Source organism: Lynx canadensis, chromosome C1, assembly GCF_007474595.2.
Source record: "Lynx canadensis isolate LIC74 chromosome C1, mLynCan4.pri.v2, whole genome shotgun sequence".
NCBI lineage: Eukaryota > Metazoa > Chordata > Mammalia > Carnivora > Felidae > Lynx > Lynx canadensis.
Window position 1 is genome coordinate 102,935,557 of NC_044310.1, and position 144,179 is coordinate 103,079,735.

At 39.7% G+C, this 144,179-nt stretch overlaps 1 protein-coding gene across 3 annotated transcripts; it reads left to right on the forward strand.

The window, feature by feature from the left end:
* The first annotated feature begins 27,136 nt into the window (after nucleotides 1-27,136).
* CHD1L (chromodomain helicase DNA binding protein 1 like) lies at nucleotides 27,137-86,988 on the forward strand. Of its 3 annotated transcripts, none has more exons than XM_030325179.2 (23): nucleotides 27,137-27,340; nucleotides 39,828-39,940; nucleotides 44,270-44,376; nucleotides 44,923-45,037; nucleotides 45,642-45,673; nucleotides 48,583-48,664; nucleotides 51,638-51,800; nucleotides 53,470-53,625; nucleotides 54,355-54,447; nucleotides 55,785-55,881; nucleotides 57,609-57,682; nucleotides 59,295-59,405; nucleotides 62,355-62,469; nucleotides 63,094-63,247; nucleotides 65,509-65,674; nucleotides 69,488-69,636; nucleotides 70,836-70,999; nucleotides 71,535-71,743; nucleotides 72,786-72,884; nucleotides 82,916-82,986; nucleotides 84,585-84,699; nucleotides 85,438-85,546; nucleotides 86,637-86,988. In XM_030325179.2, exons 1-23 carry the CDS (start codon nucleotides 27,208-27,210, stop codon nucleotides 86,710-86,712), a joined length of 2,703 nt encoding a protein of 900 aa, XP_030181039.1. In that variant the 5' UTR covers nucleotides 27,137-27,207; the 3' UTR covers nucleotides 86,713-86,988. The 3 variants fall into 3 exon arrangements, with proteins under 3 accessions (XP_030181039.1, XP_030181040.1, XP_030181041.1); XM_030325181.1 differs by lacking the exon at nucleotides 27,137-27,340 and adding an exon at nucleotides 27,493-27,670; XM_030325180.2 differs by lacking the exon at nucleotides 84,585-84,699.
* Nucleotides 86,989-144,179: the final 57,191 nt, after the last annotated feature.

Below are 144,179 nucleotides of genomic sequence, written 5' to 3' on the forward strand. Positions count from 1 at the left end.
ATGATCCTACAGATCGGGCCAGTGAGTTCTAGCCCCTCCTGCACGCGCATCCAGCTCTGTGCTGACAGCTTGGAGCCTGGAGCTGCTTTGGATTCTGTCTCTCTCTCTCTCTCTACTTCTCCCCTGCTCATGCTTTGTCTCTCTGTCTGTCAAAAATAAACATTAAAAAAAACAAATTAAAAACAATAAAACAATTTTTTTCAAATATAAAATCATGCAGAGGAGGCCAGCGTAAGGGATGTAGGATTTCACACACCGAGTCAGAATCAGCGCCTGTCCAACCCAGGAGTCTGCTCTGACAGATGTGAGGGGTTGTTGGAGATAAGCAGTGGCTGATGCCATCCATCTCTTTACCTTCTACTTACTCCCTCAGTCAACTTGGCTTAAGATGGTTTGATGTCAATAATGTCAGCCCTGGGTTTTGACATGCTGGCCTCCCCCAAAAGCATCCTCCATGGACCAATAATTATCATTTCTCAAGGACTCACCTTGTGTGTTTCAAAAAGCCTGATGGGAATGAACCCATGTAATTTCTCAGCAACCCCATGAGGCAAGCATATCATCACCCTCATCTTCCCAGTAAGTGGAAAGGCAAGGATGCAAACCACGCAGTTTAATTTACAAACGAGTTACTCATAAATTGGATAATTTTGAATGTACTAGAGATACCTAGGTTCAGGAAAACAGTGAATACCTTTACAAACTGCATATTAATCTCTCCCTTATTGATTTACAATTTCAGAACAATGCAAGAATTACTTTTAAAACTTAATATTTTAAAATGTAATATTACTTTAGTTCTTTACTACTTAGTGTTTTGCAATTACAAATAATTAAGTCAATTACTCAAAAACATTTTTTTTTTAGGAGCACCTGGATGGCTCAGTTGGTTAAGTGGTTAAGCGTCCGACTTCAGCTCAGGTCATGATCTCATAGTTTGTGAGTTCAAGCCCTGCCTTGGGCTCTGTGCTGACAGCTGAAAGCGTGGAGCCTGCTTCAGATTCTGTGTCTCCCTCTTTCTCTGCTCCTCCCCTGCTTGTGCTCTTTCTCTCTCAAAAATAAATAAACATTTAAAAACAATTTTTTTAGTTTATTTATTTATTTAGAGACAGAGACAGCATGAGCGGAGGAGGGGCAGAAAGAGGGAGAAGAGAGAGAATCCTAAGCAGACTCTGCTCTGTCAGCACAGAGCCCCACACAGGCCTCAAACTCAGGAAACTGTGAGATCATGACCTGAGCCAAAACCGAGAGTTGGATGCTTAGCCAACTGAGCCACCCAATTACTTTTAAATTTGGAAAATACGTTTTGTATTATTTTAAATTACTTGTAAAACGTTTTAAGCCTTGACTCAAATTCTGTTTGGTCTAACTGCCAGTTTGCAAATGAGAGGATTTCTTCACCGGGCTGTAACAATACGTACAAACTAAAATACGGGTAGGTTCTACCCAGTTACTCATGCTATTGGGAAAGAACAGTAACACAAATAACAGGATAGATGACAGTGACTAATTCCAAGGTAATATATATGAGGCTTTTGAAGGAGTGTGTGTACATGCATGTATGCATGTGTGTGTGCATACATGTGGAATTGTCCAGAGGAGTTTCTGCAAAGGTCTAACCCAGGAGGGGCTTTTGAACAACATAGCCTTACCTCTAGTCAGAGGTTCTCCCATGTCCTAATTCTGTTAAGTCTGCATTTTACATTCATTCAATAAATATTGCGCTTTGGAGGCCACTTCTTTTAAGATGGCAGCCGTAAAAGAAGGAGCTTAGCTTAGATCTTGTTTGAAGAACTTCCAAGGAAATCTGCCTGATCAGCACCGGACTGTGACATGAGTGAGAAATATACATTTGTTGAATTAACACTTGGAGATTTGTTATGGTAGTAACGCCTGCATCAATTAACCCTGGCTACTATAGGAGTCACTTACAGCGTAGTAGCAGCTATTCTACGCCTGCTGTGGGCTAGGTTTTTTGTTAGGCACAGAGGAGGGAGGGAAAAATCATACCAAAAGGACCTGAAGAGATAAAGCACAGGCATTGTGGTAGACGGAAAACATGGTCCCAAAGAGATCCATGTTCTAATCCAAAGAACCTGTGGATGTTACCTTATATGACGAAAGAGACTTTGCAGATGCGGTTAAGGTAAGGATCTTTCAGATGAGGAGATTATCCTGGATTATCCAGGGAGGCTAATGTAATCAGAGGTGTCCCCATAAAAGGGAAAGTGAGGAAGGTTTGATTTTTGAGACAGAAGGCCACGTGGATGGTTGAAGGTGGATGGTATGCTGCTGACTTTGAAGATGGAGGAAGGGCCCAGGAACCACAGAATGCAACTCTAGAAGCTGGAAAAAGTAAGGACACAGATTCTCCCCTAGAACCTCTGGAGGGAGCACAGCTGTACAGACACTATGATTTGGGGCCCAAAGATACCATTTTGGGTTTCTGGTCTCCAGAAATGTAAGAGAATAAATGTGTATTGTTTCAAGCCACTAAACTTGTGGCAGCTAGAGCTGCTCTAAGAAACAAATACAGATGTGGTAAACCCTTGCACAAGATGCAGATACAGAGATTCGTTCAAGCGTAATCTGAAGGACACGTTCTGTGAATCAGCTCACTTGAGATGAAACGTGGGGCAAGCATCCATGCTGTGTTTCCCGTGGCTCCTGGCTGCACGCCATACTGTTATAGAACGAGCAATGGAAGACCCTGCCCTTCGTGATTTTCAAGGATGGTTAGAAACACAGACTATAAATCCATTTAAAAGATTTAAAGATACTTTAAAATACTACTAATGGGGCACTTGGGTGGCTCAGTTGGTTGAGTGTCCAACTCTTTTTTCTTTTTTAGAGACAGAGTGGGGGAGGGGTGCAGAGAGAGAGAGAGAGAGAGAGAGAAAGAGAGGGAGGGAAGGAAAATCCAAGTAGGATCTGCACTGTCAGCATGGAACCCTATGCGTAGCTCGATCCCAGGAACTGTGATATCATGACCTGACCCAAAATCAAGAGCTGTATGCTTAACCAAGTGAGCTACCCAGGCATCGGACTTTTGATTTCGGCTCAGGTCCTGATTCCAGGGTTGTGGGATGGAGCCCCGCATCAGGCTCCACACTGAGTTTGGAGTCTGCTTAGGATTCCCTCTCTCTCTCTCTCTCTGTCCCTCTCCCTTGCTCACTCTCTCTCGAATTAAAAAAAAAAAAACTATTAAAACAAAACAAAACAAAAAAAACAAGGGACAACTCCCCAATGAGGGAATGATTGGGTTCTAAAAAGTTTTCTAAACAATTGTAGAAAATCAAAATGCATTTTCCCATAGAAACAATGTTACATTCTATGGTTAAGGCTCTAGAAGAGTCATAAAATCTTAAAGTAGCACAAAAGACAATCAGGTTAAGTTAAAATCCTGAATCAATAGGGAATGAAAGTTTTGTGGTAATGGCTCCAACTCATTCACATAGAGAACACCACTCTTACCTAACGAGTCCTCTCATTTACTCCTCAGGCAGAAGGGTCCTTTTTCTGGCATGTACATCAGAGACAGTTGAGACTTGGACTAGGGTGGGACCAGTGGAGATCGGGAGAAGTAGAGGATCCTGGGTATGGTTCAGAGATAGAATGTGATGATGGATGTGGAACAGAGGTTTCATATAGAGCATTTTCTTGTGCATGTTTCCAGCCAATACCCACCTCCAGATGTAAGAGATATTCTTATTTCCATTACCATAGTCTTTTTAAAAATTGAGGTAGAATTGACATGTTTCAGTTTCAGGTATGCAGTTTAGTTTCAGGTAGACAGTTTAGTTTCAGGTATGCAGCAGAGTGACTTGATGTTTATATATTGTGAAATGATCACAGTAAGTTCAGTTAACATCCAGTAGTCTTACTTGTTCTTGAACTTTATTTAAATATAATTATACAGTATGTACTCTTTGTGCTTGGTATTGTTATACAACTTAATGTTTTTAAGATTTATCCAAGTGGTTTGCATGTAACAGTAGTTCGCTCTTTTTTTTTTCTATGAATATACAATTTGTTTATTCATTCTCTTATTAATGAGCATTTGGATTAATTCACTTTTTGGTATTATGAAGAAGGCTTTTTATTTTTCTGTAAGTCTCTCTGTGTGTGCATGAGTACACGTGTGTGTTTGTGTGTATGTGAACATGTGTTCTCATTTTTCTCGTGTGCCTGAGTGGAATTGCTAGGTCATCACGTAGGCATATGTTTGATTTTTTTTTTTTTTTTTTTTTGAGAGAGCGTGCAAGCAGGGGAGGGGCAGGGGGAGAAGGAGAGAGAGAGAAGCTCAAGCAGGCTGCATGCCGAGCCCAGAGCCAGATGCTGGGCTCTATCTCACAACCTTGAGATTATGACCTGAGCAGAAATCAAGAGTCAGACGCTTAACCAACAGAGCCACTCAGGCGCCCCAGTATATGTTTAATTTTAGCTGAAAATGCGAAAAATTTTCAAAAGAAGTTGTACTATTATACACACCTACCAGCAGTATATGAAAGTTCCAGTAGCTACATAGCCTCTCAGCCCTTGGCAGTATTACCATTGATGTGGGTGTGTGATACTATCTCATGGTGTTTGAATTTCCCTAATGACTAAAGATGTTGAAATTCTTTCCATTTAATTTTTTGGCCATTTGTGTGTAAGTGTGTGTGTGTGTATTTTTATTTGTAATGTTTATTTATTTTTTAGAGAGAGACACAGAGTGAGAGTGGGGGAGGGGCAGAGAGCGAGAGGGAGGCACAGAATCCCAAGCAGGCTCCAGGCTCCAAGATGTCAGCACAGAGCCTGATGCGGGGCTTGAATTCATGAACTGTGAGATCATGACCTGAGCCGAAGATGGACGCTTAACAGACTGAGCCACCCAGGGACCCCAGTATATATAGTTTTTGCCAAGTGTTTGTGAAAATCTTTTGCTCATTATTTAAAAGCTGGGTTGCCTTATTATTGATTTGAAAGATGCAGTCTGCTTACAAACCCTTCACATAACTATGCATTTCAAATATTTTCTCCCAGTCTGTGACATAACTTTTCACTTTGTGTCTTTTGATGAGCAGAAGTTTTAAATTTTGATGAAATTTATTTAACAGTTTTTCTTTTACAGTTAGTACTTTTTACTCCTATTTAAGAAATTTTTGACATCCGAAGCTTATATAGTGTCTTGTGTTTCCAGCTAGAAGATTCATAATTTTAGATTTCAAATTTAGATCTATGATCTGTTTTATTTCTTTTTTGAGAGCAGTAGAGGCAGAGGGAGAGGGAGAGAATCTTAAGCAGGCTCCACGCCCAGCATGGAGCCTGACATGGGCCTCGATCTCATGACCTTGAGATCATGACCTGAGCCTAAATCAAGAGTTGGATGCTGACCATCTGAGCCACCCAGATGCCCCTATGATGCATTTTAAATTAATATGAATGGTGTAAGTGTAAGGATCAAAGTGAATTTTTTTTCCATCTGGATATTGCATTCTTCCAACAGTATTATTCTATGAATTTTCTTTCCCCTTAAATTGTATTGGTGTCTTTGTCATTGGTCATATATGTATGAACCTACATCTGGACTCTGTTCTGTTCCATTGATCTATTTGTTTATCCTAAACCTATACCATATTGTATTAATTACTTACCTTTAATCTAAAATTTGAAGACTAGTTATATATATCTTCCATCTTTGTGCTTATATATATATATATATATTTTTTTTTAATGTCTATTTATATATATATATATATATATATATATATATATATTTTTTTTTTTTTTTTTTTAATGTCTATTTTTGAGAGACATAGAGAGACAGAACATGAGCAGGAGAGGGGCAGAGAGAGAGAGAGAGAGAGAGAGAATCCAAAACAGGATCCAGGCTCTGAGCTGCCAACACAGAGCCCGATGTGGGGCTCAAACTCACAAGCCATGAGATTATGACCTGAGCTGAAGTCAAACACTTAACCAACTGAGCCACCCAGGTGCCCTATATTTTATTTTATTTTATTTTTTAATGTTTATTTATTTTTGAGAGAGAGAGAGTGCATGAGAAGAGGAGGGGCAGAGAGAGAAGGAGAGAGAGAGAATCCCAAGCAGCCTCTGTGCTGTCTGCACAGAGCCCAATGTGGGGCTGGAACTCATGAACAGTGAGATCATGACCTGAGCCGAAATCAAGAGTTGGATGTTTAACTGACTAAGCCACCCAGGCGCCCCTGTGCTGATTTTAAATATGACTTTGACTCTTCTAGGTTTTTTTCAATTCCACATAAATTTTAAATTTAACCTATCAATTTCTACCAAAAAGTCTCCTGGCTTTTGATTAGGATTACACTGTGTAGACCAGCCTGGGGAGAACTGACATCCTAACAAATAAGTTCTAATCTGTAAAATAGACTCTTTTTCCTATTATTAGGTCTTCTTTGATTTTTCCCCACGTTGTTTTCAGTGTGGAATCTTGCATGCTTTATTTAGTCCTGTGTATTTTATTTTTAAAATCCTATTGTAAATGGTATTGTTTTTACATTTTCATCTTCCAATTGTTTCTTGCAAGTATGAAGAAATACAATTGATATTTGCATATTGACTTTATTTCACATGGCTTTGCTAAATTCACCTATTACTTCCAGTACTTTGTAGATTTCTTGTATAGTCTATGTACACAATCATGTCATTTATGAATAAAATGCTACTTTTCTTTCCAATTTTTTATTAAAAATTTTTTTTCTCTCCTTATTGCACTGGTTAGGACCACTAATACAGTATCGAATAAAAGTGGTGATAATAGACATTCTTGTCTTGTTAGGAGGATGTGATTTGTATATTTTAGGTAAATAATCTTATCAAATTGAGGAAGTTTCTCTCTATGCTTAGTTAACTAAGGCTTTTTATTATGAATGGGGGTTGAATTTTATAAAATGCTTTTTCTGTGTCTGATAAGATGATCCTGTTGTTAAAATTATATTGAATGATTTTTTTTAAATTTTTTTTAACGTTTATTTATTTTTGAGACAGAGAGAGACAGAGCATGAACGGGAGAGGGTCAGAGAGAGAGGGAGACACAGAATCTGGAACAGGTTCCAGGCTCTGAGCAGTCAGCACAGAGCCCAACGCGGGGCTCGAACTCACAGACCGCGAGATCATGACCTGAGCCAAAGTCGGCCGCTTAACCGATTGAGCCACCCAGGCGACCTTTGAATGATTTTTTTAATGTTAAGCCACCTATGTCTTTCTAGAATAAACTCACATAACCATAATGTGTATAGTTCTTATATAACATTGTATTTTATTTGTTAAATTTTCACTTTGAGTTTTTTTCTGTCTATATTCTAAAGGAATATTGCTCTATTTTTTTTTTTCCTTGTAATATCCCTGATAGGTTTTGGTATCAAGGTTATACTGGCCTGTCTGAAAGATTTTGTATAGAATTGTTGATCTTTTTCCTTAAAAGTTTGGTAGCATTTACCAGTGTAGCCATCTGGATCTAGCATTTTGTTGTTGGAATGTTTTAAATTATGGATTTAATTTCATTGAAAGATACGGGATTGTTCCAATTTTCTCTCTTCTTGTGCCAATTTCTGTAAGTTATGTTTTTCTAGGAAGTTGCCCATTTCATCTAGTCTGTCAAACTTATTGGCATAAAATTAGTCATGACATCCCCATATTATTCTCTTAAAGTGTGTGGCATCTAGAGTGATGTTGTCCCTGCCTTTCCTAATATTAGGTATTTCTGTTTTTTTCACTCTTCCTTTTCCTTGATCAATTTTGTCAATTTTATTAATCTTTTTAAAGAACCATCTTTTGGCTCCATTGATAATCTCTGTTTTATATCTATTTTCTATTTCATTAATTTCTGATTTTATGTTTATTATTTCTTTCATTCTACATTCACTCTTTCTTAAGCTTGTAGAGATATTTACTTAATCAAATCTCCATCTGAGAACTACTATAGCTGCATCCCACAAATTTTCATATGTTGTATTTTCATTACTATTACTTTCAACTATTTTCTAATTTCCACTGCAATTTCATCTTTGATGAATGGATTCTCTTCTTTGTTTTTATTAAAAAGTTTTTAATGTTTATTTAGTTTTGAGAGAGAGAGAGAGAGAGAGAGCCAGCAGGGAAGGGACAGAGAGAGAGGGGGAGAGGATCCCAAGCTGGCTCTGTGATGACAGCAGTGAGCCTGATGCAGGGCTTGAACTCATGAACCGCGAGATCATGACCTGAGCCAAAGTCACTCAGCCCACTGAGCCACCCAGGTGCCCCTAGAAGTTACTTAATTTTCAAATAATTGGGGATTTTCTAGATACTGTATCATTAATGATTTCCAACTTAATTTTGTTGCCTTAAAGAATGTAATTTGTATGATTTTAATCCTTTGAAATTGATTACTAGTTTAATGGCTTAGCATATGTTATATCGTGTTCAGTGTTTCATATACATTTGAAGAGACTGTGTAACCTTCCGCAACTGTGACTTAGGTTAGTTGTTTGATATTGTTGCTCAAATGTCCTATAACCTTAGTGATGTTTTGTCTGCTTGCTGTATTATCAAGGAGGTATGTTAAATCTCCACGTGTAATTCTAAATTTGTCTTTCCCATATAGTTCTGTTAATTGTTTGCTTCATAAATTTTGAAGTCATATTACTAAGTACGTACACACTCAGGATTATGGCTTCTTTCTATGGAATGTATCTTCTAATTATAAATTTCCTTCTTTTTTCTTTCACTTCTTCCTTCAAACTTACTTTGACATTTATTAATATAACCATATCAATTTTCATGTGGTTTCTATTTGCATGGAATATTTTTTCTCATTTTATTTCCAGTTACTCATATTTAAATCAACTGCTTATATTTAAAGTGTGTTTTTTTGTAGGCAGGATATTGTTGGGTCTTTTTTTTTTTTTAATAGTCTGACAATCTTCTTTTCTTTTTTTAAGATTTATTATTATATTATAAGTAAGCTCTACACCCAAGGTGGGGCTTGAACTCATGGCCCTGAGATCAAGAGCCACATGCTCTACCAACTGATCCAGCCAGGCACCCTGACAGTCTTTTTTTTAAAAGAGTAATTAGTGCTGTGGTGCCTGGATGACTCAGTGAGTTAAGTGTCTGACTCTTGATTTCCACTCAGGTCATGATCACATGGTTCTTGAGATTAACTCCTGTGTCAGGGTGTGCACAGACAGTGAGGAGCCTGCTGGTGATTCTCTCTCTCCCTCTCTCTCTGCCTGTCCCCTGCTCACACAAGTGCTCTCTCTCAAATAGATAAATAAACTTTAAAGACTAATTAGTCCTTTTAAATTTATTGTGATTACTGATACAGTTACTGGAAATAGATTTATTTTTATTTTTAATTTATTATTATTATTTTTTAAATGTTTATTTTTGAGAGAGGGAGAGAGACAGAATGTGAGTGGGGGAGTGGCAGAGAGAGAAAGGGACACAGAATCTGAAACAGGCTCCAGGCTCTGAGCTGTCAGCACAGAGCCCAACAGGGGCCTCGAACCCACGAACCATGAGATCATGACCTGAGCCAAAGTCAGACGCTTAACCGACTGAGCCACCAGGCACCCAAAACTGATTTATTTTAAAAATTTTAGGGGCGCCTGGGTGGCGCAGTCGGTTAAGCGTCCGACTTCAGCCAGGTCACGATCTCGCGGTCCGTGAGTTCGAGCCCCGCGTCAGGCTCTGGGCTGATGGCTCGGAGCCTGGAGCCTGTTTCTGATTCTGTGTCTCCCTCTCTCTCTGCCCCTCCCCCGTTCATGCTCTGTCTCTCTCTGTCCCAAAAATAAATAAACGTTGAAAAAAAAAAATTTAAAAAAAAAATAAAAAAAAAATTTTATATCTCTTCTTTGTTTGTTCCTCCTTTCCTTTCGCTTAACCAAGTGTGTTTTAGTTCTTAGGGATGCCTGGGTGGCCCAGCTGGTTAAGCATCTGACTCTTGATTTTGGCTCGGGTCATGATCTCGTGGTCATGAGATGAATTCCCATGCTGGGCTCTGTGCTGAGCATGGAGCCTGCTTAAGATTCTCTTCTACCCTCTTACTGACCCTTCCCTGCTTGCTCTCTCTCTTTCTCAAAGAATAACAAGTTAAAAAAAAAAAGTATGTTTTAGTTCTTCATTTTTCCTCTTTTATTATCTTTTTAAATCATTTTTTTACATTTTTAGTGGTTATTCTAATGATTACAATAAGCATCCTTAATTTATTACTGTCTACCTTGAATTATTCTTTAACTGCTCCACAACATAAGAGTATTACAACAGTATGCTCATAATTTTTTCCCCCGAATTTCGTTATTATTGTCATATATTTCACTTCAACATGTTATGAAACCTACAATACATTGACAGTCTTCTTGTTTTACATGGCAGACAGTCTTTTAAGAGAATTTGAAATGAAAATTTAAAAAATGCCATTTGTCTCATATCAAAATATTACATTCCTGGGGATAAACCCCCAAAGATGTGCAAGTGCTCTAGGCAGAATTTGGAGAAAAATATTGGAAAAAATGTTAAAAACCTACATTGATGGATGAGACACCATGTTTGTGAGTTGTAGGAGTCAATATTGTAAAGGTGTCAGGTCACTGCAACTTAGTCTTCAAATTCAATGCAATGCCAATCAAACCTCAACATGTAGGAGAGTGCGTGTGCACATGCACATGTGTGTGAGGCTGATTTTAAAATCTTGGCCAAGACATCCAAAAAAGAACAAGACTCACTAAAGAAGATGAATAGGTGGCAAAGAAGCATATGGAAAGATGTTCCACATCATGTGTCATCAGGTAAATGCAGATTAAACTGACAATGAGATAATGCCACACATCTATTAGAATGGCCAAAATCTACACCACTGACAACACCGAATGCTGACAAGGCTGTGGCGTGACAGGAACTCTGATTCATTGCTGGTGGGAATGCATAACAGCACAGCCACTTTGGAAGATAGTTTGGTGGCTTCTCACAAACTGTATATGCTCTAACCATACATGCAGCAATCATGACCCTTGGTATTTACCCAAAAGAATGGAAAACTTATGTCCAGGGGCACCTGGTTGGCTCAGTCAATTAAGCATCTGACTCTTGGCTTTGGCTCAAGTCATGAACTCATGGTTCATGAGTTAGAGCCCCACATTGGGCTCTGCGCTGACAGCATGAAGCCTGCTTGGGATTCTCTCTCTCTCCCTCTTTCTCTACCCCTCCCCTGCTTGCACCTTCTCTCTCTCTCAAAATAAATAAATAAACATTTAAAAAAAGATTAAAAAAAAGAAAACTTCTGTTCACACAAAAACTTGCCCATGGATATTTCCAAGTTTAATTGAGGAAATTATTGACAAAGTAAAGTATACATATTTAAAGTGTACCAATGATGATTTGCTATACACACACACACACACACACACACACATTGTGAAATGATTACCACAATTAAGTTAATTAACACATCCACAAGCTCATGTAATTACCTTTTGTGTGTCTCTGTGTGTGGTGGAAATGCTTAAGATTTACTCCACTAGCAAATTTCAAGTATATAATACAGTATTATTAACTATAGTCATCATGCTGTACATTAGTTCCTTAGAACTTAGTCATCTTATAACTGAAATTTCATATTCTTTGACCAACATCTCCTCATTTTTCTCTACCTCGTGGGCCCTGATAACCCCTATTCTACTCTGTTTCTATGAGTTCAACATTCTTTTTTCAAGATTCCACATATAAATGGTACCATACAGTCTTTGTCTTTCTCTGTTTGGTTTATTTCACTTAGCATAATACCTTCTAGGTTCATCCATGTTGTAAAGAATGACAAGGTTTCCTTCTTTTTTAATGGCTGAATAATATTCTATTGTGTCACAGTTTCTTTTTTTAATTAATTTGTTTAACGTTTATTTATTTTTGAGAGACAGAGCACAAGCAGAGGAGGGGCAGAGGTGGGGGGGGGGAGACACAGAATCCAAAGCAGGCTCCAGGCTCCAAGCTGTCAGCACAGAGCCCGTCGTGGGGCTGGCACTCACGAACCATGAGATCATGATGTGAACTAAAGTTAGACGCTCAACCGACTGAGCCACCTGGGCATCCCTATATACCACAGTTTCTTTATCCGTTTACCTGTTGATGGATATTTAGATTCTCTATCTTAATTATTGTGAATAATGCTGCAATAAACATGGGAGTGCAGATATCTTTTTGAGATACTGATTTTGCTTCCTTTGGATATATGCACAGAAGTGCAATATTTCGATCATAATGTAGTTCTATTAATTTCTTAAGGAACATTCATACCGTTTCATATAATGGCTATACCAATCTACCAATAACATCAAGAGTTCCCCTTTACTGGGGCACCTGGGTGGCTCAGTCGGTTGAGTGTCCGACTTCGGCTCTGGTTATGATCTCATGGTTCGTGAGTTTGAGTCCCCTGTAGGGCTCTGTGCTGACAGCTCGGAGCCTGGAGCCTGCCTCAAATTCTGTGTCTCCCTCTATCCTTGCCCCTCCCCGCCTCATGCTCTGCCTCTATCTCTCAAAAATAAATAATAAAATATTAAAAAAAAAAAAGAGTTCCCTTTTTGTTACATCCTTACCAACATTTGTTAACTCTTTTTGATAACAGTTATCTCTTTTTGATATCTCTTTTTGATCTCTCTTTTTTAACTGGTGTGAGATGATATATCATTGTGGTATTGATTTGAATTTCCCTGATGATTATTGATGTAGAGTACCTTTTTCATGTACCTGTTGCAGAGAACACATTTATCCACATAAATGTGGATTCCAAGGAATGTACACAAAAAACTACTAGAACTAATAAGTGACTTAACAAGGTCATAGAGTACAAGGTCAACATAAAAAAATCAACATGTGCTTTTCAGCCTGTGGATATCACCGAGTAAGCATTGTTAAAATCTCCCTGCCTGGGGCACCTGGGTGGCCCAGTTAGTTAAGCTTCGAACTCTTGATTTTGACTCAGGTCATGTCTCATTGTTTGTGGGTTTGAGTGCTTCATCGGGCTCCAGGCTGACAGCGCAGAGTCTGCTTTGCTGGAAGCCGAGCTATCCCAGCCTGAGTGGCAAAGCCGGGGCTGTGGACAGACTGATGACTGCAGGGCAGCCCGCTGACATTGAAGCTTCTTGTACTCCCGCTTTTAGGTAATTTGGCCTTAAAACTACCTGAGGTATTGTCTGTTGGGGAATTGCCCTTGGCAGGCCCTTTGGGAAAAGAACCATTAGGGAAGAAAATAAGGTTCCGCAAGAACGTTTAGCCCTTGCCATCCCCCTATGGGGACTCCTCCACTTAGAGGAAGGATAGACTCGTGCATTTGCCAGCAAAGGCGGCCAACGAAGGAGAGACATATGGATCCGAGAGCTCCACTCTGGTAACTAAGGAGTGTATCTATGGACACAGGTCACTCTGACCCCTGGGCCCACCTGGCCCCCAGTGGCCAAATCTGGAGGCATTCCAGATGATGATTGAACTTAGTCGGTTAAAGTACAGAATGGGTTCATTGGTTCCTAGGTGCATTGTCTCTCTGAGAATGTATAAGGTGTGGGTTTCTAAGGCCCTCTTGGCCCCCTTCCTGGCACCTTGGACCCAAGCGAACACTTTTGTTCTTCAAAACCACTAATGGTTCAGGGAAACAACTAAGAGGTCATGTCCCTGTAACTGTTCCACTTGAGGTGTTGAGAGATAAATGGCCTTTCGTGAAAACAGCAAAGCAAATACTTTGTGATTATAAATAAACATAGATACATAATAAAAACAATAAAAGAAATTAATCAATAAGCAAAGGGCAGGAGGGAACGTTATGACAAAACAATCATGTTATTCATTGTTGGGTGATTATACAAAGGAACAATTTTAAAATTGGGTAATGTTAGAAAAACATAGATGACGTGTTACAAGAAAATCACTAGCATATATAATGCCACGTTTACTGCAATAAATCGGCCAGTTCAACACACTGCTGTTGTCTGTGTCCATTTTATTTTAGTTTTAGTTTTTTATTTTCCAGTTTTTTATTTTAGTTTTATTTTATTTTCACCGACGCCGTTCTTCCTTCGGGAACCCCTCGTTGCTGGAGCTGGTCTCTGGCACTGCTTGGGATTTTCTGTCTTTCTCTGTCTTTCAAAATAAATAAAAAAAACTTAAAAAAAGAAAAAAGTCTCCCCTCCCACTGCCATTGTGAACAGCTGCGCCTTGAAGAGCTTGAAGAGCTGTGGGAGCTCTTCTTTGGAGGTTTGAGTTTTGAAACATCTAATGAGCATTTTGAGCAACGGAGAATGCTTACAGACTGTGTGGTAATGACAGATCCAAACACCTCACACTCCAGAGGCTTAGGTTTGTCACATATGCCACTATGGAGGAAGTGGATGGAAGAGTTGTGGAACCAAAGAGGGCGGTCTCAAGAGAGGATTCTCGAAGACCTGGTGCCCACTTAACTGTGACAAAGATTTTTGTTGGTGGCATTAGAACATCATCTAAGAGATTATTTTGAACGGTATGGGAAAATTGAAGTGATTGAAATCATAACTGACTGAGGCAGTGGCAAAAGAGAGGCTTTGCTTTTGTAACGTTTGATGACCATGACTCTGTAGACAAGATTATTATTCAAAAAGCCATTCTGTGAATGGCCAGAGCTGTGAAGTAAGGAAATCTCTGAGCAAGAGACGGCTGGTGCTTCATCCAGCCCAAAGGTCGAAGTGGTTCTGGAAACTTTGTTGGCGGTCATGGAGGTGGTCTTGGTGGGAATGACAACTCTGGTTATGGAAGAAACTTCAGTGGGTGAGGTAGCTTTTGTGGCAGTCAAGGTGGTGGTGGATATGGTGGAAGTAGGGATGGCTATAATGGATTTGGTGACAATGGCAGCAACTTGGAAATGGCGGAACCTATAATAATTTTGGCAATTACAACAATCACACTTCAGATTGTGGATCCATGAAAGGAGGAAATTTTTGAAAGCTCTGGCCCCTAAGGTGGTGGAGCCCAAAACTTTGCCAAACCATGAAACTAAGGTTGGTATGGTGGTTCCAGCAGCAGTGGTAGCAATGGTGGTGGCAGAAGGTTTTAATTACTGCCAGAAGACCAAACTTAGCAGGAGAGGAGAGCCAGAGAAGTGACAGGGAAGCTACAGGTTACAAAAGATCTGTGAACTCAGCCAAGCAGGGTTGGCTTTAGTTGTGGTGGCAGGGCCTAACTGCTACAAAGAAGACATGTTTTAGACAATTCTCATGTGTATGGGCAAAAAACCTCAAGGATTGTATTGGTAACTAATTGTATAATAGGTTATTTCAGTTTCTGTTCTGTGGAAAGTATAAAGCATTCCAACAAGGGGTTTTAATGTAGATTTTTTTTTTTTTTTGCACCCATGCTGTTGATTGCTAAATGTAATAGTCTGACACTGAATAAATGTCTTTTCTTAAATCAACTTGCATTTCTATATACCAGCAGTAAAAAATTAGAATCCAAAAGTTAAAAACAGTACCATTTATAACAGCTCTTCATAAATGAAATAATAGGTATAATAATAGTAGGATATGCAGGATCTATATTTTGAAAATTTAAAAATCCAAATGAAAGAAATTAGAGAAGACCTAAATAAATGGTGAGACATATCCTTTTCACGGACTGGAAGATTCAACATTGTTGAGATGTCACTTTTCCCTAAACTGATATAAAGACTTAATGCAATACCAATTAAAATTCTAGCAGAATTCTTTGCAGACATAGACAAGCTAATTCTGAAATTCTTATGGAAATGCAAATAAACTAAAGTAGCCAAAACAACTTTGTAAAACAAGAACAAAGTTGAAGGAACACATTACATGCTTTTAAGACCTACCATCAAGCTACAGAAGAGAAGACCATGTGTTATTGGTGAAAGAAAAGACACTTGTATCAGTGGGACAGAACAGACTGCAGATATAGACCTTAATAAATTTAATCATTTTAAAAAATGAAAGTACAAGGGCAATTCAATGGAGAAAAGACAGTCTTTTTAACCAATGGCCCTGGAAAAAGTAGACATCTAGACACAAAAAGTGAACACTGACCTATATCTGACACCATACGCAAAATTAATTCAAAATGGACGGTAGACCTAAGTGTAAAATATAAAACCATAAAGCTCTTAGAAGAAAATATAGGAGAAAATCTTCATGACCTTGAGTAGGGCAAAGATTTCTTGGCTATAAAACCAAAAGCATGATCCATAAAAGAACAAATTAATAAATCCAACTTTGTCAAAATTTAAAGCTTCTCCTCAAAAAACATTAAGAGAAAAGACAAGCTATGGGTCAGATAAAAAGTTTACTAATCATATATCTCACAAAGAACTTCTACCTAGAATATATAAAAAAACTCTTAAAATTGAAAAAAAAAAACACCCCAATTTAAAAAAAAGTAGGCAAAAGATTTGGACAGATACGTCACCAAAGAAGACATATGGATAGCAAAAACCACGAATGAACTCATTAGTCATTGGGGGAAATGAAAATTAAAACCAAATGGGAAACGATTACATGCCTATTAGAATGGCGAAAATGGGGGCGCCTGGGTGGCGCAGTCGGTTAAGCGTCCGACTTCAGCCAGGTCACGATCTCGCGGTCTGGGAGTTCGAGCCCCGCGTCGGGCTCTGGGCTGATGGCTCAGAGCCTGGAGCCTGTTTCCGATTCTGTGTCTCCCTCTCTCTCTGCCCCTCCCCCGTTCATGCTCTGTCTCTCTCTGTCCCAAAAATAAATAAACATTGAAAAAAAAATCTATAGAATGGCGAAAATGAAAAATACTGACAATATCCAGTGCAGGTAAGGATCTAGAACAACTGGATCTCTCATACATTGCTGGTGAGAATGCAAAATGGAGCAGTCATTCTGGGAATCAATCAATTTGGTAGGTTTATATTATATAAAGTTAAACACCAACCACATGACCCAGAAATCCTGCTTCTACATACTTAGTCTAGCAAAATGAAAACAGGTCCATACAAAAACTTGTACATGAAGGTTCATAGTTGTATTACTCATAACTGCTCAAAACTAAAAATAACCCAAAATATTCTTTCACATTTGAATGGATAAACAGTGTGATGTATCCACACAAGGGAATGCTACTCAGCAGTAAGAATGAATGAACTATTAATACGTAAACAACACGGATGAACCTGAAATGCATTATACTAAGTGAAAGAAGCCAGGTTCAAAAGCCAGTATATTTCCATTTATGTGACATTCTGGAAAAGATAAAACTATAGGGATGATGAACAGATCAATTGTGTCTAAGGGTTAGAGATGGAGTGAGAGACTGACGAAGGAGTGTTAGAGTTGTTCTCTATCCTGTTTGTAGTGGTGGTTATAACAATCTATGCAGTAAGACTCATAGAACAGTAAACCAAAAAAAAAAAAAAAACCCAAACAAACAAACAAACAAAAAAAACCCAACCCACATGAATTTGCCATATGTAAATTTTAAAACAATAAATTAGTTGAAATATATTAGAGGTTGGACTCATCTTGGGTCAGACTGAAGGTCCACACAGCCCACAATTCTATGTCTCTTAGTGCCATAAAATAGGATGGTTGCTATTTATCCTTTCTGGTCTTATATATACAAGCATTTTTTAATGGTTATCTGTCATTCTATTAGGTATAATGGACTCATTCTTGCGCTGAAAAAACATTTACCTTTTTAAACCACACACCAAAGGTCACAGTAACATTTAGTAACATTTTCTTATAAGGGGAAATTTCAAAAGTCCAAAAGAATCAACTGAGTAACTATTTGTACTAAAAACAGAGTTCAATAAAGAAGCAAAATACAAGATTAACATACACAAATCAATGTCTTTCCTATATGCCAATTAAAAAAAGTAATAGAATACAGGAGCCAATTAACAATAGCACGAAAAACTAAACATTTCCTAAATAAGAAAGTAATATGCAAGACTTATATGAGGAAAACAATAAAACCTGACTGAAAGACCTAAAATATGACTTGGATAAATACCTTGTTCCCAGATAGAGTACCTTAGTGTTGTAAAGATTATTAAGTTTCCCAGCCTTCCAACATTAATTGGTAACGTCAAGGCAATTTAAATAACTCCAGTTGCATTTTTTATGGACCTTGACAAGTTGATTCTCAAATTTATTTTCAATACTGGAAAAGAAAATGTATAAAAAATTAAAAGGAACACAAAAATTGAAAAGAAATAAAGCAAACTAAAACATTATAATGACTGAAATGGTGTGATATTGCTGTAGACAGAGATGGCCTCATATTATATAAAGGAATTTAGTTTGTAGTAAAGATGATATTTGAAATCCTCGGAGAGGGGCGCCTGGGTGGCGCGGTCGGTTAGGCGTCCGACTTCAGCCAGGTCACGATCTCACGGTCCGTGAGTTCGAGTCCCGCGTCGGGCTCTGGGCTGATGGCTCAGAGCCTGGAGCCTGTTTCCGATTCTGTGTCTCCCTCTCTCTCTGCCCCTCCCCCGTTCATGCTCTGTCTCTCTCTGTCCCAAAAAAATAAATAAACGTGGGAAAAAAAAATTGAAATCCTTGGAGAAAAGGATGAATTATCAATTATTACCTATTTAGGGAAAAAGTTAAAGTTAGGTCCTGACTTTCTAACGTATTGAAAAATAAATTCCAGAGATAAATGTAAAAACAAACTAGAGAAATACTAGGAGAAAATACAGGGAAATATAATCTGAGAGAAAAGGGAGGTCTTTTAACTAAGAACAGTAAGGGAAAAGTTTTACACATGGAAATTCAAAACTTCTGTACACAAATAATACTAAATGAGGGATATAGAAAAGCTACAAGCAGGAAAACATATTGCAACGTTTTAAACAAAAGATTAAAATTAAAAAAAAATTTTTTTAATGTTTATTTTTGAAAGACAGAGCATGAGCGGGGGAGGGGCAGAGAGAGAAGGAGACACGGAATCCGAAGCAGGCTCCAGGCTCCAAGCTGTCAGCACTAACTGTGAGATCATGAAATTGAGCCGAAGTTGGACACTTAACCGACTGAGCCACCCAGGTGCCCCTTCAAAAGATTAAAATTTAAAATGTGGGAAGAGCTTCCACACAACTGTAAGAAAAAAGGCCAGTGTGCCTGAGTGGCTCAGTCGGTTAAGTGCCTGACTTCAGCTCAGGTCATGATCTCTCAGTTTGGGAGTTTGAACCCTGTGTCAGGCTCTTTCTGTCAGCACAGAGCCTGCTTCAGATCCTCTGTCTCCCTGTCTCTGTCTCTCAAGAATAAATGTTTTAAAAAAAAGAAAAAGACAGGGGTGCCTGGGTGGCTCAGTCGGTTGAGCGTCTGACTTTGGCTCAGGTCATGATCTCACAGCTCGTGAGTTCGAGCCCAGAGTCAGGCTCTGTGCTTCTGCTTCTGTGTCTCCCTCTCTCCCTGCCCCTAACTCACTCGCATCCTGTCTCTGTCTCAAAAATAAATAAACATTAAAAAAAAATGAAAGGAAAAAGACAATATAATAGAAAAATAAACAAAGGATATAAATAGGCCATTCAAGAAAGAAGAGATTAAAAATGGCCAATTAGTTTATGAAATAATCTTCAATCAGATGTGTAACCAGAAATTTAGGCAATGAGATAGCTGTTTTCCTCATCAGGTTGGAAAACAAAACAAAAAGACTGGTCATATTAGCTGGCATTAATAGTGAAAAATTTGAAATAACTTCTTATGTATAAAATATTATATGTTGATATATTAGAACAATCTGAGCCAGTACATTTAAAGTTTTGGCTCATGTACTAGATTACCTCATATCCACTTGCATTGCAGTGGTCAAAGCAAATTATACAGACTCAGCCTATTGGAAGGCACTAACGTCAAATGAATAAGGACATAGATGTCTAATCATTTTATAGGATGTCAGTAGTCACATATAGGGAGAAAGGAAACAGTTGGGAACAGTAGGAGAGTCTACCAAAGCTGGCTGTCCACGTCCCCACCATCGAGTAGAGAGGCCACACTGTGTGTATGTGTGTGTTCTGTTTACTTTCAGAACCTGTGTCTGTGGGCCACACTAATGAGAAAAACACAATGGAACATTTTTTGGTGGATTCCTCAAGCAAATGAGGTTATGATGGGACCTCAACAATGAGGGACAATTCCCAATTTCTTTGAGTCTCCATTGGTGAGATGCAGATACTTCAGCGATCACCAGGCTAATTCCTAACTTAAGTTTTTTGGTCCTTCACAATACCCTGGAGATTCAAATTTGTGTTTAGTTCCTTGTAAAAATTATTTTGTTTACTTTTCACAACATCATGGGGTAGTTGTTATTATCCTCATTATAAATTATTCTGTATCATAGACCTTGCAGAAGCACTCTCTGATTGTTAAAACTGTGATTATGAAGTTTTTTTTACATGCCAATTTTGAGCAGTTTTGGGGGCTAGAAGTGGGAGAACTCCCTTGCATCAAAGTTCTAACAGTGCTTCAGGAATACAGATATGTGTGCTCATTTTTTAAACCTGAGACCCAGGCTTTATGTAGTCAGGGTGAGAAGAAAAGCTAGTAAAAACAAGATAAAAGGGTCCAGCCAGATGCCAGAGGCTGGATACTCCCCTGCCTACTTTTGGCTTCTGTAATCTTGTTTGCCTCCTGTCCACCAACTGCCCAGATAGCACCACTGACAAGGGCCCCTCCCCTTTTTCTTTTGTCTCTCAACCCCCTATAGTCCCAGCCATAAAAGGAGGCTGAGGCCAAGGTTCCAGGCTCAGCCTTTGGAGATGATTCCGCTGGGTCGACACCAGTACGCACAATAAACAGTCTTTTCTGGTTCCCCGAGTGCATGTGGCTTGTCTCTTCCTGGGCACCAAGTATTTGCTGTAACAAGGGCATAGGATAGCTTTGGGCTCTGGTCAACCAGAGCAGGAGAGAATTCTTAGGATTGTAGCCTCTGGTAGCAAGATTACACCATTGAAAGATATTTTAATTGTAGGCCGAGTCATGAGTAACATTTTGGCTTCACAGTTATTATGGAGACTTCTTTTCCTTCTGTGGAAATATGTCAACCAGTTAAATTCCAGAGTTGGGAAACTCAAAAGCTTTCTGTGATTAGCTGTGTGGATTGTAGAATTATACTGATGGATGAGGAACACTGTGTGAAACTCCATGTGATTAATTTAAAAAAATGTTGTTACATTTTTATTTATTTTTTTATTTTAGAGAGAGAGAGAGAGAGAAAGAAAGAGAGAGAGCATATATGAGTGGGGGAGGGGGCAGAGGGAGAGAGAGATCCCATGACCCTGGGTTCAGGAGAGACACTCAATCTACTGAGTCACACAAGTGCCCTGCATGTAATTAATTTGATGGCAAGGCTTGGCAGTCAAAAGGCATTCAAATAAAAAGGGGAAAAAGAACCCCACAGCACTGTAAACCAAAATACCCGTGGACAAATTTTGACCTGGGGCCAGTTTACAACCTCTGTACTTTGTCCTCAGAGATTTACCTGATAATATTCCAGTGCTTTGCTAATACTGTATTCTTAATATGCTAACCAGGTTTGTTTCCTTTGTAACCTTTGAGATTAAAGAGCAGTCAATTTTCTAAAGTGGCTGGGCAAGGGTACTGTAAACCAGACTTACCTAGTTGATATACTTAAATGTGTACTCTCTCTAGTACCTTTCCTCTGATTTTCTGGGTTTTAAATTTATTATATGTTATTTGATGCAAAAGATGTATAATAATATCAGGAATCTCCTTTCTTGGGAAAAAGAAAACTCTTCTCTTTCATCCCAGTAGAATGATTTTTCCACTTGAGGGCCATCACCTAAGCCTAACGTGAACCCAAAGATCTAGGTCCGTATACTTAAGAAGAGGTCTGTATGAATTTTCCTCCACGTGACAGCTTTTATTCAGGCTCCATGACTGATTCACTGGATGCTGCCAGTGGGTATCCTGCTGTTACCCAACAGGGACATAGGGACAACAAACAACTTGTTTGCTAACCTGTGCTTGATCCTGCTTGTTTTTGTAGAGAGAGCAGATACTAAGGCCTATCACAGGCATGATCTGGTTACCATTAATCTCCCTGAGTTGCTATTGCAAGAGGATTTATCATCTCTGTGGAATAATAAAACAAAGAATTAATATGAAACCATGATTATGTAACCTGAGCAATAAAGGAGTTGAGTTAGATTTTATTACGGCAGTTAGCATTGTCTTACTAAAAGATATTGGACCAAGTTGCCTAAACTTTCTGTGCCTTAGTTTGCCCATCTGGGAAATGTCTTCTCTGTGCCTCGTGTTTATAACAATCATGGGTCCTGAACTTTAGAACTGTTCTATAGGCAACCCATTTAAACATTCAGCAATACTTACTGAGTGCATACATGTGCCAGGCACTGTTCTAGGTACAAATTCAACATATCCTTTCTTTTTAGGGAGAGAGACAGAGAGTGCATGTGGGTGAGCAAGGGAGGGGCAGAGAGAGAAGGAAAGAGAATCTTAAGCAGGATCCATGTCCAACATGGAGCCCGACACGGGGCTCCATCTCACAATTGCGAAATCACAACCTGAGCTGAAATCAAGAGTCAGACACTTAACAGACTGAGCCACCCAAGCACCCCCAAATTCAACATATCCTAAAAGTGAAATCCTTATCATCCCTTCCTCAAATTAGCTGCTATTTCCTGTGTTCTCTGTCTCAGTGCTGGCATCAACATCCACCCAGTTTTCCAAGGCAGAAGCCCCCAGAGTCAATGTCAACATTTCTTTCTTCCTCAGTGCTATATCCAATCAAGGACCGAGTCCCCTCAAGTGTACCCTCATCAATCTAAAGAATCTTTAGATTCTTTGCTAATCCTGCCTCCGTGCCTTTTCCCTGTGGTTTCTGTCTTGAACACTCTTCTTCCTGACTCAGACAGCTGGCTTCTCATCATTCAGATCTTAGCTCAAATGCCATCTGCTTGGTGACCTGCTCTTTAATCCGCCCTATTCACAGCTGCTTCTCAGCCCTATTCTTAATCTCATTACCCTGTTTTGCTATCTTGTTAGCACCAATACTACCTGATAACTTACTTATACCCTCCCCCCTTTTTGTCTTTCTCCATCATTAGAATTTAGGCTCCATGTGTACAGAGACTTTTTTCTGCCTTGTTCACCCCTGTTACAGACACTGCAGATATGGCCAGTATAATCATTGTCTATTCTCATTTAGCAAAAATCCAACCTTGGTAAAATCCAGTTCTCTAACTATGCCCCACCTGCACTCAACACACACTGGTTGACCACACCATGCTGGCTGGTCTCAGGACCATCAGCCTTGCTGCTGCTTGGCAATGCTACCATATTTCTCCAGTCAATTCACTATGCCACTTCCCAGACAACTATTTCACACATTTTCCTCTTGAAACCTCCCAAATCTCCTTCGCCTTCTTTAAGTTTGTCTGATGACCTTGTTTCTTATTGCACTTAAATAACAGAAACAATCACAAGAGACCTTGCACATACTTTTCCCCACCAGACCTGTGTACTGTGCCTTTGTGTGTTCTGGCACACGAACGGTCTGTGCTCATCCAGGTCGGCGCCTCCACTGTGCACTGGTTCCCACCTCCTCTCCCTCAAGGACATCACTCCTGCAATATCAGTTTTTCTGTCTACTGGATCATTCCCATCAGTATTCGACATGTTCTAATATCACCCATCTGAAAACAAAACAACCCTCCCCTGGGCCCCATATCTCCTTTCAGTTACTGCTCCCGTTTTTCTGGGAAAACCCTCTTACAGCAAAACTAGTTGAAAGAGATGTGTGACATTCTGTCTCCATTTTCTTTCCTCCTCTTTTCGAAACCCACTCCAATCAGGCTTTTGGCTTCATAATATATAGAAATAATTCCTGGCAGGGCATCTGGGTGGCTTAGTCAGTTGGGTGTCCTCCTTTGGCTCAGGTCATGATCTGACGGTTCATGAGTTTGGGCCCCGCGTCGGGCTCTGCACTGACAGTGAGGAGCCCGCCTGGGATTCTCTCTCTCTCCCTCTGTCTGCCCCTTCTGTACTCTCTCTCAAAATAAAAAAATACAAAAACTTAAAAAAAAAATCATTCTTGGCAAGGTCATTGATGACCACCATCTTGCCCAATCCAGTGTTTCTTTCTCTATCCTATCTTTATCCCACCTAGCAGTTGCATTTGACACAGATAATCACTTCCTTTTTCTTGAAATTTCTCTTTATTTGACCTCAGGGATACCATGCTTTTAGTTCTCCCATTATCTCATGGGCTGCTGCTTTCAGGCTCCTCTGCTGGTTCCTGCTCCTCTTCTCAACTTCTCAATATTAGTTATCCAAGGCTAAGTTTCTTTTATAATTCCAATCATCCTCTAAGAGGTCCCAACTATACCAAGGTTTAAGATCCATCTGAAGGGGCGCCTGGGTGGCTCAGTCGGTTGAGCGTCTGGCTTCGGCTCAGGTCATGATCTCATGGTCTGTGAGTTCAAGCTCTGCATCGGGCTCTGTGCTGACAGCTCAGAGCCTGGAGCCTGTCTTCAGATTCTGTGTCTTCCTCTCTCTCTGCTCCTCCCCTGTTCGTGCTCGGTCTCTGTCTCTCAGAAATAAATAAATAAACATTAAAAAAAAAAAAAGATCCATCTGAAAATGATGACTTCTGTTTTAACACATTCAGTTCTATCCTCTCCTGTGAACTCCAGACTAATCTATCTGATTATTCAAAATCTCTACTTGGATATATCTCAGAGAAGTTCCATGCTACTGTGTCCAAAAATGAATTCTTTTTTTTTTAATTGAAGTATAGTTGACATTAAAAAATGAATTCTTCTTGTTGCTCAAACCTCCTCACTCTGTCTTACCCCCTCCATAAGTGGAAACTCCATTCTACCATTTGCTCAGGCCAAATTCCTGAAATCATCCTTTATTCCTGGACTTTTCTCAGATGCTCAATCTGTGTACTTATGGACTCTACCTTTTCAATATATCTAGTATCTGACCATTACTCACCACTCCATTGCCACCACGCTGGTCCAACAGTTATTATCTCTTGTCTCACAATGGTCTCCTAACTGGTCTCCCTACTTCCGCTCTGCTCCCTTCTATAGACCCCCTTTCATAGACCGTCTAGAGTAAAACTTTTATAGGTGTCATCTTACTAGCTGACGTGGAGTTTCTCAGCTACCTTTCTTAGCTGTATTTTAGATGTCAGACTCAATCTACCAACAGAAATTTTAGCTGATAGCTAGGACCCTATTGCTGGTACTATGCTAAAACAAATGTATTTTAAGTTAAGAATAATAAATCTCTTTTGTTTGAGTGGCAGGTGGTTGATATTGCTGCTTGAGTGGATAAGTCTCCCCACAGAACCTGGAGCAGAGGAAAGTCAAACATAGAGATTAGAATGTGAAAATCACTCATAAGCAACCACAAGGGGGCAGAAGCCCCTCCAGAGAAGCCAGGAAAGGATACAAATCTAAGTATGGTTTTGAGAAAACATCAAGTAGGAAATCAGTGTAGCCCCATTATGTGACTCTCTTTCATCTTAACATTGATAACTACCTGATTTTTATTTGCTTATTGTCTGTCTCTTCCTTTTAAAATATACACTTAATTTAAAATATAAGTTTAAAATGTTTTACTTAAATGTTCTGCAGGTGAGATTAGTGGTCTCTATCTCCAGTGCCAAGAGTGCTTGACACATGGTAGGTGCTCAATCAATATTAGAGAATGACTCCACACAAAAGTTGCTACACATAACAGTGCTTTGGGTTTTTATGAATAAATCAACCCGAAGTCATCTCTTTTGTGGCTCAGAACTAATTTCTCCCTTTTATTTTAAGGGTGGGTGATATGGGGGAGGGAGCGCAACTTTGATCTGAGTTTACAGAAGATAGAAGCATCAAGGTTAACCTAAATGGGACTAATTTGGGACTAATGGTAGCCTAATGACATTACCCAGAGAATAATGTGGTTCCTATTTAAGATTTCCTCATCTAAAGTGGGAACAATTCTAGTGCCTATTTATAGGGTTACCGAAAGGGTTAAATGAGAAACTAAATACTTGTAAAACCTTGAGGGCAGCACCTCTAACTGCATCATTAACTGCAGTTATTTGGTTATTATACTTTTGTATCGAGGGTACACTTTTTTTTTAAAACACAGATGAAGACTTAGTTTTATTTTTTTAATGTTTATTTATTTTTGAGAGAGACAGAGACAGAATGCTAGTGGGTTAGGGTCAGAGAGAGAGGGAGACACAGAATCCGAAGGAGGCTCCAGGCTCCGAGCTGTCAGCACAGAGCCCGAAGAGGGGTTCGAACTCATGAACTGTGAGATCATGACCTGAGCCGAAGTCGGAAGCTCAACCGACTGAGCCACCCAGGCGCCTGTAGGGGGTACACTTTTAATTATAAATTACGACATCACAAATCCACTCAAAGCTGATGTTGTCATGGTGACCCCTAATCTTACACGTTGCTTCAATTTGCTTCCCATAATTCACTTGAGAAATGGTAATGGTAATGACAATTTTCATGATTTTAATTTCCTACAGAGTTTCCTAACTTTGATCGACAGCCAACATGGAAGATTAAAAGGATTTCAGGGCTCAAACTAATTTATCCCTGGTGCAAACTGAAATGAGCACATTATCCTTTACATTCTTGCTGTGAGTCGCTGGAGGGCGAGGACCATGTAGTATTGAATTCTGTAATCCCAGAGCCCAGCAGTTATGCATGTACCTGGCGCAGAGTCAATGTTGATAATAAAAGAATGGTGAGGGGCGCCTGGGTGGCTCAGTTGGTTAAGCGTCCGACTTCAGCTCAGGTCACGATCTCGCGGTCCGTGAGTTCGAGCCCCGCGTCGGGCTCTCTGCTGACGGCTCAGAGCCTGGAGCCTGTTTCCGATGCTGTGTCTCCCTCTCTCTCTGCCCCTCCCCCGTTCATGCTCTGTCTCTCTCTGTCTCAAAAAAAAAAAAAAAAAAATGGTGAGCACTGTCTGAGCTTCCCACCAGTCAAGAGCAGGCAGAGCACAACCGGAACAGGCAGAACTGAGCCTGAAGGTTAACTCCGAGCACTGCTCTGGCCACAACTCAGCGCAGGACGCGCCCTCTGGCGGCCGCTGCCCGCCGGGGTGGGGTGGTGAGCGTCGGGAAGGATGCGCGCGCGCCGTAGGGCGGAGCCTCTCTGGGCTGGATTGAGCGTGCGGGCGCGGGGCGCCGGGCGCGGGGCGGACCCTCTTGGGCGGGATGGAGCGTGCAGCAGCGGGGACGTGCAGTGGCCATATGCCCGGGTTCCTACTGGCCCTTCAGACCCGGAGCCGAGCTGAGGCGGCGCGGGCTCGGGTGCAGGAGCAGGACCTAAGGCAGTGGGGCCTGACAGGTCAGTGGCGCCGGGCCGACTCCCTCCGGGGCTTGCCAGCTCGTTGGGACTCGCCTCTGCCGGGCCGGGGACTCCGCGCCCGAGTGGACCTGCGGCTCCGCGGGTGGGCGGTCCTGTGGGTTCTTTACCTGCTTCCCTTCCCGCCTGAAGTGGGCTGGGCACAGAGGAACCCGGCCTGGGGCCAGGCGGCCATTGCCCCCGCCTGCGCAGCCGAGGGTCGGCGGGAGGGCTCGCGATGAATGGGATTCCGTGCAGGGAAGTGAGGCCTGCCCGCCGCCCTGAGGCACTGGCCCCGGGGAGGAGGAACTCGGTGAGACCCCTGCCCCGAAGGTAAGACCTTTCTTTCTGAAGAAGCCGAGGCCGTCCTGGCGCACCAAGCATGTGGGTTTAAAGTTTCTGTTCTGGTGGGTTTGGAGGCCTGTCCTGATGAATTTCATTAGTTGCTCCTGTAAAACTACCAGAATTGGTTTCCTTGCTACAGCTTTCTTTTTCGTTTACAGTGTCCCTGCAGTTCTTTGATAATTCTCCGTTGGCCAGTTCTCCCCCAATGCTCTGTTTTAAAATATGCAGCTCAACAAAGTTTAGCTCTTTACCTCAATAATTGTATTTTATTGATACTAATCCTTCCCTAGAATCTTTGAAGCTCGAAACTTGTCTACAGACAGCGAGGGTGGCGCCATCTCCTGTGGATGGAAAGACCCAGTCCCTAATTTTCCAGCCTGGCTACGCTTGACTCAACACCTAACCTCTCCAGTCCTCATTTTTAAAAATTAGAAAATGGGGAACACAGTGCCTGCTTTTTAACTGTATTATAGAAACTTGGACTAATAGTAACAGTGGTGTAGTCGTTCAATCATTTATTGAGTACTGCTGAGAGCCACATACTGTGAAGTGTTAGGTACAGAGATGAGCAGAACAAATACAACGGCCCTCCCCTTCTAGAGTTTCTACACTGGGGACTGTGAGTGCTTCCAAAAGTACAAAAGAGTATTTATTGAACTCTTATTATGTACTAAATGCCAAGGAAGTGTGAGGTTTTGTTCGTTCTCCGAGTGAAACAGAACATGGCAGTTCAACGTGCAGCTTAGAAGAGAGGTGGATAGAAGATGAATGGGTAGGATACAGACAGGAAAGAGAAAAGACCCCTCCTTTCCTGAGTCTTTAAGAATGTGTATCTCTGTGTCTATAAGGAGTATGTATCCAACCTAAGTAGGAATTTATGGACTGGTGTTAACATGGGTATTCTGACTGAAATTTACATGTTTTTTTAAGGTAGGATGCTTTGATAACATTTGTGGGAGAAAGCTAGATTAAGTATGCACATTGATACTGAAGAAATGTCTACATGGATGTGTACTATTTTAGTAAAAACGAGAAGATAAGTGGTTGCACCTTTGCTTAGATGAGTTGGTGAATGAGGAAGGAAATAGGTGGAAACTTAGTGGTGGCAATGGATAAATTGGTAGTGGAGGGGAAGAAAATGATAGAAAACAGGTATAGTCACAAGAATAATCATTAAATATTTTAACTTGAAATTCCCATTTTCTTTTTTTTTAAAGTGTGTATGTGTGTGTGTTTAAAGTTGATTTATCTTGAGAGAAAGCACAGACATGAACGAGGGCTGGGCAGAGAATCCCAAGCAGGCTGTGCCGCTGTCACCACAGGGGCTTGATCCCACCATCCGTGAGATCCCGTGAGATACCGTGAGATCGTCACCTGAGCCGAGATCAAGAGTTGGACACCTAACCCGCTGAGCCATCCAGGCGCCCCTTAAAACTCCTATTTCTATTTACTAGAATTTTTATTCTACGAAATGGTTTTTTGTGAGTTGGTTAAAAATCCTTAGTGATTTTTTCTTCTGATTACAGAAGTAGTACATATTCTCTATAAAACATTTAGAGTAATATTCTTTGCATAAAGAAAAAAAAATTAATTGCCATAGTCTCATTACTGTTGATATGTTACCGATTTTCCTGCCAGTCCCTTGATCTGTGTGTGTACGTATTTTTTCTCCTTTTCTGAGGCAGGGTGTGGAGCAAGGGAGAGGAGCAAAAATGGGGTTTCGTGTGCATGTTTTTTGGAAACAACTTTTTTATTATCATTTAGTGTTTTTAGTCATTTTCTTCAATATCATATTTAGTGGGTACAGATCTTCCAATGAATGGATAGATGTGCCATAGTTTAGCCAGATAATATGTAGGTATTTAGGTTCTTACTTTTTTTGCTGTTATAAATACTAATAAATGTCTTTGTAACCAAGTATTTATTATGCTCCAATATTTTTAATTCTTCTGAGGCAGCATTTCTAGGCCAAAGAGTATGCAAAATTATTGCTCATTTTCCCACATTTTTACCAACACTGATATTTTCTGATTTGAGAAGTTAAAAATGGTGTTTTGTTATTTAATGTTTCTTTCCTAATATTGATGGATACTTGGATATTTGTCTTCTTTTTGTTCCTTGTCTGTTTATGCTCCTTGCCCATTTTTTAACTGTTTGTCTTTTGCTTTGTTGGATCTTTCTTGCATTAATATTAAATATTTGCCATATGTATTGGAAATATGTTTTCTAGCTTGTTATTTGTCTTTTGATTTTGAAGTGTATGTGTGTGTGTTTCATTGGTGAAGTTTAAAAATTCTTTGTAGTCAAATCTTTCGGCCTTTTTCTAAATGATTTTTGTCTTTAGTGTTCTGCTTAGACGGGGCTTTACTACTATTAATTTATCGTTGTTGGCTTAATATTTTTATTCTAGTACAGTTGTGATTTCTTTATATTTAAATTTTTATTTCCCCAGAAATTTATTAGGAAGGAACTTGACTATCTTTTTTTTTTTCCTTAAAATACAGAATTAATCACCCACTTTTTGAAAACTGATGAAACAAATATTTTGTTCAGCAGCATTCTTCCCAGTGAGACATTTTTAGTTTATCTTCTAACCCTGAATAGTGTGACAGATGTATCCCATACATTTCAGTGAATTTTGGAAACCCGAAATACATTGGATCATGAATGTTAGGACAACTTTGTTTTTGGAATATGCAGACCTATTCTTGCTTTTTTCCCCCCTGCTTTTCCACTACAGACACACCTGAGAGATATTGCAGGTTCATTTGGTTCCAGACCACTGCAATAAAGTGAATATTGCAATAAACCAGTCAAGTGAATTTTTTTGTTTCCTAGTGCATATACGTGTTATGTTTATACTACACTGTAGTCTATTAAGTGTGTAATGACATGTAAAAAAAAAAAAATCCCCAAATGTACATACCTTAATTAAAAAATACTTTATTGCTGAAAAATGCTAACCATCATCTGAGCTTTCAAGTAAGTTGTAATCACTGATCACCTCACCATAACCAATACAATAATAACGAGAAAGTTTGAAATATTGTCAAATTACCAAAATGTGACACAGAGACACAAAGTGAGCAAATCCTGTTGGAACAATGGTGCTTATAGACTTGCTTGACTCAGGGTTGCCACAGACCTTTAATTTATAAAAAATAAACAAACCAACTATAGCATCTGTGAAGGGCAGTAAAGTGAAGCACAATAAAACAAGGTATGCCTCCTGAGAGGTGGGAAGAGAATTCAAACAACTCTGTGATGGATATAGCTGATGGGCATTTCTTCAATCCGAAGCCTGCCTTACCACGTCCTGGAGGCTATAAAGCAAAAGACTACATTTCTCAGACTTTGTAGTCCTATTGTGCATGATGACTGTGGAGAGATTTGGAAAGGGGATAGGAGAGAAGCCACGGCCTGGGAGGGATTTGGGTTTTCAACATTTCTCTTGGAGCCTCGTCCTAACTTTAGGATAGATTGTGGCTGAGGTGGGTAGGGTCCTGGAGCTGACAGTTAGAGTAATGGTCTTGTGAGATAATGGAAAATACATTTTTGTCTCTGCCCCCTGATTCCCAGAAGAGGGCTCCTGAAACTCTTGGGTGATAGGATTATCTTTTTTTCTTTTTTTTTTTTTTTTTTTTTTTTTTTTCAACGTTTCTTTATTTTTGGGACAGAGAGAGACAGAGCATGAACGGGGGAGGGGCAGAGAGAGAGGGAGACACAGAATCGGAAACAGGCTCCAGGCTCTGAGCCATCAGCCCAGAGCCTGATGCGGGGCTCGAACTCACGGACCGCGAGATCGTGACCTGGCTGAAGTCGGACGCTTAACCGACTGCGCCACCCAGGCGCCCCCGGATTATCTTTTTTTCTAATGAAGTGACTCTGTATAGGTTTCTGGATGGCTCTTGGGTGGGGACTGGTCACAAGAAAGGCCAAGCCATAATTAGAAGCTTGGAATTGCCAGCTCCATCCCCCATTCTCTTGGGAAGGGAAAACGGCTGAAAATGAAGTTAATGATTGATGATGCATGCATGATGAAGCTTCCATTAAAAATCCCAAAAGTACAGGCTGGGAGCGGATAAAATAGAATTGTTTTTTTAATTTCTCCGATAGTTTGTTATAAGTGTATAGAAATGCAACAGATTTCTGTGTGTTGATTTTGTATCCTACAACTGTACTGAATTAATTTATTTTAATAGTTTTTTGGGGGCATCTTTAGGGTTTTCTGTCTATAATATGTTATCTGCAAATAGTGACACTTCTACTTCTTCCTTTCTGATTTGGATGCCTTTTTTTTCTTGCCTAATTATTGTGGCTAGGGCTTCCAATACTGTGTTGAATAAAAGTGACAAGAGTCACTTTGTCTTTGTCTTGTTCCTGATCTTAGAGGAAAAGCTTTTAGCTTTTCACCATTGAATATGTTTGCTGTGGGCTTGTCATATATGGCCTTTCTTATGTTGAGGTATATTCCCTCTATACCCACTTTGTGTAGAGTTTTTATCATAATTGGGTGTTGGTTTTTGCCAAATGTTTTTCTGCCTCTAGGAGATGATCCTTCATTTATCCTTCATTTTTTTTAACGTTTATTTATTTTTTATCCTTCATTTTTTAAAATGTTTATTTTGAGAGAGAGAGAGAGAGAGAGAGAGAGAGCAATCATGAGCAGGGGAGGGGCAGAGAGAGAGAGAGGGAGACAGAATCTGAAGCAGGCTCCAGGCTCTGAGCTGTCAGCACAGAGCCTGAGGCGGGGCTCGAACTCACGAGCCTTGAGATCATGACTTGAACCAAAGTCAGACGCTCAACTGACTGAGCCACCCAGGCGCCCCTATCCTTCATTTTCTTAATGTGGTGTATCAAATTGATTAATTTGTGGGTGTTTATCCTTTTATCCCAGGAATAAATCCCACTTGATCATGGTGTATGATCCTTTTAATACATTGTTGAATTCAGTTTTCTAATACTTTGTTGAGGTTTTTGCAGCTATGCTCTTCAGGGACGTTGACCTATAATTTTCTTGTGTGCTTGTCTGGTTTTGGTATCAGGGTAATATTGAACTGGTAAAAACAGTTTGAGAGTGTTACCCCCTTTTCTTTTTTTTTTGGAGACTTTGAAAAGAATTGGTATTAATTCTTCTTTGAAAGTTTAGTAAAATTTACCAGTGAAGCCATTTGGTCCTGGACTTTTTTTTGGGAGGGACAAGTTTTTGATTACTGATTCAATCTCCTCACTAGTAATTGCTTACTCGTCTATTCAGATTTTCTGTTTCTTCATGATTCATTCTTGGAGGGTCATTTCTAAAAATATTGATTTCTTTTAGTTTGTCCAGTTTATTGGTGTATAATTGTTGACAGTAGTCTCTTATGCTCATTTGTGTTTCTGGGGAATCAGTTGTAATGTCTCCTCTTTTCATTTCTGATTGTATTTATTTGAATTCCTTTTTATCCTTGGTGTGTCTAGCTTAAGGGTTGCCAATATTGTTTATCTCTTCAGAGAACCAGCTCTTAGTTTCATTGATCTGTTTCTATTGTCTTTTTAGTCTGTATTTCATTTATTTCTGCTCTGATCTTTGTTACTTCCTTCCTTCTACTAACTTGAGCTTCATTTGTTCCTGTTTTTCTTGTTCCTTGAGGTGAGACGTTAGGTTATGTGAGATTTTTCTTGTTTCTTGAATTAGACATTTATCTCTATGAACTTCCCTCTTAGAACCACTCTTGCTGAATCTCATAAGTTTTTATATGTTGTATTTTTACATTTTCATCTGTCTAAAGGTGTTTTTTCACTTTGCTTTTGATTTTTTTTCATTGACTCGTTATTCAGTAGCATGTTGTTTAATCACATTTGTGAATTTTCCAATTTTCTTCTTGTAATTGATTTCTAGTTTCATACCATTGTCATCAGAAAAGATGATATGGGGCGCCTGGGTGGCTCAGTTGGTTAAGCGTCCGACTTCAGCTCAGGTCATGATCTCACAGTCCGTGAGTTCGAGCCCCGCGTCGGGCTCTGTGCTGACAGCTCAGAGCCTGAAGCCTGTTTCGGATTCTGTGTCTCCCTCTCTCTCTGACCCTCCCCCATTCATGCTCTGTCTCTCTCTGTCTCAAAAATAAACGTTAAAAAAAAAAAATCCACTTTAAAAAAAAGAAAAGATGATATGACTTCAATCTTAATTTGAGACTTGTATTGTGGCCTAACATATGATTTATAATGGAGAATGTTCCATGTGCACTTGAGAAGACTGTGCATTCTGTTGCTTTTGGATGGAATGTTCTATATACATCTGTTAAGTCCATCTGATATAATGTGTCATTTAAAGCTTACTAATTTTTTGATTTTTTGTCTGGATGACCTAACCATTAATGTAAATAGGGTTATTAGAATCTCTTACTGATACTGTATTACTGTCTTTTACTGTTATTGTATTTCTAACTACTATTACATTCTCCTTTTAGGCCTGTTAATATTTACTTTATATATGTAGGTATTCCTATTATGGGTACATAAATTTTTACAAATGGCCTATCCTCTTGTTGGATTGACCCCTTTATCATTAGGTAATACCCTTCTCTGTCTATTATTACAGATTTTGTTTCAAAGTTTATTTTGTCTGATATAAGTATAGCTGCCCTCAATTTCTTTTGATTTCCATTTGCATGGAATATCTTTTTCCATCCCTTTACTTTCAGTTTGTTTATATCCTTTGGTCTGATGTGAGTCTCTTGTAGGCAGAATATAGATTGGTCTTGTTTTTTTAATCCATTTAGCCACTCTGTCTTTTGACTGGAGAATTTAGTCTTTTAACATCTAAAGTGATTATTGGGGTGCCAGGGTGGCTCAGTTGGTTAAGTGTCCCGACTTTGGCTCAGGTCATGATCTCACGGTTTGTGGGTCTGAGCCCCATATCAGGCTCTGTGCTGACAATGGGGAGCCTGCTTTGGCTCCTCTGTCTCCCTGTCTCTCTGCCTCTCCTCTATGTGTGCACATGTGCACTCTGTCTCAAAAATAAACGTTAAAAAACGTTTATTAATTATTGATAGGTATGTGCTTATCTCAGTTTTGTTCATTGTCTTCTGGTGGTTTTGTAGTTCCTTTGTTCCCTCCTCTCTCTTGTTCTTCCTTTGTGGTTTGATGACTTTCTATAGCAGTATGCTTGGGTTCCTTTTTTATTATCTGTTGTGTATCTATTACAGGTTTTTGTTTTGTGGTTACCATGAGGCTTACATATAACAATATATATTTATAACTGTGTTTTAAGCTGATAACAACTTAATTTTGAACTCATTGTAAAACTCTACATATTTACTCTTCCTGCACCAGTGTGTTTTATGCTTTTCATGTCACATTTTACAACTTTTTATCTTTTGGGTAACTTAATTATTGTAGTTACATTTATTTTTACTATTTTTGTCTTTTAACCTTCCTACTATTGTTATAAGTGATTAATCCTCTCCCTTTAGCATATATTTACCTTTACCAGTGAGATTTATACTTTTATATGTTTTCTTGTTACTAATTAGTGCCTTTCTTTTCAACCCAAAGAAGGCCCTTTAACATTTCTTGTAAGGCTGGTTTAGAGGTGATGAACTCCTTTGGCTTTGGTTGCCTGGAAAATTCTGTTTTTCTGCAATTCTGAATGATAACCTTGCTGGGTAGAGTACTCTTGTTTGGAAATTTTTTTTCTTTCAGCACTTTGAATATATTGTGCTACTCCCTTCTGGCCTGCAAAGTTTCTACTGATAAATCTGCTGATTGTCTTATGAGAGTTCCTGCATACATATCAAATTTTTTTCTCTTGCTGTCTTTAATATTTTCTTTTTGTCTTAGCTCTTGACATTTTAATTATAATGTATTTGTTGTGGGTCTCTTTGGATTCATCTTATTTGGAACAATTTGGACTTCCATATTGGAAGTTTGTTTTGGATGTTTGTTTGTTTTTTTCCTTCCCTAGGTTAGGGAAGTTTCCAGCCATTATCCCTTCAAATGAGTTTTCTCCCTCCTTTTCTCTTCTCCTTCGGGGACTTCTATCATGTGAATGTTAGTGTGTTTCATGTTGTCCCAGAGGTCCCTTTAAGCTATCTTCATTTTTAAAAAAATTTTTGTGCTATTCTGTTTGGGTCAGTTCCTCTATTCTGTCTTTAGGTTCACAGATCTTTTCTTTGCTTCATCTAGTCTGCCGTTGAACTCTGTTGTTGGGTTTGTTTTGTTTTCTGTGGTTTTTTTTCTTTCGGTTATTGTGTTCTTCAGCTCTCTGAGTTCTGTTTGGAACTCATATTTTCTGTTTCTTTGTTGAAGTTCTCATGTAGTTCATCCACTCTTCTCCTGAATTTGATGAGTGCCTTTATGATGGTTACTTTGAACTCTTTGTCAGGTAAATTACTTAACTCGATTTCCTTGAAATTTTTCCCCAAGGTTTATCTGTTTTTTGTTTGGAACATATTCATCCTCATTGTGCTTTTGACTCTCACTCTGTATTGGTTTCTTTTTTTGTTGTTTATTTACTTTTTAGAGAGAGAGAGAGCGCGAGAGCACGCAAGTGTACCCACACAAGCGGGAGAGGGGCTTAGAGAGGGAGACACAGAATCCAAAGCAGGCCCCAGGCTCAGAGCTGTCAGCACAGAGCCTGATGTGGTGCTCGAATTCACGAACCATGAGATCATGACCTGAGCCGATTGGATGCTTAACCCCCTGAGCCACCCAGGCACCCCTCTGTGTGTTGGTTTCTATGTGTATGATGAAACAAACACCTCTCCCAGTCTTGAAGGGTTGGTTTTGTGTAGGTGATAAAGTAGGTAATAAAACTGACTTTCAACCCTGTTAAGCTCTTGGTTATCTCTTAGATCTTTGTGATTACCCAAGCAGCCTGTTTTATTTTTAATAGTTCCCATTAGTGGAGGGTGTGCTGAGACCAGTCCGTTTCCCAAAGGTGAGGATCTTAGCATTTAGATTCAGGCTGATCAGAAGCCAGACCCTTACAGCTTTTAAAGAATGCAAATATATATATATACAGTCCCATGGGACTGCAAGCAAAAGCCCCACTGCCTCTAAAGCCAGGCAATTGTAAGGTGACCCCTTAAAAAGTTGGTCAGCAGTGACAAAATTGGGGTTCCAGACAAGTGTATAAGCACCTTTCTGGGAGACACTGGCAAGCTGTGGCAAGAAGGCAGAGTGAGAGTGCAAAGCTGGCACCCTCTGGCCTACGTTCCCTGAGAACACCTCCGTAGCCTCTAGATCGTGAGAAAGCTGAAGCCTGCCTTAAGGCTGACGTTCCCGGAACGTCCTCTGTAGAACATCTCCGTAGCCTCTAGATCGTGAGAAAGCTGAAGCCTGCCTGAAGGCTGACGTTCCCGGACAGGTGTTTCAGTCTGGAGTCTGTTTGGTTCACTGGGGGTGGCAGCATGCCGAGAACCATCTCTCTGGTTGTTACAGACCTGTGGGACCCCGGAACGCAGGCCCCCCTAGCCACCAGAGCCAGGCAGTCACGGGTATCAATCACAAAAACCAGGGCACGGGTATCAATCACAAAAACCAGATGTAACAAGCAGGCACCAGACATGGAAGAGCTCCCCTGCAGAGATTCTGGCACTCTGGAGTGTGGCAGAGGGACAGTGTGAAGATGGTGCCCTCCCTCCAAGGTCTCAGGAAAGGCTTATAATTAGCTCTTAGGTGTGTGTTTAATTAGAAGCTAATAAGCCTCATTTATAGAAAGATTGAGCTCTTGGGTCTCTTGGCTCTTGCTGTGCCCTGGGGGTGGTAGCTGTTTAAGAACTCTTTCTTCATTTGTTAACGTCCTGTAAAGCCATGACTATAAGCCCTGCTGGTCACCAGAGCTAGGCAGTGTAGAGGTGTGCCCTGGCAGCAGCTGCAAAACTCAGGGCTCACCAGGGAAGGGTGTAATCTCCTTTCTGGAAGATACTGGTGAATTGGAATGAGGCTGAGGGAAAGTGCAAAGATGGCGTCCACCATCTTCCATTCCCGGAGAGTACCTCCGTAGGCCCCTGTACGTGTACCAAACCAGAAGTTTGCCATTCAGGCCAAAGCTCACGGACAAGCAAATAGGCCTCTTTCTCAGAAAGACTGGGGGTGTGTTTTGTCTGCTATCTGTTCAGTGCCCTGGGTGTGGTAGTCTGCCAAGAACAGAATTTCCCAATTGCTACTGTCCCATGGGACCCAGCAACACAAGCCCTCCTCACCTCCAGAGGCAGCAATCAAGGAGCATCCCCTGGGTAGCATTTATAGAAACCAGGGCACCAGAGGTTAAAAACTAGGGCATCAAGTGTTTGTAGAAGCTCCCATCTGGGAGATACTGGTGTTCTGGAGCACACAGAGGGATAGTGTGAAGATGGCACCCACTGAAGAAAGAAAAAAGGGGGGGGGTGGGAGGAGAAAAGGAAAAAGGGAAATGAAAAGAGAAAAAGAGATGGCATAGCAAGGCAGAGAGAGCGCAAGAAGATGGCGCCACCGGCTTCCACCCCTGGAGAGTGCCCAGCAGGCCCCAGCCCCCACACCAGTGCTTTACAGTTTGGAAGGGAGTCTTTTTCACATAAAGTCCACACTTTTCAGAGGGTTGCTTCTGTGTAGGTGAGTCTGTGTGTGGGTCCTTTTAGAGTTGTTCCTCAGTTTCCTACAACCCTATGGATTTTTGTGGATGCCAGCCCCATTGGTTTTCAAAGCTACATGTTTTGGGTGCTTGTCTCTCAGGTGCTGGTATTGAGAGTTGGGTGCCCACTGTGGGCACCCCTTGGCCCTCTCCCGATTGTGGGTCCTGTCTTGGAGTGGGGTTTATGGTGAGATTGTGTCTCAGTTTTTCCTGCCCTCTGCAGTGTGGTTTCCCTCTCTTGCCCAAGGTGGAGAGGTCACTGCCAGTTTTTAAGTTTTTTTCAGAGGAAATGGTTCCATATATGGCTGTAGATTTGGTGTATCCATGGGAGGAAGTGAGTTCAGGATCTTCCTACGTTGCTGTATTTTTAAAACTTTTATTTTATTTTATTTTATCCTATTTTATTTTATCTTGTCTCTAATTTTGTTTATTTTTAATTTGAGTATAGTTGACATGCAATGTTACGTTAGTTTCAGGTGTACGACATAGCAATTCAGCATCTATATGTTATGCTATGCTCACCGCAAATGTAGCTACTGTCTGTTACCACTTAATGCTATTAAAATATCATTGACTGTATTCCTATGTTGTCTACAGCTGGAAGCCTGTATCTCCCACTCCCCTTCACCCATTTTGCCCATCCCTTCATCACCACCCCCACATTGCCATCTTGAACTGGAACCCCAGTTATCTGAATTTGCCTACAAATGGGGATAATACCTAGTGCATGACATTGTGGTAGATATTAAATGAGACCGTTTATGTAAAGTGTTCACTGCTCTTCCTGGTATTTAGGAAGTGCTTAATAAAAATAGCTTGTTCATTTTTTTTTAATATTCTACAATTATTATATACCATCTACTTTATTTTTAAAGGTTATTAGTTCAAACCAGAAAGTTATGTTCTTGTTAATAGTATGTTTGGGGTCTTCCCTTTCCCCTAGATATGGTTATTGTCTGAAATTGGATTTTTTTTTCTTAAAGGAGAGAGAAATGTGGCTCCATGTGGATTTCAGATATCTTCTGCTGTCCTTGTGCACTGTTAAACATTCTATATGCAACATCATTTCGGTTCTTAAGTGCTCCTCCTCTGCTGAAACAAAATTTAATCCTGTCCTGTCTTGAGTTTTCCCTTCAGCACAGATAGCAAATTTAAATGGTTGCAATTAAGCAGACAGACACATGTACCCTCCATGTGTTGTTGTTTGTAGTTATGTTGCATTAGTAATGCCTCTTTCCTAGAATGGACACTGGCATGAGAGCTAGGCACCATACAGGCCAGCTCCCAGGTTGACTTCTTCATCTGTCAAGTGCATCCCGTGACACTGACAGGCTGTTTAGGTCTTCAAATGTAACAGTGACTGAGTCTGCTCAAAAAGCCATTTGGGGGGAAGAAAAGTCATTTGGAAGTCAGCAAATGTTTATATTTCTATGACTTCCGAGCAAAGGATATAGCTATGGTGTTGTTTAGTTGAAGTCTTTAGGAGATAGCTTAGCTTGTGTGTGTGCTGAAATGTCTGCTCTTCAGACTTGCTGTATTTTTTATTTCTAGGGATTCACCTACGTTCTTATCAACTGGAGGGGGTCAACTGGCTAGCCCAGTGCTTCCATTGTCAGAATGGCTGCATCCTGGGAGATGAGATGGGCCTGGGTAAGACCTGCCAGGTATGTTACTACATAAAACTACATAACATACCTGCCAGGTATGTTACTACATAAAAACACTACTAGTAAGTGTTTTTATATTAGGAGGTGAAATGCCTGAACCTTTGTTAAGAGATCATGTCCTTGGTATTGACTTTTCTAGTTACGAGGATGGTTTTGAACTGTCACTATGCTTATCTAACCTTGACATTGGATTGCAATTAATGGGCAAGGTTTTTCTCTATGTAAATCAAATATACCTGTCCCAGGGATCAAATTGACTCTGTCCTCCTTTGTAGTAAATACTTCTCTCTAGTTAATGGGATTACTTCTAACATTTGTCTCTTTTCCTTAACGGGTGGTAGAGCTACTTCTCATTTCTGTGCCATGCTAGGGAAGTTCAGAGGAAGTATCCTGTGTTCCAGAATGCCTGGGCCATCTAGTGGTAGGACCTAGTTTAGAGACCTGGAGAACGAGATGTGGCCTCCTTGAGCGTTGATAAGCAGACGGTGTGTTGAGATCAATTATTCTGGTAGGATGATCACCAGCACAGCCCTGTGTTGACAGATGTCAGTGGTAGGGTTGGATTGATTGAAAGTTCAGATACGGACATCCCTTCGGTTAGTCACACAAGGTTTACTTATCTATAGAATACCAAAGAAAGTCAGTGCAGTCAGGATATACAGCAGAGGCCACTTGATCAGAAACTATGGAAGTGTAAGTTTCCCCATACCAAAAAGGTTTTTGCCAGTAAACACATAGAATGAGTGAAGGTCTCATTGTCCTTTTAGAAGTTCAACTGGCCCCTGCAAGCCTGACCCTCCATACATAAACAGTCCAGTTGGAGCAGTTTGGCACATAGCCCTGCACATTGTGTGTGACTGTGTGTGGGAGACTACTTTATCTAAGCCAGGTGTAGCTCATTGATCTTGGCACTCTTCAGAATAAAAAATGACCTGTGAGTATGGTACCCTCAAGGATGTCATTTGTCACTCTCAGGTTTCTCAGGCAAATAAATTGGGTTCTAGTGTGTTCCTGAACTGAGAGCTGTAGAACTAGAACAAAGGTAAGTTTTCTGGATGTCTCTGGGAGCCAGTCTTCTGACGAGACACTTGGGTCGTGGGGCGTCTGGGTGGAATAGTCAGTTAGGCGGCTGACTTTGGCTCAGGTCATGATCTCATGGTCTGTGGGTTCTAGCCCCGCGTTGGGCTCTGTGCTGGCATCTCAGCCTGGAGCCTGCTTCTGATTCTGTGTCTCCCTGTCTCTCTGCCCCTTCCCTGCTTGCTCTCTGTCTCTCTCTCTCTCTCAAATAATAAACATTAAAAAAAAATTAAAAAAAAAAAGAGAGACACTTGGGTCGTGTACAGAGCCCCCCCACCTGCAGTCTCCTTTGCTTCCCGCATTGAACCCCCTGACTTCATTCAGAGCCAGCAAATTCCACTTGTCCTTTGCCTTTCTCCAGAGTGTTCATACAGCTCTACTTGAAGTGCCCTAAAAACATTCTATCATCTTGCTAAAATTTTGTTTAGAATTTTCACATTTGTGTTCATGAAGGATATTTGTCTCTAGTTTCCTTTTCTTATAATGTCTTTGGTTTTAGCGTTGTGGTAAAAAAGATGGGCTCATAGAATGAACTGAGAAATATTCTGTCCTCTTGAGTTTTCTAAAAGAATTTGTGTAGAATTGGTATTGTTTCTTCTTTAAATGTTTGGTAGAATTCACTAATGAATCCAAATTTTGTAGATATATCTGGTTTATGGTAACAAAAGATAAGTTTTCTCTCAATAGTAACCTCCGTGAAAGCTGAACAGAATGATTTTCTTCTAGTAAGTACTTAATTTGGTGATTGCTCTGGCACAGTCTGGGCTGCGAAGCAATGGATAGTTAAAAAAGGAAATGATTTCCATTGTAAAATTAATGTAATCTCAGTTAAAAAGTAATTGCCACCCTCTAACCACAACACTCTAACCATAACCGTGGGCAGCAAGGTATCTGAAATGGCTGACATTATAGTGAGCATATCATTTGTTTGCTTGTTTGTTTTAAGTAGGCTCCATGCTGGTCGTGGAGCCCAGTGCAGGGCCTGAAGTCATGACCCTGAGATCAAGACCTGAGCTGAGATCAAGAGTCTGACACTTAACTGACTGAGCCACCCAGCAGCCCCTATAGTTTGTATTTTATTAATCTAACACTGTCATTGTAGTTACCCATTTGATTATATTCTTCACAGTCATTTTCTGCTGGCTACATAATACTTCATCAAGAGAATTCATAATTTACTTAAATATTCTGTAGATGAGGAATGACCACTTCTCCTCCTTTTGTGCTACTTAAATTAACCTTACTGTGAACATCCTTGGGCATATAACCTTTTCAGGATTTTGGATTGTATCTTTAGGATAGATTTTCACAGAAATGGTTCAGCATTTGGGAATGGGCTCCTTAAACATTCTGCTTTATAAAAGCAAAAATGTATTTTCTCTGTATATCACAGCAGACATTTATTTATTTATTTATTTATTTATTATTTTTAATAAACTTTTTTTTAATTTTATTTTTTATTTTTTAAAATTTACATCCAAATTAGTTAGCATATAGTGCAACAATGATTTCAGGAGTGGATTCCTTAGTGCCCCTTACCCATTCAGCCCATCCCCTCTCCCACAACCCCTCCAGTAACCCTCAGTTTGTTCTCCATATTCATGAGTCTCTTATGTTTTGTCCCCCTCCCTGTTTTTATACTATTTTTATACTATTTTTGCTTCCCTTCCCTTATGTTCATCTGTTTTGTATCTTAAAGTCCTCATATGAGTGAAGTCATATGATTTTTGTCTTTCTCTGACTAATTTCACTTAGCATAATACCCTCCACATAGTTGCAAATGGCAAGATTTCATTCTTTTTGATTGCCGAGTAATACTCAATTGTATATATATACCACATCTTCTTTATCCATTCATCCATCGATGGACATTTGGGCTCTTTCCATACTTTGGCTATTGTTAGTGCTGCTGTGTCCCTTCGAAACAGCACACCTGTATCCCATGGATTAATGCCTAGTAGTGCAATTGCTGGGTTGTAGGGTAGTTCTATTTTTAGTTTTTTGAGGAACCTCCATACTGTTTTCCAGAGTGGCTGCACCAGCTTGCATTCCTATAAAAGTTTTTTTTTTTTTTTTAACGTTTATTTATTTGAGACAGAGAGAGACAGAGCATGAATGGGGGAGGGGCAGAGAGAGAGGGAGACACAGAATCGGAAGCAGGCTCCAGGCTCTGAGCTGTCAGCCCAGAGCCCGATGCGGGGCTCGAACTCACGGACCATGAGATCGTGACCTGAGCTGAAGTCGGACGCTTAACCGACTGAGCCACCCAGGCGCCCCCCTATAAAAGTTTTTTAAAAAATATTTATTTATTTTTGAGAGAGAGCGAGAGAGACAGAGCGCAAGTTGGGGAGGGCCAGAGAGAGAGGGAGACACAGAATTTGAAGCAGGCTCCAGGCTTTGAGCTGTCAGCACAGAGCCCAACCCAGGGCTCAAACCCATGAACCTTGAGATCATGACCTGAGCTGAAGTTGAATGCTTAACCGACTAAGCCACCCAGGTGCCCCTATAGTAACCTTTTAAAGAAACTTTTAAAGGCTGTGTGTACAGCCTTATCCTAAAATGTGCCTATTTGGCTTTACAAAGATTTTTGTTTTTTAGGCCTACTTAAGCTTATGAATTATTTATTGTTTGTTTTCCTCAGTAGAACATATGTTCCGAGAGAGCTAGGAGTTTTGTCTGTTTGGTTCAGTGTTATATTCCAGAACTTAAAACAGTGCTAGCAAATAGAAGGTGCTCTATAAATGCACATGGAAGGACGGCAAACATTAGGGAAAGGAGGGAGGGAGTTAGGAAGGAAGGCATCCTCCCTCAGGAGAGTGTGGCAAGCAGCGGAGGCCACCTCGTGGTAGGTCATCTTTAGTCACATCTTGGAAGTCCTTGCCTTAGGTTTTTGGAGTGTTCTTGATCTTGTGCATTATTTGTATTTTTTCATTTATTTCTGTTTGTCTTTCCTGATTTTTTCCCCTTTGCATTGCAGGGTTAATTACATAAATACTGAGCTTCATTGCTTGTTAACTATTGATGTAATTGAGTACCATGAATTTCTTTGGCAATTATATTTACGCTTAAAGGATTTCACTCTAGGATTGGATGACTCTCCCACTGTGTGGAAGATTGTACATTATTGTTTTGTACACCAAGTCTTCTGTAAGAGTTTGTGTTCCCTACAAGGTTGTGGGAACTTTGTAGTTGTTTCTCACGGAAAAGTAATAAATGTTATAAAAATTGCCTTCTTTTTGTGTATTCCAGACTATTGCTCTCTTCATTTACTTGGCAGGAAGATTAAATGACGAAGGACCATTTCTGATTCTTTGCCCCTTGTCTGTTTTGAGCAACTGGACAGAAGAGATGGAGAGGTACAGAGTAGATGTAGCTGAAATTTTGTTTTTTACATTGAGTATGATTTTTTTTTTCTGGTGATAGTGAAATGTGATAAAGCAACATATTGTCCTAAGCAGTGATTTTATTTCTTCCAGAATACTCTGACCTGAGCAATAAAGGTAGAGACAGAATCTGATGGGGGGAGGATTAAGTGGGTGTTATTGTTACTCAGTAACAACACAGAATGGTACTCAGTAAATTTTGCTGAACTAAAGGAGAAACTATCTTTTTCACAGTGACATAGGAAGTAACCAACATGGAAAAAAATAGTTTTCTCTTTAGAATTAGCACAAGGCCCTTGTAGATGTTCATCTGATCCTTCCGTCTGTTCACACAGAAACTTACCTATAGGTTTACCTGTTACCATAGATAAGATTTCAGAGTTCAGGACTCTTTCTGGTTGCAGGACATCTTGAAGTCTGCATGTCAGTAATCCTTCCATGAAATGTAATTTTCTAGATATGCACACCCTTCCCTTTGGCTGTACATTGGTGTTCATCTACCTCTTTTCTTGGATCCAGATTTGCTCCAGGGCTTTCCTGTGTAACATATGCAGGTGACAAGGAGGAGAGAACCCACCTACAGCAAGACCTGAAACAAGAGTCACGTTTTCATGTGCTGCTAACTACCTATGAGGTTTGAATTTATTTCTATCAAGAACTCTTAACCTTGGGACCGTAGAGGTTGGAGAATCTACTGGAATTAGGTTTAGTTTTTTTGGAGAGCATGTATTTTTCTGGGAGAGAAGTCTACTTTCATTAGATTGTCAGAGAGGGATTGTGACCAAAGGAAGTGAAGGACTACTGTGTTCCAAATTTGCTGAATGTCTCTTCTTTCCTGGTGCGGCAAGAGCAAAGGTGCCCCGGTGAAGGGGGTGGCATTTGAGCTGCCTGTTGGCCAGTGAATAGGAGGAAGGAGGAGGCAGGCAGGGGAGAGGGTTTTGTGGGCTGAGGGGTTGCCTGTTACTGCAGGACGAGAGTAGAGGGTACTCAGTTCCAGTCTCATTTGAAGTTTTTAGTTTTAAAGTGAAGGCAAGACCTTCCACTTACTCCTGCCTAGGTTTTGTTTTTCTTCAAGATAGTGCTACTTAGAAGTTATGCTCACAACTTTTTTTTACTTAGTGAATGATTAAGACTTAACTCTCCTAAAGTATAAGATTTAGCTAACAAGAAACTAGTTTATTAATACCAGTTGTATTAATACTAGCCTTTATAATGTGTCTTTTTCCTTAATTTTTCAGATTTGCTTGAAAGATTCATCATTTCTAAAATCGTGAGTATGTTGCGGTACTTCAGAAACTGTTGAATATATCATGAGAGTCACATCTTTCCTTTACGTTTTAGTACTTTATGTTTCATGTCATGTCTGGCACATCTTCCTGGTATGTCTTCCATGAGTCTTACTTACAGATTGGTGTGGCATAGAGTAGTCCTGCAGTCTAGCCCTTACTCATTAGCTGTGTGTCCCTGGGTTACTTAACCTTAGTGAACCTCAGCTTCTTTGTTGGTAAAAGGAGGATAATCTCTACTTTGGATGGCTGTTGTGAGGATTAAATAAGGTGTCTGTGATGGGTGGTTAATAAATACTAGATTCTTTGCAGATTGCGCAGATACCTTTTAGGACTGCTATTTAGAGATTTTACTGCAATATAGGAGGTGAATTATTTGAGCCTTTTCCTGGAAGTATCTTAAAGTAGCAGTCAGTGCTATGAAATTAACTTTTTAGGAAGGGAGTTTTAAATATACTTTTAATTAGTTAGCTTTCAGGCTTTCACATCAGCTCATGATGCATAGGAAGCTTAGATTTAATTCTTCCATACCACCTAATACCATGGGTGATGTGTTGCAGTATAGGGTTGAGACTACAGTTACAATGTAAATTCAACACTAGCTAGACTTTAGGTACATAAGAAAAGGTACATTGACAGGGTTTCATTCTCCAAAGCATGCGTAGTTTTGATGTGGTTAGGTGGGGAGAAACTTCTGTTTTCAAAGTGCTTCAATATTTTAAATGTTCTCATCTAGCTTCTTCTGAGTTGGATTTCTGTTTTCATCTTATTTTGAGATACTGAAGGCCCAGTCATAGATTTCATGACTTCCAACCCATAAGTTTCCTTTAAGTAAGCATGTTATCTTACTCTTCTTAAGAAGAAAATAGGCTTGGGGTGCCTGAGTGGCTTAGTCGGTTGAGCGTCCAACTCTTGATTTCAGCTCAGGTCATGATGTCAAAGTTCGTGATTTTGAGCTCCGCATCGGACTCTATGCTGACGGTGCGGAGTCTGCTTGGGATTCTCTCTCTCTCCCCTCCTCTCTCTCTCCTTCCCCTGCACGCTCTCTCTCTAAATAAATAAATAAACTTTTTTTTTTTTTTTAAAGAAGAAAATAGGCTTCCCTCTCTTTTTCTTTTTTCTATAATTAGTATCTAACGTAATATTTGTTGAAGATCTCTTCTCTGGAAAGACACTGTTTGGGTGTTACCAGCAGTGCCAGGAAAGTAAACTGTAGAGCTCCCTAAGAGGACATAGACTCCAGTAGAGGGAGAGGCACTATACAGATATTCATAGTACAAGGCAGGATGTGGGAAGTCTCAAAAGGCGAGAAAATTGGGACATAAATTTTTTTTTTTTTTTTTTTAAGTTCATTCATTTTTGAGAGAGAGACAGAGTGTGAGCAGGGGAGGGGCAGAGAGAGAAGGGAGACACAGAATCTGAAGCAGGCTCCAGGCTCTAAGCTGTCAGCACAGAGCCCGACGCGGGGTTTGAACTCATGAACTGAGATCATGACCTGAGCTGAAGTCAGACACTTAATCAACTGAACCAGCCAGGCACCCTGTTGCATATATGTTTTTGATTACTTAAAGTATCCTAGGTGACCTTCATGAAAAGCCTAGTAGGCAAGTATAGATCTTCTGAATGAAGAAAGCAAGAGATTAGGTAACTCAGCTGAGGCCACATTGCTAATAATGGCAAAGAGACATCCAAATGTACCACTTGGTGTTGTGGAGACTTTTTCTTTTAATTTTTTTTTTTTTTAATGTTTATTTTTGAGAGAGAGCGTGAGTGGAGAAGGGGCAGAGAGAAAGAGGGAGACACAGAATCCGAAGCAGGCTCCAGCCTTTGAGCTGTGAGCACAGAGCCCAATGCAGGACTCAAACCCACGATCCATGATACCATGATCTGAGCCGAAGTCCGATGCTTAACTGACTGAGCCACCCAGGTGCCCCTCTTTAAAAAATTTTATTTATTTTGAGATAGAGCGAGTGGGGGAGGGATAGAGAGAGAGAATCAGAAGTAGGCTCTGTGTGCTGTCAGCATGGAGCCTAATATTGAGTTCAGTTTCATGAACCACGAGATCATGACCTAAGCTGAAATCAGGAGTCCAACACTAAACCGACTGGGCCACTTAGGTGCCCCATGTGGAGACTTTTGAAGAGCATCTCAAAAAAAATAAACATCTTGAGGCGCCTGGGTGGCTCAGTCAGTTAATCCTCTGACTCTTGATTTTGGCTCAGGTCTTGAGAAATTGTTGTTGTAATTTACTATGCTACAAAATGTGCTTTGGAAGTAGCCACCAAAGACCTCCATACTAGTATATCCAACAGATGTATCTTCCTGGACGTCTGTAACATTTGATCTTATTCACTGCTTCCCCATTTTTTTAAATTACGCTTTTTAAGCTACTGTGACACCAATTTCTCATAATTTTTCTTCTGGGTTTAAATCTCAGCTCCACTGCATTCTAGCTTTATGACCTTGACCTAGTTACCTAATCTTTCTGAGCTTTAGTCTCCTTGTTGGTAAAATGAGCACAATAATGTCTACTCACCATATTCCTTTGGATTAAATAACAGACATAAAGCTCCAAGCACAGTGTCTGGCACATAGTTGGTGGTCATAAATGTTTCCTTTTGCTTTCTGTCTCCAGCTCCTTCTTTTCTGCCTTTATGCACAGGTCTTTCCTGTCTTGGGAAAAAAATTCCCTTAAATTTACTGCCTTATCCAGATGTTGTCTCATGTACATGGCAGGCTTTCAGATAAGAAAGAAACTTGAGTGTGTTTCTAATAGAATGGGCTTAATATTAGTCTTGCCAACAATAGTTATTTTTATGGTAAGACTTTTTGGCTATAAGATATATGTTGGAGTTTTTACACAAAACTGAAAGCTTGGATTTTTCTCTCACAGCTTCCCTTGGAGTGTTCTTGTTGTGGATGAAGCTCACAGGTTGAAAAACCAAAGCTCCTTGCTGCATAAGACACTTTCAGAGGTAAACTCACAGGATAGTCTTAGTTTTTGTATAATCTCCTTTTGAAAAATACTATTTTAGGCCTGTGTAGAGTTAGTTAAGTTGAAACATTTTTTTTTTCAGTCCCGATTTCTCTAGGGCTAAATAAACATTTCATGAGTGACAGAGGTAGTACTTATATGGCCCCACTGCTCCTTCCTCTCATCTTTTACACAGGAAATAACGTGTACTGAAATCTGATTATCAGGTAATAAGATGCTATCCCAGTAAAATACATTGTAGTTTTAGAAATGTTTCAGCTCTCTTTTGATCTTCTTCAAAGGGGTAGTTCTTTAAAATTAATCTTATTATAACTCTTCTGTCTGCAATAGCAGTTATATCTGACATATTGTACCCTTCCCCCCATTTACCATCTTAAAAAATTTGACAGTTCACATGGAGTCATAAAGAGACCATTGCATGCCATTGACTATTAGCTGCAGTCTCTCTTGTCTTTGTCATACTTTTGAGTGTGACACCCTTGATCTCCTTCCCTTCTCTTGATCTTTGCCATCATTCTGGCACAGTGAGAAATGAGAAATGTCAGTGTAGCCCTAGCCTTGCCCTCTTTTCTGAGGAGCCAGTGGAACAGCTTGTGAGTAAAAAGTGCCTTTCTGTTTGCTGACCTCATAAAGGCTTATTCATGAGACCGCATGTGTGAATTCCTGTGACCATCACTGAAGTTTGGTCCCTGTCCTATAACCAATCAGATAATAAGATTAGAGGTGACTTAGAGGAAAGTCTTAGGTCTGAATTCTGTATTTAATGGCTAAAAGTTGGAGTTTTTGATATTTTGATGAAGATATGGTCACTGTTATTGGTCCAGTCTCAGAGATTGCTATCCCCTGGTGGGGCTGACTCTGCTCTGTGTTTGCCTTCATTTTGGGACTCTTAACAGTATCTTTTTCCCAAAGGATTGTCATATTCTGGCACCTTACTCTATAAGACACTGCATCATAAACTACCATGCCAGTTTACTAAAATATAATGCGAGAGGAGAAGCGGGTGTAGTAAAGGAACCCCAGGTTTGGAGTGGGGAAACTAAGTTCTATTGCTGGCCCCAGAGCCTTTCCTTGTTCATAAGGAAACTAAGGCTCAGAGATTATGTGAGGAAATTTTGTGTGTCATCTAAGCATTCCTTTTTAGGTGAGGTTTGAATCGCAGACGACTTGTTGGTTGGAGAGAAATGCATTTATTGATAGGGCTGAGAGGTGGGCTAATACTGTTTTCAGCTTGTTTGTGAAAGTTGGAAGCAGTTTGTATTGAAACATAGGGAGTTGGTTCTACAATTTATGCTACGCCTCGTTTACGTTTACAAAGTACATTCACAAAGTAAGTACGGTACCTTGACAGAGTAAGGCTGCTGTGGAAGATTATGTAGAAAAGTTTATAAAATACTGTATACAACAAGATCAGCTCCGGATTTTTTTCACCCAGTGATAAAATGGACACTACTCTGAATAAGTACGTGAGCTCATGTGACAGTCTAAGTTGACTGTAGTGACCGGCAGCCCTCATCTTTTTCGGTCACCCCAGCTGTTTGCTTGGTGAACACATATTATAAAAATTTGAGTTGGTTATTGGAAGCATTGATTTCTGACCAGTTCTCATACTTGAAGTACTATGAAAACATTGTCCTACAAGCAGAGCGGGCATGAATGGATGGACATTGATTAGACAATTTAAAAAGAAAAAAAATAAAAGAGATTGCAAAAAAAAAAAAATAATAATGACATTCTCAAATCAGTTTTAATTGCATTTCATTTGTTACCTTACTACAAAGCTGTATCATCTTATGACCCTTTCCCAAATCTAAATACAGAAACACAAGAATAAAAATAAAAGCCGTTAGGGGCGCCTGGGTGGCTCAGTTGGTTGGGTGTGCTTATAGCTCAGAGCCTGGAGTCTGCTTCAGTTTCTGTGTCTCCCTCTCTCTCTGCCCCTCCCCTGCTCATGCTCTGTCTCTATCTCAAAAATGAATAAAAAAACATTAAAAAATAAATAAAAGCCATTAATAATTTACTCCCCTGCATACATTAACATTTGACATATCTGCTTCCATATCCTTTGCTGTGCATATGAACACCTAAACATATAAGTATGCATACTGTTATTCTAGAAATCAAAATATACTGTATTTTTATATTTAATAAGTATGTCTATATACATAAGGGTATATATGTACATGTACACACACTGTATTTCATTTTTTTAAATGAAATATATAAGATACGGCTTTCATTATTTAACTCAAATGGTATAAGTTCTTATAAATGTCAATTTAGAGCTTGTCTTTTGCTTAACCTAGTATCTGTTACTGTTTTTCCTAACCTTTTATTTCATTATTCTCTTACTCTTGGTGTTCTCATCACCTGCTCAAAATTTAAAGAGTTTCTTTCATTTTATGCTGTATGAGGCTCAGAAACATCCAGAAGTCTTGATGTTTTGGATGTGATACACTAACGTTTTACAAAAGGACATTCTTTTAGTCTAGATCTTTTTGCTTCCTGCTTGTAGTGGTGGGCCTGATGCTATAGCTTTTTCAAACTCTTGAGTATATACCATGTGCTTCTGAAGTCTCAATAGACTCACCATGTGGGTAGTAACATACTGCTTGAATTCTCACAAAGATTGAACAATAATAATCATATTGAATATTCATGTAGTACTTCAGAGTTCACATAGTGATTTTACTCACCTCCTTGTAACAGTTTCTCCTTCCCAGGATTATTATCTCCTTCTTACAGTTGAAACTGAAGAGGTATTATTCCTACCATCAAACAGCTGGCATACAACTTGAACCTGAGTCCTCTGATTTTATGTCTTCATTGTCACCCCATTAAATCATGCCTCTCTCTGTAAAGGTTTTCATGGGTAACTCATGTAAAGGTTTTTATGGGTAACCTCTTGCTTTCCGAGGTTATGGATTTTTAATTTTTATTTTATGTATTTGAGTTCTCAGTAGTCTTCAGTCTCCTGTTGACCGGAACTCCCATCCAGAATAGCCTCCAAGAGCTCTACTCCCTCCTCAGTTTTGTGGAGCCTGATGTCTTTCCCAAGGAGCAGGTGGGAGATTTTGTTCAGCGTTACCAGGATATCGAGAAAGAGTCCGAGTCAGGCAAGTTCCCTTCCTACAAATCATGCCAAGAGGTCTGGGCCCAGAAACTGGCCTGGTGCATAATAGACACTGGTTATAGATAGAAAAGAAAGAGAATTGATAACCAGACGACACCTTCTAGGGAGAAAGAGCCACCCAAAACTAAGGTGGTGCTAGATCCCCTCATGTCGTTCCCAGTTGTCTGCTATTCATGATTCTTATTTGTTTGTTACGTGATTCTACAGCGGGGCTTCATGGGTCATTTTTGGAAGAAATGGAAAGTGTCTGCTGGTTTGCAGACTTTTTTCCCCCTCACCTGTCATTTCTATAATTTTGTAATCTGTTAACTTTCTATGCTATTTCCTGAGGCAGAAAAGTATATGGGGTGCCAGAGTCCCGAACTACTCTTCAGCATTCCACAGCACTGGTGTTTCTGTTCGCTGTGCACCAAAATCAGAAGTCTGGGATGGATGCATGGTGGGAGTGAAGCAGGAAGCATCCTCGTTTGTACAGCTGCCAGTTGCGGTCTGCCTCTTGCATCCTTGCCCCTCTGCCTCGTAGAATTCTCTGTCCCTGTAGTATTATCCCAGGACGAGTGTTCAACACCAATGCTAGGCAGGCCTGCCAGTGGGTGTGCATGTCCTGGGTGAGTAGGAGTTGGAAGGGCTTCTCACACCTTGCCCATCCTGCAAGCTGAAGATTGCCCATCCTGCAAGCCTGCTCTCGTTGCCCCCATGTTTAGGGTCCAGATAAAACACACGACAGCCTGTCAAATATTACATGGGACATACTCCTATTAAAAAAGTGTCTGCTGTTTATGTGGAGTTTATATTTCACTGCATTCTTGTATCTTGTTTGCTGTACCTGGCAACCCGACTTGGAGCAGAATGCCAGCTCAGGCTAGTTTTTGAAGTTCATGACCCCTGGGGAAGGAGCAGGGGCGTTGAAGTGGAAAGAACTAAGTTTGAATGCAACATTAACATCCAGCTGTGTGACTTTGGATAAGTGTGCTTAATTTCGCAGAGACTTGCTTAACGTAGCTATAAAAATGGGGACAATAGTCCTTGTCCTACACTTACTTCTAAACCCTTATGCTAGTCAATCAAATTAAGTGCAGAAGTATCCTGGAAACAGTACAACTCCATGCAAATGAGATTATTAATAAAAATCCAGTTCTTTGAGTGTTCCTAGTTCTTGAGTTGAGAGCCAGGAATAGTTTCAGAAGGAAATGGGAAAAAGAACCCAGTGAAGAAAGAAACACAGTTGATCCTTCAGTACAGGGGTAGGGTGCTGACTGCCCTCCCATGGTTGAAAATCTGCTATAACTTTTTGACTTCCCAAATTTAACTGCCAATAGCCTGCCGTTGACTGGATGCCTTACCGATAATGTAAACAGTTAAGACATATTTTGTGCATTACATGTGTTGTATGTTGTATTCGTACAATCAAGTGAGCCAGAGGAAAGAAATGTTAAGAAAATCCTAAGGAAGAGAAAATACATTTACAGTACCATAGTGTATTTGTTGGGGGAAAAAAAAAATCTACACTTAAGTCAACCTGCGTAGTTCAAACCCACGTTGTTCAAGGCTCACCTGTATTATGAAAAATGACAAGACTGGTCTAGCATGTGGAATTGGTATGAAAATTTTGTCCTACACTTCTTGTGTTGTTGGTTTCTTTCCTTACACAGCAAATGAACTACACAAGCTCTTGCAGCCATTTCTGCTGAGGCGAGTGAAAGCCGAGGTAGCTACAGAGCTTCCCAAGAAGACAGAGGTGGTGATATACCATGGCCTGTCAGCATTGCAGAAAAAATACTACAAGGCCATTCTGATGAAAGACCTAGGTAATCAGAGGGCACTTGACTGCTTAGAAACTCAGGATGTGATTTTCATGGAGGGGAATATTTTATCATCACGCATGCTTCGTATAGCAATATGGGATGGGATTTTGTATTCTGAATATCGTTCAGTCAGCTGCAGTGAAACTGTGCGGGGTATCTTTACTATAACGCAGACTTTACTGGTTGTTGCACTGGTGAAATTTCCTTTTCTTCCCCCACCCAATTGTCCATACTGTGTAGCAGTTAGTTAAGCAAACATTCTAGGTATGCCAGTCACACCTTTCATCTTTCCACCCTGTCACATATTTAACATATTGCACACCTTTTTTGTTGAATAAGATTCACTGGGAGGAGTTGGGAGTGGAAACGGAGTCTGTCGCTTTGCATTTTTTTTAGAGAGAGCATGCACGCATTGGGGAGAGGGACAGAGGGGGAGGGAGAGAAAATCTTAAGCATGCCCCATGGTCAGAGTAGAGCCCAATGTAGGCTCGATCCCATGACCCTGGGATCATGACATGAACTGAAATCAAGAGTTGGATATTCAACTGACTGAGCCACTCAGGTGCCCCAATATGCTGCTAATTTTTAATGCAATTCAGTGAAATTTAGGAGGTTATTATAGGTTTGAGAGATATATACTGAAATAAATAAGGTTATTTATGGAAACGTAGAGTTTTTGAGTTTTTTTGTTTTTGTTCAAAAGTCCATTTCTCCCTGTGTATCTGTTTACAGCTGCATTTGAAAATGAGACAGCAAAGAAAGTTAAACTTCAGAATGTCTTGTCCCAGCTTCGGAAGTGTGTAGATCATCCGTATTTGTTTGATGGTGAGACAGTGCCCTTTTTTCTCACATTGCTTTTCATGAATATTTCTGTGGCCAACATCATAGCAAAATTCTTGAAAAGAATTGCCCATATTTACTGTCTAGTGTTCTCCCTATTTTCTTTCTAATTTTTCTATGTTGGTGTAATTTAGTATACTGTTCATATTCAACTTTCTTCATTTGTCCCCTTAATGTCTTCCCCATGGCTTTGATTTTTCTTTTCAAATTCAAATCCAGCCACAGATCCTGAATTATATTTGGCTATCTCCTTTGCTTTTTTTTTTTTTTTTTTTTTTTTTTTTTTTCTTTTTTGGTCTTTCATGAAATTTCAGTTTTGAAGAATCAAGGCCAGTTGTTTTATGGGTTGTCTCATCTGGATTTAAGGATCATGTCTTCGTGTTTAGATGTCCCGTTGTCTTAAACCCACTCCATGGCCAGCCTTTCATCATCACCATTGAACTTTGCAAGTTTACCGGTGATACCTTCAATGGTTGTCCATTCGCATTTTAATTAACCTCTTAAAACCTTTGACACAGTTGATCACTTCTTTCTTGAAACACTTTCTTCTTTTGGCTTTTGGAATGCTTTCTATTACTTCTCCATTTGCCTGTATCCACTCCTTCTCAGCCTCCTTTGCTGCTTTCCCTGTACCTTAGAGATGTCTGCAAATTTCCCTCTAAATGTTGTTTTAGCTACACACCGCATATCTCAATATGTAGTATTTTCATTTTCATTCAGACTAGGGCTTTTTTGAGTCATTCTGACAGGTAGCCTTTGGGACGCTTCCAGGACTTTTGCGGCCTTGGGAGCCCTAGAATGGGTAGGACCAATGTGGAGGGTTTGCTGCAGTTCTTTTAAGGGAGTGTTTGCCAGGTAGTACTATGAATTGCAGAGTCTTAATCAGGTGCATTTCAGAATCTTTTTTTAAGGCAGGGGGGCATTGGGAACTTGTAGATTTTGAAAGAAACCCTCTAGGTTATTCTGACTGCCATCCCCCAGCTTGAGAATTACTAGTTTATACATCTAAGCTGTATTTCTTGATTTGTTTTCTCAAGCGAGAGTCTCAAATTTTCAATTCTCTGGACTTTAGCATGTCCCTGTGCCTCCTTTTCCTAAAGAGTGGGCTTGTTCCTTGAATGGACATTTTTTGTCATATTGGGGGTATTGGCTCTGTGATGTTAAGCAGCACTGGGATTATCATGCAAACACATAATTATAAAATGCCTTAAAGAGAGATGAGACTTGGGCCCATTATCAGAAGGAGCTTGGCCTCTTGCTGTAGCCTTGCCTTTGGCTTCTCTACTCAAGGAGTCTGCCCTGACTGGGGACACATTTTTCAGGTGTGGAACCAGAGCCTTTTGAAATTGGAGACCACCTGATCGAGGCCAGTGGGAAACTTCATCTACTGGATAAGCTCCTGACATTCCTGTATTCCAGGTAGGTGGTTGGTTCACATTTTCTGCTCTGAGCTGGTGATTTTTAAAACCAGAATAATGAACAACTCATTGATTTCTTGAGACTAATTCCAGTTTTCCTTTTTTTTAAGACCCCGATTCTGGTTCCATCTTCTCGCCAACTACACCCACAGCCATCCCCATCCCACCCCATCCCCTCCATAATCATCCTTCCTTTTCCTGAATTCCTATAGCACCTAGGATCCTAATCTAGCACTTGGCAATGCACTGCCTTAATCTGTTGTCTGGTTAATTGGTATTAATCTTATCACTCTAGCTATATTGTTTAGTTCCACAAAGAGATAACATCAAGCATTTCTTTTTTAATTACTTGCTGGTACCTTGCATTAATTGGCACCTAATGAAGGCTTAGTAAATCTTCACTTTGGTTAACCTGTGGCATTTGGTTCAGGGCGAACTTGGGGGATTCTTTCCCAGAGACATGAATTGGGTAGCAGAAGACTAAGTCACTTCTGGAGCCTTAAAATGTTCAGCTAAGTGTTCAGTAGGCTGGTAGCCAGCCTCTACCTGATCCTTCTGGTCCCCAGTAGGACAGAGGAGTCTAGAAAAAGCCCAGCTTCCCAAGGGTTTCTAAGTTGTCCCTATGGGACAACTGCCCCAAGTGGGCCTGAACTAACCTCAAAATCTCAGATTTGGCGAAATCACCCAACATTAGGAATGTGCAAATCAAATAATTGCATGTCTTATTGTATTTTATTGGCTGTGATATATCTACTATAAGTGTGTCTGAGGTAGAGGAGGACCCATAAACATCTTCTGTCCAACCTTTTCATTTCACAGGTGATAAAACAGGCCCAGAGTGGTCATGACTTGTCTAAAGTCACACAGCCAGCAAATGACAGAGATGGGATTAGAATTGAGGCCCTTGGCTTCAAGTTCAATGTCCTTTCCAAGTATTTGGGGCTAGAGTCTTGAAAGGGTTCTTCATAATTGTTCCTTTATGTGCATCGCAAGCTCAGATTAAATTAGTTTTCCTAATGAGACTCTTGTTTTGATAGTGCCGTATTTCTTTATGAAAACTTAAATAATACCTGATAACATAGGACTGTAGGCTCATCTTCATTCTTGACTTAATTCATTTTTCCTTTTCCTTTCCTCTCTTCTCCCTGTATGTAAATAAGTTTTTTTAATGTATTGTAGGGGATATGAGATGCCACCTGCCCCTTGCTTCTCTAAAGTGATACTTTGCAGACTTTTCAACTAATATAGCTGGAGATGAGAGGCTAGTGATTTTATACTCCCCAAGGAGAGAATGGCTATGGATGGCTGACCCCAAGTTCTTTGGGGTTTCTGACTTGGGCTTTTGTGCATTTGAATTTTGCATTTTATTCTTCCTATATCTTTCTTTATTTTTCTGTTAAAAAGAAAGTGTATTTTTCTCTCCATTAGTAAATTGACATTCTAGAAAGAGGTTTCTTGGTTGTACTAGGACTTTCTATAGCCTCTAGTGCATTGACATTTGCTCCTGGGAATATCCCCACTCCAGTTTGAGAACTTGTGCTCTGCAGGATATGACTACATGTGGAGCTATTTATGTGGAACATTTAGCATGTCTGAGGAAGTCTCTGTAAATGATTATGATATTTATATTTCCCCTTTGGTAATTGTATTCTTTGGTAGGTTTCACCTGAGGGAAACTCACCTTAAATACCTAGAGTTGGCAGCCTTTCCTTTTCTCTTTCTTGCCAGGGGCCATCGAGTTTTACTTTTCTCCCAAATGACCCAGATGTTGGATATTCTCCAAGACTACATGGACTACAGAGGTGACATCCCTTGGCCATTACGTTGCTTAAGCCTTTTTAGCAGTCCATCAGGTCCATGAAGAGTAATCTGGGGTGTGGGGATATTACAGAGGAAAGTAGTGAAAGAACATTAGCCTGAACCAAAGGAAGATTGAAAGTAAGGAGAGAGGTGTGTCACACAAGGATTGACAGCTGGGTAGAGACACATGAGCAGAAATAAACACACACATTCCCACTGGCGATGTGATTTAAAATTACGGGTACTGGAAGAAATGTGAGTTGCAGAAATGTTGAGTGATTTGAAAATGCTTGCTAAAAAAGAACTTTCAGTGTCTTGTAACATTCAACTCAACATTTGAGCATTTGTTCAGGAGCAGTAGAGAAGATGAAATTATAGAGATTCCACATATCAGCCAAGCGAAAGGAATTTTTTTTCTGTATAAACAATAGGGAATGTAAGTTATTACCTGGGTATCCTGTTTAATATATAATAAAATTATTGTGGAGGGCTTCTGGATGACTTAGTTAAGTGTCTGGCTCTTGATCTTGACTTAGGTCATTATCTCACAGTTTGTGCATTCAAGCCCTGTGTCGGACTCTGCACTGATAGAGCCTGCTTGGGATTCTCTCTCTTCCTCTCTCTCTGCCCCTCCCCTTGCATGCTCGTGCTCACTCCAGCAGGATAAATAAACTTTGAAAGAAATGTATGTGGGATGATGGGAAAAGGCTGTAACATTGATTGTTCATGAGATCAGTGGTGAAGGAGTATCAGCTTCAGACCATACAAATTTAAAACATGAATTCAGAGTAGGTCTCTCAGAGCCACTTGATGCCCTCCAAGTACTGTAGTATATCTGGTCCATTGGACACTTGTCAGGAAATGCCATAGGCATGTTGAGGAATCTCTAGATTCACAAACAGCGCTTGAGAGTAGGATTCCCCTTCTTGACAGGGTTCTGTGGTGATGGGTGGAGAATCTGTAGCTTCATTGAAGGGAAGCTGCTGGGCCATTGGGCAGGCTCACTGACCAACTCCCAAGTGCTTGTCTTACTGCTTGCATAAGTTAAGAACTCTGTCGAGGCACAATTGGAAACTGCCCTGCAGCATGGTTCACAGTGTGCTTCAGGGTTGGTTGGGATAGTCAGAATTGACTGTTAACTCCACGACTGTCAGATACGTCAACTGCATGTATTTCAAAAACCCAGAGAGCTATGTTATGTTGTGTTCTTTTGTTTTTAAATGTTTTATTATTTATTTTTGAGAGAGAGACAGAGCATGAGCAGGAGAGGGGCAGAGAAAGAGCAAGACACAGAATCCGAAGCAGGCTCTAGGCTCTGAGCTGGCAGCACAGAGCCCACTGTGGGGCTCGAACTCACCAACTGTGAGATCATGACCTGAGCCAAAGTCAGATGCTTAACCGACAGCCATCCAGGCACCCCTATGTTGAATTCTTTTGTAAAACAATGAAATGTCCCCTAAATTTAGATTTTTCCCATGGGATTTGCTTGAAGTAGAGGTATACCTGTATACAGAAAGGGATAAAATTAGCATTTGCTTCTGAGCTGACAATGTTTTATTCCCCAAAGAATATGTGAAAAGGGTTTATATTTCTGTTTTCTTTTTCTCTGTGAAGGGTACAGCTATGAGCGCGTGGATGGTTCTGTGAGAGGAGAAGAGAGACACTTGGCCATTAAGAACTTTGGACAGCAGCCTATTTTTATTTTTCTCCTGAGTACCAGGGCAGGTAGGCCACATAACCATTGACAAAAGCAGACAAATAAGGGGAGATACAGTACTTTTACATCCTGGCCATTAGCATGTTTTTCCTTAATTCTCTGAAAGGTGAGGTCATTAAGGAGGAGCGTAAAACAGGGGAATTGAGGGATTTGTTGTAAGTGTATCGAAGTACTGGGCTCCTAGCATGGGGTTCTTTCCTGTCCAAGTTTTCTAAGCTGCCAAGTAAGGCTGAAACCAGGGATTGTTGGAAAGTAATTTTAACCTGCTTTGACCACTGAGCTGGGTTGTCCTGTAAGATGTCTGTAATTCACATTCAGTAGAGACCGCTCTCCTTCCCAGCTATGAATTTGGGAAGTGAGATAACAACCTGTCTGCTAGTTATCCCTCCTCCTTACATAGTCTGGAATAGTGCTGTGAAAGCTTAATCAAGTCTAGCTTTTTAAAAAGTTGTGATCCTAATGAAATTGCCACCTCTTTGGAATTATTTTTAATGTGACTTAAGTCATAAATATTTTTATATGACATTTGTAGTGCTTTTATACACTCTTCAGTTGTTTGAAATCTGTTCATGGAGATGAAATTATTCTTATGTCATGGAGCATGCAGACCTTAGTGTTGAACTTCTAGAATCTTAGTTTCATTATCTTAGTTTTTGTAGACCTGAATCTTAATGGAATGGATGCAAGAACATTAGGGGGATGTGTGTCCTCTATTAAAGAGACCTCAACATCTTTCTAAAGAGAGAGTTCTATCTTAAAAAGTATTTAAGTGTCTGGTATGGTGAGGGTGCATAAAAGACGTGTTAAATAGAATCCCTGACCATAAGGAGATTTTCTCACCTGTGTGTGTCTCATCTCTGTACTACAAAGATATAATCTGATTCGTTTGGCTTCACTCGCTTCCAGTGTCATAGACTGCACCCTTCATCAGCCATTTATTCACGTCCTCAGTTGTCTCTGGGGTGGTCTTAGGAGAAGCTGGAAGGATCAGGGCAAATGCATCTTCAGTGTTGGGAAAACAGCTCTCCTTCTGCTGTAATGATTTTGTCATCTTCATATTCCGAGAGTGGCATCACGTTTGAAGGTCTAAAATTAGGAAGAAAGAGTAAGCTCCTTGGAGTACTAGAATCAGTCAAAACAGAGTAATCTTTTAAGAATGGAAGCAATCCTGGACATGAGCCTTTTCCAAACAATGATGATCACATTTGCTATCACTTTTTAGCTGTAAATTAGCAGGGTTATTTATTTAACAGGTTTCCCTCCAACTTTCAAATAGTTCTGTGATTGAATCATGTTGCCACCGGGTGGCAGTGGTAGCTCGTGAGATGTTCCAAACAAGAATGGAGAATAGCTTATTTGTAAAACATCACCCCTTAATTTAATGAGGAAGCGCTGAACTCAGATGTTAACCCAAGAAGAAGAAAACTTTTATGGCTCACGCTGTGATGAAATAAGTGCCAGGGAGATTCTCTGGCGTAGTGGGTGAAAGCGAAGGCTCTGGAGCCAGACTGTGTGGGACTGACTCCTGCCTCTCTCATTTCCTGGCTGTGTGATCTCTGCTGAGTCCCTGGACTTCTCTGCTCTTCTGTCTATAAAATGAGGGTAATAATAGTAAACTACTCATAGGGGTGTTGTGAGGATTGAAGGAGTCAGTATACATAAAGCGCTTAGAACATTGCTTGGCACGTAGTAAGCACAGCACAAACATAGCTGGCATTATTATAAGGTCTAATTTAGCATCTCTCAGTAATCAGTCTTTATTATGTCTTTATTCCAGCTTTAATTTTATATGAAGGCTTTAATTAGAATGTTCCTGCCTGACTTGTCTTGAGAGCCAGCTTACAGTCGGTAGCCCATCTCAAAAGTTAGTCCTTAATTCAAGCTGTTGGAACAAGCCCTTTCAGGCTTGCTTGTCTCCGCAATGAGCTGTAACGACCCTGGCAAGAGGGAGTCCCTCTTGTACTTGTTTCCACATTAATCAAAGACAAAGCTGTAATTTGCTTTCATGGTTCTCTTAATTAATTCTCATCATCCAAGAAGCCTCCTCATCCCTTTTCCTACAATGCTGAAGAAAGATCAGAAAGTTGTCCCATGGAGTGTTCTTATCCTGTGACTGGTTTTGTTACCCACTCTTTGATTAATGTGGAAACAAATACAGAAAAGACTTTCTAAAGTTTTCTCCAGTCAGAGAGAGGTAGTTTCGTGCTCTGCTGAGGAGTGTAATAAATAAATGTCATCCCCTGCTCTCATTAGCTTGCATCAGGGATCTTGCTACCTTAGCTATAACCTGCAGTGGATATTAACTCCTCTCTTAGCAGTGTCCACAGCAGAAGACCCCTTGCATATTTAAAACTGTTTTCTTTTGAAAGAGTGTGTGTCCTCTTTCACAGACTATTCTAAACAGACCAAGATTTAAAAAATTTTTTTTTTTTCAACGTTTATTTATTTTTGGGACAGAGAGAGACAGAGCATGAACGGGGGAGGGGCAGAGAGAGAGGGAGACACAGAATCGGAAACAGGCTCCAGGCTCTGAGCCATCAGCCCAGAGCCTGACGCGGGGCTCGAACTCACGGACCGCGAGATCGTGACCTGGCTGAAGTCGGACGCTTAACCGACTGTGCCACCCAGGCGCCCCTAAACAGACCAAGATTTTTAAATGGAAGAGATGTAAATTGGCTTCCTGGGACTAACTTCAGTATGCACTTTTACTGTTTGCCCCTGCTCCCCTCATTCTGTTACTTTCAATAGTTAAGTTTTCCCAAGTCAGGCAATAGGAGCCCAGGCAGCAGTGTTAACCACTGCAAGGTCCTGGAGTTCGGGATGGGTGTTAGTCTGAAAGGTGAGGCCAATTGTTTTGTCTGATCTTAATTTACTACTCGTCCCTGTAGCCTTGCACCTTTATGGTCTAGCCCGTAGCCAGCTTGCTGCTGATCACATTCCTTTTGCATTGTTTTCAGGTGGAGTGGGCATGAACTTAACAGCTGCAGATACTGTTATTTTTGTTGACAGTGATTTCAATCCGCAGAACGACTTACAGGCAGCTGCCAGAGCTCACCGGATCGGCCAGAACAAGTGAGAGATTTCAGCATCAGTGTTTTTCCACATCCCTGGCTCCTCAGCGGTTTTTGGTTGGGGAGGGAGGTGAACGACCTGGTGGGCCCGGTGACATCCCAGACTGGAGGGTGAGAGAGCACTGGGTTTTAGCCCAGCTTTGCTGCTGACTCGTTGAAGACTGCTGGCCAGCACACATTCTTCTTGCACACGTGATTTGTTAAAAACCACAGTCAAGCCATGAAATAGAAGCCATGAACTTCTAAAGACGAGAAGGAACCTTTAGAAGTTATTTAACTCTTTTTTACCTGAGTTAAGGTCTGATTCAGTTTAAAAATGAAGTTCTGGCGTTGTAGAGTTAGGCTACAAAGATCATGGAGATCTGCCTGAGGTTTTCCTTCACTGTTCCCATCAGGAACCTCAGTTATGGCCCCTCGTCATCCCTTGACTCTCTTGGAAATCTTCAGTGAGTACCTCTGGGAGGCCAGATCTCTCTAACAGATGCTCATGTCCACAGTACAGTCTCCCTTTAGCTGTACCTGAGCATGGCATTTGGGGTTTGTTTCCCTTTAGGTGTATTGACCTTGCATGCTGTGTTCATCTGTGTGGACCCTCACAGCACATTTGTCTCTTGACCCCGTACAGGTCTGTTAAAGTTATTCGGCTGATCAGCCGAGACACTGTGGAGGAAATAGTCTGTAGGAAAGCGGCCTCCAAACTCCAGCTCACCAGCACAGTCATAGAGGGAGGCCATTTTACTTTGGGGGCCCGGAAACCTGCAGCCGATGCTGACCTCCAGGTATAAGATCTTATTCTTCCTTTAAGAATGTGTCCTGTTTGTCAGTATTTTCTTGTGGGTGAGAAAGCAGATGCAAAGAACTAGCTTTAAAACCCATTGTCCCCAGCTACACATTTGTTCCCAGGTCTGTTCCACACGTACCTGCCATACTGTCTACTGCATGCAAGCAAGGAGCTAAAAATGATTGTGATGAATAAAGGTAGCAGAATATGGAGTGACAGGGATGGGTTTTAGATCCCCTGACTTGGATTCACATCCAAGCCTTGACACTTACTGGCTGTGTGGCTTTGAGCAGATAGCTTGACCTCTCAGATCTACTTCAATTTGCATTTTCAAAAAATGAGAGTATTGCAAGTTACCTCAGAGGAGTGTTAAAAAAAAAATAGATAAAATAGAGAACTCGGCATAATAAATGATGGTTAATCTCATACCTTGTCTTAACCCCAGAGCTTTTGATCAGTGAGTGATCTTCATAGTCAGAGGATGGTAAATGAGATCAGGAATTCAGAATTGTTCCATAGGAGAAAATGGATGAAAGATGAGAGTTAATTGCTTGAGGAAGGGAATATTGGATAGGAAACCAATGCTGACTTACAGATTTTCTCTTCTGGAATGGGGCTTCGAGTTACTCTACAGCAGCCCCTGGGTTAAAATTAGAACTCATGATATATCCTAGATTCTTCCATTTTGCCCAAAGGGATCATATTCACTGAAACAGTTGGAGAGACGCACTTCCGATAGTACTTAGCACAAAGTAAGCATTCAGTAAATGTTCACTGCATCTGTCTCACTGTAGAATAATGAAACTGCTTTCCCTCTTTCAGGACTTCAGAACTCTATACATTTTAGATTTAATAAACCACAACCACATCTTTTATTACTAGGTTCTTTGTATTTTATTAAATTTTTTTTTTCAACGTTTTTATTTATTTTTGGGACAGAGAGAGACAGAGCATGAACGGGGGAGGGACAGAGAGAGAGGGAGACACAGAATCGGAAACAGGCTCCAGGCTCTGAGCCATCAGCCCAGAGCCTGACGCGGGGCTCGAACTCCCGGACCGCGAGATCGTGACCTGGCTGAAGTCGGACGCTTAACCGACTGCACCACCCAGGCGCCCCGGTTCTTTGTATTTTAAAACAAACAACGAAGAAACTGCTTTCATCTGAGACCAGGTCACTGGGTTGTTACCTTCGTTTTTGGCAACCAAAGAGATAACTAGTAGAGTCTGAATGAGGAAGAGAGAAATCAGACATTAGAACCAGAATGTAACCTTCTGGTTTCCTGGAGCTGAGCAAGAATCCCAACAGAGCCCTGTCAAACAGCCAGTGTTGGGAACAGTTTACATTCCTACCAGTATTTGGCCTAATATTTACTAGGCCATCTAGAGATAACTGACCCAGTCTAAAAGGATAAGATACGAACTAGAAGTCAAGATGTGAATTTACGTTGATTTGGAATCTAAGAGTTAGTGCTTAAGGAGGTGCAAAGTTGGAAGTAGGTATTTAAAGCCAGGGAAGTGATCTGAACTGTTTGGATGGTTCTTGTGACCCTAGGGAATGGGTAGGCTCAGTAGGTACCTTTGAGATAAGGGAAGAGAGGCAGGATAATGCAGTTGTCAGAGGAGTATTGTGACCCTAGGGAATGGGTAGGCTCAATAGGTACCTTTGAGATAAGGGAAGAGAGGCAGAATAATGCAGTTGTCAGGGGAGTATTGAAGAAGATTAGAATTGAGAAATGGCCTTCAGGTCTAGCCATCAGTTGTTACTGGTCTTCGTGAAGGTGAGTCCCATGGAGCACTGTGGTAGGAAACCAGATTGCCAGAGGAGAGAAGTCAGTTGATGGTGGAGGGAAGGTACCCAGCATAGCCTTCTTCCAAGTTTGTCAGTGGGAGAGAAGCTCACTGGGCCTCTGACTTCTCGCGTGGCTGCTGGAAGTGCCTGTGGCCTGTGAGAAAGACTCCTGAGAAGTGCCATAGATAATGCAGGATATTACTGTTCTTGAGAAAAAAAGAGGCTAATTTTTTTTTTTTGGTTCGAGAGTTGTCAGAGTCATCGTCACTGATCAGTATTTATCACCTCTCTGCTTGGCCATCATCCAACCACTAAACGGCTCTGTTGGTATCATCGTCGTGGGGAGAGTAGAACAGCCGGCCAGCAGGGAAGGAGCCTGCCCTGTGTCAGCAAGCCATTTAGCAAAACACTGACGTCCCAATGCCTGTTTTCATGAGAACCAACTGGACTTTTTCATTTTCTCCATCAAGTTGAGTGAGATACTCAAATTTGGTTTGGATAAACTGCTGTCATCTGAGGGGAGCACTGTGGATGAGATAGACCTGGAGACGATCCTGGGAGAAACAAAAAACGGCCAGTGGATCTCTGACACCTTGCCTACAGCAGAAGAAGGAATCTGGGAGCAGGAGGAAGGCAGTAAGTGGGGGGTGAAAGTAGAGCAAATGGCACAGCTGCCTGATTTAGATGTGAGTAAGAGAGGTCCCGATAGGAAGTCCTGGAGAGTGCTCCCTGGGGCATCTTTTCCTACCCAGCCCTATTCTCATTGTGGGCACACTGTTGAAGTCTTCCTTGGTCTAAGAACTCTTCCTAGACTGACTAGCAATTGCCTGTTCCCTTGTAGCTGAACTTTGAGCCCACTCAATGATATTAATGCTCGTGGTAGTATCTCAAGGATTTTAATTTGTACTTTTTCCTGCCTTCGTTGCAAGCATCTTCTCTTTTATTAGTAAATCCCACTGTCCTTATTATGGTTGCCCTCTCATAGTGAGTCCTCTTCTGAATAGTAGAATGATTTGGTTTTTACATGCTCGTTAATACTGGTTGAGCATTTATTCTGTGCTCAATCAGAAGAGTGTACCGTGTCCTGTGCTTAATACCTGTTTTTTCGTTTAATCTTCACCATACTTTAAGGTGTAGGTACTGCTATTTTTTTACTGAAACAGTACATGTAAATCATGAGATAATTTTTGTCTTTCCTGAATTTGGTCAACATTTGTCTTTTTTGTCCATTTCGGTTCTGAGTATTTGAAATTCTGACTTGAAGCGTTTTTTCACATAGGAGCTTTGTAAAGATATTCCCCGCTGTCTTACAGTCATTTTATTGTCTTGTACCAGTGGCAGCAAGAATTCAGTGTGGACGGGGGTGAGGTTTGAGGGTCTTACTCTAGACTTAATTCAAGAATACCTTAATTCAAGAGAGCTGTAGTTTCTTTACTAGATGATGCCTCCCTTTTTGGTAGGGAGCGAGATTGGCAGGGACTTTGGTAGGGACTTCTGGTTTTGTGATTCTCTTGTTTCTGTAGGATCCCCACTTTTCATCACTTGCTTCCTTTCTTTGCCATAGAACTGCCAGGGGACGTCTCTCTCTCTCCCCTAGAAGCAGTGCCTTCCCAGATTGCTGACTGCATGCACTTTCTAGTCCCTTCCTTTCAGTTTCTTGGTAGCCAGTGCTCTGACCTGAGTCTGAGATGTGTTCTTACTGTTTTTCTATTTAGGTTGTGGCACTGTGTTCAGGGGGCTGTGTCTGACACTGCCTGTCTTCTGCGTCACTCTCAAGTCTGGTGTGGGCTCGGGAACTGGCTCCATTGGCATTTGAATGTTCATTTCTCTACTTATCTGCAGATTGAAGTTTGTAATATTCTCAGACTCCCTAGTTTTATAGAAGCCATGGATTAGTGGTGGTTTTACAGGGTATACGGAGAGATTGGGATTTAGGCAACTAGCTTCATTCTACGGGATACAGCTCTTTGACTTTTCTCATTTTGTCTTTTAAATTTCTTAATATTAGTATCCCATTTTTATTCTTCAGATACTCTTTCTTGTTCTCTGTTTTACCTGTATCTTGTTCTCATTTCACAGATGTAATGTCCTCTCTTGAGATGTTTATCATAGCTTTTGAGAAGTATTCTTTTTCTTTCTTTCCTCTCATTGCTGCCATTGCTGTTTTCAAAATTTGTTTTGGAACATCTTGTTTTTGTCTTGAGTTTTCCTGAAATAGCTGGTGTCCTCTGGCTGTCTGAAAAACATGTGCCGGTGAAGGGCCGAAGCTGACAGGCAGCCCCAAGCCGAGCAGGTGTATCTTGATCCTTATTCCAGCATTACTGGTTGGTGACCTGGCTTCTGTATTTGAAGTCTTTTCATTGGGCAACTTAGTTTCTCCAGATGAATCCTTTAGTATCTTTCTTGGGTTGGAATAAACCTGTTTGCTCAAATTGAAGAGACCACGGGAGTCAAAGGTTAACGGTGCTCCTGTTACTTGGTACACAGAACTTTCTCAGATCCCGTACTGTCCAGCACTCTGTCCTTATACATCCTAACCTTCGGAGGACTGACAGGGTCTCTAGTCTCATAATCACCCCTTGACTAGGCACCTGTGTTTGGCTTTCACGGTTTTTCTTAATCCGATCTGATTGCTTCAGCCACTTTCCGTTTTCCAAGAATTACTGAACTTTTCATTCACTGTTGTCTCCTGGCTTTTCAAAATCCCTTCACTGCTATTTAGTGGTTTTAGGTGGGAGGCAAAATGGATGCATGTGACCTGATTTTGAAGTTCTGTTTGGATTACATTAGTGAAGCTTGCACCCATTTCTGCACTCATTCTAGATTAATTTGAGATTACTTTCCTCATGTTACTAGGACAAAATAAAATTTTGTTGTTTTCCAGGAAGACTTCTATTCTTTAGTCAGTCCAGCTGCCAGAAAAGATTTTCCACTTGTATTAAAATTTGGAATCTTCTCTTTGATCAGTGAGTACAGTTTCTGTGGTAGATGGTGCCACTGACAGGACACAGATGAGGGCCTAGGCCTGTGGTCTCCAACCCCCTCTTGGCTGAAGAGTGAAGACAGGGAGCACGATTAAAAATAATGTAAATGAATATGAAAGACCAGTAGTTAAAGCAGCTCCATCAAAAATAAATAAAAAATAGGGTTGCTTTATCTGGAATGCTAGGGTTTTTTTAAAAAACATATTTATAGGTTGAGAATTGCATGCAATATGAAGCTACATATGTTGATCATATTTGACACTTCTCAGCTCTTTATTTTTTTCCCACTTGTTGATAGAGCACCTCATTGAAAGCACCCTGCTGATTTAATTAGCAAATGCCAATTAGAATTACAGCTGGTTGGATTTGGGTACAAGTGTGAAGCAGTTGATCTCTTGAGAATGAAAATGTTTTGCTTTCATACTCTCTAGAGAAAACATACTTCTAGCTGATTTCATAATGCTGTGAAAATACATTCTTTGGTAATATGTGCTATTAAATACGTTTCACTTTAGAATCATTATCTCATCTCTCTGTGGTTTGCTGGTCTTGGCTGGTCATGACCTCTCTTTATCACTGATTCATGATCTTGGCATATCACCCAACCTCTTTCAGCCTTTGTGTCCTCATCTGTAAAATGGTGCTGTTAGTGTCTGCTTTACTCTTTTAAATAGTTGAAGAATCAAATGTGATGATAGATGTGAAAGTGCTCTGACAGTACAAAATGCTATTCAAGATTACACTGTTGTCATTATTGTTATTACTGTAACCTGCATTTGCTGACTTGTTCACTCCATCCTTCCGCAGACACAGTAATGCACAGAAAAGAGCATGTTGGCTCTTGAGTCAAAATCCTGCCTTCATTTATTAACAGTGAGAACTGGAGTCCCATGATCCCTGTCTGAGCCTCATTTTTCCCTTTCTTCAGCAGGGTTAGTTATACCAAGATCGTGGGGAGGCTTCATAAAGATACTTTATGCGATATGAAAAGAATATTGTAAATCTAAGGGATTATTTTTGTGATTCTCCATTTTCTCATAATTTGCCACTTTTCTCCTCCTTTTCTGTAATGTAAAAGGAACAAGTTGAGTATTAAATAGGTGTCCAATAAAAAAAAGCATGTTTTCAGTTACCTTTTATTAAGTGATCTTAGTGAGATCTATGCTGAAGAATAGTGTGGAATGAGTGACAGGGGATCCAAGACTCAACAGGGTAGAGGTATCCAGCAGAGACTTGCAGACCAGCCAGAGATGGACCAGAAGGGCAACAGCCATATCCTCTCCTTTAAAGAGTAAATGTATGAGATCCCCACCCGTCAGTGTCCGTGGGATCCAAAATCACAAGCTAGTCTTAGCCCATTTAGAACACAGGTTGTTCTCTTGTTTGCCTTACTTATTGCTTTGAATGGAATTAATCCATTTTTCTTTAGTCTCTAACATTTCTGTTTTGTGTTTTATGTTCTTAGAAAACCATATGTACTTATTTGAAGGTAAAGATTATTCCAAGGAACCTAGTAAAGAAGACAGAAAATCTTTTGAGCAACTGGTGAACCTTCAGAAAACCCTTTTGGAGAAAACTACTCAAGAGGGCCGATTACTCCGAAATAAAGGCAGTGTAAGAACTGTTAATTTATGTAAAAGAATAAATTCTTCCAATTTCTAAGAGAACCAAAAATGATGCTGGGAGTGCTTTATTGAGAAATAAGTATATAAATATTTGTTGAAATGTAAGTATAATTAGGGGCCCCTAAGTGTCTGATTTCAGCTCAGGTCATGATCTCGTGGTTCATGAGGTCGAGCCCCACATCGGGTTCTCTGCTGGCAGCACAGAGGCTGTTTTAGATCCTGTATCCCTCGCTCTTGCTGCTCCTTTCCCCCCTCAAAAATAAACATTAAAAAAAAAAGTTGGCATAAATAACATCAACAGGAACAGTGTGTTTTACCATTTAATGCAGGCAAAAGCAGCCCTGTGCATCTAAGCCACCCCAGAAGGGATACACTGTATCACACCAAAATACCGCACTCTACTCCTGATAATTTGACTCTGTCACTAAGAGAGGGTGGCAGTCAAGAATGATACATGTTATGTCCATGGTATTTGACACTTTGTACGTGCTCATTAAATGCTACCCACCATTAAGATAATCATAATGTTGGGGCGCCTGGGTGGCGCAGTCGGTTAAGCGTCCGACTTCAGCCAGGTCACGATCTCGCGGTCCGTGAGTTCGAGCCCCGCGTCAGACTCTGGGCTGATGGCTCAGAGCCTGTTTCCGATTCTGTGTCTCCCTCTCTCTCTGCCCCTCCCCCGTTCATGCTCTGTCTCTCTCTGTCCCAAAAATAAATAAACGTTGAAAAAAAAATTAAAAAAAAAAAGATAATCATAATGTTGAAAGACTCTGTTTAAGAAAGAATTCTATAATACATTGTAGGAGGATTTCCTTTAACAGTGGTTAAACCTAAAATGGCCTCCTGCAGGATATGCTTTGTATAAAAAAAAAAGTAACTTTTCTGAAGCACCTTATTCCTGTTGAAATTAATCAAAATGATGTACTGTTGAACTAGCCATGCCAGTGCTTTGGTTGAGTTTAGATCACAATATCCTGGTCACCAGGCCAAGTGAGATATGTAATATGAACAGTAAATTGAAGTGTCTTGCCACGACCTCCCACCACACAAGGGGCACAGGGACGCAGCTTTATGAAATATTAGTAAGCGTGTTGCTTTCACACAGAATGAGTGTTAGGGATGAATGAAACTCAAGAAGGAATAGGCAGCCCCCAACCTTCCTGGTTATGGATCTTGTTCGTCCTACAGGTTCTCCTCCCAGGCCTTACAGAGGGGTCTGCCAAAAGGAAGCGGATTCTGAGCCCAGAGGAAGTGGAGGACAGAAGGAAGAAGAGACAAGAGGCAGCAGCCAAGAGAAAGAGGCTAGTGGAAGAGAAGAAGAGGAAAAAGGAAGAAGCAGAACATGAAAAAAAGTACATGTATATTATTTGACTGTATTCTAATAAAGCTGAGGGTCACATTTGATAAAGGAATCACTGTTGTATAGAGTCCACAGTTGAATACTTTAAGCTTGCAGAAAACTTCTATAGAACTGGTAGTTTCTATGGGTAATAGAATATTTTTTTTAAACATCAAATGTTAACCCTAACAGTTAGTGTGCTTTTGTGAAAAGTCCTGAGTGCCGAAGGCAGAGAAGATTCATTTAGTTGAAGCAAGAAAAGATTTTATTGTAGCTGCCTGACAAAGAGTAGTTCCCTTGAACGGTACCTTATTCTTAAAAACAGGGACATGCGGTGGCTGCTCGTTACTGAAGCATAGTCAGGAGGCAGCTAGGTAATCAGTAAGACTTCTTGTTGACTTACAAATAGGCAGAAAACTGCCATCACGGTGAGTGTCTAATTGCATTTCCACTGGGCACTTACTGTTTGTGAATAGCAGGATGAATTGCGCTCTAAGGGAAATTGTGAGAGGCCAGGTTAATTTCCTTTTCTCTCTGGCCTGTTGAAGGATGGCCTGGTGGGAGTCCAGCAATTACCAGTCCTTCTGCCTGCCTTCTGAGGACAGTGAACCGGAGGACCTAGAGGGCAGGGAAGATGAGGAGAGCTCTGCCCAGCTGGATTATGAAGATCCAGAGTCAACGGCCATCAAGTACGTTAGCGGTGATGTCACCCACCCGCAGGCTGGGGCGGAGGACGCGGTCATCGTTCACTGCGTCGGTAGGTAAATGTAGTACGGGCCCAGGATGGGTGCTTTAATCTTTGTGGTGCTAAGAACTGGGGAGGAGGAGGCAGAAGCCTGACCTAGGAGTGATTGATGGGCATGGTGCAGTCGTGTGGTTAAGAAAGGTCAGATTTTCAAATCCAGAGACTTAAATTTGACTCTTGGTGGTGCTCTTATTTACCTGGTTGCATAGCCTAATCTCCCTGGGCCTCAGGTTCCTTATCTGTGTAATTGGATAGTATCTTTCCTGTTCTTTGCACAAGGTTTTTAAGAGGGTAGAAGGAGGCAACATATACAGGACAACTCTAAGTGTGTCCCCTGCCCCCACCCCCGTGACCTTGGCACATTTTACTCCTCTGCCTGGAAGGAACCCTCTTTCCACAGGTAGCCACAGCAAGCATTGGTCAAACGTCTGCATCTCAGAGGTCTCCTGAATGCCTCATATAAAACAGATCCCACTTCCAGGTCTCTATTGTTCTCTACTCCTTTTTCCTACCTTATTTTACTTTATTACATGTGTCACCACTACATATTACGTATTCGTTTATATGATTATCTCATTGCACTAGAAAATAAAATTCATGGGAGCAGTGATTTTTTTTTTTTTTTTTTTTTGGTCTTGTCCACTGCTATAACCCTAGTGCCTGGAACAGTGTCTAACATGTAATACATGCTAACAATGATTGAATGACTGTAAATGGAAAATAGTAACCAGCTATGGTAGCAGTAACTCAAAGAAGTCATTTAACCTTTCTCCTTCCTTACCTGTAAAATGGGAGTTGTATGCTGTTGTGTCCCCAGTGCTTCAGCTGTTTGTTATGTTACGTCTCCTCTCCATCTTTCCTATTAGGATGGCCAGGGATCTTCCATAAAACCTAATATATTTGAGAAGTCCCACCTCTGATATTCCTGGGAGACTAGGTAGTTGTCTCTTCCCTTTGAAAAATCATTCTTTTACAAATCTAGTGGGTGTACCTTTGTTTTTAAATTGTGGATTGGACTCTGCCTTCTATAAATGAAAATTTTTTCTTCTGATAGATGACTCTGGCCGCTGGGGCAGAGGTGGTTTATTCACGGCTTTGGAAACACGATCCGCCGAACCAAGAAAAATATACGAGCTGGCTGGGAAAATGAAAGGTAAGAAGCAAAACAGAGAGAAGGGGAAGGGATGGAATGCGAGTGGAGAGGACACTTAGGACAGGTATCACATGGGTTATGAAGCACTGGTTAAGGAGTTGGAAGAGCTGGTTGGAGTCTCATTAGCTAGTTTTTTTTATCATGCAAGCAGTTATGGGACTTTGAGGCGGTCCCTACTCTCCCTGTGCCTGTTTTCTCATTTGTAATTTTGAATAATACTTATTCCACCAGCCTCATGGAAATGCAATGAGAATAGTGGGTGTGGAAGTATTCTGATACATCAGTCCCTGTGTGCATGTTATAGTATTGGCACAAAGAACATTTCATTGCTTACCTCCACTGTGGCCAACTCACCCCATGTTCATAAGGGAACATGCCCCAAAATGTCAGAGATCTGTGGGAGAGAAATCAGACACACCATTAAAATGCTAACAGGAGCTCGGGTTGGCTGTTGAGGAGGAGGCTGTATTAGGAAGTTAGCATAGGCTGAGATCCAACATTCCCTAGAGACAGAAGGAAAGCTGCTTGTGGCCAGAGGAACTTGGGAGTGTCAGTATTCTCCCTTGGCATGGAGAAGGAGAAAGGGCATCTTCTTTTATGTACAGAAATCACAAAGTAATATGAGGAGTAAATTTATTATTGTAATTATTTCCTGGGGACTTGAGTGGCCAAGCGACCTTACCTTACCTTACCTTCAGATTCCTCAGAGATTGGCTTTTCCTAATTCTTCTGTCTGGTTCTCTAGGATGGAAAGGGATATAAGGACTTAGAGGGAACACTCTTTCTACTCAAACAGATCACTGGCAGAGGGTTTAATAGGTTAAAATAACTGAGCTCTAGATAGTGATTGGGCAGTTGGAAAAGCAGAGAATTCAGGAGAGGGCAGAGATAGAAATGAAGATTGAGGACTGCCTGTTTGGATTCTTGTTTGAAACTGTGAGGAAGGCAGGACAGGAAGATGAGAGGACAGGGAACAGAACGTGGAAAACACCTCCACTTAGGAACTGTAGCAACAAGGGGAGACAGAAGGAAGTGTCAACTAAGAGAACCTTGAGAACGGAATATTTTGAAGTATAAGGGAGGAGAGGGTGTCAAGAAGTGGTCTGCATGGTCAGGCGCTGAAGTGAGGGTGAAAACTGGGGAAAGGCCATCTGATTTGCCCCAAGCGTAGTCGCAGACCTTGGCCTACTTTGAGGAGAGTCTGAAGGCTGAACCTTGGTTACACAGAGTTAAAGTGTAAGTGGTCAGTAAGGAAACAGGGTTGAGAGTGTGCATTCTTTTCTGAAGACGGACTAAAACAGGGTAGAGCAGGGTAAAGGAAAGTGTGAGCTAGAATTATCGGGCAGGGCTGTGTAGAGGTAGTGAAAGTTCTCTTGGGCCTGGAAAAATGGGTTGAATTTTAGTGGGTGGAGGGAAATGGAAAAGGATCCCTGTGTCTCATGCTGTGTGGTATTTCCACAATTCCTGTCATTCCCAGTACGGGGTGTTGAATGACCCAGACAGTTACACAGTGAATGTTTTTAGGGCATGGTGTGTAGGCCAGGCAGGCAAGAGTAGCAGGTTGAGGCTGAGGAATAGAGGAGAATTTGATTTTAAAGAGAGCGATCTGGACCACAGCAGGGAGACTGCACGTGGCTTGTCCAGGAAGATGCCATTCTAAGCCAGACCTTATCCAGTGGGTAATGGTTAGTCATTTGGGAGTTTTGTAGAGAAGAATGGCATAACACAGCCAGTATTTTAGAACAACTTAAAAGATTCGGGTGTGCGTGAAGTGTATAAAGCCATAGAATTATTTTAGCGCATTTTTTTAGAGCATTAGTTTGCTTTGATTTGGATGAGGTAGGAAAATGTACAGATAGATATAGTAGAGTGCAGTGTTGGAATGGTTTAAAACAAACATAAGCCTTCTGAAGGAATTTCAAGTTCATAATACTCTCCCCTTTCCATCCCCAGATGCCTCTGGGTTTGTATTCAGTTTCTGATGCCTGCAGGAGTACTTTGTAGGTAATACGTAAGGGACATTGACTTGGGAGATCATTTAGAAGTGAAGGGGATGACGTCAGCAACATTCCTCCTTTTTATCACCCCCCCCCCCCGCCTTTTAATCAGTGAATTAGACATCCATACACAAACAAAAGCATGTGTTGGGTCTTTTGGGACCTAGCACCTTCCTTCAAAGGACCCGAGCGGAATCTTGCCCACCACCACCACCAGTAAGAGACAGACAAACCTCCATACAGGCTGTGGAGCCAGCACAACTGCCTAGATGCCTTTTGCCACTGTCAGGCAAAAATCAGATGAGTGCTGACCCGGGCAGGTACTCACGCATGAGACAGAACTTGCAGGAATCCAGCCTTCCTGCAGGAAGACTCCAGCACACCATTGGAGAAGGGAAAAAAAGAGAAAAAAACATGCGTTGATCACAGTGGAGGTGGTAAGAGAAATACTTCTGCTGCTGCTTCTCCCTCAAGGAAACCCTGAGTGGGCTGATTTATCTGGTGAAGGTGACCTGTCCTGTGGGGGGAAAGGAGAGCGGGGAGAATGCTCCTGGCTGTCCCAGCCAAATGGAACATCGCTGGAGAAACCCATTTCTCTCCACCAGCACCCAGAGTACTAAGGTGGGAGCTCTGTGACTGGGAGGAAGCAGATCAGAACTTCAGACGGTGTCAGAGGGATTGGCTCAGGAGGAAGTTCACCCACAAATCTTGGAGTACCACACCCAAGGTTCTCCCTGCTGGGTCTGCAGCTTCCCCAAGACACTGAGTGCTAAACTCCACTTCCTCTCATTCTGCTGCTAGCTTTTTGTTCAAGCTCCCGAGTGTGTCTGTTAGAGTGAGCTCTGGTAGATCGGGAGCGCACTCAGAGCAGGCTCTGGTCGTTGGGCAAGGAAAAACCATAAACTCCAGCTATTGCTTTTCTAGAATCCTGTTTCCAATAGCCAGCCTGGTGAACTGTAACAACCAAAGGTAACACAAGGGCTTAAAAATTTGGCCCCAAGAGAGAGCAAGAAGAGTGGCAGGTATACCTCACAAACACAAGGAATATCTCAGATAGTAACAATACCACAGAACATAAAACCATCTGCTGAAAGCAGCGAGCACAGAATTAAGGATGTATCTGCTACTTCAAATGCAAAAGCAGCAATGCATAACTCTGGGGAATGTAAAAAGTCTGGGAAATACGGCATCACAGCAAGAAAATGACAGTTCTCCAGCAAGTGAGCTCAAAGGCACAGAATATTGCAATCTAACTGACAGAGAGTTTAGAATAGCAGTTATGAATAAACTCAGTTACAAGAAAACTCAAAGGCAATTCATTAAAGTCAGGAGCAAAACATACGAACAAAATGAATTCTGTTACAAAGAGATTGAGAATGTAAAAGAGAACCAGACAAATTCTGGAGCTGAAGAATTTGATGAATGAGGTATAGAATAACAATAGAGAGCAGCTGTGGAGGGCTGACCAGATGGAAGAAAGAATAAGTGACTTAGAGGATAGCAATTTAGAAATAACACAGAAGAGGTTAAAAAAAAAAAAAAAGTGAAAAAAGTACATGAGCTATGGGATTGGATCAAAAAGACAACTATCAGAGGAAGGCAAATATCAGGATAAGTGGGCTTCCAGAAAGAGAAGACAGGGAGAAGGGGGCAGAGAGTTTGTTTGTTTGTTTGTTTGTTTATTTATTTATTTTTTCAATATATGAAGTTTATTGTCAAATTGGTTTCCATAGAGAGTTTATTTTTTAAAAATGATACCTCAGGCACCTGGGTGGCTCCACTGGTTGAGTGTCCGACTCTTGATTTTGGCTCAGGTCATGATCCTGGGGTTGTGGGATTGAGCCCTGCATCGGGCTCTGTGCTGGGCATGGAGCCTGCTTAAGATTTTCTCGCTCCTTCTGCCCCTCTCCCCCGCTTGCTCTCTCTCTCAAATAAAATCAGTCAATCAAACCTGAGAACTTTCCAAACCTGGGGAAAGACTTGGACATAGAAGTCCACTAAGCTAATAGATCACCCCATTATCTCAATGCAGAAAGACCTTCCCCAAGACACATTATAATGAAACTGAAAAATCAGTGATAAAGGATCTAAAAGAAGCCGGGGGAGAAAGAAGGTATATAGCCTACAAAGGACCCTCATTAGGCTGTCAGCAGATTTCTCAGCAGAAACTACAGGCCAGGAGAGAGTGGACTGACATGTTCAGTGTGGAAAGATAAAGACTGCCAACCAAGGAAATTGTATTTGGCCACATTATCTTGCAGATAAGATAGCCCAGACAAAAGCTAAGGGGAGTTTACCACCACCAGCCTTGCCTTGGAAGATGCTGAAAGGAGTTCTTCAAGCAGAAATGAAAAGATAGTGATCTGTAACATGAAAACATATGGAAGTACACAATATACTAGAAGAGGTGAAAAATAGAGTTAGATCACTAATCTGTATTAGGATGGTGCTTTAACCACTCAATTCTAGTATAAAGGTTAAAGGAAAAGAGTAGTAAAAATAAGTATAGCTGCTATAAATTGTTAACAGATATACCATATAAAAAGAGGTAAATTGTGACATCAGTAATAGAACAAGAAGGAGTAGAAGGGAGAGCCTCAATAGGTGATTGAGCACAAGTTACTGTCAGCTTAAGATGGATTGTTTTATCTGTAAGATGTTTTATGGTAACAACATTGCAAAAGCATAGAACGGATCCACAAGAGACAAAGAAAGGGGAAATAGCATACCACCACAGAAAATAACCAGTTTACAAAGGTAGGCAGAAACAGGGGAAAAGAAACAATGGAAATACCTAGCAACTAGAAAGCAGTTAGTAACATGGCATTAGTAAGTACTTAACATAAGTTAGTTACTCTAAATGTAAGTGGATTGAATTCACCAAGCAAAAGGCACAGAGTGGCTGGATGGAAGAAACAAATAAAAAACAGGGTACAGGTGTTTTCTGCCTACAAAAGACCAACCTGAACCTTAAAAACACACATAGACTCAAAGTGAAGGGATGGAAAAAGATACTCCATGCAAGTGGGAACCAAAGACAATGTGGGTAGTTGTTACTTACATCAGACGAAGTAGACTTTAAACCAAAATGGTAATAAGAGATAAGCAAGGACATTGTATAATGATAAAGGGCTCAATCCATCAAGAAGATATAACAGTATATGCACCCAACATCAGAGCACCTAAATATATTAAGCAAATATTAATAGATATGAAAGAAGAAATCGACAACAATGCAATAATAGTAGAGGATTTTAATATATCACTTTCAGCAATGCACAGGTTATCCAGACAGAAAAGCAACAAGGAAATGATAGACTTGGACCAAATATTACATCAAATTGGCCTAATAGACATCTATAGAAAATTTCATCGAACAGCAGCACAATACACATTTTTCTCAAGTACACATGGAACATTTTTAAAAATAGATCATATGATAGAACACAAAACGAGTCATAGCAAAAGAAGACTGAATTTATACCAAGTGTCTTTCCAACCACAATGGTATGAAACTAGAAATCTTTCATTGAGGCAAGCTAGAAAATCTCCAGAGATGTGGAAACTGAATAGCACATAGCATACTCTTGAACAACCAATGGGTCAAAGAAGAAATCAAAAGGCAAACCAAAGAATATCTCAAAATAAATGGAAACAACATACCAAAAATGGATGCTGCAAAAGCAGTTCTGAGAGAAGTCTGTGGCAATAAATGTATATATTAAAAAATGAGATTTCAAATACCTCAAGAGACTAGAAAAAGAGCAAATTAAGCCTAAAGTTAGCAGAAAGAAGGAATAATATCAGATCTGAAATAAAATTAGAGACTAGAAAATCTATAGAAAAGATTAGTAACCCTTAAGAGCTGATTTTTTGAAAAATAAAATTGATAAACCTTTAGCAAGACTAAGAGAGAAGACTGAAAGTCAGAAATGAGGAGAAAATAACAACTGACACTGCAAAAAAACATTAAGATCATAAGTGACTACTATGAATGATTTTACACCAACAAATTAGATAATCCAGAAGAAGTGGATAAATTCATAGTCCCTACAACCTACTAAAACTGAACCAGGAAGAGATATAAAGACTGAACAGACTAATAATGAGTGAGGAGATTGACTCAGGTTTTAAAAACCTCCCAGGATCAGATGACTTCATGGACAAATTCTGTCAAATATTTTAAGGAGAATTAATGCCAATCCTTCTCAAACTCTTCCAGAAAAATTGAAGAGGAGGGAACACTTCAAACCCCTTCTGTGGGCCCAGTATTACCTTGACACCAAAGCCAGATAAGGACACTAAAAGAAAACTGTAGGCCAATATCCCTTATGAATATTGATGCAAAAATTCTCAAAAAAATATTAGCAAACCAAACTTAAGAACTCATTAAAAGGATTACACACCATGACCAAGTGGGATTTCTTCCTGGGATGCAGGGACGGCTCATCATAGGCAAATCAACAAATATGACACACCACATTAACAGAATGAAAGACAAAAATTGAACCTCTCAATAGATGAAGTAAAAGCATTTGGCAAAATACAACATCCTTTCATGATAAAAACCCTCAATAGAATAAGTACAGGACATAATAAAAGCCATATAATGCTACCTACAGTTAACTGTATTCAACTGAGAAAAATTAGAAGCTTTTCTTTTAAAATCAGGAGCAAGACAGGTGTGCGTGTTTCTCCTCCCTCTGATCCAGCATAATACTGGCAGTTCTAGCTAGAGCGAATCAGGCAAGGCAAATTAATAGACATCCAAATCAGAAAGGAAGAAGTAAAATTGTCATTTGCAGATGGTGTGGTCTTATATATTGAAAACCCCAAATTCTCAATATAATAGATTTAATCAGTTGGAAAAAAGAACTGTTCGATGTAATCCATGAATTCAGTAAAGTTGCAGGGTCTAAAAGCACACAGAAATCAGTTACTTCTTTATGTATTAGCAATGAAACATGAAAAAGAAATTAAAAAATTGTCCCATTCACCGTAACATCAAACACAGTAAAAGACCTAGGAATAAATTTAACCAAGGAAGTAAAAGATCTAGCCAATGAAAAATACAAGACTTTGTTTAAAGAAATTGAAGAAGACACAAACAATTGGAAAGATATTCCACATTCACTGATCAGAAGAGTTAATATCATTAAAATGTCATGCTACCCAAAACCATCTCTAGATTTAATACAGTCCCTACCAAAATTCCAATGGCATTTTCTACAGAAATAGAAATAGAAATAGAAATAAATCCTGAAATTTGAGTGAAACCACAAAAGAGCTTGAATAGCCAAAGCAATCATCAGAAGAACAAAGCAGCAGGCATTATACCTCCTGATTTCAAACTGTACTACAAAGTGATACTAATTAAAACAGTATGGTAGCAACATAAAAATAGATACCTAGACCAATGGAACAGAATACAGAGCCCAGAAATAAACCTCTACATATATGGCCAACTAATATTTAATAAGGGAGTCAAGAATATCCAGTAAGGAAAATGTAGTCTCTTCAGCAAATGATGTTGGGAAAACTAGACAACCAGATGCAGGAAAGTAAAATTGGACCCTACCTTACTCAAAAAAATTATCTTAAAATGGCTCAAAGACAAGCATAAAACCTGATACCATAAAACTCCCGGAAGAAAACCTAGGAAAGAAGCTCCTTGAGATTGGAGAGGACACCAAAAGAACAAACAACAAAGGAAAAATCAACAGGTGAGATTACATCAAACTTAAAAGCTTCTGCACTTTCGAAGAGCCAACAGAATGGAAGGGCAACTTACAGAATGGGAGAGAATATTTGAAAATCATATATTGGATAAGGGGTTACTATTCAACATTTATAAAGAACTCAGACAACTCAACAGAAAAAATAGTCAATCTGATTAAAAAGTGAACAGAGGAACTAAATAGATATTTTTCCAAAGAAGATGTACACATGGCCAACTGGGAATGGAAAAGATGCTCAACATGAGTAATCATCAGGGAAATGCAGATCAAAACTACAATGAGATATCACCTCACACCTGTTAGAATGACTGTCGTCGAGAGACAGATAATGAGTATTGAGGATGTAGACAAAAGGGAACCCTCATGCACAATTGGTGGGAATGCAAACTGGTGCAGCCACTATGGAAAACAGTATAGAGGTTCCTCAAAAAATTACAATTAGAGCTATCATATGATCCAGCAATACCACTTTTGGGTATATAGTCAAAGGAAATGAAAACATATAACCCCATGTTTAATTTCAGCATTATTCAAAATAACCAAGATACAGAAACAGCTTAAGTGTCTATTTCCCTTATAGGTGGAATCTAAAACAAACTTATAAAAAAAAAAAACTAGAGTGAAATGGTGGTTTACCAGGGGTTGGTGGAAACGGGAGAGATAATGTTTAAGGATATATACTTGCATTTAGTAGATAAATAAGTCCTGGAGATCTAATACACAGTACAGGGACTACAGACAGACAGACAGACAGACAACAAAACTCTATTACAAACTTTAAGATTGCTAAGGGAGTAGGTCTTAATTGTTCCCACCACTAGATGGAATGACGATTATGTGATGTGATTGAGGTGTTAGCTAATGCAGCAGTGGCAATCGTATTGCAGTATAAATGTGTAAAATCAGTATGTTGTACACCTTAAGCTTACATGATGTTCTGCCAGTTACATCTCCAAAGAAAAAGTAACAAGTAAGTGTTGGTGAGGATGTGGAGAAGTTAGAACACTTGTGCGCTGTTAGTGGGAATGTAAAATGATGCAGCCATTATGGAAAACAGTATGGTGTTTCTTGAAAAAATTAAGAATAAAATTACCATCGGGCACCTGGGTGGCTCAATCGGTTAAGCATCCAACTTCGGCTCAGGTCATGATCTCATGGGTCGTGAGTTTGAGCCCCGCGTCATGCTCTTTGCTGACAGTTCAAAGCCTAGAGCTTGCTTCAGATTCTGTGTGTCTCTCTCTTTCTCTCTCTGCCCCTTCCTGCTCGCAGTCTCTGTCTCTCTCAAAAATAAATAAACATTAAAAAAATTTTTTTTAAAAGAATAAAATTACCATAAAATCTAGCAACGCCTCTTATAAAGAACTCAGGCAATAACTCAAACAGGTATCTGTATGCCCATGTTTATATCAGCATTATTCACTGTGACCTAGAGGTAGAAGTAACCCAAGTGTCTGATGGATGAATGGATAAACAGTGTGGTATATACATACAGTGGGGTATTATTTAGCCTTGGAAACCAGGAAATTCTGACACATGCTTTACAGCATGGATGAATCCTGGGGACGTTATGCTAAATGAAGTAAGCCAGTCACAAAAGAAGGAGTATAGGGGTACCTGGCTGGCTCAAGTTGGTTGAGTGTTTGACTTTGGCTCATGATCTCCTGGTTCGTGAGTTTGAGCCCCGCATCTGGCTCTGTGCTGACAGCTCAGAGCCTGGAGCCTTCTTTGGATTCTGTGTCTCCCTCTCTCTCTGCCTCTTCCTCACTCGTGCTCTCTCAGTCTCCCAAAAATAAACATTAAAAAAACAAAAACCCAAAAGAATGAGTATTGGGTGGTTCTGCTTAGATGCTGTAACTATAGTAGTCGGATTGACAAAGTAAGAGTGATGATTGTAGGGGAAAGGGAGAAATGAGGTTTCATGAGTATAGTGTCAGTTTTGCAAGGTGAAGAGAGCTGTGGAGATTGACGGCATAGCACTACTGAGCTGCTTGCTTAAAAATGGTTAAGATGGTAAATTTTACATGAGGTATATTTTACCATAATTAAACATTAAAAAAATGAAAGTTTTTGAGCAAAAAGGAAAAAATTCAGGAGTGCATCATGTGAGTACCTGGCTGAGGCGGTCACTGAGTGCCACTCTGAGTCACACTCTCAGGAGTGTGAGAAAAGGTGAGATTGAAGCCTGATTGGCTGTGGGAAAGGAAGGAACCAGGGGCATTCACAAGAGCCTCTCTTCAGAGGTCTCAGTCTGGAGTGAACCTCATATTCTGTCTGTTGCTCTTTTATTTTACCTCAGACTTGAATTTGGGAGGTGTCCTTTTATTTCCTATTGATGATAAAGAGTCAAGAAACAAAGGGCAAGATTTGGTAAGTAAAAAAACCACTTCTTTTATGAGAACTAAATTTTGGCTCACATCACCTCCTCTTGCAACCTCTCCTGTCCGCTGGCCTGTCCGTGTATTAGTTTGTAAGGGCTGCCATGACAAAATCCCACCAATAGGTGGCTTAGAAAACATAAATTAATTTCTTTACAATTCTGGAGGCTACCAGCAGGGCTGATTTCCTCTGAGGCCTTCTCCTTGGCTTAGGGACGGCTGCCTCTCTCTGTGTCCTCACATGGTCTTTCTTCTCTGCACGTGCATCCCTGGTGTCTCAGCATGTGTCCAGATTTCCTGTGAGCACAGCAGTGAGGCTGGATTAGGTACCACCCTAAAGGCCTCACTTTAACTTCCTTGCTTCTTTAGAGGCCCTGTCTCCACATACAATCACATTCTAAAGTACTGAGGGTTGGGGCTTCAACAAAGGAATTCGAGAGGGCACAGTTCAGCCCATAACAAGCAGGTTGGGCCTCTGACTCCACCGCACCCACTCCGTCCCCCCTTGCTTCTGTCCATCACAGCCCCTGGAACACCGTTCTCTAACTTGCTTGTTTCCTGCACTGACCTCAGGTGGGCTCCTTCCAAGGGTGTCGACCCATTTTCTTTTTATCCTCAATACACGCAGTACCAGCTCATAGGAAGTGCTCAGTAAACTCTTACTGAATAAGAAAACCTGACTGAGAACTCTGAGCATTTCATCGTTTATTGTGTGAAAAGTTGTGTAAAACACCGTGTTTAGTAGCCAGCTATGAGCAGAGGAGAGGAGCTGAGGCAGATTTCCTCTGCCTGCATTAAAATTCTCCTTTTGCATCTTAAGTGTCTCTCCTACTTGCCAGTCCTTTAGAATTCCTGTAAGAGATTTCATTTCCTGCACTTAACCTAGCTTTCTCAAGGGCCTGAATTCATATTCAAATTTAGAGCCAAATCTTACTGAGTTAGAAAAGAAATTTAGAAACTGAGCTGAAAGAGAGGTGTATTTGCTTGAGGTTGGTTGCCCCTGTGGCTGACAACAGTCATTCGTTCAGTCATTTCTAAAATGCTAGAGAATGTGAACAACACCGTGGTTGTGCATAAATGCTCAGAATCCAGTGACTCAAGAAAACTGTTTACAACTGGTTATGATGTGACTGTAGTGATGTCAGTCCCAGATATGCTCCCTTGGCCCTGTCTCCAGTCCTGTCCCGTCCTCCCCCCCCCCCCCCCCGGCCTTAGGTTAGGACACGGTGGGAGTTACTTGAACAGAGATGGAAGACACAGGAACCTGTAAAGTCCTTTCTGCTCCTGAGACTCTGAAAAATTCTCTTTGCCGCTGAGAAAACTTAGGAAAGACAGCATGTTTTGGACCCTGGTTTTAACATACCTTTTAAAAGAAGAGGTGCTTGTGTATTAAGTTACCACAAAATAAAACAATTGTGATGGAAGAGTAAGTCATGAATTTGGTAGGACAGAGTTGTTCAGCAGAGCATGCAGAACAGATGGAGACAAAGCCTGTCAGGGGAATGCTTGTGCCCCCTCCACGGCAGGGCACTTAGTTGACAGTGCAGCCGTCTCGTGTCACGTCAACCATGTGATGGCTGTTCCTCCTAGTTGGCCTTGATTGTGGCTCAGCACCGTGATCGCTCCAATGTCCTGTCTGGCATTAAGATGGCAGCCCTGGAAGAGGGCCTGAAGAAGATCTATTTAGCAGCAAAGAAAAAGAAAGGTAAGCTTTTCATCTGTGTTCAGGAGTAGGTGAATTTCTGTTTCCAGGCATGTGATAGGATTTTTAAAAGGAGGTGAGAAATGTCAAGACCTCATTCACTATACATGGTAAAGGTGAAGTCCCCCGTAGGAGACCATGCAAGTAACCACCACATCATCTTGTATTTGAATAGCCTCCCTTCCTTTCCCAGATCACGTTTGTATCCGTTAGCTTTGTGGACCATCTCCCTCCACTGGGTATTTGTATCATGATTTTGCTGATGAGGAAGCTGAGGACCAAAGATGTAGTGATCTGGTCAGATAGGATGTTGTTTATCCTAGCTTTTGGAGAGCTACACACAGTCCATATTAGCAGACCATTCTCTGCCAAAAGTCTGAGTCAAGTTTTGTTTCCAAACCCAGTCTGTCTCAGAGTTTGTTGAAATGATTGACTCTTAAAGAATCTGTTTATCTCCAACATTGGTCATGATTCTATTTCCATCGTACCTACTTATTTCCAGGGCCTGTAGGTCTTTGCGTTCAATAGAATTATTTAATTTTTCCCATCACAGTCCCTCCCCAGAATATCTTTGACATTGTACTTGTAGGCTTTGTGTGGGATACCCCATGATTACACATGTTTTGTCCATTGGAAACCACCAGGTGACTCTGCAAGTAGTTTTCTCTTAATGTGTATTTTATACTGATTCAAATTTTGATGAATGAAGACAGCATAATCTATGTTCTTTCTTTTTAACAGCAGGTGTTCATCTTCCACGCATTGGACATGCCACAAAAGATTTTAACTGGTATGGTACCGAGCGACTTATTCGGAAACACTTGGCCGCAAAAGGCATCCCAACTTACATGTATCCTTTTGCCATCTTAGTAGTGTGTTCCCTCAGCTGAGAGGAAAAAGTCTCGCATTTTCTGTTATCGCTATTTAAGGCCAAGCCTTCTGCTGCTACATTATTACTCTGCGCCTCACCAATGAGACAAGAATAAAGTACTTTGTAACTTGGGTATGGACGCTTGTATTCAAGCGTTTCTGGGTGCTGGCCACTAGATTGAAAGGTTTATGAAGGGGGGAATTTATTGAATAATTGCCATTTGATAACAGTGAATCTTTTCACATCAATTCTCTAGTTCATCAATTCTTTAGGCCTGTAGACCAAGGCCTAATTTTAAGAAGTTAACTCTGATCACTAAAACGAACAATTAACCAAGCAAACAAATGAGTGAACTATTTTAGTTTTGAACCTATTCATTGTATTCTTAGGGCACAGTGTGGAATTCTTTTTGACCATTAGACTAGTATTTTCTTCTCATGATCTCCCTGCTGTATCAGTTAGCATTGTTTGAGTCCAAAAATCACTAGAAGCTGGATTGACCCCCAAGTGCTATCATCATACAGAAACTCCATCTTTTTACTTACTTACTGGAATTAATTCACTTCAGTGAATTTTTCAAGACACTTATTAAATCACTATAAAAACTTAGCAGAAAAGATCTGTTTTATATGCTTGTGTAACTCAAGCAGTATCAAGAGTTTTAATAACCAGATCACAATAGCAGTAGTAAGTACTAACAGTTTTGCAGGAATTTATGATATGGTGAGAGGAAATTAAGGAATGCTACTTCTGGAGTGATTATTTCAATAATTATTAAACTAGAGGGGCGCCTGGGTGGCTCAGTCAGTTGAGTGTCCAACTTCGGCTCAGGTCATGATCTTGCGGTCAGTGAGTTCGAGCCCCGCGTCGGGCTCTGTGCTGACAGCTCGGAGCCTGGAGCCTGCTTTTGGATTCTGTGTCTCCCTCTCTCTCTGACCCTCCCCCGTTTATGCTCTCTCTCTGTCTCAAAAATAAATAAGCCGAAAAAAAAAATGATTAGAGAATTCGTAGTTTTAGTAAAATTGATTTTAAAGTGATAAAATACATCTTCCTTGACTGTCCTTATCAGATATTACTTTCCTAGAAGCAAAGCTGCAGTTTTTCATTCACAGTCCTCTTCTTCCTCAGGACAGCCAGTGCCTTAACAGTTGGCCAGCGCCAGGTCCAGCTATTTAGCAAGCAGTTGAGATCTTTGCCCAGAGCTACTGATTTAGAGCATTTCAAGAAAGGAGTCCAGACCTGGTGGGTCTCTGAGATACTGTGTGTTCTGATACCTTGTTTTGTTCTCCAGGATGTTACTCTGATTTGGTACCTGTAATACAGGGAGGCACAACTTAATCTGGAAAGTTCCCTGGCAGTTTGCCAGGGCTCCAGTGTGCATAGCTGTTTGCATAATAATAAATTTTCTATCTCTAATTATTCATTGCTTTCATTGTTTCATTGCTTTCTTTCTCCTCAGTCTAGTTTTCTTCCCTCCAACAGACTGATTTCTTTACAGAGGGCTAGGCTATGTGGATGAAGGAGAAATGACAAGCAATAGAACAGATTGGTCTGGGAGAAGGAAGTATCTTCAGCCAGTTCATGTTTTCAGAAGACAGGACTCAAGGGGTAGACATTTGAGAAGTGAGATTCCCGGTGCAGATGAGTGGAGTCCCCCTGCCCTTCTTTTCCACAGCTCAGTATCAAGATTGGGAGACAAAACATTGGCCTTAGAGGCCTGTCACTTGTGACTTGAGAGAAACCAGAGGATCACCGTTCCCTTTCCCACCAAATTGAGCTCAGCGAAATCAGGGAATTGTGGAAATGCACAAAGCTAGCACAGAATGAGTAGTGGTAATGGGGAGGGCAGGGCGCTGAGAACCACAAGAGAGGGAGTCTTGCGGGGAGACACTATATAAACTGTGGCTTTTTATGCTTTTTATGTGAAATCTTGGTCTTGGCTGACTATCTTCAACAAGCCTGACTTCTGCTTTTAGGACCTCAATATCCTGAGGCCTGCAGAGACCTCTCCTGAAGCTTTAGCCCTAGGCCACTGATTCGGGGAACCCTGGCTAGTGGGGCATTCAGAGTCAGGACCATGACCTTCTAGGAAGGTGGCGTCTTTAGCACCTGGGTTGTGCGGTTCTGTTGGACTGCCTCCCTGGCACCTTCACCCTTCAACAATTCAACATCTGTGTTGAAGACCTATTAGACCCTAAATTCATGAGTCCTTCATTTTTTTTCTCCTAAAACTTCTTTCATTTTTACTGCCTCTTAACTCCCACTCTTCCTGCTAGGCCTTGACACATAGGTTATTATAATAACTTGAACCTCTTGACTGGGATCTTAAGTCTCTCCTATAATAGACATAGAGTTGGAACTCTTTAAAAAGGGAAAATAGTGAAACCTAAGCTAATGCACAGGTAAGTTGTCATGCCTTCAGAAGCAGCCTAGGTGCAAATCGGTGGGTATTAGCAAATGCAAAGAAAACTTGATTTGCGGAAGCTGTATGCTGTCCTGGTCATTTCTCATGGCAGAGCGCACCGGGCCAGGTGTGAATGTTTCTGAACGTCTGAGAGAAGCATTAGAGCAGGGAACTCCCCGTCAAAGAGAACACAGCTGACCTTTCAGGGACACAGTTTTTCTGGGGGGGGAGAGGTGCTTCATTTGCACCCTGCACTCTGTCCCCCAAGCTCCAGTCATATGAGCTTTTTCCTCTGGTTGCAGGCCCTGGACCGTGAACCTCTGTCTCATGAGAAGTTGGGCAAAACAACACTTAAGATTAGAAAACCCACATACTACATTCTCCTGTAAATAGGGGGTCACCTGTTCGTGGTCACCCCCTGCTTTGTCCACCTCAGCAATTCAGAGTCCTCACCGCTGCCCTATATCTCCATACGGCCTTCCTACCTTTTCTGTCATTGGGGCAGAGAAAAGCTGCCTACTCTGTTCATCCCAAGGATTTTGTTCTCTTTCTTCCAGAGCTTATGTGGTGTCTCTCCTGAGCAGATGGGAGTCCCCAAATGTGGGGTGACCATCTGGCAGAACCTGATGGCATGGGCAGTGAATTCACCAGAGGCAGAACAAAGGAGATGGAAATTCATTGAATACACCACAAGGGGGTGGCAGGCAGGAGAACAAAGGAGAGGCTGTCTCCAGGAAGGCAGTGGGCGGGCTGTTTTTAAATTTTTTTTTTTTTTTTCAACGTTTATTTATTTTTGGGACAGAGAGAGACAGAGCATGAACGGGGGAGGGGCAGAGAGAGAGGGAGACACAGAATCGGAAACAGGCTCCAGGCTCTGAGCCATCAGCCCAGAGCCCGACGCGGGGCTCGAACTCCCGGACCGCGAGATCGTGACCTGGCTGAAGTCGGATGCTTAACCGACTGCGCCACCCAGGTGCCCCTTGGTGGGCTGTTTTTAAAGAGGGAAGGTGAGGAGGTATGGGGATGTATGGAATTTTTTGGTAACTGTACCTGGTTCCAGGTAAGTAGCTCATTGAGGTGGGTTGCCCAGTGGGCCTGTTTGTATTCAGCCAAGTGGTCGATGTGGGCCCTTTCTGCATTCCATTGTTCAAGCCTGTTTGCCTAAAAGCAGCCTCTACACTTAACTTTGATGCCATCTAGCCTGCCTGTTTGAGGATGCTAAGACAGAGCTATGAGGACAATACAAGATTTTATTCACTGATGAGCTTTTGTCGAAAAGTTTGTACCCTCAACATAAGTATAAAAACCCTGCTTATTGAGATAACAAGGATCTTAAGTCTACTGAAATTTCCCATATGTACAACCTGATATTTTCTTGATTTTTTTAATTTTTAATTTTTAAAAATTTACATCCAAATTAGCATATAGTGAAACAATGATTTCAGGGGTAGATTCCTTAGCGCCCCTTCCCCATTTAGCCCATCCCCCCTCCCACAGCTCCTCCAGCAACCCTCAGTTTGTTCTCCATATTTATGAGTCTCTTCTGTTTTGTCCCCCTCCCTGTTTTTATTTTTGTCTCCCTTCTCTTATGTTCATCTGTTTTGTCTCTTAAAGTCCTCATATGAGTGAAGTCGTATGATTTTTGTCTTTCTCTAATTTCACTTAGCATAATACCCTCCAGTTCCATCCACGTAGTTGCAAATGGCAAGATTTCATTCTTTTTGATTGCTGAGTAATACTCCATTGTGTGTGTATATATATATATATACCACATTTTCTTTATCCACTCATCCATCGATGCACATTTGGGCTCTTTCCATACTTTGGCTATTGTTGATAGTGCTGCTATAAACATGGGGGTGCATGTGTTCCTTTGAAACAGCACATCTGTATCCCATGGATAAATGCCTAGTAGTGCAATTGCTGGGTCATAGGGTAGTTCTATTTTTAGTTTTTTGAGGAACCTCCATACTGTTTTCCAATATTTTCTTGATTTTTAATAAATTGTCCTTTACTTTTTTAAACAAGCCTATGACTTGTTTAATTTTTTGGCCATCAATCTAAAGTATATATGAAGTTAATTAACCTTCATCAAGTATAACTTGAAACAGCCATTTTATAGCCCCAAACCATCTCTAGGCCAGTGGGGTTTTCTTTGCTGTCTACTAACTGCAGTATGAATTTTAGCACTTCTAACCTTCCACCGTAATGTAACTTACTTCCCAAAGACATGGTGCAGTTTCCTACTTGGGGTTTTGCTCATCATTCTGGTTCCTCTCCCTGAACTGCCTTAAATCCCTTCCCCTATCCAACTCTCCACTGTCCCCTATCAGATCTGGTTTTAAGAATCCAGAAAAAGGCATTCCCTATAATTGTACAAAAAGGTAATCTCTGTGTTTGCTAATAATTGTGTTTACAGCACTTTGTTGTACCTCATACTGTATTCATTGGTCTGTTAGCCCTTGCTGAAATACTAAGGTCTTTGAGAAAGATGATTTCGCATATCGCACAAAGCAATTAGTAGGCACTTAAATACGTTTGACTTGAAATGGTATTGGGATAACTGACTAGCAATTTGGGAAAAGTATCAGACTTCCCCCATATATTATAAACTCCAGATGGCTTAAGTATTTAAATATAAAACTTGAGAAGACAGAAACTTGTCATTTTTTTGGGTATCTGACTAGCAGCTGCCCTTTGAAGCTTCTCAGAACTTCTCACTAAAATATCAGTGGCATTAAGGTGAAGACTCACAACCACACTTTAAATAGACCACCAACCAAATGCCAGAATATGAGAGGAAATGACACTAGTTATAAGGCGAAGTTGAACAGAACAGAGATTTCATTTTAGGAAGCAAAGATGGCTTAAAAACCAGAGGCCTTGATCAACCAGAAAATAGGTAGCCATTTCTCTGTCCCCCGAGTTCTACTCTGAAGGTGTCTCATCTCTGCTTCCAGCCTTTGTTAACAAAAGTTCAGCCATCCCCTATCTCAGCTATAAACTGTCCCCTCCACTCTTCTCAATGTTATTCTACCAATTACTCTTTTGCTTTTATATTTAACTACTTTTAAATGGGAAACTTACATTAACAAAAAACAAGGTCAAATTTCTCCCATTTCAAAAGAACTCCATTCCTCATTCCCTCCCCTCTCACAAACCTCAAGAGCTGTCCATAGTCACTTGTCATTTCTTCACTCCCGCCCTCCCCCACTTTAACCCATACCATTCTGCTCTTCTACACTGTGTTAGAATACCAACAAACTCCAACTTACTAAATCCAGAGAACAATTAGTTCTCACCGTGACCTGTCAGCCAACCTTAACACTTTTGACTTCTTCCCACTTGTTGAAAAACTTTGGCCTTTGCTTCTGTGTCAAAACAACCTCCAGGAGTTATATTTTATCATCTTCGCACAATTTTTCTGCCACATTGTTTTTTTAACCTAGTATATTATTTTGCTAGGGCTGCCATAACAAAACCACAGGCCTGAGCGGCTGTTCAACAACAGAAGTTAATTTTCTCTTAGTTTTGGAGACTTGACGTACAAAATCCAGGTGTCAGCAGATTTAGTTCCTCCTGAGGCCTCTCTCCTTGGTTTGCAGATGGCTGCCTGTTATGTCCTCACATGGTCTTTCTTCTGTGTACACATCCTCCTGGTGTTTCTCTAAATTTCTTAAAAGGACATCAGCCAGATTAGATTAGGCCCTACTCTAAAGGCCTTATTTTAATTTAATCACCTCTTCAAAAGGCACACTATCTGCAAATACAGTCACAATCTAAGGTACTGGGGCTGAGCGCTTCAAATACAAATTTTGAGAACAGTGCAACCAGTAACAGCCATTAACTGTTGGAGTTCCTGAAGGCTCATTTCCAGGTCCCCTTCTGTTCTGAACTCTCAAGGTTATTTCATCCATTTATAAATGTGTGAGTCATCATAGCTATCTCAACTGTCTCCTCTGAGCTCTCAGCTATTTGACACGTCTTCTGAATATTTCAAGGGGATCATAAATTTATACACCCCAAATTGAGTTAACTGAATCCCTTCCTGTTCTCCCAAATTAAGTATATCCATTTAGTTATGCAAGCCCACTGTGTAAGAGTTACCTTTCATACATCTCTCACCTCCCTGAAATTCAATCGGTAATTAAAATCTAGCAATTTAACTTACTAAGTATCTCTTGAATTCATCCCCTCCCCTCCATCTCCATCACACCTTAGTGTCAGCCATCATTACAATCTCACCAGGACAACTGCACGCCCTTCTAACTCTGTCCTCATATTGACTCTCACTCCCTTCCAATCTGATTGCCAAATTGCAGCCAAAGTAGCCTTCTCAAAATAAAGTCAGATCCTGTCATCACTCAGCTTGAAACCTTCAGTGGCTTCTCATTTTTCTTAAAGTAAAAACCAAAATCCTTAGTATGACTAATTTTCTGCATCCATCGACTGCATATATTCTAAACAACTTGGAGAGAGAACATTCTGGTTCCTGCCAAAATGTCAAATTAACATGGGCTCTTTCCTCCAAGATCAATCCTGGAGGAACTAAAAATGGAAGCCTGGGATCTAAGAAGTAACACAAATCTAAAAAATCCCAGGGTGGATGGAAAGTGTTTTTAACTGGTATATAGGGCTAGTTGGTGGCTGGTGTGGCTCTGGGAGGCCGTTCAAGAAGAACTATTCTAATCATACCACCATGACACCCCCCACCCCCTGACTTTCCCTTGGATCCATTGTTGTCTGCCACCTCCCTATAGAAATTCAAGACAAGAGCCCAGATACCCACAAGGGTAAAATCAGGGCAGGACAAACCTCCCTGGGGCCAATAGATTGAGAATGAACAGCCTCAAACATCTACTCCTCTACCCTTGACCTTCAAATCCCCAGAACTGGTAGGTAACAGTCTATGGAGTGCCTCTCCGCCCAATATTGTTTCTTTCCATTTGAGAGTTAAAAGGTGAAACTCTGATCTAAGGAACTGCTAGATAAGAGTAATGAGCCCTAGGGCTCATTCCCCTCCACTGTTCTGAAGCTGACAGCTGAAGATCTGAATGTCTAGACTGGATTTGGACATCTGTGCTTCTCCAATGTACATTAACAGAGTAGTCAAATATTCCTAGGGTAATATAGCTTATAACAAGACCTTAGGATTAAAACTGCCTCAATAGAAAAAGTTAACATAAAATATTAGGACAGAAAAACTAAGAATATATAACTATATTTCATTTCATGAAAAATGAAAAAAATAACCTCAAAAGATGGGATAAACAGTGGACTAGATCTTTCAGAGGAATGAAATTAGAGTTAAAAATTAGAGGCGCCTGGGTGGCTCAGTCAGTTAAGCAACTGTTTATTTCAACTCACAATTCGTGAGGCTGAGCCCCTGGCTTGGGATTCTCTCTCCCTCTGCCCTCCCACTTCCACGTGTGTGCTCTCTCTCTCTCTCAAACTTAAAAAAGAGTTAAAATTTAAACAAATTCAGGACCTTCCAAAAGGAAATGGAAAATAAATAGAAAAGATAAAGCTACACTATATATACACATATGTATGTATGTATGTATGACAAATTTCTCATAATTAAATTGAACTACTTGGGACTGATAGTGTTCATAGGATACTAATAAGAGAAAAAGAAGAATGCACACCTTCAAAGAGATAAGAACTCCCACAGCTAGATACATTATGGTATCTCAAAAGCCTCAAAGTTTACCACAAGAATTTTTTTTTTTTTTTTTTTTTTTTTTTTTTTTTTTTTAGAGAGAGAGAGAGAGAGTGCTGTGGAGAGGGGTAGAGGGAGAGAGAATCTTAGGCAGGCTGCACACTCAGTATGGACCCCAATGCAGGGCTCAATCCCACAACCCTGATATGACCTGAGGTTGAGGTCAAGAGTCAGATGCTCAACCAACTGAGCCACCCAGGTGCCCCTAAAAATTATTTTAAAAACACTTGGTGACTGAGTAGCTCAATCAGTTAAGCATCCGACTCTTGATTCCAGCTCAGGTCATGATCTCATGGTTTGTGAGATCAAGCCCTGCATCAGGCTCAGTGCTGACAGGGCAGAGGCTTTTGGGATTCTCCCTCTCCTCTGCTGTGCTCTTGCACACTCTCTCTCAAAATAAATAAATTTAAAAACATTTTTGGTAGAATTATTCAAATAAGAGGAATAAAATTAGGAGAGGCTGTTTTGGACAATGTACCACCTTGTTAACATGTTTTCTTCATCCCACTTGAAGAACTTAATGTGTCCAAGGATCTTCTTATTCATACACATTTGAAGGACTTGGGCTAGACATGAAATCTTTCAAAGTTCTTTCTTTCCATACTTTAAAAATAGTACCTCATTGTATTTTTGCATATGCTGTTGCAGATGAGAATTGGACAGTATGGAGTATGGTGGGGATAAAACCAAAAAGTGGTCTCTATTTAGAGGGAAGATACAAGTACCAATTAAACAACTTAACCCCCCCCCCCAAAAAAAAAAAAACAAAACAACAAAACAAAAACCTGACACAGATTGACATAAAAAAGTAAACTAGTACAAGCAAATCAGTATATAGTTAATCAGTAAATGCAAATTGAGTAAAATTGCCAATTAAGAAATCAAGCTTCTCTGTAACAACCTCTTTCTAGATATGTCTCCTGAAGCAAGAAAAACAAAAGCAAAAACATTGGGGTTTCATCAAAATAAAAATCTGCACAGCAAAGGAAACACTCAACAAAACTAAAAGGTAATCTGTTGAATGGGAGAAAATATTTGCAAATGACATATCCCATAAAGGGATATCTAAACTATATTAAGAAATGTATACAACTCAACACCAAAAAAACAAGCAATACAATTTGAAAGAAGGGCAGAAGACATGAACAGACATTTCTCCAAAGAAGACCTACAGAAAAAACTGTTAGAATAAATAAATTCAGTAGAGTTGCAGAATATAAAGTCAATAAACAAAAATCATCTATGTTTCTATACACTTAGAAGGAACGACCGGAAAGAAGAAAACCATTCCATTTTAAATTGCATTAAAAAAATACCTAGAAGTTAAAAAAATATATATTAGAAGTGAATTTAACCAAAGACACCTGTACACTGAAAACTATAGGACAGTGATTAAAAAAACAAAACACCTGGAGATGACACAAATAAATGGAAATTTTCTGTGTTCATGGATTGGAATAATGAATAATGTATAATGTCCATAATAACCAAACTAATCTACAGATTCGATTCCATCACTATCAAAATTCCAATGGCATTTTTCACAGAAACAGAGCAAACCATTTTTGGTTACTTTTGGTTATAGTAATCAAAACAGTATGACATTGGCATAAAAACAGACATGTAGATCAAAAGGACTGAGGAGAAAGCCCAGAAATAAACCCATACCTATATAGCCAATTAATTTACAACAAAGGAACCAAGAATATGCAATGATCACAAGACAGTCTCTCCAGTAAATGGTTTTGGGAAAACTGGACAGTCATACAAAAGAATGAAATTGGACCCCTAAGGAAATGTAGTTACCATACACTAAAACCAACTTAACTGGATTAAAGACTGAATGTGAGACCTGAAAGCATAAAACTCCCAGAAGAAAACATTGGGCAAACTTATTGACATTAATCTGAGCCATGATATTTTGGATTTGACACCAAAAGTAAAGGCCACAAAAGCAAAAATAAGCAAGTGGGATTACAGGAAATTAAAAAGCTTCTCCACATTATGGAAACTATCAACAAAATGAAAGAAAATCTATGGATTGGGAGGAAGATTTTTGCAAATCACCTGATAAGGGGTTACTATCTAAAGAGCATTAAAAACTCATGCAATTCAATAGCACAAAATCTGAACAATTTGATTTAAAAATGCAGATTATCTGAATAGACATTTATTCCAAAGATGACATACCAATAGGCAACTGGCACATAAAAAGGTGCTCAACATCAGTAACCCTCAGTGATCTTCAGAGAATTGCAAATCAAAGCCATGATGAGATATTGCATCACATCTGTTGGAATGACTATCATTAAAAAAAGAGCTAAGTATTGGTGAGGGTGGAGAACAGGGGACTATTGTGCACTGTTAGTGGGAATGTGCATTGGTACAGCCATTATGTTAAACAATATACAATGTATCTCAAAAAATTAAAAATGGGCGCCTGGGTGGCTCAGTCAGTTGAGTGGCCGACTTTGGCTTAGGTCGTGATCTCACAGCTCATGGGTTCAGGCCCCACGTTGGGCTCTGCTGGCGGCTTGGAGCCTGGAGCCTGCTTCAGATTCTGTGTCTCCCTCTCTCTCTGCCCCTAACCCACTCGCATTCTGTCTCTGTCTCTCTCAAAAATAAATAAACATTAAAAAAAAAGAATTAAAAATAAAACTAACATAAAAATCCAGCAATCCCACTTCTAGGTATATATCCAAAGGAAATGAAAACATGATATCAAAAAGATATATGTAGGAGCACCTGGGTAACCCAGTTGGTTGTGTCTGACTTTTGGTTTTGGCTCAGGTCATGCATGATCTCACGGTTCATGAGATCAGGCCCCACAGCAGGCTCTATGCTGACAGCACGGAGCTTGCTTGGGATTCTCTCTCTCTCCTCTCTCTGCCCCTCCCCTGCTTGCATGCTCTCTTTCTCTCAAAATAAATAAACTTTAAGAAAACTACAAAAAAAAAGATGCATCCCCATGTTCATCTCAGTATTACGCACAATAGGCAAGATTGCAAACAATCTAAGTGTATATCAATGGATGAATGGATATAGCAGACATGACATATATACAGTGGAATATTACTTGGCCATGAGAAAAAAGGAAATTCCACCATTTGCCAACAACATGGTTGGTCCTTGAGGACATTATGCTAAGTGAAATAAGCCAAAGAGAGGAAGATTAACACTGCATGGTATCACTTACATGTGGAATCCTAAAAGAAAAAAGTCAAACTCACAGAAATAGAAAAGTATTCCCCAGGTGGGAGAAATAAGAATTTGGGTTACAAACTTTCAACTATAAAATGAATAACTTCTGAGGGATACCTGGGTGGCTCAGTCGGTTAAGCATCCAGCTCTTGACTTCAGCTCAGGTCATGATCTTGTGGTTCAAGGGTTCGAGCTCCTCGTTGGGCTCTGTGCTGACAGTGCAGATCCTGCTTGGGATTCTGTCTCCCCCTCTTTCTAGCCCTCCCCCACTGGCTCTCTTGCTCTCAAATTTAAAACCTTAAAATGAATAAGGTCTGAGCATCTAATGTACAACCAGGTGATTATAGTTAATAACACCATTGTATAATTGAATTTTGTTAAGAGAGAACTTAAATGTGAGGTATTGAATGTGTCAATTAACTAGATGTGGGGAATCCTTTAATGATGTATACATATTACAAATCATCACAATGTACACTTTAAATGTCTTATGATTTTATAAGTCAACTGTATCTCCACAAGGCCAGCTTTTTTTTTTTAAAGAGGATAAACTTAAATCACCTGGAATATGATTAAATAGATCAGCTATCTCAGATGGGAATGGAGAATTAAACAGAATATAAAAAAATTTTTTTTAACATTTATTTATTATTGAGAGACAGAGAGACATAGAGCGTGAGCAGGGGAGGGGCAGAGAGAGAGGGAGACACAGAATCCGAAGCAGTCTCCAGGCTCTGAGCTGTCAGCACAGAGCCCGACGCAGGCTTGAACTCACAAACTGCGAGATCATGACCTGAGCCGAAGTCGGTTGCCTAACCAACTGAGCCATCCAGGTACCCTGAGAGTTAAACAGAATATAAAATCTCCATATAGCACAACAAAAATAAATATGTGGATTTAACAAAGAAAAAAATCCTTGACAGAAAAACAAAACTATAGGTACAAGGTCATTGTAATGGTTAAATTGTCATCAACATTTGAGGATACCTGGGTGGCTCAGTTGGTTGAGCGTCAGACTCTTGATTTTGGCTCAGGTCATGATCCCAGGGTCGTGGAATCAAGTCCTGTACTGGGCTCCATGCTGAACATGGACCCTGCTTGAGATTCTCTCTCTGCCCCTCTCCCCTACTCTCTCTTGCTCTCTAAAATAAATTAAAATAATTCTCATCAACCTTTATCTTTCCCTGTATCCATGTCTTGCCTCTGGCCTCATCATGGGGAGAATATACATCAACACTCCTAGCCATGCTTGGATCGATGTAGTGTGCATAAAAGTGATAGTCTGCAGTTGTAACCTTCAGTCTTAAGGCCTCAATTGTTTATATTTGCTCTCTTTCCCTGTGCTGTCATGATGTGATGTTCCATTGAGTAGCTGCTGTCCGATTAGCCTATATCTTTGAGCAACACATCTGAAGCACAGCTCTCCCCAGCTGACCTGCAGAACTGTACTGAGAGGTAGGTCTCCCTCATCCTAAAGCAGAGAGCTTCTAGAAGAAATAAATGCTTGTTGCTATATCCCACTTAGAGTTTGTGGTTGTTTGTTATGCAGTAAAAGCTTACTAATACAGACCACAAGAAAGTGGCCATTTCATCCTCATTTAGATACTAGGTACAATAAAAATGGAATTTCTGACCCTCCCATTAATTTGAAACCAGAAGCATAATATAGTTTGCACACGCTTGGAAGGACGTCAATATTTGGGTTGCTACCAAAGAATTGCACAATGTATTAGATATGATATTACTTCCCTTATTATAATAAAATAACGTAAGGAAAATATGTGCCAAGGAAATACTAACAGCAAGAAATTAAGATTGGCAAATGTTCATTTCAGTCAAAATATAATTCAAAACAACATGTACAAAATGTATAAGAGAAGTATATCATTAATATATAATATATATTACATATTAATTAAAATTAATAAATAATATAACTATCATTCCACTATGTCTTGTGTGTGTGTGTGTGTGTGTGAGAGAGAGAGAGAGAGAGAAATTGAGGCAACTTTCTCTAACATAAGGGAGAAATCATAAGATTACCATCACAGATGCTGAAAAAATCTTTAACTCCAATAATCATTGTGATTTAGAAAAATATTCAAGTAGGAGTTGATGGACACAGACTAAGCATGATAAGATATGACAGCAGAGGGAGATGGTAGAACAGGAGGATCCTGGGTTCATCTCCCACAGACATGACAAAGCAATAACTGTATGTAACACACCTCATTCTAAAAACAACCTGTAGAATGGAAGAATAGATCTTTCAATGCTAAAGAGATAAAGAGAAGGCCACACTGAGAAGGATAGGAAGGACAGAGACATGGTTAGGAACCAAATCCCTAGAGCAACAACCCACAAGCAGGAGAGATATCACAAGAATGGAGGAGGGAAGGGATCAAGCCCCACACTGGGCACCCTCAGCCCTGGGGACCTTCATGGGGAAGACAAGCCACTATAATATCTGGATTTGAAAACTGGGGAGATTTAGCTCTGGGAGAGCCACAGGACTGTAGGAAACTGAGTCTCCACTCTAAAAGGTCCAGTGCAATGTATCACTCAGCATGAGACATAGCACATAAGCAGCATTTTAAAGAGTGCCTGGGTATACATGAAGATTTACTGACTAACTTTAGGATGTGTGCCTGAGAGGCAGGGACCTGCAGGAGCTTTCTCCAGGAACAGAAGTGCTGGTGGGTACCATTTTTCTTGCCCTCCTTCAGCCTAGTGGTCTGGAGGCATGTGAGAGCCAGTTCTGACACTCCATCTACCTTGCTACACTGCCTGCCCTGCCTGGTGTTCCCCCGCAGACCCTTGCCACCTAACCCACCTGCAAAAGGAAGCAACTGTCCAAAGCAGCTCCCACCCCACCACATCCAATGGGCAGCCTCAGTCAGGAACAGCATTCCCCTCAAAAGAACTGCTGCCTTGGGAGTGGAGCGAGTAACTTCACCCACTAGTGTGCTGGTAAGTAGCTACAGCTGACTCAGGAACTACCCCCAACTGTCAGTATGCTGGCAGTGCTCATGGCCCAGCCACAACAGAAGATAGCATAAGCCTACACACAGGATGTCCCTGGAGCACCTGGTTTTGATAACCAGGGCATATTGTGCTACTGAGCATCATGCGATGTCTTCTACATAAGGCCACCACTTTCAAGACTAGGAGACATAACTTACCTACCGAAAATATAGTGACAAACATAGAAAGCTAGACAAAAGGAGACATAGAAATATGTCCAAATGAAATAACAAACCAAAACTCCAGAAAAAAGAGCTAAACAAAACAGGACAAGGAATCTACACCTGATGAAGAGTTCAAAGTAATGGTCATAAAGATACTTACCAGACTTAAAAGAAGAATCAGTGAACTCTGTGAAAACCTCAACAAAGAGAAAGTATAAAAAAGAATAAGTTAGAACTGAAGAATACAATAATGTAAATGGAAAATACACTATATGGAATCAGCAGATCGGAGGATGCAAAAGAAGAGACAGGGTAGTAGAAAGCAACCAAGCTGAACAACAAAAACAAACAATTTTAAATGAGAATAGGTTAAGCAACCTTTGATAACATCAAGTACGCTAACATTCTCATTACAAACATCCCAGAAGATAGAGAGAAATGAGGCAGAATATTTACTTGAAGAAGTAATAGCTAAACATTTCCTTAACCTAGAGAGGGAAACAAACATCCAGGTCCAGGAAGCACAGAAAGCCCCAAATAAGATGAACCCAAGGATGTCCACACCAAGAAACATAATAAATAAAATGGCAAAAATTAAAGATAAGGATAGAATCTTAAAAGGAGCAAGAGAAAAGCAAACTGTTATGTACAAAGTAAACCCCATTATGCTATCAGGTGATTTTTCAGCAGAAGCTTTGCAGGCCAGAAGGCAGTGGTATAATACATTCCAAGTGCTCAAAGGAAAAAAATCTACAAGTAAGAATACTTTAACCAGCAAGATTATCATTCAGAATTAGAGAAATAAAGAGTTTTCAAGACAATACCAAATTAAAGGAGTTCATCACTAAACTGGCTTTACAAGAAATGTGAAAGGGACTTCTTCAAGTGAAAAAGAAAAGGCCACAACTAGAAGTAAGAAAATTATGAAAGGAAAAAATTTCACTGGTAAAAGCAAACATACAGGAAAAATAGTAGCTCAATTACTTATAAAGCCAGTATGGAGATTAAAACACAAAAGTTGTAAAATCAATTATATCAACAAAAACCAGTCAAGGGATACACAAAATAAAATTATGTAAAATGTGATATCTTATAAAACATGGAGGAAAGGAGAAAAATGCAGTGTTTTTAGAATGTGTTTGAACCTAAATGACCATGAACTTAATATAGACTGCTATATATATATATATATATATATATATATATATATATAGGATGTTTTAGCTGAACCTCTTGGTAACCAGAAATCAAAGACCTATAAGAGATACACAAAAAATAAAGGGAAAGGAATCCAAGCAGAACACTAAAGAAAGTCATAAAATTCAAATGGAAGAAAGCAAATGAAGAAGAAAGGAACAGAAGAACTATAATAACAACCAGAAAACAATGAATAAAATGGCAATAAGTGCATACCTATCAATAATTACTGTAAATGTAAATAAACAAAAACAAGACCCATATATATCTATATCTGTCTATAAGAGACTCCCTTCAGACCAAAATACTCAAAGACTAAAAGTGAAGGGATGAAAAACTCCATATTATATATATATATAAACTCCATATTATATATATATATATATATTATATATATATATATATATACACACACATACATATATATATACATACATATATATGAAATACATATATATATGGAGTATATATATATTATACTGCATATAAATGGAAGTTAAAAAACTGGAGTAGCAATACTTACAGCAGACAAAAGACACTTTATTTTTTTTTTTTTCAACGTTTATTTTTTTTTTTTATTTTTGGGACAGAGAGAGACAGAGCATGAACGGGGGAGGGGCAGAGAGAGAGGGAGACACAGAATCGGAAACAGGCTCCAGGCTCGGAGCCATCAGCCCAGAGCCTGACGCGGGGCTCGAACTCACGGACCGCGAGATCGTGACCTGGCTGAAGTCGGACGCTTTAACCGACTGCGCCACCCAGGCGCCCCCAGACAAAAGACACTTTAAATGAGGACTGTAACAAGAGACAAAGAAGGGCATTGCATAATGATAAAGGGGTCAATCCAACAAGAGGACATAAAAATTGTCAATATCTATTCACCCAATTCAGGAGTACCTAAATATACGAGCAAATATTTACAGACATAAAGGGAGGAACTGACAGTAAGACAATAATAGTAGGAACGTTAACACCTCAGGGCACCTGGGTGGTTCAGTTTACATCAATGGATAAATCATCTAGACAGAAAATCAATCAGGAAACTGTGGCTTTGAATGACACATTAGACCAGATGGACTTAATAGATATCTACAGAACCATCCATTCAACAACCACAGAATATACATTCTTTTTAGGTGCACGTGAAAAAGATTCTCCAGGATAGGTCACATGTTTGGCCACAAAACTAGCCTCAATAAATTTTGAAAGACTGAAGTCATATCATGTTTTCTGATGACAATAGTATGAAACTAGAAATCAATTACAAGAAAAAAAATGGAAAAAACACAAACCCAAAAGCTAAAAACCAACCAATGGGGTAACAAAAAATGAAAGAAAAATCAAAGATACCCTAGAGGGAAATGAAAATGAAAATACAATGATTCAAAATCTTTGAGACATAGCAAAAACAGTTGTTATGAGGGAAGTTGCTAAGAGGAAGTTTATAGTGATAACAGGCCTACCTCAAGAAAAAAGAAAAATCTCAAACAAGCTAACTTTACAACTAAAGGAATTTTAAAAAGAATAGAGCCAAAAGGAGGAAGAGGAGAAGAACAAAACCCAAAGTTAATAGAACAAAGGAAATAAAGATCATAGTGAAAATAAATGAAATAGAGACTAAAAATAAAAACTAAGAGCTGGTTCTTTGAAAAGATAAACAAAATTTATAAACCTTTAGCCAATGCATCAAGAGAATAGAATTCAAATAAAATAAGAGAAGTTACAACTGACACAACAGAAATAAAAAGAATTATGAAATGACAATGAAAAACTATAACTCAACAAATTGGACAACCTAGACCAAAATTAATAAATTCCTAGAAACACAGTCTTCCAAGACTGAATCAGTGAGAAATAGAAAATCTGAACAGACTTGATTACTAGTGACAAAACTGAATCAGTAATAACAAAAAAAAAAAAAAATCACAACAAACAACAGTTCAAGACCATGTGATCTCACAGGTGAGTTTAAGCAAACATTGAAAGAAGAGTTAATACCACTTCTCTAAAACTATTCTTTAAAAATGGAAGATAAAGCAATGCTTCCAAGTTCATCCTATGAGGCCAGTATTATGCTGATATCAAAACCAGACAAAGACACCACAAAAAAAAAATTACAGACCAATATCCCTGATGAACATGGATGCAAAACTTCCCCCAAATATTAGTAAATCAAATTCTACAACACATTAAATGGGTCATTCAATGTGATCAACTGGGATTTATTCCAGGGATGTAAGAATGGTTCAACATCCACAGATCAATCAAAGTGATAGACCACATTAACAAAATAAAGGATAAAAACCATGATCATCTCAATAAATGGAAAAAAGCATTTGATAAAATTTACCATTTGTGATAAAAACTCAACAAAGGGTTTAGAGGGAACAAAATTCAACATAATAAAGACCATACATGACAAATTCACAGCTAACATCATACTCAATGATGAAAAACTGAGATCTTTTCCTTTAAGATTAGGAATAAGGAAAGAATGTCCACTCTCGCCACTTATTCATCATAGTACTGCAAGTCCTTGCCATAGCAATCAGACAAGAAAAAGAAATGGGGCATTGATATTGGTAAGGAAGAAGTTAAACTGTTACTATTTGCAGATGACATGATACTAGAAAACCCTTAAGACTCCACCAAAAACTTATCAGACTAATAAATAAATTCAGTAAAGTTGCATAGAATACAAAATACCCAGAAATTTGTATAGCATTTCTATACACTGATAACAAAGTGACAGAAAGAAAAATCAAGAAAACAATTTCCTTTATGATTGCGCCAAAAAGAACATCTAGGAATAAACTTAACCAATGAGGTGAAAGGTCTGTACTCTGAAAACTATAAAATATCGATGAAAGAAATTGAAGGTGACAAGCAAATGGAAAGATATCCCATGCTTATGGATTGGAAGAATTAATATTATTAAACTTTCTACAGTACCCAAAGCAATCTGCAGATTCAATGAAATCCCCATCAAAATACCAATAGCATTTTTTCACAGCACAATTACAAATAATACTAAAGTTGTATGGAACCATAAAAGACCCCAAATAGCAAAAGCAATATTGAGAAAGAAGAACAAGCTGGAAGACTCATAAATACAGACTTCAAGATATACTACAAAGTTGTAAGAATGAAAAAAGGTATGGTACTGGCACAAAAGCAGACATGTAGATTAATGGAATAGAATAAAAAGCCCAGAAATAAGTTCACCTTTATATGAACAATTAATCTATGACAAAGGAACCAAGAATATATGATGGAGAAAAAACAGTCTCTTCAATAAATAGTTCTGGGAAAACTAGACCATTACATCAAAAGAATGAAATTTGAGCACTTTATTACACCATACACAAAAATAAACTCCAAATGGATTAAAGACCTAAACTGAGACCTGAAACCATGAAATTCCTAGGAGAGAACTTAGGCAGTAACTTCTTTGATACTGGATGTAGCAATATTTTTTCTAGATATGTCTCCTAAGTCAAGTGAAACAAAAGCAAAAATAAACTACTGTGACTACATCAAAATAAAGAGTTTTTTTGGGGCGCCTGGGTGGCTCAGTCGGTTGAGCATCTGACTTCGGCTCAGGTCAGGATCTCACAGTTCGTGAGTTCAAGCCCTGCATTGGGCTCTGTGTTGACAGCTCAGAGCCTGGAGCCTATTTCAGATTCTGTGTCTCCCTCTCTTTGCCCCTTCCCCGCTCATGCTCTGTTTCTGTCTCTCAAAAATGAATAAACGTTAAAAAAAAATTAAAAAAAAATTGTCACAACAAAGGAAAAAAATCAACAAAACAAAGAGGTAGCCTACTGAATGTGAGAAGATATTTGTGAATGATATATCTGATAAGGGGTTAATATCCAAAATATATAAAGAACTTATACAACTCAACACCAAAATAACCCCCAAAGAATTGGATTAAAAAATGGGCAGAGGACCTGAGTCGACATTTTTTCAAAGAAGACATACTGATGGCCAACAGACACTTGAGAAGATGCTCAACATCTCTAACCATCAGGGAAATGAAAATCAAAATCACAGTGAGATATCACACCTATCAAAATGGCTAGAATTGAAAAAACAAGAAAAAAGTGTTGGCAAGAATATAGAGAAAAAGCAACCTTTGTGCACTATTGGTGGGAATGTAAATTGGTACATCCATTGAGGAGAACAGTATGGAGATTCCTTAAAAAGTTAAATATAGAATTGCCATATTATTCAATAATTGAGGGAAGCATTTTGTAATGTATATAATTGTCAAATTACTATGTTATACACCTAAAGCTAATGTTATATATCAACTACATTTCAATTACATATGTGTGTGTGAGTGTGCATATACACCCCTCATTCCTACAGCCAATGTTTTCACTAAATGAGAAAACACTAAAGCCAAGCCATTTCTACTAAGGTCAAGAACAAAATAAACATACCTATTACCATCTCTACTATTTAATATTGTCCTGGAGGTTTTAGCCAGTGCAAGTGGAAAGAGAAAACAATTAGAGACAAAGACTGGGAAAGATGATGTAAAAGTATCTATGTTAGTGGGTAATATGACAGCATACCTAGAAAACCCTAGACAGTTGATGATAAAACAAACTCAAGCAATAAAAAAACTCTCAGAGTATCAGGATATAAAATTAAACATACAAAAATCAAATATTCATATATACAAACTATAACTGATTAGAATATATCAAAGAATACATTTAAAATAACAAAGAAGATAAAATACTCAATAAAATCAACATGGCAGGGGAGCTAAGAGGGCAGCATAGTAAGAGGACCAACTTGACTCATCTCTTGAACACAGCTAGATAAATGTCAAATCATTCTGAATACTCAAGAAATCAACCTGAGAACTGATAGAACAAACTGCACAACTAGAGAGAGAGAAGAGGCCACGTTGAGGAAGGTAGGAAGTGTGGAGAGATGGTTTGGGGGAGAAACGGATAATGGGTGCTGTGGAGGGGAGGGAGCCCTGGTCACGGAAGAAAGTAACAGAGAGTGGGAAGCACAGGGATACGCACAAGGCGAACACTTCCCCAAAGCCATTGCCTGGGAAAATGAGAGGGGCTGAATTTCATGAATTTTTTGCAACAGGTAGGGCTCAAAGACTGGAGTTTTAGAAGTCTCCAGGCTTGGTTGGGATAGAGACCTAAGGATGCTGCCCTACTCCTGGAGAGGATGCAGGGAAACAAACGCAAGACAGACTGTGCAATCTGAGGATCACCTATGGGGGCCAGGGAGAGACTATTCGTACTTTTTGGATCCCATCTGTGAGAGATGGCATTGCCTCTCTGGGGACAAAAGAACCACCATTTCCCTCCCCCACCCCTCAGCATAGGTGCAGAGACACCTGTTGAGGGCAGCTAACTGGGACACTGGCTGTTGAGCCTGCTTGCTCTAAATCCCACGCCTTTGCACTCTGGCATGACTGCCCTTCTAGGTCAAACTTTCATCAGTCCCAGTGCAGTGAGATCCTTTTCCAAAGGATGAATGCAGGTCCCTGCCACACCAGATCCCTGAAATTTGGAATTTTAAAAATTGGCAGGCCTGGCTAGGGTAGAGCCAAAGGTGTGCTGTGCTGCTCCAGGAAGGCAAGCAACCCAGAGACACTGTAAAATCAGTGATCTGAAAAATGCCTGTGATGCATGAGGGGAAATCATTCACTCCTCTGAAAATACTTCCATGAGAGCAGCAAGCACAGACTCCCCTCACCAAGTACAAAGGAGTGGGCTGGAGCCATTTTCCTACCCCACCCCTCAGCATGAACCAACTTCAGTGAATAACACTGGCCACCTAACCTGCTTATACCAAGTCTCGCCTCCTGTGCTCTGCTGGTACTGCTTTGCCCAGACAAGTATGTGAAGGACCAGTGTAGTAGGCCCCTCCCCCAAAAGACCAGCACAAACCCCTGCACACACCATGTCTACTGACCATAGGGTTCTGTAAAGCTTCACTTCTAGTAGAAATAGCATGAGGTCTCTTTTAGCAAGCAGACCAGGTCACACCTAGTTAAAACTTGCTACACTCTGACCAAGGTCCAAACACTCCCCAGGGCAAGCAAAGAGAAACCTTGCAGAGGACTGGCCTGAGGGATAGAGCAGCCAAAACAGCAGCAGTGTGCACATAGCACATGCCAGAGACACTTCCTGAAGTGCTAGACCCTGGACATCATAGAAGTCCTTCTTCATAAATCCATTACTCTCAGAAACATAACAGGCTTTCCTAACACACAGAAGAAGATGGAGACCCAGGAAAATGCCAAGGTGGAGGAATGCATCCCAAAAGAAAGAATAAGAAAAGCTCATGGGGGTGCCTGGGTGGCTCACTCAGTTAAGCTTCCGACTTCAGCTCAGGTCATTCATGATCTCACACTCCATGAGTTCGAGCCCCGCATCAGGCTCTGTGCTGACAGCTCGGAGCCTGGAGCCTGCTTTGGATTCTGTATCTCCCTCTCTCTCTGCCCCTTCCCTGATCATGCTGTGTCTCTCTCTGTCTCAAAAATAAATAAAAACATTTAAAAAATTTAAAAAAAAAAGAAAAGGTCATGACCAGGTATCTAATCGAAACAGATAAAATCAATATGCCTGATTCAAAACTTAAAGCAACAATCATAAAGATTATAGCTGGTCTTGAGAAAAGCATAGAAGACATCAGGAAGACTCTCACCACAGAGATAAATAGAGCTAAAAAAAACCCAATCAGACCAAAATGAAAAGTGCAATAACCAAGATTCAAAATTGACTGAATGTAATGACCACAAGGATGGAAAAAGCAGAGGAACATATAAGTAAGAAAGAAGATAGAATAATGGAAAATAATAAAGCTGAGCAAAAAAGAGAAAGAAAAATTTTAGATCATGAAAGCACTCAGTAAACTCAGTGACTCCATAAAGCATAATAATACTCATATCATAGAAGTCCTAGAAGAAGAGAGAGAAAAGGGGGCAGAAGGTTTATTTGAGGAAATTATAGGTGAGAACTTCCTTAATCTGGGGAAGGAAACAGACATCTAAATCACTAGGCATAGAGAACTCCCATCAAAATCAACAAAAGCAGGCCAACAATCAAGACATGCTGTATTTAAATTCACAAAATGAAGTGATAAAGAAAAAAATACTAAAAGCAGCAAGACAAAGGAAGTGTCTAACTTAAAGGGAAGACTCATAAGGTTAGCAGCAGATCTCTCCACAGAAACTTGGCAAGCCAGAAGGGAGTGGCATGATATATTCAACTTGCTGAATGGGAAAAATCTGCAATCAAGAATACTCTAACCAGTAAGACTATCGTTCAGAATAGGAGAAAGAATTTCCCAGATAAAACAAACACAAACACAAACAAAAACAAAAACTAAAGGAGTTTGTGATCACTAAACCAGCCCTGCAAGAAATATTAGAGGGGACTCTAGGTGGGAAGGAGAGACCAAAAGAGACAAAGACTAGAAAGTAACAGAGGAAATCTCCAGAAACAATGACAAAATAAGTAATAAAATGGTACTAAATACGTACCTATCAATAATTACTTTACATGTAATTGGGCTAAATGCTCCATTCAAAAGACACAGGGTGTCAGAATGGATAAAAAAAAAATAAGATCAATCTATATGCTGCCTACAAGAGACTCGTTTTAGACCTAAAGTCACCCTCAGATTGAAAGTCAGGAGATGGAGAATGATCCATCATGGTAATGGACATCAAATGAAAGTTGGAGTAACCATACTTATAGCAGACGAATTAGATTTTAAACCAATGACTATAACAAGAGATGAAGGAGGGACTGTGTCATAATTAAGGGGCTCTATCCAACAAGAAGATCTAACAATTATAAATATTTATGTTGCCAATTTGGAAGTACACAAATATATAAATCTATTACTAATAAACATAAATGAACTCATTGATAATAATACAATAATAGAAGGGAATTTTGACACCCCACTTAAATCAATGGACAGATCATCTAAGCAGAAAATCAACAAGGGAACAATGTCTTTGAATGACACATCAGACCAGATAGACCACAGATATATTCAGAACATTTCATCCTAAAGCAGAATACATATTCTTTTTGAGTGCACATGGAAATTCTCCAGAATAGATCACATACTGGGTCACAAATCAGGTCTCAATAAGTACAAAAGGATATTGATCATACTATGCATATTTTTTTAAGTTTATTTATTTTAGAGAGAGAGAGATGGGGGTGAGGGGCACAGAGGGAGAGAGAGAATCCTTAGCAGGCTCTGAGCCATCAGCACAGAACCTGATATGAGGCTCAAACCCACAAACCACGAGATCATGACCTGCTGAGATCAACAGTCGGATGCTTAAATGACTGAGTCCCCCAGGTGTCCCTACCATGCATATTTTCTAACCACAATGCTATGAAACTTGAAGTCAACCCCAATAAAAATTTTGGAAAGACCACAAATACATAGAGGTTAAAGAACATTCTACTAAAGAATGAATGGGTCAACCAGGAAATTAAAGAAGATATAAAAAGAATACATGATAACAAGTGAAAATGAAAACATGATTGTCCAAAACCTTTGGGATGCAGCAAAAGTGGTCATAAGAGGGAAGGATATAGCATAAAAAACCTAACTTTACACCTAAAGAAAAAGACCAACAAAGCCTAAAGCCAGCAGAAGGGATATAATAAAGATTAGAGCAGAAATAAATGACAAAGAAAGAAAGAAACAAAAAACCAGTAGAACAATAAAACCAGGAGGTGGTTCTTTGAAAAAATTAATAAAATTGATAAATCCCTAGCTAGACTTATCAAAAAGAGAAAGAACCCAAATAAATAAGATCATAAATGAGAGAGGCAAAATAACCAATACCACAGAAATACAAACAACTACAAGAGAATATTATGAAAAATTATATGCCATGAAATCAATCTGGAAGAAACTGATAAATTCCTAGAAATATATAAACTATCAAAACTGAAACAGGAAGAAATAGAAAACTTGAACAGACCAATAGCCAGCAAAGAAATTGAATGAGTAATCAAAAATCTACCAAACATTTAAAGAAGAGTTAGGATCTATTCCAAAAAAATTCAAAAAAATAAAAATAAAAAGGGAGGAAACCTTCCAAACTCATTCTACAAGGCCAATGTAACCCTGATTACAAAACCAGACAAATGTTCCACTAGAAAAGAAAACTACAGGCCAATATCCCTGATGAGAATGGATGCAAAAAACTCTCAACAAAATACTAGCAAATCAAATCCATCAGTACATTAAAAGAATCATTCACCACTATCAAGTGGGATTTATTCCTAGGCTGCAAGTGTGGTTTAATATTCACAAATCAATCAATGTGATACACTATATTCATAAAAGAAAGGATAAGAACCCTATGATTCTCTCAATAGATTCAGAAAAAGCATTTGACAAAGTACAACATCCATTCGTGATAAAAACCCTCAACAAAGTAGGGATGGAGGGACCATAACTCAACATAATTAAGGCCATATACAAAAACACACAACTAATATCATCCTCAATGGGCAAAAACAGAGCTTTTCCTCTATGGTCAGGAACAAGACAGAGATAACCACTCTCACCTCGTTATTTAACATGTACTGGAGTCCTAGCCTCAGCAATCATGCAACAAAAAGAATAAAAGGCATCTAAATCAGCAAGGAGGAAGTCAAACTTTCACTCTTTGCAGATGACATAATACTCTATGTAGAAAATATGAAAGACTCCATCAAAAAATTGCTAAAATTGACACACAAATTCAGTAAAGTCGCAGGATACAAAATCATTGTACAGAAATCTGTTGCATTTCTATACACTAATAATGAAACAGGAGAAAGAGAAATCAAGGAATTAGCCTCATCTACCATTGCACCAAAAGTAATAAGACACCTAGGAAGAAACCTAACCAAAGAGGTAAAAGATCGGTACTCTGAAAACTATAAAACACTTATGAAAGAAAATGGAGATGACACAAATATCACTTCACACTTGTCAGAATGGCTAAAATTGACAATACAGGAAACAACAGGTGTTAGTGAGGATGCCTAGAAAGGGGAACCCTCTTATGCTGTTGGTAGGAATGCAAAGTGGTGTAGCCACTCTGGATAACAGTATGGAGTTTCCTCAAAAAGTTAAAAATAGAACTACCCTATGACCCAGCAATTGCACTACTAGGTATTTATCCAGCGGATACAGGTGTGCTGTTTCAAAGGGACACATGCACCCTGATGTTTATAGCAGCCAAAATATGGAAAGAGCCCAAATGTCCACCGATGGAAGGATGGATGAAGAAGAGGTGGTATCTATGTACAATGGGATATTGCTCAGCCATAAAAAAGAATAAAATCTTGCCATTTACAAGAATGTGGATAAAGCTAGAGAGTATTATGCCAAGTGAAGTATGTCACCTAGAGAAAGACAAATACCATATGTTTTCACTCCTATGTGGAATTTAAGAAACAAAGCAGATGAATACGGGGGGGGGGGGAAAGAGAGGTAACAGCAAACAGATCCTTAACTATAGAAAACTGGAGGGTTTTCTGGAGGTTACTGGAGGGGAGGTATGGGTAAAGTTGTTTATCAGGTACAAACTTCCTGTTGTAAAATAAATAAGTCCTAGGGATGTAATGTACAGTATGGTGACTATAGTTAACAATATTTAACAGTATACATTTTATATATTTGAAAGTTGATAAGGGGTTAAATATTAAAATTTCTCATTACAGGGCAGAGGGTGGTCCAAATGGCAGCATAGAAAGACTCTGAACTCACCTCCTCCCATGGACACATGAAATGTACACCTACATATAAATCAATTCTTCCGAAGCAGAACTGAGGGTTAAACAGATACTGCACAACAAATGGTAGAGGGGCCACACAGAGAAGGGTGGGAGAGACAGAGACAGAGTAACAATGGGAGCTCCACCCCGGATGCAGTGACCTGCTGTAAGGAGGGATATCGTTAAGGGCCCACACACAGATGTACGCAGCCCGAGGTACAGTGAAAAAATAGTGGCTTAAAGACAACTAGCCTATAAATGAATAAAGTCTATTTATCAACCCTAGAGTGTTGGTCAAACAAGCAGGGATCTGCTGAAACTCTGAGACTGAAGGCACTTGCAAGCACCATTTATTATGTTCCCTCTCTACCTTGATAGCACAGGTAGGAATAGGGTTTAGTAGCTCTAGCAAGCCTGCTAGGGCTTCCCTAGCATGCCCCTGGTCCTTGGCCCATACCAGCTAAAGCCAACCCCCAAGATGACCCTGGCATGGTATGCACAGGACTCCTTCCCCTATGCCTGCTCCATCTCTAGCCATCTTGCCAAGGCAACCTTGGAATGGCCACTCTGCCCCCACTACCCTGGTGACCTAGCTGCTTGCCAGGGTGGCCCTGGCATGGCACACCCTGATACCCCTTCCTGATCGGTGCCTTTTCCAGTTCCAGTTGGCCTCTCAAAGCTTCCATACAATGTAGTCTACATAGGGGCTGCTCCTACAAGGCTATTCCTTCAGGGGGAAGAGGTAACTGTTCCACCTAATTCATAGAAACAAACACAGAAAGTCAAACAAAAAGAGGAGAAATAGGAATGCATTCCAAATTAAAGAAAAAAAAAGCCAGAAAATAAAAACCTCTGGTGGAATGGAGATAAGAAATTTACCTGAGAAAGAATTCAAAGTAATGGTCATAAAGATGTTCACCAAACTCAGTAAAAGAATGGACAAACACAGTGAAAAATTCAAGAAACAGAAAATATAAGAACTAATCAGGGTTGAAAAATACAATAACATAAATGAAAAATATACGAGTGGGAATCAACAGCAGATTAGATGATAAAGAAAAAAAGATCATTAATCAGGAAGGTAGAATAGTGGAAATCACCCAATCGGAACAGCAAAAAGAAAAGAAAAAATAATTTTAAAGAGTGAGGATAGTATAAGGGACTACTGGGACAATATCAAGTGTACTGACATTTACTTTAGAGGGGTCTCAGAAGGAGGAGAGAGAGAGAAAAGGGAAAAAACTTATCCGAAGAAATAATGACTTAAAACTTCTCCAACCTGGGGAAGGAAACAGACATCCATGTCCAGGAAGCTCATTGAGCCCCAAACAATATGAACCCATTTGGACTTTAGCAGCCAACAGCTTGAAATAGACTATGTATATAAGTCAATGTATATGAACCCCATGGTAACCATATCAAAAACCTACAATAGATACACAAAACAAAGAGGCAGGAGCTCCAACAAAACATGAAAGAAAACCATAAAACCACAGGGGAATAGACTATGAGAAGAACAGAACAGAGAAGAACCATAAGAACAAGAAAACAGTTAACAAAGTGGCAATAAATACCTATCTATCAATAATTACTTTAAATGTAAATGGACTAAATGCACCAATCAAAAGACATAAGATAGCTAAATGGATTTAAAATAAACCCTAAGACCCATCATATGCTACCTACAAAAGATTCACTTCAGACACACAAAGTCACACAGACACATAAAGACTGAAAGTGAAGGAATGGAAAATTATATTCCATGCAAATGGAAACCCAAAGAAAGCTGTAATAGCAGTATTCATATCAGACAAAATATACTTTCAAACAAAGACTGCAACAAAAAGCAAAGAAGGGTATTACATAATGATAAAGGGGTCAATCTAAGAAGAGGATATAACATTTGTAAATGTTCATGCATCCATCATAGGAGTACAAAAATATATAAAGCAAATATTAGCAGACTTTTAAAGGGAGAGATTGAGAGCAATACCATAAGAGCAGGGACTTTAACACCCCACTTACATCAATATAAGATCATTCAGAAAGAAAAATCAAAGAAACATTGGCCTTAAATGGCACCTTAGACCAGATGGAATTAGTAGATACATATATAGTACATTTCATTCAGAAGCTGCAGAATACACTTTCGTTTCAAGTACAAATGGATCATTCTTGAGTATAGATCAAATATTAGGCCACAAAAGAAGTCTCAATAAATTTAAAAAAACAAATCATGTCAAGCATGTTTTATTTATTTTTTCTTTTATTTTCCCTTTTCTATTCTCAAGTTAGTTAACATACAGTGTGGTCTTGGCTTCAGGAGTAGAATCCAGGGGTTCATCACTTACATATAATACTTGCTCATCCCAACCAGTGCCCTCCTTAATGCCCATCATTCACTTTCCCAACCCTCCCACTCCCACCAATCCTGTTTGTTCTCTGTATTTAAGAGTCTCTTACGGTTTGCCCCCCTCTCTGTTTTTATCTTATTTTTCCTTCCCTTCCCCTTCTCAAATTACACATATGAGTGAAATCATGTGACATTTGCTTTTCTCTGACTTACTTCACTTAGGGTAATAATACAATCCAGTTTCATCCACGTTGTTGCAAATGACAAGATTTCATTCCTTTTCACTGCTGAGTAGTATTCCATCTCTCTCTCTCTCTCTCTCTCTCTCTCTCTCTCTCTCTCACACACACACACACACACACACACACCCCACATCTTAATCCATTCATCAGTTGACGGACATTTGGGTTCTTTCCGTAATTTGGATATTGATAGTGTTGCTATAAACATTGGGGTACATGTGCCCCTTTGAATAAGCATTTTTGTATCCTTTGAATAAATTCCTAGTAGTGCAATTGCTGGATTGTAGGGTAGTTCTATTTTTAATCTTTAAAAAAATGTTTATTTTTGAGAGAGAGCATGGGAGAGGCAGAGAGAGAGAGGGAGACAGAGGATCCAAAGCAGGCTCTGTGTTGACAGCAGAGAGCCTGACGGAGGGTTTGAGCTCACAAATTATGAGATCATGACCTGAGCTGAAATTGGATGCTTAACTGAGTGAGCCACCCAGGCTCCCCCTAGTTTAATTTTTTGAGGAAACTCCATGTTGTTTTCCAGAGTGGCTGCACCAGTTTGCATTCCCACCAACAGTGTAAGAGGGTTCTCCTTTCTTCATATCCTTGCCAACATCTGTTCTTTCCTGAGTTGTTAATTTTAGCCACTCTGACGGGTGTGAGGTGGTATCTCATTATGGCTTTGATTTGTATTTCCCTGATGAACAATGTTGAGCATCTTTTCATGTGTCTGTTGGCCATCTGGATATCTTCTTTGGAGAAGTGTCTATTCATGTCTTCTACCCATTTCTTCTCTGGATTATTTGGGGTTTTTTTTGGGTGTTGAGTTTGGTGAATTCTTTATAGAATTTGGATACTAACCCTTTACCCAATATGTCATTTGCAAATATCTTCTCCCATTCCGTAAATTGCCTTTTATTTTTGTTGATTATTTCCTTCACTGTGCAAAAGGTTTTGTTTTTGTTTTTGTTTTTATCTTGATGAGTTCCCAATAGTTCATTTTTGCTTTTATTTCCCTTACCTTTGGAGACACGTTAAGTAAGAAGTTGCTCTGGCCAAGATCAAAGAGGTTTCTGCTTGTTTTCTCCTGTAGGATTTAATAGTTTCCTGTCTCACATTTAGGTCTTTCATCCATTTTGAATTTATTTTGTGGTATAAGGAAGTGGTCCAATTTTATTCTTATTCATGTTGCTGTCCAGTTGTCCCAGCATCATTTGCTAAAAAGACTGTATTTGTTTCCATTGGATACTCTTTCCTGCTTTGTTGAAGATTAGTTGGCCATACATTTGTGGGTCCAATTCTGGGTTCTCTCTTCTATTTCATTGGCCTATGTGTCTGTTTTTGTGCCAATACCATAGTGTCTTGATGTTTACAGCTTTGTAGTTGAGGCTAAAGTCTGGGATTGTAATGTCTCCTGCTTTGTTTTTCTTTTTAACATTACTTTGGATATTCAGGGTCTTTTGTGGTTCCATACAAATTTTAGGATTGTTTGTTCTAGCTCTGAGAAGAATGCCAGTGTGATTTTGATTGGGATTGCATTGAATGTGTAGATTGCTTTGGGTAATATTGAAATTTTAATGATATTTGTTCTTCCAATCCATGAGCATGGAATGTTTTCCCATTTCTTTGTGTGTTCTTCAATTTCTTTTGTAAGTTTTCTATAGTTTCAGCATACAGATCTTTTACACCTTTGGTATTTTATGGCTCTTGGTGCAACCGTAAATGGAATTGGTTTCTTGATTTCTCTTTCTGTTGTTTCATTATTGGTGTATAGAAATGGAACTGATTTCTGTACATTGATTTTATATCCTGATTTTATATCCCGAATTCAGCTTTGCTGAATTCATGGATCAGTTCTAGAAGCTGTTTGGTGGAGTCTTTCAGGTTCTCCATGTACATGTACATCTCCATGTACATCATGTCATCTGTGAAAAGTGAAAGTTTGACTTCTTTGCCAATTTGGATGCCTTTTATTTCATTTTGTTGTTTGATTGCTGAGGCTAGGACTTCCAACACTCTGTTAAATAACAGTGGTGAAAGTGGACACCCCTGTCATGTTCCTGATCTCAGGGGGGAAGCTCTCAGTTTTTCCCCATTGAGGATATTAGCTGTGGGCTTTTCATATATGGTTTTCATAACGTTAAGGTGTATTCCTTCTATCTCAACTTTCTTGAGGGTTTTTATTAGGAAGGATGCTTTATTTTGTCAAATGCTTTTTCTGTATCTATTGACAGGATCATATGGTTCTTATCCTTTTTTATACCGATGTGATGTATCACATGGATTGATTTGTGGTTATTGAACCAGGCCTGCAGCCCAGGAATGAACCCCACTTGATCATGTTGAATATTTCTTTTAATGTAATGTTGAATTCTATTTGCTACTTGTTGAGAACTTTTGCATACAGCTTCATCAGGGATATTGGCCTGTAATTCTTCTTTTTTTTTAGTGGGGTCTTTGTCTGGTTTTGGAATCAAGGTAATGCAGGCTTCATTGAATGAATCTGGAAGCTTTCCTTCTGTTTCTATTTTTTGGAACAGTTTATGGAGAATAGGTATTAACTATGCTTTAAATGTCTGGTAGAATTTCCCTGGGAAGCCATCTGGCCCAGGACTCTTATTTGTTGGGAGATTTTTAATAACTGATTGAATTTCTTCTCTGGTTATGGTTCTGTTCAAAATTCCTATTTCTTCCTCTTTGAGTTTTGGTGGTATGTGAGTAATTAGAAATTTGTCCATTTCTTACAGATTACCCGGTTTATTGGCATATAATTTTTCATAGTATTCTTTAATAATTGTATTTCTGTGGTGGTGTGATCTCTCCTCTTTCATTCGTGATTTTATCTATTTGGGTCCTCTCTCTTTTCTTTTGAGAAGTCTGGCTAGGGGTTTATCAATTTTGTTTGTTTGTTTTTTTTAAATCAGCTCTTAGATTCATTGATCTGCTCTATTATTTTTTTTTAAATTCTATATCATTTATTTCTGCCCTAATCTTTATTATTTTTCTTCTTCTGTTGGCTTTGGGCTTTATTTGCTGCTTCTTTTCTAGTTCCTTTAGGTGTAAGGTTAGGCTGTGTATTTGGGACTTATCTTGCTTCTTGAGATAGGTCTGAATTGCAATGCATTTTCCTCTTAGGACTGCCTTTGCTATATCCCAAAGTATTTGGACTTCCATGTTTTTGTTTTCATTTGCTTCCATAGATTTTTAAATTTCTTATTTAATTTCCTGGTTGACCCATTCATTCTTTAGTAGGATGTTTTTTAATCTCTATGTATTTGAGGCCTTTCAATTTTTTTTCATGTGGTTGATTTCAAGTTTCATAGCATTGTGATCTGAAAATATGCATTGTATGATCTCAATCTTTTTATACTTGTTGAGGGCTGTTTTGTGACCCAGTATGTGATCTATTTTGGATAATGTTCCATGTGCCCTTGAGAAGAATGTGAATTCTACTGAAATGTTCTGAATATATCTGTTAAGTCCATCTGGTACAACGTGTCATTCAGAGCTGTTGTTTCCTTATTGATTTCCTGCCATCTGTCCACTGTTGTAAGTGGAGTATTAACATCATCTGCAATTATGGTATTATTAGTACATTTGTTCATGTTTGTGATTAATTGATTTATATATTTGGGTGCTCTCATGGTGGAGGCATAAACATTTACAATTGTTAGCTCTTGATGAATGGACTCCTTAATTATCATATAATGTCCTTCTTCATCCTTTGTTATAGTCTTGTTTTAAAATGTAGTTTGTCTGAAAAAAGTATGGCCACTCCAGCTTTCTTTGGACTTCCAGTGGCATGATAAATTGCTCTCCATCCCCTCACTTTCAACCTGTAGGTATCCTCAGCTCTAAAATGAGTCTCTTGTAGGCAGCATATATCTGGATCCTGTTTTTTATCCATTCTGATAACCTATGTCTTTTGATTGGGCATTTAGTCCATTTACATTCAGAGTATGATTGAAAGATATGACTTTAGTGCCATTGTGTTATCTGTAGATTTTATGTTTGTGGTGATGTCTCTGGTTCTTTGTAGCCTTTGCTGCTTGCCACTCACAGAGTCCCACTTAGGATCTCCTGCAGGGTTGGTTTAGTGGTCATGAACTCCTTTAGTTTTTGTTTGTCTGGGAAAGCCTTTATCTCTCTTTCTATTCTAAATGAAAGCCTTGATGGATAAAGGATTCTTGGCATATTTTTCCTGTTCAGCACATTGAATATTTCCTGCCACTCCCTTCTGGCCTGTCAAATTTCAAGACCCTTATATGTCTACCTTGTAGGGTAAGGACCATTTGTCCCTAGCTGTTTACAGACTTCTGTCTTTGTATTTTGCCAGTTTCACTATGATATGTTGTGATGTTGACCTGTTTTTGTTGATTTTGAAGGGAGTTCTCTGTGCCTTTTCAACTTGGATGCCTGTTTCCTTCCCCAGATTAGGGAAGTACTCAGCTATAATTTGGTCAAGTAAACCATCTGCCCCTTTCTCTCCCCTTCTTCTTCTGGAACTCTTATGATACGGATATTGTTTCATTTTATGGAATCACTTAGCTCTCAAATTCTCCCCTCATTATCAGGGAATGTCCTTTCCCTCTTTTTTTCAGCTTCATCATTTCCTATAATTTTATCTTTTATTTTACCTATTCTCTCCTCTGCTTCTTCCATCCTTACTGTCACTGTATCTAGTTGACTTTGCATCTCATTTATAGCATTTCTTAATTCATCATGACTAGTTCTTAGGTCTGATATCTGCAGCAATAGATTCTCTGCTGTCTTCTATGCTATTTTCAAGCCCAACTATTAGTCTTATGACTGTTATAAACAATATATATCTGAAGAATTTAGAATATCTATTTTGAGCCATTCTCTGGCTGTCATTTCTTCCTGAATTTTCTTTTGGGGAGAACTCTTCTGTTTTGTCATTTTGTCTAAGTTTCTGTGTTTGTGTGTCTTAATAGCTTGTTATGTGTTCTGCACCTGTGAGTACTAATAAATTAAAAAGGGGTCATACACTGTCCAGGGCCTGACACTTGAGTTTTGACTGCTCTTACTGGTCAGTCCTCTGCAGAGCTCCTCCTTGCTTGTAGTGGTGGAGTGTTTGGACCTTCAACCAGGTGTGCTTTGATTTCATTGAAATAACCATGGAAAAAAAAGGGAAGTGGGGGGGAAGCTTGATCCTATACAAAGAGAAAAGTGAAAGGAGAAAAAGAAGACCAAGGAGAAAAAAAAAACTACACAGTAAATCCAGAGAAAGAGAAAGGAAAATAAAGAAGATATAGAAAAGGTTTAAAAGGAATAGAGTAAAAATGCCTGATTAAATAAACAAAACAAAACACAACAACAAGAAAAACAAAAAAAATACGTATATTACATATATATATATATATATATATATATATATGTATGTATTGACCAAACACACACACACACACACACACACACACACACACACATGCATTAACCAAAAACAAATCAGAAACTATGAGCCTGATTCCAAAAGTAAAAAGAAGATGGTAGAAAGGAAAAGAATAGAGAAGAGAAGAACAAACAGACAGACAAAATTAAAAAAAAAAACAAAACAGTTTTCTGTTGGTGCCTGGGATCAGTGGCTGTGCTGGTCTGGAGGAGAGGCCCTCTGGTTCAACCAGTGTCAGTCCTACTCCAGTAGTTAAGCAGTTGCCAGGTACGGAGGTGGGGGGGGTGTTTGGTGTAAGCAGTCCTACCTCTGAAGTCCCACCACGTTGGTGTTAGGGAAAAAAATGGTGACACCCCAGTATCTCCTCCCCAGAGCTGGTGTCTCAAATCACACTGTTCAGGCAACGTTCACAGAATAGCACAGTCCATCAGCGCTCCACGGTGGAGCTCCACAGTGGAGAATCCGGCTCCACAGTTCTCTAGTGCCTTCTAGGTGCTCTGCTGGGATTCAAAATCCATGTCTTAAAGGACCCTGTGGACTCTGTTCTGGTATACAGCCACTCTGCTCTGCTGATAAAAGGCCCTTGGCTGGCATCTGCAGGGTCTTTGTTCTTGGGGAGGCAATAAACCCTCTTCTCACAGTACTTGAGGAAGGGGACTGTTCTCTCCCAGTGTGCCCCTGGGATTGTTACAACACCCTGGGTGGCTCCTTCCCCACCCTAGGCACGTACACACAGCTGCAGCTTCAGTCCAGAGAAAGTCATGCACTTTTAAAACTAGTTTTGTTGCAGAGAAAGTCATGAACTTTTGAAACCTCCAAGTTTCAGCTTCTAAGGCTGTTTGCAACATAGACATTGGCACTCTCTGTATTTCTTGTTCCCCACTCCATGGTCCAGAGAGGTTTTCCTCTTGTGCTAACTAGATACCAAACCCTTATCTCTTTCTCTCCCTTTTGGCCTCCCCTCCATGCCTGTGCCATTTTATCTCCCCCAATTCACATATACACCTTGATCTTGCCAAGCTGTTTCTTTCCATCTGTGAAGATCCTTCTGCCACTCCATTGTGGGTGTTCCAAGTGATCTGACTTCAATACACCTGTGTTTGTGGGACGAGGAAAATTCTGGTCCCCCTACTTCTCCACCATCTTAATTCCTTCCTCAAGCATATTTTCCGACCACAATGCTATGAAACTAAATATGAGTTTTAAGAAAAAAAATGAAAAAAACAAAACAAAATCACAGACACATGGAGGGTAAACAACATGCTACTAAACAGCCAATGAGTCAATGAAAAAATAAAAGAAGCAAAAAAAAAAAATACCTGAAGAGAAATGAAAATAGAAACACAACAATTCAAAATTTGGGGGACCCAGCAAAGACAGTTCTACAAAGGAAGTTTACAATAATAAACTTTTGGCTTACCTCAAGAAATAAGAAAAAATCTCAATCTAACTTTACACCTAAAGGAACTAGAAAAAGAAGAAACAAAGCCCAAGTTAGTAGAAGAAAAGACATACTAAAGATCAGAGTGAAATAGAAACCAAGTGAAATAGAGAGCAAGAAAAAAAAATAGAAAAGATCAATAAAACAAAACCTATTTTTTTAATTAAAAATTTTTTTAATTTTAGAGAGAGAAAGAGTAGGGGAGAAGGCAGGAGGGGGAGAGGGGGGGAGAGGGGGGAGAGGGGGAGAGAGGGGGAGAGAGGGGGAGAGAGGGGGGAGAGAGGGGGGAGAGAGGGGGGAGAGAGGGGGGAGAGAGGGGGGAGAGAGGGGGAGAGAGGGGGAGAGAGGGGGGAGAGAGGGGGGAGAGAGGGGGAGAGAGGGGGGAGAGAGGGGGAGAGAGGGGGAGAATCCCAAGCAGGCTCCATGCTGAGTGCATAGTTCAATGCAGGGCTCAATCCCAAGACCCTGGGATCATGACACAAGCCAAAATCAAGAGTCGGACACTCAACCAACTGTACCACCCAGGTGCTCCTGGTTCTTTTATTTTTAAAAAAGTTTTTATTTAAATTCTAGTTAGTTAACATACAGTATAATACTAGTTTCAGGTGTATAATATGGTGATTCACACTTCCATAAAACACCTGATGCTTATCACAACAAGTGCACTCTTTAAAAAATAAAAAATAAAAAATAAAATAACAGCTGGTTCTTTTGTTTTGTGGGGATTTTTTGAGAAAGAGAGAGAGAGAGAGAGAGAGAGAATGAGTACAAGTATGGGAGGGACAGAGGGAGAGAGAGAGAGATAATCTTAAGCAGGCCCCATGTCGAGTGTGGAGACCAACACAGGTCTCAATCTCACAACCATGAGATCATGATCTGAGCTAAAATCAAGAGTTGGATGCTTAACCAACTGAGCCACCCAGCTACCCCAAAAGCTGGTTCCTTGAAAAGAAGGAACCCCAAAAGCTGGTGTCTTTAAATTTGATAAACGTCCAGCCAGACTCACCAAGAAAAAATAAGAGGGCCCAAATAAATGAAATCAGAAATGAAAGAGAAGTTAGAACTAACACAGCAGAATACAAACAATCATAGGACACTGCTACAATTATATGCCAACAAATTGGAAAACCTAGAAGAACTGGATAACTTCCTTAAAATGCACAGACTTCCAAGACTGAACAATGAATAGAATATCTGAATAGCTAGATTAGAAATAATTAGTTGAATCAGTAATTTTTAAACTCCCCAAAAGTCCAGGGCCATAAGCCTCCACAGGTGAATTCTACCAAACATTTAAAGAAGAGGTGATACCTAGTCTTCTCAAATTATTAAAAAGAAATTGAAGAGGAAGAACATCTCCAAAGAGGCCAGCATTACCCCAAACCAGATAGGGACACACACACACATACATGTTACATCCATGATGAACATAGATGCAAAAATCCTCAAGAAAATATTAGCAAACCAAATTCAAAAGCACATTAAAAAGCCTTTTATCCCATTGTCAGATGGAACTTATTTCAAGGATGCAAGGATGGTTCAACATCCATAAATCAACCAATGTGATATACCACACACACACACAAAAGATAAAAATCATATGCTCATCTAAATAGATGCAGAAATAGCATTTGACAAAATTCAAATTCAAAATCCACTTATATACCCATTTTATTAAGAGTTTTTGCTATAAGTCATGTACCCCAACATAATAAAAGTCATATATGACAAACCCACAGCTAATATACTCAATGGAGAAAAGCCAAAAGCTTTTTCTCTAAGATCAGGAATAAGACAAGGAAGTCCTCTCCGCACTTTTATTCAACACAGCACTGGAAGTCTTAGCCACAGCAATTAGGCAAGAAAAAGATAAAAACAAAAAACAAAAAATGAAAACAACTATCCTAACTGGAATTGGGAAAGTAAAACAGTCACTATTTGCACAGTAAATGAGACTATATAGAGAAAACCCTAAAGACTACACTAAAAAACCTATTAGAGCCTAATAAATGAACTCAACAAAGTTGCAGGATATGAAATTAACATGCAGAAATTGATTGCATTTCTAAACACTAATAATGAGTTATCAGAAAAAAAAATTAAGAAAAAAGTCCATTTGTATGGAATTGTATGAAAAAGAATAAAATATGTGGGAATAAATTTAACAAAGAGGGTTAAGGACTTTTACTTGGAAAATATGACATTGATGAAAGAAACTGAAGTTGACACAAATAAATGGAAAGATATATCATGACCGCAGATTGGAAGAATATTGTTAAAATGTCCAATTTACCCAGGGCAATTAAAGACTTAATCCAATCCTTATCAGGATACCAATATCATTTTTCACAGACATTGAACAAAGAATCCTAAAATTTGTATGGAAAAACAAAAAGATCCCAAATAGCCAAAGCAATCTTAAAAGAGAAGAATGAAGCTGGACGTCTCACACTCCCTGATTTTAAACTATACTACAAACCTATCATAATGAAAACAGGATAGTACTGACACAGAAATAGACATATAGATCAATGAAATAGAAAAGAGATCCCAGAAATAAATCCATGCATTTTAGTATCTATAACAAAGGAGGCAAAGATATATGATAGGGAGAAGACAGTCTCTTTAATAAATGGTGTTTGGAAAACTGGACAGCTGCATGTAAAAGAATGAAACTGGACGACTATCTTACACTATATACAAAAATAAATTCAAAATGGATTAAAAACTTGAATTTAAGACATAAAACCATTCAACTCCTAGAGGAAAACACAGGCAGTAAACTTTTTGACATCAGTCTTAGCAATATTTTTTGAACCAGTCTTCTCAGGCAAGGACAAAAACGCTAAAACAAGCAGGATTACATTGAACTAAAAAGCTTTTGTATAGTGAAGGAAACCATCATCAAAACAAAAAGCAATTTACTAAATGGGAGAATATATTCGCAATTCATACATTTAATAAGGAGTTAATATAAAGAATTTATACAACTTAATATCAAAAAACCAAGTAATTAAAAATTGGGCAGAGGATTTGAATAAACAATTTCCCAAGAAGACACACAGATGGTCAACCAACACATGAAAAGGTGCTCAACATCACTAATCATCAGGGAAATGCAAATCAGTTATCACCTCACACCTGTCAGATTGGCTATTATCAAAAAGACAAAAAAAACCCCAAGTGTTGGCAAGGATACGGAGAAAGGAACCCTTGTACATTGTTGGTGGGAATGCAAATCGATAGTGTCACTATGGAAAACAGTTTGGAGGTTCTCCAAATATTACAAAGAGAGCTACTATATGATCCAGCAATTCCACTTCTGGGCATTTATCTGAAGAATAAAAAAACACCAATTCAAGAGATATATGCACCTCCTATATTCATTGAGGCACTATTTTACAATAGCCAAGATGTGGGAGCAACCTAAGTGTTCATCAATAGATGAGTGGATAAAGAAGATGTGAAATGTGTGTGTGTGTGTGTGCGTGTGTGTGTGTGCACGCGCACGCACGCTGGAATATTACTCGGCTATAAAAAAGAATGAAACGTTGCAGCACCGTGGATGAATCTAGTGGGTATTATATTAAGTGAAATAAGTAAGACAGAAAAAGACAAATACCATATGCTTTCACTTCTATGTGAAATCTAAAACAAAAACAAAAACCAAAAAAAACAAAAAACAAAAAGCAAAGAACAGAAATGCCTGCCAGGCTTGGTCAGTAGAGCATGCGACTCCTGATCTTGGGGTTGTTAAGTCTGAGCCTCATGTTGGGTGTAGAGATTACTTAAAAATAGAATATATATATATATATATATATATATATATATATATATATATATATTTAAAAACAAAGAATAAAATAGAAAAAGACACATATATACAGGAAACAGACTATTGGTTACCAAACTGTTTAGGGCAAGTGAAATAGGTGAGGGGGATTAAGAAGTACAAACTTCCTGTTATAGAATAAATATATCATGAAGATATAATGTACAGCATAGGGAATAGAGTCAATAATGTTGTAATCGCTTTTGTATGGTGATAGACGTAATAACTTTTGTATGGTAACTAGATTAGTCATGGGGATCATTTTGTAATGTATAAAAATATCAAATCACTATGATATACACCTGAAACTGATTTCATATATATATATATATATATATATATATATATATGAAAACATTATGCTGTACATCTAAAATGAATGCAATATTATGTCACTATATCTCAATTTACAAAATAAAGAGCATACAAATGAATAAATATGGTAATCAATTAAACCTTGTTAAATAAAATAAGAAATCTAAAGTTCATACTAGTGATAATAAACTAAGAAACAAACTTCCAGTAAAATGTAAAAGGAATAATAGAGATAAAAAATAACCATTTGTAAAAATCATAGAAATAATTGAATCAAACAAAAATCATCAATGGATGCTAGAACTAGTTGTTGAAAGTTTGAAAAGGATAGTCACTAAGTATCTACCCACAAATTACTAATTACAAATCAGGAAAATGGTAACTTTACAGTTGTGGAATCTGGCAGACATGACCAGTATCAGTCAGGGTTCAACCAGAAGAGCAGAGAAGGAGCTGAGTTTCTGAACCAAAGGGCTGAGTTCTCTCCATACCAAAACTGGGAAAGTTTAAAGGAAGAAAGAAAAGAGAATATTCCTCATAGGACCTTGACTGGAGCCAGACAACAAGCTGCTTCACTGATCCACAGGGGCAGAGGCTCATGCCTTCTACTGCTTTTGAGCCTTCCACCTTAAGGCAGATAAATATAAGCCAATTTACAGAGACAAGAGACAGAGCTGCACACCTATGAGGGACCAGCATTCAGAGAGAAGAAAGAATAAGCAAACATTCAGAATAAATCCTTTACTAATTACAACAGCTAGAAAAGACAGACAACAGCTTGAGCCCAAGAATAATTAGGACATCCCCCAAAATATCTCCTGGGACTAACAATATGGTTTGTTGAGCTAAAAATTTACAATAAATGTACTTGAGGGTAGTGTAAGACTATAGGATGGGATGGCCTAGAAAATCGAGTCAAAGAGGTATCCCCAAACTTAGACATATTATATTAAAAGATGGCATACATTCCAGTAAAATTCTTGAACTCCAGGAACAAGATAAATCTTATAAACTCCCAAAGAGAAAGATCAAGTTATTCTCAAAGGGTAAATAATGAGACTTGTGTCAGACTTCTCACCCATAACACTGGAAGCTAGAGGGAAGGGTTAATAGCATTAGTAGCATTGACAGTCAACTACAAGGACTAGGGCCTAAGAACCTTAAACTCAGACAAGATAATGATTTGCTTGTCAGAGTGAAAGAATGATATTTTCAAATACGCAGGATTTCAAAGATCACACCGCACACATAATAGATTTAAGGATAATATTTGAGGAAATGTTCTAAACTAAACAACAAATGAATCAGAGATTTCATGGTAGAATATGATGAAGATAAAGCAGAAAGAAAAGAATGTACAATAAATTTTGATCTCTTTCCTTCTCTTTCTCCTTCTTTAACAATCCTCATCATATATGTATACATATATGATGTATATAATCATAATCTAAATAGATTATGATCATCTCTGGGAATATACTACTGGCAGTGACATAGAGACAGGATACTCTTGTACACTTTTTATGGCAGTATGCAGTATTGCAGCCTTTTCTGAATGCCATCTGACTAATTTGTTAAAATTTAAAGAACACATATCCTTCTACTGCAGGTTTCCAAACCTTAGAATCTAGTACATAGATATAAAAGCACAAATATGTAAGGCTAGGTTTACATACATGTATGCACAACTGATTGTCATCACTGAACACTGTAATGACCATACTATTTGTGTACAGCTGGCATCTGTTCTATTTGAGCTAGTGAAACTTCTGGCTAGTTGGGTTCCATGTCATACTGATTTCTACTATTTCTAATATCACTCCAGGATATATACACACATACTGCCAGAAATTAAAGTGATTATTAGCAGCATGCCAGCAGTAGACATTATTACTCGGATTTCTGGAAGTATATAGAATGAGAACAGGGGAGGGGCAGAGAGAGAGGGAGACACAGAATCTGAAGCAGGCTCCAGGCTCTGAGCTGTCAACACAGAGCCCAACGCAGGGCTCGAACTCATGAGCCTTCGAGCTGTGAGATCATGACCCGAGCAGAAGTCAGCCACCCAACCAATTGAGCCACCCAGGTGCCCCTCCATTGATCTATTCTTATTTTAGCTTTCTATTTTTTCCTTTTTAGGTCAAATTTTTGTAATTAATATTTTCATGAAATTTGTCTATTTATTTTGTTACTACAAGTCTGGACCTTAATAACATGAATATATGAGGGGATATATGTATATATAGAGTTGTAGTCACAAAAAAAACCCCTGCAGGTAATTTGAGTGTCCATTAACAGAGGATGAATGGTCAAATAAATGATACATCCATGTTATAAAATATTTTGTAGCCATTTAAAAGTTTTATACTATTTATAAAAAACAAGGTTAGTTGTAGCAGAAACTGCTAGTAGCCAACTCATTATATTCATTCTTCCCTTCCTCCACTTCCTCTATATAATAGAATTATACTATTATACTAGCATGTGTTTGAGAGTGAGTGTGAGGTGTGTGAGTGTCTGAGAGGGGGCAAGCGTCTGAGAGGGCCTATGTGAGTGCAAAATGGATCCAGTTAAACAATTATACATTTTAGATGCCTTGAGTGAGAAGTGGTCATGTCACTAGGTTCTACTTAATGATAATGTAGGAAGAAGTTGTTGGATAGACTTTATGAGAAATAGCTCCAAAAATTGTGAGGCATCTTCTGCTTCTGCCAATTAATGAAATCTAGAATTATGCTCCCACCATAGAAATTAGAACACTGGAGAAAATCTTTTTTAGAAAAGTTTTTCAGACATTGGAAGCTCAGAACTGTAATCCCTGAGGGAAAAGAAATCATTGAAGTCATGGAACACCTGGGTGACTCAGTCAGTTAAGCATCTGACACTTGATTTTGGCTTAGGTCATGATCTCACAGTTCATGGGTCTGAACCCCACATCAGGCTCTCTGCTGACAGTGTGGAGCCTGCTTGGGATTCTCTCTCCCTGTCTCTCTGCCCCTACCCACTCACATGCTTTCTCTCTCTCTCAAAAATAAAATAAACATTAAAAAAATTTTTTTAAAGAAGAGGCAGATTATATATATATATATATATATATATATATATATATATATAGCACAGATAGGAAACCCAAGCAAAGCACGGAAAATTGCTGTGTTAAAGAAAAAAGAGACCACAGTTCAAAGAATCATGATTTTTTTTTTGCATAGAACACCTGAGAGGAGGGACACACACATAGAAAGAGTTAAGGAATCAATAGCTGAATAAAAATTTGTGTATTGTAGGGCAAACTTCCATGAGTCTGGGAAAAACTAGATTCCAAATAAACAACAGTGGCTAGGAAAGAGACAAACAATGTTGATAGGTAACTCTGGGTTGGAAATCATTGTAGCAAGTAGAAAGATGGAGAAACTTTACTGAGTACACAGGGCATTCAGTAGAGACCTCAAAAAAAAAAAAAAAAAAAAGCCATGCCTTAGAAGAGGGGTCAAGTTAATCCTAGAGCAAAACTACTGCAGACTTTCCCTGAAAGAACATTAAAACAAGTCCTAAAAGAACCAAATTGAACATGAATAATTTAACTACTGGTGAGAACCAAGTTCAATAATCTTTAAAAACAAAATACACATTGTTGGTTGTTGGGTTTTTTTAATTTACAATGCTCAGCTCCTAATAAAAAGTATTATACATAGGAGAAGAAAATATTACCCATAACCAGGAGAAAAGTCAGACAAGAGTAACAAATTCAGAAATGAAAGAGATGATAGAACTAGCAGGCAAAGACGTTAAAAGAGATTATAAATATACGTTCAAAGAATGTGAAAGAAACAAGCATAATAAGGAGAGAAGCTGGAGATTTAAGTATGAATGGAACTCCTAGGGATGACAAAATGACAGAAATGGAAATTTTATTGGATATGGTCACTAGTAGGTCAGAGACTGCAGAAGAAAATATCATTAAACTTGAAGACCTAAAAATTGAGTTTATCCAGAATGAATCAAAGAGAAAAAAAGACACCCTCTCCCAAAAAACTCTCGGTAATTTGTGGAACAATGTTGAAGCTACAGTGTCTCAAAAAGAGATAAGAGAGAGATCTTATCTGTCTCAGTCAGAAAGATATTTGAAGGCAGAAAAATATTTGAAGAAATAATGGCTTAACAGTTTCTTTTGGGAAAGCTATAAATAAATAGAATGAAGAATCTCAATGAACTGTAAGACATAGACACACACACACACACACACACACACACGCACACACACCAAACAACCCCAAGGCATACCACAATCAAATTACCACAAATTAACCAACTAGAAAAAGACACTACACATTTATAGGGACAACTAGAAAAAGACCTTGTTTATATAGGAAAAGATAAGAATTTTTACAGACTTTTCATCAGAAATGCTCTAAGTTAAAAAAACAATGGAACAGCAACTTCAAGTGCTAAAAGAATAAAACTCCTTGGGGCGCCTGGGTGGTGCAGTCGGTTGAGCGTCCGACTTCAGCCAGGTCACGATCTCGCGGTCCGTGAGTTTGAGCCCCACGTCAGGCTCTGGGCTGATGGCTCAGAGCCTGGAGCCTGTTTCTGATTCTGTGTCTCCCTCTCTCTCTGCCCCTCCCCCGTTCATGCTCTGTCTCTCTCTGTCCCAAAAATAAATAAACGTTGAAAAAAAAATTAAAAAAAAAAAGAATAAAACTCCTTTTCTACATAGAATTTTCTGTCCAGTGAAGTTATCCTTCAAAAATAAGACTAGGGGAAGAGGGGCTATGATGGCAGAACAGCATGAAAGTTATTTTTATGTTTCTTGTCCCTGAAATGCAGCCAGATCAACACTAAACCATCTTACACACCTAGAAAACTGATTTGAGGATTAACACAATAATCTACACAACCTGAACCACAGAACTCGGCAGATACATGGCATGGAGAGGTGAACTGGGGGAGAGAGAGAAGCAACGGAGGGTAGGGAGCTGTTTTTTCTTGCAGAGAGAGAACAGAAACCAGGGGGAAAGTATGGAAAAAGCACTCTCCCCACCCCCCCACCCCCCCCCCCCCCAGAAAAGCAGCTGGAGAGAAAGTGGAAAAGTGGAAACAGCTACAGGCTCTGAACAAAAAAAGGGAGAAAGGAGAAAGGAGAGGGTTTAAATTCCATTAAAAACTCTATAAACACAGGGAGCAAAGAGTCTGAAACTCCACAGCTCAATACCTGGCGGTACTCTAGTGGGAAGGGCGATCCCCAGGAGCAGAGAGCGAGGTCCAGGGGTCCTCAGGCCACATGGGGAGAGGTAGTTCCCCTGCTGAGAGGACATTCAGTAGAGGCGGTGTGGCCTCCCCACAGACAAAGGCCCCAGTGGACCCTGGAGAACAACTGTATTTGCTAGTGCTGGAACAAGGACGTTAAGGGGGAAGCCTGGTGTCAGACATGTGTTATGATTTTCCATAAACCCTGAAACACTGCTGCTAGATGGTCACGAGAACTTTTTCTGGGGTGGGCTGGCACCCAGCTACAGTCTCTGAGCATTGGCAATAGCATGGCCCCATGAACGTGCCTGGGGGCTGGCTGGCACCCCACCATTGGTCAGCAAGACCCTCCCCCAGAGGGTCAGAATGGGTCAAAGCCACAGTCCCTCAGAAGTGAGGGGTCAGGAAACATAGCCTCATTTGAGATAATACTCAGGAGGGAGGTGCTCCCTGGCCAACTGATGGTTTGGTCACAGACAGTGTAGAAGCGGGGAGTGGACAGAAGCCAGAGACAAAGGACGGGTGCTTGATTGCTGGTAGGCAAGAGCACAGAGTTCTGATACCTGAGACTGGGTAGCTGGGTGATACCATTTTCACCTGTCCTGTGCACGCACATAAATGCCTACATGCGCCAAAGCAATCCACCCTAGCCAGCTGAGCAGTGCCATCTAGTGGAGAAAGGAACCGTTACACTAAACCTTGCCCAACTGGGCCAACAGAGCTCCTGACAAACACAAATCTCTCCACCTGCTTTGTTTACAGACTATAAAGTGCTACACAGCTTGACTTCTATGGGAAACCAGATGTAATTTCAATCATACTTCACTCTGTTCACCGGTCCTTTTATTCAATTTTTTTTCTTTTTCCTTATTCTTGACTACAGAAAGAGAAAAAACCTATTTTCCATTTTTGTTAAAAATATTTTTCTTTAATTTTTTTCTACTATATTTTTACTTTTTTAAATAAATTTTTAAACTCTATTTTACTTTCATCATTTCATTTTACTGTATTCATTTTTTCAAAAATTTCAAACTTTCCCTTCCCCCCCCTTTTTTTTTTCTTTTTGTTTCTTGTCTTTCCCTTTTTTCTCTAATTTATCAAGCTTCTTTTAACAACCAGACCAAAACATACCTAGGATCTAGCATCATTTATTTGATATCTTTGTGTTGATTTTTTAATTTTAATTTTTTTTTACCTTATTAATTCCTTTTCTTCCTCCATAATGACAAAACAAATGAATTCACACCAAAAGAAAGAACAGGAAGAAATGACAGCCAGGGACTTAACCAACACGGATACAAGCAAGATGTCTGAACCAGAATTTAGAATCACAAAAATAAGAATACTAGCTGGGATTGAAAATAGATTAGAATCCCTTTCTGAAGAGTTAAAAGAAGTAAAAGCTAGTCAGGATAAAATAAAAAATGCTATAACTGAGCTAAAATCTTAAATGGATGCCACGGTGACAAGGACGGATAGGGCAGAGCAGTGAATCAGCGGTATAGAGGACAAACTTATGGAGAATAATGAAGCAGAAAAAAAGAGGGAGACTAAGGCAAAAGAGCCCAAAATAAAAATTAGAGAACTCAGTGACTCATTAAAAAGGAATAATAATCAGAATCATAGGGGTCCTAGAAGATGGAGAGAAAAAGGGGTAGAAGGGTTATGTGAGCAAATCATAGTGGAAAACTTTCCTAACCTGGGGAAAGACACAGACATCAAAGTCTAGGAAGCACAGAGGACTCCCATTAGATTCAACAAAAATTAACCATCAACAAGGCATATCATAATCAAATTCACAAAATACTCAGGCAAGGAAAGAATCATGAAAGCAGCAAGGGAAAAAGAGTCCTTAACCTTCAAGGGAAGACAGATCAGGTTTTCAGCAGACCTATCCACAGACACTTGGCAGGCCAGAAAGGAGTGGCAGGATATATTCAATGTGCTGAATCAGAAAAATATGCAGCCAAGAATTCTTTATCCAGCAAGGCTGTCATTCAAAATAGAAGGAGAGATTAAAAAGTTTTCCAAACAGCGGCACCTGGGTGGCTCAGTCAGTTAAGTGTCTGACTTTGGCTCAGGTCATGATCTCACGGTCTGTGAGTTCGAGCCCTGCGTCAGGCTCTGTGCTGACAGCTCAGAGCCTGGAGCCTGTTTCAGATTCTGTGTCTTCCTCTCTCTCTGACCCTCCCCCGTTCATTCTCTGTTTCTCTGTGTCTCAAAAATAAATAAAAATATTAAAAAATTTTAAAAAAATTTCCCAAACAAAAATTAAAGGAGTTAATGACCACTAAATCCGCCCTGTAAGAAATTTTAAGGGGACTCTCTGAGGGGAGAAAAGATGGGAAAAAAACCAAAAACCAAAAGACCAAAAGCAACAAAGACTAGAAAGGACCAGAGAACACTATCAGAAACTCCGACTCTACAGGTGACATAATGGCAAAAAATTCCTATCTTTCAATACTCACTCTAAATGTCAATGGTCTAAACACTCCAATTAAAAGACATAGGCTAACAGAATGGATACGAAAACAAGATCCATCTATATGCTGTTTACAAGAGACCTGCTTTAGACCTAAAGACACCTTCAGATTGAAAATAAGGGGATGGAGAACCATCTATCATGCTAATGGTGGCCAAAAGAAAGCCAGAGTAGCCATACTTCTATCAGACAATCTAGATTTTAAGATAAAGACTGTAACAAGAGATGAAGAAGGGCATTATATCATAATTAAGGGGTCTATCCACCAAGAAGACCTAACAATTGTAAACATTTCTGCTTCAAATGTGGAAGCACCCAAATATATAAATCAATTAATCAGAAACAAAGAAATTCATTGATAATAATACCATAATAGTAGGGGACTTCAACACCCCAATTACAATAATGGATGATCATCTGAACAGAAAATCAACAAGGAAACAATGGTTTTGAATGACACACTGGACCAGATGGACTTAACAGATAGATTCAGAACATTTCATCCTAACGCAGCAGAATACACATTCTTCTCCAGTGCACATGGAATGTTCTCAGTGAACAGATCACATACTGGGAACACAAATCAGCCCTCAACAAGTACAAAAAGATCGAGATCATACCGTGCATATTTTCAGACCACAATGCTATGAAACTTGAAATCAACTACAAGAAAAAATTAGGAAAGACAACAAATACTTGGAGACTAAAGAACATCCTACTAAAGAATGAATGGGCTAACCAAGAAATTAAAGAGGAAATTAAAAAATACATGGAAGCAATGAAAATGGTAACACCACAGCCCAAAACCTCTGGGACACAGCAAAGGCAGTCATAAGAGGGAAATATATAGCAATCCAGGCCTTCCTAAAGAAGGTAGAAAGGCCTCAGATAAAGAGCTGGAAAAAGAACAGGAAATAAAACCCCAATAAAACCTGTCTATTTCCAGAAGACAGGAAATAATAAAGATTAGAGCAGAAATCAACGCTATCAAAACCAACAAAACAAAACAAAAACAAAATACCAGTAGAACAGATCAATGAAACCAGGATCTGGTACTTTGAAAGAATTAACAAAATTGATAAACCACTAGCCAGACTGATCAAAAAGAAAAAGGAAAGGACCCAGATAAGTAAAATCACAAATGAAAGAGGAGAGATCACAACCAATACAGCAGAAATACAGACAATAATAGGAGAACATTACAGCAATTATACACCAATAAAATGGGCAATCGGGAAGAAATGGACAAATTTCTAGAAACATATAAACTACCAAAACTGAAACAGGAAGGAATAGAAAAATTGAACAGACCCATAACCAGTACAGAAATCGAATTAGTAATCAAAAATCTCCCAAAAACCAAGAGTCCAGAGTCAGATGGTTTTCCAGGGGAATTCATCAAACATTTACAGAAGAGTTAACACCTATTCTTTTGAAGCTGTTCCAAAAAATAGAAATGGAAGGAAAACGTCCAAACTCTTTCTATGAAGCCAGCATTACCTTGATTCCAAAACCAGACAAAGACCCAACTAAAAAGAGAACTATAGACCAATTTCCCTGATGAACATGGATGCAAAAATCCTCAAAAAGATACTGGCCAAACAGATCCAACAATACACTAAAAAAATTATTCACCACAACCAAGTGGGATTTATACCTGGGATGCAGGACTGGTTCAATATCCGCAAAAACAACTAACGTGATTCATCACATCAATAAAAGAAAGGACAAGAACCATGTGATCCTCTCAATAGATACAGAGAAAGCATTTGACAAAATGCAGCATGCTTTCTTGATAAAAAAAAAAACCCTCAAGAAAGTAGGGATAGAAGGATCATACCTCGAGATCATAAAAGCCATATATGAAAGACCCAATGCTAATATCATCCTTAATGGGGAAAAACTGAGAGCTTTCCCCCCTAAGGTCTGGAACAAGATAGGGCTGTTCACTCTCACCACTGTTAGTCAACATATTTTGGAAGTCTTAGCTTCAGCAATCAGACAACACAAAGAAATAAAAGGCATCCAAATCGGCCAGGAGGAGGTCAAACTTTCACTCTTTGCAGATGACATGATACTCTATATGGAAAACCCAAGATTCCACCAAAAAGCTGCTAGAACTGATCCACGAATTCAGCAAAGTCACAGAATATAAAATCAATGCACAGAAATTAGTTGCATTCCTATACACCAAAAATGAAGCAACAGAAAGAGAAATCAAGGAATTGATCCCATTTACAGTTGCACCAAAAACCATAAAATACCTAGGAATAAACATAAACAAGGAGGTGAAAAATCTATACACTGAAAACTATAGAAAGCTGATGAAAGAAATTGAAGAAGACACACACAAAAAAAGGAAAACTATTCCATGCTCCTGGATTGGAAAAACAAGTGTTGTTAAAATGTCAATATTACCCAAAGCAATCTACATATTCAATGCAATCCCTACCAAAATAACACCAGCATTCTTCACAGAGCTACAACAAACAATCCTAAAATTTGTATGGAACGAGAAAAGACCCCGAATAGCCAAAGCAATCCTGAAAAAGAAAACCAAAGCTGAGGCATCACAATCCCGGACTTCAAGATGTATTACAAAGCTGTAATCATCAAGACAGTATGGTACTAGCACAAAACACACTCAGATCAATGGGACAGAATAGAGAACCCAGAAATGGACCCACAAATGTATGGGTCCATCTTTGACAAAGCAGAAAAGAATATCTAATGGAATAAAGACAGTGTCTTCAGCAAATGGTGCTGGAAAAACTGGGCAGCAGCAGAAAAATTAACCCAGACCACTTTCTTACACCATATACAAAAATAAACTCAAAATGGATGAAAATACCTAAATGTAAGACAGGAAGCCATCAAAATCCTTGAGGAGAAAGCAGGCAAAAACCTTTCACCTTGGCTGCAGCAACTTCTTTCTGAACACATCTCCGGAGGCAAGAGAAACAAAAGCAAAAATGAACTATTGGGACCTCATCAAAATTAAAATCTTCTACACATTGAAGAAAACAATCATCAAAACTAAAAGGCAACTGATGGAATGGGAGAAGATATTTGCAAACGACATATCAGATAAAGGGTTAGTATCCAAAATCTATAAAGAATTTACCAAAGTCAACCCCCCAAAAAACATAATCCAGTGGAGAAATGGGCAAAAGACATGAATAGACACTTCTCCAAAGAAGACATCCAGATGGCAAATAGACACATGAAAAAATGTCCAACATCACTCATCATCAGGAAAATACAAATCAAAACCACAATGAGATACTACCTCATACCTGTCAGAATGGCTAACATTAACAACTCGGGCAACAACAGATGTTGGCGAGGATGCGGAGAAAGAGGATCTCTTTTGTACTGCTGGTGGGAATGCCAACTGGTGCAGCCACTCTGGAAAACAGTATGGAGGTTCCTCAAAAAATTAAAAATAGAACTACCCTATGACCCAGCAGTTGCACTACTAGGTATTTATCCAAGGGATACAGGTGTGTGTTTTTTTAAATTTTTTAACATTTATTTATTATTGAGAGACAGAGAGACACAGAGCATGAGCAGGGGAGAGGTAGAGAGAGGGGAGACACAGAATCTGAAGTAGGCTCTAGGCTCTGAGCTGTCAGCACAGAGACCAACGCAGGGCTCAAACTCAGGAACTGTGAGATCATGACCTGAGCCAAAGTTGGTTGCCTAACCAACTGAGCCACCCAGGTGCCCCCAGGTGTGCTGTTTTAAAGGGACACATGAGGGGCGCCTGGGTGGCGCAGTCGGTTAAGCGTCCGACTTCAGCCAGGTCACGATCTCGCGGTCCGTGAGTTCGAGCCCCGCGTTGGGCTCTGGGCTGATGGCTCAGAGCCTGGAGCCTGTTTCCGATTCTGTGTCTCCCTCTCTCTCTGCCCCTCCCCCGTTCATGCTCTGTCTCTCTCTGTCCCAAAAATAAATAAACGTTGGAAAAAAAAAATTTAAAGGGACACATGAACCCCAATATTTATAGGAGTGCTATCGACAATAGCCAACGTATGAAAAGAGCCCAAATGTCCATCGATGGATGAATGGATAAAGAAGATGTGGTATACACACACACACACACACACACACACACAATGGAGTATTACTTGGCAATCAAAAAGAATGAAATCTTGCCATTTGCAAGTACATGGATGGAACTGGAGGGTATTATGCTAAGCGAAATTAGGGAAAGACAAATATCATATGACTTCACTCATAAGATACAAAACAGATGAACAGAAGGGAAGGGAAGCAAAAATATAAAAACAGGGAGGGGGACAAAACATAAGAGACTCTTAAGTATGGAGAACAAACAGAGGGTTACTGGAGGGGTTGTGGGAGGGGGGATGGGCTAAATGGGTAAGGGGAATTAAGGAATCTACTCCTGAAATCATTGTTGCACTATATGCTAACTAACTTGGATGTAAATTAAACAATAAATAAATTTAAAAAAATAAAAATAAAATGCCCCCAAAAATAAATAAAAAAAAAAAGACTAAAAAACTTTCTTTCCTAGATAAACAAAAGCTGAGAGAATTTGGCAGCAGACCTGTGCCACAAGAATGTTAAAGGAAGCTCTCCAGACTGAAGGAAAATGTTACTTGTAAACCTAAATCTACACAAAGAAATGAAAAATGCTGTAAATAGTACATATATGGGTATATAAAAAAGATTTTTTCCTTCATCTTTAATGTCTTTAATAGGTAATTGATGATTAAAAGGAAAACAATATAGTGTGGTTCATGATATACAGAAATAAAATATATGAAAGTAAATAATACAAAGGACAAGAGAGGAAAATATTATTTATACTACTTTAAGAGTTTCAAATTATATATGCAGTGTTGTGTTATTTAAAGGTAGATTGTAACAAGTAAAAGATGTGTGTTTTAGCTTTTTTTAAAATTTTATAGAGAGGGCATGAGTGGGGGAGAAGGGGAGGGGGGGGGGGGAGAGAGAGAGAGAGAGAGAGAGAGAGAGAGAGAGAGAGAGAATCTTAAGTAGGTTCCATGCTCAGTGCATGGCTTAGCCTCACACAGGGCTTGATCCCACAACCCTGGGATGATGACCAGAACCAAAATCAAGAGCTGGATGCTTAACCGACTGAGCCATTCAGGTCCCCACAAAGATGTGTATTTTAAATTATAGAGCAGTGCTGGCAAATGGAAGTATGTGAGCCACATATATGAAATTTTCTTTTAGCCACATTAGAGATGTAAAAAACAAATACAATTAGCTTTAATGATTTATTTAATTAAACCAATGCATTAAAAATATTATCATATTGTTAGGTAGAAACTAGAAATGAGTAGTGGAAGAAATGCCCTGAGAAAACTTCATCCCTTGACCTTCAGGATTTCAGAGTCCTATTAGAAGACTGGGGGCACAGCATCCTGGACCTAGTGGCTTCCAAACCCCTGGGACTAACAGACCAGGAGCCACAGGTGTGGAGCATGCACTCAGTCTTCCACCTCTGACCTCTAGTAACCCCTTGACTCATAATGTATTTGCATTGTGGGTATAGCCCACCTGATGGGGAAAGGCTGCCATGACTGTTCCAATGTAAACCAAAAACTCCCCTTCCCAACCTGTGGAAGGAGTCCCCCAAATGATTGGAAGCAGCCGCCAGCAGAGACAACCCTGTCCGTGATGCAAGACCCCACTCACAGAAAAGGAAAGGACCCATGTGGCCTCAGGGAAGATGCCATCTTTGGGCCTGCCTGCTCTCCCACCTTTAGAATGTACTGTTGTTTTAATAAAGTTGCTATCTGCTTTCACTTTGGGCACCGATCTCTAATTCTTTATTGCCTCGGTGCTAACAACCAAGACACAACACTTTTTGTACTGACAATTTCAATATGCAATCGATACAAAGGATTATTAATGGGATAGTGTACATTCTTCTTTCATACTAAGACTTTGAAATCTGGGTTGATGGGGGGTGGAAGGGAGGGGAGGGTGGGTGATGGGTATTGAGGAGGGCCCCTTTCGGGATGAGCACTGGGTGCTGTAAGGAAACCAATTTGACAATAAATTTCATATACTGAAAAAAAAAAGACTTTGAAATCTGGTTATGTATTCCGCTTTCAACACATCTCAATTCAAATGGTGAATCTCCATTGGAAACACACGATCTGTATTTGGATTTAATAAAATGTACAGTTGAAAAATAGATTCCCATAGCTACATTATTCGAAACATACTTAAAGTTTTCCAATAACTGAATCACTTTTTAAAACTTCATTAAAATGAAATACATTGGACTTGCAGTTTCAGCCCCCAAAAAGAAAGAAAAGTCGGAGCTTGGAAATGGTCACTCTCATTCTTGCAATAAAATAAAAGCTAAACAAATCAGTGAAAGTCAGTGACTTCTCTCGGACCCATTAGAGTTGGAGTGGCAGTGCAAAGTGCCACGCCAAGATGTGGAGAGAGGCAAATACAGACAATCACAGTTAAGCTCTACTTACCTGGAACACAAGTCTCTGCAGCCAAAAAATTACGAGTCAAAGCTCCATTCATTCCCTTTGGTGGGAATAGCTCCACTTCTTTGGGAATCAGCAGCCAGTCTTTCCCACTATGGGACAACCCCCTTCTACTCCTTCAGACTCACCCTTGGGCTGTGTTCTTAAAAGCTGGAACAAACTTGACTCCCAGGCCTGAGGAAAAACATCTCATCTTGTTTCCTGGCCTCAGTGCAAACTCCCAGATCAAGAGGTATGGCCCTTCAACAGAACTCTTTTGTTATAATACTATTTTCCAGCTTGACCTCCTTTGCAAGAACTTCTCCAAATCATTGGAAGTCCTACGTGTACAAGCCTTCATGGCATTGTCCCCAAACCCTGACCTCCACAAAAACCGTAGCTTGTGTCTTGCTCAGTTTAGTGGTCCTAAATCAGGACCCTGACCTAAGGGCCTCTTGCAGAATGTGTTTGGCCACTAACCAAGCTAATAGCCCCCCTCCCAACATATTAGATGACTCTCACTTTCCTCATCCTAATAGACCCAGGATACTCTTGTTGTATGTGGGAGCTACTCCCTCATTTATTTCCCAGGTTAATTGGGACCAACTGTTTCTGATTAGTCTACCTCAGGATGGGGACTTTAAGGAATATTCCAAGCAGCTGCCAAAGCTTCTTTTGTTTTGGGGAAGTTCCCGGTCTTCTCTGGCCTGACCTGGATTGCCTATTTTTACTTGTTGGTGAAAAAACACGGTGTCTGCTCATCTGTCTAAGCCAACCAACTTTAGAACCAGGAATCCTCTTTCTCTTCCTTCTGGGTTTTTATCGGCCTTCAGCCTTGCTGGTAGCACCTCTCCTCTTCTTCCCCCCCACCCCCCCTCTCTTCCTGTTTCTGCGCCACCTTGGGTGCAGCCGGCATAACTGATTCCTATACCATCCTGGGTGCCCCCGGTGCCATTTGCTCCTTCTTCTACCCTTGCTGTCAAGGAGTAAAGAGCACCCCCTAGACTTATACTACTTCAGATATCCCCACTGGTGCCCTAGGTAAAAATTGACAATGAGGAACAAATTGACCTTTAAGTGGACACAGGTGGAACATAATTCGGTATTTAAACTAATTTAAGTTTGTTGGTTTAAATAAGATAGGCACGTCTCTAAAATTATCAGCATTATGGGGCTCCTGGGTCAGTTAAACATCTGATTTCAGATCAGGTCATGATCTCAAAATTCGTCAGATTGAGCCGCAATGGGCTCTGTACTGACAGCACAGAGCCTGCTTGGGATACTCTCTCTGCCCCTCCCCCACTTGCAGTCTCTCTCTCTCTCTCTCTCTCTCTCTCTCTCTCTCTCTCTCTCTCTCTCAAAATAAACATTAAAAAAATAAAATTGTTAAAATGATCAGTATTAAGTATGAAATGTTTATTCTACCTAGGTTTACTGAAGGTCAAATAAGTTTGTGTTATCTCTGTTGCAATTTGTTAGCAAAACAATGACTAAAATGATGACTAATTTGGGGGCACCTGGGTGACTCAGTCAGTAAAATGAGTCTTGATTTTGGCTCAGGTCATGATCTCACAGTTCATAAGTTCGAGCCTTGCATCAGGCTCTGTGCTGACAGCATGGATCCTGCTTGGGATTCTCTCTCTCTCCCTTTCTCTGCCCCTTCCCCACTTGTTTTCTCTCTCTCTCTTTCTCTCTCTCTCAAAAATAAATAGATAAACATAAAAAATGATGAATAATTTTGTCTTTTTTTTTTTTTTTGAGAAAGAGAGAGCGTAAGCAGGGGAGGGGCAGAGGGAGAGGGAGACACAGAATCTGAAGCAGGCTCCAGGCTCTGAGCTGTCAGCACAGAGCCCAATGCAGGGCTCGAACTCACAGACCCAGACTCTCAGTTCATGACCTGAGCCGAAGTTGGATGTTTAACTGACTGAACCACCCAGGCACCCCTCAAAGTCTTTGTTAACCTGAAACTTGAAAGTGTTTTTGGATGATAAATTGGATTTAATTCATTGGATATTTAAGTCTTTTCCAAATAAGATAAAATACTGAAGGATTGATCACTAAACATAAGGTTTATCTGCTTTTGACTTCCTATAGCAGAAAAACTAAAGGTATTTAGGGTCTGTTGTGTTTAATTGATTCACAAATTTTCCCTCTAAAGAATTCTGATGTAACAGGTCACAATTGGTTACTACTTAGTTTCCATTGGAGACTAAGGTTTCTAAGAGCTAAAATTCTGCTAAATGCAACTAAGAGTGATGGAAATAAGGGAAGCAACTCTGTATGTAGGAAAGCAGGAGATGTGTAAAAAAGATCTAAGGAATGGGAATACGTTTTTGTTAAAGGAAAAAGAAAATAAGTTTGTCCTAAAATGAGACTAGTTGTTTGGAGAAAAAATGGCTTGGGACAAAATCTGCATGCAAAAGAAAGTTGTGGAAGGTTTGTGAAGGGAAATCTTTGGAAAGGAATTTTTTGTGTGTGGTGAAGATGGGCTAAGATTGAAATGAATGGATTTTAAAAATACACTGGTATAAGATTGAAATTCTGCTTTTTCTCTGATGAACAGACCAAGTTTTCTTGGATTGTTGGTTTGCTCTTGATAAGAAAATGTAAACAAAGTTTTTTCCCTTTTATCTGCCTAGAAAACCAAAGTTTCTATGTTTTGTCTTTATCAGCTCTTTGATGATCTGTAATCCTATTTAGGCATGTGATTTTAGACTTTCTAGGGTTTTAGGGGTACCTGGGTGGCTCAGTTAATGGTCTGACTCTTGGTTTCAGCTCAGGTCATGATCTCACGGTTCATGGGATCGAGCCCTGTGTTGGGCTGTGTGCTGACAGTGCAGAGCCTGCTTGGGATTCTCTCTTTCCCACTCTCTCTACCCCTCCCCCATGCCCTCTCTCTTTCTCTCAAAAGAAATAAATAAACTTAAAACTTTCTAGGGTTTTAACAAATTTGCCCAATATTTGAATTGTAAATGAAGTCTCTTGGACTAATTAGGCTTGTTTATTTGGTATGATATGTTCTGGTATAAAGTCTTCACTTCATATTCTGATTATTGAAGTGTTGTGTGCAAAGAATTAACTGAATTTCCTTGTCAATTGCATCACAATGAACTCTTATATCAGATCTTTAACGATGTCCATTTCTGAGCGTTTTTTTTTTTGTCTTTTATAATTGTTTTGATGCTCTTGAGAAACGTGTTTAATCTTCGAGGAGATTCATAAGAAGGACTTTTTTGTGACAAATATGGTATTTGATATCTTTAAGATCATGAAACTGAGATGGGTAAGAATTTTCAGAAATAAGAAGCTACATTCAAACTAAATAAGAGTTAGTAAAATGGGACTAAATGAATTGAGGAAGATGATTATAGTTTTGTGACTCTTGTTTGAAACACTGCTGGTTCTCCAGTATTTGCTCTTTCAAATTAAGGAAACTTTCTCTTAAGATATCTAGGATTTCAAGAAATGTGATAAACTATTCATTTGTAACAAATTGAAGTATTGAACTTTTCTCTCTCACCTGAACTCTCTGAAATTAAAAAAAATTCAGTAAGTGTTTTTTTCTTCCATGGTAGTTATAATCATTTGTGTAAGTTCAATAAGAATCTATTCTCCTTCAAACAATCCTAAAATTTGTATGGAACCACAAAAGACCTCGAATACACAAAGTGATGTTGAAAAAGAAAACCAAAGTGGGAGGCATCACAATCACAGACTTTAGCTTCTACTACAAAGCTGTAATCATCAAGACAGTATGGTATTGGCACAAAAACAGACACATAGACCAATGGAATAGAATAGAGAACTCAGAACTGGACCCACAAATGTAAGGCCAAATAGTCTTTGACAAAGCAGGAAAGAGTATCCAATGTAAGATCCAGGGCTATCTTTAGCAAATGGTACTGGGAGAACTGGACAGCAACAGGCAGAATAATGAAACTACACCATACACAAAAATAAACTCAAAATGGATGAAAGACCTAAATGTGAGCCAGGAAGCCATCAAAATTCTCAAGGAGAAAGCAGGCAACAACCTCTTTGACCTCCGCTGCAGCAATTTCTTGCTTGTCACATCTCCAAAGGCAAGGGAGTTAAAAGTAAAAATGAACTATTGGGACCTCATCAAGATAAAAAGCTTCTGAACTGCAAAGGAAACAATCAAGAACACTAAAAGGCAACTGACAAATGGGAGAAGATATTTGCAAATGACATATTGGATAAAGGGTTAATATCCAAAATCTATAAGGAACTCACCAAACTCAACACCTGAAAAACAAATAATCCAGTGAAGAAATGGGCAGAAGACATGTCTTTCCAA

What these genes read in the sequence shown, in the direction of transcription:
- CHD1L (XM_030325179.2), top strand. Translation starts at nt 27,208, where the DNA reads ATGGAGCGTGCAGCAGCGGGGACGTGCAGTGGCCATATGCCCGGGTTC. An exon ending in GCCTGGGTAAGACCTGCCAG is followed by an intron (nt 39,941 to 44,269) that starts GTATGTTACTAC and finishes TGTGTATTCCAG; the next exon opens with ACTATTGCTCTCTTCATTTA. An exon ending in TGCTGCTAACTACCTATGAG is followed by an intron (nt 45,038 to 45,641) that starts GTTTGAATTTAT and finishes TTAATTTTTCAG; the next exon opens with ATTTGCTTGAAAGATTCATC.